General features: G+C 36.9%; 1 protein-coding gene across 1 annotated transcript; it reads left to right on the top strand.

Annotated features, from left to right (window-relative positions):
* Positions 1 to 43383: 43383 nt before the first annotated feature.
* Positions 43384 to 142306, top strand: SEMA3D (semaphorin 3D; the record flags this gene model as incomplete). Its single annotated transcript, XM_084288471.1, has 17 exons — positions 43384 to 43498; positions 61480 to 61640; positions 74140 to 74202; positions 76408 to 76527; positions 80730 to 80823; positions 84052 to 84180; positions 90611 to 90753; positions 105621 to 105735; positions 106116 to 106185; positions 107049 to 107193; positions 118955 to 119177; positions 122483 to 122571; positions 124436 to 124477; positions 125725 to 125882; positions 128196 to 128260; positions 130476 to 130615; positions 140873 to 142306. The coding sequence occupies 17 exons, from the start codon at positions 43384 to 43386 to the stop codon at positions 141284 to 141286; spliced, it is 2286 nt and encodes a 761-aa protein (XP_084144597.1). The 3' UTR covers positions 141287 to 142306.
* Between the last annotated feature and the right edge of the window lie 1873 nt (positions 142307 to 144179).

The following is a 144179-nucleotide window of genomic DNA, read 5'->3' as shown; positions in this document are numbered from 1 at the left end:
CACATACCAACATTTCTTTGGCTAAAACCCCTAGTGCTGGAATTGGCCACTCAGCCACCTCTGTAGTCTTTGAGGTTTCCTACATGAGGGAATCCTTTGGTGCCGGTTACGCAGGATTTCCCACCGCTCTCTCCTGGCAAGGCAGGCTGCGGGACAGCCAGAGCTATATTTGGCCCATTGTCTTTTTAACATGGGGAAAATGCTTAAGGGGCATGCTGAGTGTCATTAAATCAAATAGATGTGGTAAACGCGTGATATGTTTGTTTTCCTTGTTTTCTGGACTTTTTCCAACTGCAAACAAGCAACAGAGAAGTTCAGAGCAAAGCCATGTCTGAGAGACATGCAGTGTGGTGACTGTATTTAAACTATGAGTGAAACAAGTTTTTGCTCCATGGATGTGCTATTTTCATCTTTTTTATACTACTGTGTTTCTGTCGTGCTTAACACAATTTCCCCCCCACCCTAATATTCTGTCTGGATTTCATGTATTTTATAAACTAAACAATGGCAATGAGTCAGTGCTTAAATCATCTCTATGTAAATTTTTAGCCTTTTTATTTTCCCCTCTCTATCCCTCTGTACTCAGAAAGACACCTCTCTGGTATTGTTATTTGTTATATGTTTATATAGCATATCTGTTTATATGTTATTTTTCACATCTTAGAGGCATGCTGAGTGAATATCCATGTGTTATCTGACAGTGGGTGATAAAAAAAAAAAAAAAGGAGAAAGAAAAAAAAAAAAAAAGCCCTTCTCTTCTACTCTCCCCAGTTTAGATGGATTCAACGTCACATGGAGGGGATCCAGGATGAGTCAGAGAGCAGTACTGTTGTCCAAAATTCCAGTTTGTGTTACAGCTGGGAGGCAGCATTTAGCATCATGTGGATTTATTTTCTTTTAACGGGAACTCCAAAATAATTTATGGAAGTCATATAGCCTAATGAGCAGAACAGATAACGGTAAGCCAAGAAGAACCTGGATTCCCATCTGGGTTGAATCATAGACTCAATTTGACTATCAGTGTGATGGGTGTGGTATTAAAGCCTAGAACATTATATTGACCTTAACCAAATCATTGCACTTCCCTACAGCATAACTGGAAAATGTGATTAAGGTTCAGAGCTCTTCTGGTACCTAACAGTTTACTGAATAGTCAGCTTCACTGCACAAACCAAGCACACTGCATTACAGACATTTATCTGCAACCTTAATTTGCAGGGAGATTCCTAAACGGTTTGGGGTATATATGGCTAAGGATAAATTTGTGCTGTGGATCTACTGCATATGTGGGGACCTGTAACTTGTGAGGACATTCTGCACTGCTTGAATGCCACACTGTATATTACTCAGCATTCAGTAACACATATCCCTTTTGAACATTTTTTTTTTTTTTCTTCCCATGTTACTGTAAACACAAAGAAGAGTCGTGTGAGCTTTGTCTTTTGATGTGGTCAGTTTAAAAGCTAAACAAATATCCAGAATTAAACTGTTTCCAATCTAGTTGGTCAGTGAATCAGGAGCCTTGCAGGAAGCAGATGTTATGCAAGAGAAAAGAGACTAAAAATTCCTGTTATAACTGAGCACACTCCGATGATATGCTCTTTTCCTTGTTGTTGTTTTGTTATTTATTTTCTTTCTGAGAGGAGGATTAGGAGGAGGGAAGATACCCATTTTCCTGGAACGTCTCCTTCCAAAACTCCTGAAGACACTGCAGCCCTGAGTCTGATCTCATCTTGCGTCACCATAACTAAAGACTACATGCACTGGAAACAGAAAGCCTAGGATTAACTGAAAATTATACAAAACTAAGGCTGTCATGAAATGAAAGACTTGCGCCTGTTCACAGTTAATCTGTATTTAGTGACTTCAAGGGATTTAAGCATGTGTTTAAAGACAGACTGCTGTGTAAATGCTCTCTTGAAAGAAGTACTTTCCTAAAGTCTAAATCTAGAGTGAGATCAAGTCTTTTAAAAGTTAAGTGCAGTCCTGAGGGCTGATGTGGCCAAATATTCCAGCATAATCTTGGCTAGAATTTTAACATTTTGAACAGCTAGATCTAATGGTATGTGCCTACCTAGCTTGTTATATTCCCCTGGAATTTATCAATGACACACTCCATATAATTGTGGTTACTTTTTGTCCGTTTAAAATCCTTTTTTGGTTTTGCAAGGGAAAGACTGCAAAGAGGGAGAATGTAAAAAATTCTTTCTCAACCCAAACCAAAAAAACTTTTTTTTTTTTTCCTTCTACAATGAAGAATTAAAACAATGTCTGTTGCTCTCATGCTTTATGTCAGAATCTCTGCTAAATAACAGTAAGAAGGAATATGATGAATTTTTCATATGGAACTTATTCCCTGTAATTTTATAATGCACATATGTGAGGTTTTATGAAGACTTATACTAAAAGGCTTTAGAAGAGTATAATAAAGGAAAATTGTGTTTGTAACATCCTTTGGAATCAAAAGAGCTGAACAGCTACAGTTAAGAGAGTAAATAAAATGAAGAGGCAATGACAAATAAGATTTACAGAAAAAAAAAAAAAACAACAAACAAACAAACAAACAAAAAACTCCAGCTATAAGGTTGTGTCCCTATTTGTCTGACTTTCTTTACAGTCTGTGCCATTGCAAGGTGTAACATTCTTATGTCCGATCTCTGACTTCTGAAAGACACGTTCCACCTGCATATAAAATACCACTTTTTTTTTTTTTTTTTTTTTTTTAAGGCAGGTGTCTGAGAACCTTTATTAAGGACATAAATAAATCTTCAAAGATTATATTCGACTTACAGTGTGATTGTGCACCTCTGAAGATCTGTTGTTGTTTAAGGAGAGAAGACACAGTTAGGGACAAATTATTTGCATCTGTTTTCCAAATTTCTTAAAACTTTGTTTTTTCACACTAAAAAGGACTGTGGTAGTTTTACTTAGGTGGGCAGTTGAGTTTCACCATGGTAGGAAGTGCAGATAAAGTAGGCATATAAAGTATTGATTTATTACTTCTGTTTCATCATAGAATCATAGAATATCCCAAGCTGGAAGCGACCCATAAGGATCATCATGTCCATCTCCTGGCACCACACAGGTGCCAAAAGTTTACACAAAAGTTTAGACCATGTGACTAAGTGCACAGTCCAATCGCTTTTTAAATTCAGACAGGCTTGGTGAAGTCACTACTTCACTGTTCCAGTGTGTTCTGCTGTTCCAGTTGCCTGTTCCAGTGTGCAACCACCCTCTCAGGTGCATAGTCATTAGTTGTAAAGCAGTGTACCTTTTCTCATTCAGAGAAGGTCATAATAATTTATTAGTAGTGCAGTAACATTGGTCCCAGTCCATAGTGAAGATCCCTGTCAGTAATGTAATGGAGGTCCTCTTGTGTTGAGCACTGGTGATGTATCTAATTAAACAAACAAACAAAACCACTTACAACCAAAATGTAGGGGAAGAGTCAGCAAGCACAAAAGACTGAGACGGGGGTTCCTCAAGAAAACAAGTAACAAAAACTGTTTTATTTGGTAGAATAAACAGAGGTCTCAGCCTGTTTTTCTGTTGTTGAATAGAATAAGCATCAGGGCAAAGTTGAATTTATAATGGCATTATGAGATCCCCTATTGTGAAAGATAAATAGCAAATTTGGCCTAATGCCTCAGTAAATTAATTACATTGAATTAACCTGACTTTTGATTCCAGTGACCTCCTTGGTTTAACAGATTAATTTCTGAACAACGCAGCTTCAAAGAATCCACTTTATTTTGGGGAGGTATATTATGGCAAAGTTAGAGGATTTTCTAGAAGCACAAAGTCTCCACATGAACAAATCTGGAATTCTTGGATCCATTGAACCATGTAATATTTTGAGTTGGAGACTCTAAGCCTTTGTGTTTCAACTGGAGCAGAACTTGTCTTCAAAAGAAAAAAAAAATCTACTAGAAATACTATGCAGAAACACAAATCTAAGAGGAAATAGAAAATATATATTTTTTTTCTTTTTTTTTTTTTTTCTTTTATTTATCTGTGGAGCAGACACACTGCTTTTTATCTGGTTTTCACATATCTGAGCACATTAATAGTACAGACGGTGTCATGTCATTTGCTAAAAGCAAAAATACTGTAAGTCATTTACCTGTAGGAAAAAGACTATTCAAAGAACATAAATCCAAGGATAAAGCTGAGCTAATAAAAGCAGATATATCTATTACCTATTTCCCTCCCCTAAAACTGAAAAGTAACACTATTTTTAGGTAACAAGTTGTTGGTTTTTTGTTTTGTTTTTGGTCAATGGTTCTTTAAATCTGCATGTGTTCATTTCAGAGTTATAATTAAATAAAAGACGATTCCTGAATGGGATCCTGCAAAAATAGTCTTGAGTGAGGGGTTTTGTAATGGTCATATTAATTATAGGAAAACTATCCAAAAAGAGGTGGGCTTTAATTTAACAACAACAACAACAAAAAGTACTTTACAAGTCCCATTGTTGGGATATAGTCTGGAGCTGAGAGTCAAACTTCTGCTGCAGCCTGGAGAAGTGGAGAGTGTCCTTGGGAATGATGGTAGCAGAGGACAATCATTGTGTTGGAAAAAAAAAAAAAAAAAAAAAGTTATAGCAAGCTGCATCCTCAGTTGGTGTAAATTAGAGATGCATAATTGAAATTAATGGAGTGGTTAGTGGTTTGTAATAGGTAAAGGCTCTTATCTCTTCAGAAGGACTGAGTAGCTCTAGCTCTAAAAGCTGAAAAGGAACATCAGAGATTTAAATAAACTGTATATACTGAAAGCATTTTGGGGAGTAAAATTATAAAGAGAAACCAGAGACTCAAGTACTGAGGAAGAGTTATCACTTCTTGTGCACTGACCGGCTGATTATGGCAGGATCCCCAAAAGTCAGAAGTCTTGAGGGATGACTGCAGAAGCCGTCTTTCAGGAAGTTAGGAAGAGCATTTAAGTCCTGAGCCACAGATTTAAATGCCTAGGTTCATTAGGGATCCTTAGTTATGAGCTCTACCAGCAGATAGCTGTCTATGTAGGGTCAGATGTTTTCTTGTGTCAAAAATAAAATAAATGAATAATAAAAATAAATAAATAAAGGGCTCTAGTATATATTTCAGTGCTTGAGGAGCTTTCTTTTGTCTGAGGTGGCACAGAAGTGCAGATTTTCCAGCGCGTGCCTGAGCAATGCTGTTTCTTGTGCTTGGGAGTGTGGCTTTCTCAGCTGTTGTGGGTATCAATGGCTTAACAGAAAGGGTCAATGGCTTGACGTGGTGGTTAGCGCACCATCTTTCAGGGACTTATATTTCTGGACCTGCTCCAATTAATATTTTGGAAATAGGTGGTGATATTTCCTGATTGATACTGAACTAAACTGTTGAGTCCCACTAGCACAATACCACCTGTCCCTGAAGGAGGGTGCTTACCTCAGGGCAGGTGGATAAAGTGTAATGGGAGAGATAGGTATTGTTCTGGTGTCAGTCTGTGGGAGAACTTGGTACCATTGGGGCCCAGCCTGGGCTTGCAAGTAAGGTGGGCAGAACAATGCCTCTTTTCAAACACCACAAACACTGAACAGCTAGAGATAATCATGACCTTGTTGTATGTGCACCCAATAATCCGGTGCCATGGGGGATATGCTGCTAAGAAAGTTTGGATGCATACAAAGCCTTGGTAGGTAGTTTATATATTGGCTTCTAATATTGAACCTGGCTGGCAGAAGAGTCAGTTAAGGTCACAAATCCCTGTTATGAATTCAATCATTCAGCTAAAATAATTTTAATAAGCAAGGGTGCTTTACATAACTACTGCCTGAATCGTGGTCTCTTGAACTGATGTCATATATGACATCAAACCTTTGTTAGAACAGAGGTTTTCTAAGACCTGATGAAATCCAAGGTGTTCTTTTAAAGACTCAATATGTTCTTTTATGTTGAACTCCAAATTTGAAAGCTTGGAGAAAAAGCTAACCAGAAGTAATATTTTAAATGTCAGTCTCACATAACTGAGGAATAAATGACAGAATTGATGCTTCTAAGAGAATTACTAACATTGTCCATGTTTAAGGATCTTTTAGGTCCTCTTTCTAGAGGAAAATGCATTTACTTCTGCTGTATTGTGCTGTCCATCTTTTAAAGATGAGTTTCCTGGGTAATACTGTTTGCAGTATAAAGATTTGTTCTGGAATTACTACTCTGTGGTTATAGTCCTCTAGTGACATCTACAAAAAGCAGACATATATTATATCTCACTAAGCTGCCTCAGCTTGAAAAAAAAAAAAAGTAAAAATTTGTCTATGGTAAATAATTATCTTTCCCAATATGACATGCAGATAATGCATACACTGTTCAGTGAAGTTAAGGGAGTTTTTACATGGGAAGAATTTATATCATCAGATCAAATCATTATAGACTGCTGAGGGTGAAGGCTAATTAAACTAAAAAACTAAAATATATGTGAGTGGGGAAACAATAGACTAGTATTTTTATGGTATCCCTCTGAATATTTCTATGTCTGCTTACCCCCTCCATAAAATAATAATATATATATATGTACTTCTAACTACAGATTGGATATTATTATCTTGTGATCAAGCTCCTGTGCCTTTGTTACAATTCATTCCTTTCCTGAAAGGCAGCACAAACACCGATATGAAACTATTACCACAGTGATTTATTTCTTCAACCATGTTTAAAATCAATGCTGGGTATTTACTGTATGGATGAATTATTGCACTTTGGTTCTTGGTAATGACAACTTTTCTTTTTTCGTTACTTTTGGTAATGACAACTTTTCTTTATTTGTTGCTGTTGTACATTGACATGTAAGGATGAAAAATAAATACTTAGGCACAAAACACTGCTGAAAGCTCAAATGCCAGTTTCTGCACTTTTTCACAGCCTAAGAGAAAAGCAGGAGTTAAGTGCAGTGAACAGGGTAGGGAGCTTGTCTCTCTTAATCCCAAACATCTGCTTTGAAAGCTAAAAAAATACAAATAAAAAATAACAGAATGAAATTGTCATATTCAGTTTACCATCCTAGGTGAGATTTTGCTTGTTTTATCCCTGGATTTTCTATTGCTCTGGGCCTGTGCTGGATGCCAGCCTGTCTTGTGGTACAGCTTCATTCCTCCCAGCTGGAATTGCCCATCCTCACCTCTTTGCTGCAACAGGTCTCCAGGTGGTTTTGAGGCACAGGACATCCTGCTCCAACCTCCAAACTCTTCTCCCCTCTGAAATTTCATTTCCTTCCTGCTCCAGCTTAACATGCGCTAGTGCTTTAATATAAAACTCCCAGCAGGATACACAGTTAATTCCCAGAAATGGCTCTGACATGATGAAAAAACTTCACACCCTGAGAATACTCTGCTCAGTAGCAATATTGCCTGTGTGGTGTTAACAGATTTCGGATTTCAGGTCTTGTGTCAGGTTTTTTGTGACAATAGTAAAAATGCCTTTGTTTGTGATAGCATTTATGCCACTGATATCACAGGCACAGCTGTTCTGTTGTTGGTCAGTGCTGAAATATGGATAGCAATTTTCTTAGTACAGACAGGCTGTATTTTTATTTTTGTCCTAGGTTATCAACGTGTTTTAATGGGACTAAAATCTGCCTTAATGAGTGATGTTAAAAAACAAAACAAAACACCTTTCCATCCATTCTGTCTTTTCCTTCCTCCCTTCCTTCCGTTTGCTGCACGCAATGTAAATGCCACTTAAGTGATGTGAGAAGAACATTTTGGAAAGTGTTTGAATTCATTATGTTTTGTTTTCCATCCAGGAATTCACATGACACAAAGGAAAGTGGTATATGACACCTTCAAGGTAAACTGTTAGAATGTCTATAAAGTGTTGCAGTCATCTTTATAAGTGAAATGGCATGTGCGGCCAGAATAACTGGGACCAAGTGACTTCATCTACAAGTAGCATTGTTATCTGTGGTACAAGCGTCAGCAGAGAATACCGTGGTCAATTGTGATGTCCTTGGGGGAAATCTCACAAGGCCTTGCAGTAGGCAGTGTAATATTCCTACTGTCTGTTTTCATTCTTTTCTCAACAAAATAGTATTTTGATGCTTGGAAGGAATGACCCATTTTAAATTGTACTGTCTCTCTTCATTCATCTTTGAGCCACATGGGAGAAGAGGTGTGAGCACAAGTGGTTAAAAGTTGAAAAGATGCTGCCAGAGGATGGAGAAATCCATGACTGACATCTGTGGAAACAAAGACTGTTCCATAGATCTACTGGGGCCCTGAGGGTGTTATGTTCATATGGGTCATTGCCTCAGTCATTGCCTCCCATGTTTTCTTCTAGAAGATCTGTAGCTTTTTTCGAAGTAGTTTTCTTAGATCCCACTGAACACTTGTATTCTGAGCTTCAGATATATTACATTATGGAAAGCATTCCAGGCTTAACATGCATATATGCCACCACTCAGAAAGGAAACCCAGAGATACTGTGGAGGCAGCAGCAATCACTCAGAGCTCTTTGCACGTGCTCAAGTTGAAGATGTGGCCTCAGTCCTGTGCTGTTTTTTTTTTTTTTTTTTTTTTTTCCTTGTGTATCTGCTGTCATTTCTACCTCCTGCATTTCTCTTAGGCTGGCACAGAAAGTCCCAAAATAGGCATTTGAGTTTTTGGCAGTGTTTGTTGCCTAAGTATTATTTATTCCCTACAGAGATATGGTAGTGATTTGTACACATTTTTGAAGCAGTGTGTTCCTCTTGTGTTTCACATAATGTAGTCTGGGAACACTGATGCAGAACAAACATGTTTCTTTGTTCTGAAGCTGGCTGATTGGACAAAATTTTCTCTTTTTGGTGTAGGAGGCTTATCGTTTTCAATTTCAGAAGACAAGTGCGGCAATACAGTAGAAAGGATGTTGCTTTATCTCACGTGCTTGATGTCCACAGATACTGAATCCTACCTGGAAATTAAGTGCTAATTCATAAACAAGCTACTGGATCTAACATAAAGGCAAATGTGTAAAGTTCTGCAGTCTGTTTAATGTAGGAGTTGGTTATATTTCCCTCTAATAATATTGTCTAGAAAACCATTCACAATTATTTGAACATCTTGCTTGAAAGAGGCATGATATTTTTACCTGTATGTTTCCCACAAGCTATGCTTATAATTTCTGAAACAAACTAACAAACAAAACAAACAAACAAACAAAAAGACAAGAACATGGCTTTGATGATAATTCAAAGTTGATATAGTATTGTTTTGACTAACTACAGTTCAAGGTTGTTGTCCTGGAAGGGGAGAACTACACTTGTGCTATACCAGAAATTGTTCTACCATGTTCTTTGGATAGTGTGAGACCATCAACTCTGCTTTTCTGTTTCACTGTACTGAAATAATAAAAAAAAAATAATAAAAAAAAAAAAATCAGCTAAGATAAAATGAATAGAGCCTATTTTAAAAATCGACATTTTACCAAGGTTGAAGTCTCAGAGGGGCCAGGGGACGTGCTTAGCATTCAGCATTTTTCCCCAGGATTATTCTAAGAAACACGTATCACCCAGTACTGAAGCCTGCTCTGGTCTGATAAAGTTTGTCTACATGCGGAAGTCAACATGCTGTTAAACTAAAATGACAGTGTACAGCATGTATCTGCTTCACACTAATTCTCTGCATGATCTGTCACAGGGTACATGTTCTAAGTCTGCTCTCAATGTGAAGTAAGCTGTTTTCTAATTAAAAGCCTTCAAATATGTGATTGCAGAGTAGTCAGTATGCTGCTAATTGGTGTCATCTTATGTTTGGACTCTCTCATTGACAAGACCTAAATATTTCAGTTTTAAGGTCTTGGTCAGTTATTTGTAAATGTATAACAAACAATATTTGTGTACTGTACAAATACAGAGTGCCCAGATGTTACATTTCAGAACAGGACTCTGTGCTTATTGAAGTGAATATACTATTTTCACTTATTTTAATAAAAGCTCCAAAGTTATGTTCATGTTTTTACTTGTTTCACGATAACACTTAAAAGTCCAACCTGGAAATTTTTCCCCATTCTACTATTCTTGGTATTAACATTTAAAGATCATTTAGAGAATAGTAATAAAAACGAAAAAGGAGGCACTGAGTCAGGTTTGATTTATGAGGAAAAGTTAAAGGATTTCAGTGTACGTAGTTTGATTGAGTTTGACAATGAAGAAGACATGACTTTAAATGCTTCAGAAATTTAATTCCAAAAACAGCAGAGGATTTGATTAATGTTAAGGACATTCCAAAGGTTAAGATAGCAGCTCAGGGGACTTGGGGTTCCATGATATACGTCCATGATATACGTTCTTAGGCAAGTCATTTCTGCTTAGATCTTAGCAAATTCCTATAGGCACCCAACTGCAACTTCTTTGTCATCATATCTGGGTGTTAATCAGATGATACTGAACAGCACCTAATTTAGACAATTAACTTGTTAAAAACCTTTGTGTGTCTGGATCTTGACCTCTACCTGCCTATATGTCATATATATGTCTGTAAATGGGTAAAAATTGCCCTATGTCATAAAAAAACAGAGCAAGAATAATGGGTTCAGAAAATATGGATGATCAGAAAATGTAAAAATGGGAGTCATGCAGATATAATAAGCAAAGAGAAGTTCCTTCTCTTATATCTCATAAAACAATTCAGGAAGTCTTTTATTAAAAACTAACTACAAGATGGAACTCCCACTTCTCCAATTTCTGGTATACAGTCCTTGTACAAACTGGAAATAGACCAAAAGTGTTATGGTGAACATGCTACCAATGAATACTGTATCAAGTTAGATCTGTATTTCCCAGGTTACCTAACCCTACATTTGAAAATCAAGGCCTTTATAAGTAAAAGGGAGCTGAGCAATTTAGGAAATCTATCCCTATTGTCTCATACTTTAATACAGAATCCATATGCTAGTTGGAAATATCTCTAGGAGGTATTTAGTAGGAAACAGCTACCTCTTAGAAAACGGTACTCAGAGAATATACAGTTATGGGCAGCATGAGTTTAAAGAAAAAGAAATATATAGAAAAATGAGAATTATTTGTAGGAGAGCTACAAAAATTCTGGACGCTTCTATCAGAGCTGCTGAAGGTCCATGTGCAAAGAATCTGTAAGATGTTGGGGCTCTGTGGAAAAGTTGATCAATAAATACTCATGATGGAGATCAATATGACCCATCTGAAGTCCCTGCTAACCGATGCAAGTGCACAAGTTTGCATTTCAAAGAAAAAGGAGCTATTTGTTTATTCTGCTGTAGGCGGTGCTCGGCAATGAGTCCTCCTTAGCACTGTTACTTTTGTTACCCTGCAGGACAGCAACATCTCTTCGTGAGGTTCACTCTTTTTGGTTTGCACTCTTCAAAGAAAAGTCCTGCTTTCATGCTTTGTCCCTTTTGTTTTGGTAGCTCCCACCTCCTCCTTACACAGCTGGACTCTTATTTCTCTCACAGTTACTTGTTGCTTGCCTACTTCATTGTTTCTGCAGGGAAGGAAAAGAGAGCATCCCCTTGCTATTCAACCCCTTATCTTCTGGCTCATCTATTGACAAAGAGACATTGGTAAAGTGAGCAATTGGACCCTCCTAACAACAAAGATCTGGTGTCAGAGAGCCTGTGGTTACATCTGGGCTAGACTTATGGTTGAGAATGTCTCAAACATTCTGAATTCAGAAGAACAAAATGTGTTTGCAGATGTTTGTTTGTATTTTTTTTCCTTGACCTTGCAAACCCAGTACCTATTGCTAATCAGAGATCAGCTGTTGTAAGGACTTAGAGGCGGGTATGAGGTTTGCACAAGGGATCTAATCACTGTGGGGATCTTGTCTGGGTATGGAACAATCCTGGCTCAGATTAGGATGTGAATTTTATGATTCTATGATTCTATGAAATAAGAACTCTCTCACTGATGATGAGTAGTTGGAATACAAGACTCTGAGCTTAAAGCCCACTGCAAATGTCTGGCCATATTCAACCTCAGCAAGACTGGCAGTAAGGTGTATGGGACATGTACCTACATCTGGCTCCCCATAGAGCCTGGGCATGGACTAAACATTGTTACTGTATGCTTTTACTTGTTCCCACTGCAGAAACTCAGATGTTTGAGACACTTACTTTCTGAACTGTTAAGGCATAAGGGAGTAAAGGTGGAGATTATATGAATTGCACCAAAAACAGTTTATTGCTGGGTTCCCTCAATACCCAGAAGTCCTAATCCTTCATGTAAGAGACTCTAGACCTGTGAATTCACATCACCTGCTTTATGCTGTAATTCAGGAGTTTTGAGTCACCCTCTCTAGGTACCTACAACATAGAGAAACAGAGAGAAAGCAGACTACAGTGACAGGAATGTCACATTTCTTATATATAGCTAATTAGCTGCTGTGTTCTGCTTGTTACTTTTATTTTTAATAACTTTATCATCTTTTGCTCCCTCTGACTGTTTTTAATCCATCTGTTGTCATTCATCTGGCATTTAGAACACAAAACTACAAGGGCAAAGGACTCTTGTATCCCCATCACAGTATCTGCAGCACTATGGGGTCCTGCCCCTGACTGGGGCCTCTAGGCACTATCCCAGTATAAACAACACATAAAAATAGATCAGCAAAGTAACATCCATCAAGAAAACCATACAAAGACCTAAATAGTGTTTTACTATTGAATTGCTCTATTGTCTCATGTGTGGTTCATGCAATAGCTTGCTGTAGTTTTCAGAGTTAGAAACAGAAGACCAATCATACAAAGCCTTATATCAATGGGCTATGTGTGGGGAGCTTGGGGGAGATCTATAATTACTAAAATAGGGAAGTGCGCCAAAGACGATTTACAAGTATGGGGAAGAATGCATCTTTTGTGATGTTCAGGACTTTATCAGGTTTATTTTGGAGGTTTTCCAAGATTAATAGCAGAAAACAGCCAAAATTTAAAGTGTAGCAATCAAACCAAATATCAGCTGCAAGAATAGCTGCAATAGCCCAAGGGTTTGCAGTTGCTTCCGCTCTTGACACAGTGCTGATTGTTCATGCCGCAACAGGTAGGATCACATTAAGCAAATCAGTTTATCTCAGTGATGTAGACAGCTTTTGAGGTGTATGAGGGCAATACTTAATAGAAATGGGTATTAATAATATTCCTACTTGTATTTGAAACCCTTGTTTCTAAACTCATCCACTCTCAGAGCCTCGCTAGACTACAATATGTCCAAATAGCATGAGTTAGAACTCCCCTGGACAAAAATGATCAAGTATGTTAGGGAACAAAGATATATCACAGGAATGACGTATTAAAATCCTCACTCAGCTTTGAGTCAAGAACGTAGAGTGATTTGCTGTTGCATAGTTGTAGATTATTATTCCTTGCAGTGGATTTGATGGGATTTTGGTGGATTTGGGGAGGTATAAATGCCTTTGATAAGTCCATGTCGCTAAAGATATTGTGACAGTAGAGCTTATAGCACCAGTTCTCAGATGCTTTGTGAGAGAAATTGATTCCAGTGTTGCTCTCCATGTTGCTCTCCACTTTCAGTGTAAACGTGCTTCAGTGCAAGTACATTTCTACTGGGCTCCAGTACATTTCAAACTGACTCCAGTTTGGCTCAGAGCTCCATGTCTGTTTGGCAACCCCAGCTGAGGGCTCCAAGAAGCAAGCTGGGAGTATCTAAACTAAGATGGTCATATAGATTCTTCATTTAATCAGCAGAGAGGCAGATATTTCAGATTCCTGTCCAAGAATTCTGAAGTGGCTGAGAAGAATCAGCTCCTGAAGTGCCCCTAATGATTAGTCTTTAAATGTCGACTGGATGAACTTACACTTACTTTATTAAAAGACTAAATTTAGGATGGACAAATCACAGTATTTCTTTAAATCATTTTAACTGTTTTTTTTCAGGCGTTCAAAGATATTTAGATATTAATGGCAGCAAGAACTTGGAAAGCGGTATCTCTGAAAGCAAACAGTAGTCAAAAGGATTGAAGCTCATTTAGGTTCCAGTGTTTAGAAGCAGTGAACTGGGGTGAATCTCTTAATTGTCAACGCAGGAGCCTGTCTCAGTAACAGAGGGTTTAGACACATAACCTCTGCACTATGTTTTTGTTGCCATTTTTTTTTTATCCCTTCACCATTGGAGAAACATGCTGTTGCAAACTTGGATCACAGGTTGCATTTCTGGTTTCTGCCACTGAACTTAGAATGTGCTTCTATGGTGTTGGATGCTGGAACTGTTGTTCACCAACCGTGCTGCAAGAGTGTATGGTATTTAACGAGGAAAAACACATAGGATTTGATTTTGGAATCATCATTGACATGACTGTTGAGCATCTGCATAGCTCTTTGTTGTGAAAGGAGCATAACAGCTTTCTGGGTGCTTTCGTGTCACATCACAAATGACATTAATAAGTAAATCAAAGAGATTGTAATTGAAGAGACTGAATCATTTACCTTAACTTCAAAGAGTCAGATAGAGCCTATTAAATCCAGAACTGTGTCTACAATGTACAATGCACAATGTACAGATATAGAAAACAAAGAGAAACTTTCTTATTTACCTACTTTCTGTCAAACCTGTGCTAGTCTTTTATGGTTAAGCTGGATCTGTGGTAGCAATTTTTCTGCTGTCTTGTTGGAATAGGAAGAGAGAGACTTCTTTGTGGCATCCCGTCATTTATTTCTGTTAGGTTTCTGGAGGTCCAGCCGCCTCAGAGGTGAAAGCACTGAGAACTGTGCAAATCAAGCTCCGAGCTTTTTCTGTAAAATCAAACAAACATGTGGCTCCTGATTTCAGAGTGTCTTACTAAACAAATTCCTTTGGTTCTGCAGAAGAATTTATAAATGGATGTAGGAGGACATAGCGTCCTTGGTTTCCACAGATACAAACAAACTCATAGAAAGAAAAGAAAAAAAGTCTCTTTCATTGGTGTCAGGAAGAGTTAGGCAAATAACTTGAGCAGCAAGAGAAGAGGTAAGTAGTTGCACAATCTTCATTCATATCATTTACACTCACGTCTTGGGAAAAGAATTCCCAGAATGAGACTGGGCTCAAAATTAAAAGAGAAACATCCCCAAGGCTTTTGGAATAGGACAAAGAAAAGAAGCTGCAGAAGCTCCATTCTCATGAATTGTTAAAACATAACAAGCAGTTGGATGGCAGAATGGATGCTTTTTGCCATAAAACATTCCCTGAAACTCTTTCTTCCAAGATCTATGTTGATTACTTATTTGCTTCATTTTTTCTTTCTCATGAATTTATTTGACTAAAAATAAAAATAAAAATTAGGCATCTCATCTTCTGAATATGTCAAGAAGATACTAGCAATAATTTTGCTAGTTTCTTAAGTGTGATCAGTTATTAATCTCTTCTTGTGAGCGTGTGGTGGAAGAGAACAAGGGATTTATCACTCATTCTTGTTTGTATCCCTAACAGCTGAAAAATTTAATAACTACTTCATCTGTCACAGAACCACAGAATGCTTGAGGTTGGAAGGCACCTCTGAAGGCTGTCTAGTCCAACCCCCTACTCAAGCAGAGCCACTGACAGCAGGTTGCCCAAAATCATGTCCTGTTGGTTTTTGAATCTCTTCAGGAAGGGATATGCCACAGCTTCTTGGTCTGGTCATTGTAAGCTTTCCATCCTCAGTTCTGCAGATCCATTTCCAGCAAGTACAGCAGCACTGCTCTTAAGGTGCCTAAAATAAACCATCCAATGTCGATTGTACCACAGAGTGTCTCCATGAACAGGTTCTTTGGCAGAAGGGAAGACATGGTGGCATGGTATGAGGACCATGATAAGTACTGTAGGCCAGAAGTGCCCCCGTAACAGTGCTGTCCTCATGGGTTTTATCTCATTTTTCTAATTTTTGAGGTCCATATAACATGGAAGGTGAACTAAGGACATCTGTGTAGAAGTCAGTGGACATTCGCTCTAAAAGCAGGCCACTGGACAGGAACTAGTAGGAGGATACTTGTATGCATTGTAGTGGGTATCAGCTATTTACTTTTCCAAGCTTCTCAAAGCTTTTCTGAAAACAGAGGTTTTTAGTGGCTATAAAAAGCAGCTGATGTTTTAGGCTAACGCTGCCTTTTTTAAAAACAGGGTTAAATTTCAAAGACTTCACCTGTAATTTAGCTGTCTACTCCCTCACAAAACCTAGAACTCATTTCCCTTTTTTAATTTCTATGTGATGGTCATGTTCACCTGATTCTGGCACATGTTCACACTGAGGAATATTTTGTGCTGTTTTTACCACATCTCATTTTCTTCCACAGAAATTACAGAATGAAAGACAGTATTTTTTAAGTGCCAAAACTCAATGGGAGCCTTTGCTGGCGCTGTCACTCACTGGCTATCTTTTCTGATGGCTTTAGTGGCATGTTTCCCTTGTGGGTGCAGGGACTCTCAGGAAGACTGCAAGAGACACAGATGTGTTACATCTGTATTTGCAAGTTAAACACAGCCAAAAGATGATGTTTGCCAGCAATAGCCTGTGATGTTTGTTAGCGTGCTCAGTTTCACTCTCGCCAATTAGCAGTTTTTCAAACTGCTTTAGCATAATCTGGGGGGATATGGAGGGCTCCCAGGAGGCAACGTGGATGAGACCACTCTGTCCTGAAGGGAAAAAGAGTTTAGTTGTATGGACAGAACCTGTGCCAGGCTGCACTGTCTCAGGACCTGCAAATGGTGTCTGTCACATTTTATTTATTGATACAGACAGCCCTGGGGTCTGGAAGCTTGTCAGAGCTGCACTGGGTTGACTGTACAGCTGTTGTAGTTGCATGTGCTTTTCCTCCACTCACCTTTTGCTTGTTTTGTCTTTGTAGATGTAAGCCCACCAGGGAAGGCATTAATACTTGCTCTGTATTTGTGGAGTTTGTAGTACCATGTGGCCCTGACTGCCATAGATTTCAGTGCAAATAAAAGCAGTTGAATCTGGTCTTGCCTGTTTTCTTTCAGCTTTCTGTGTTTTCCTTGACTCTAACTGTACTGTTAAGGAAGGAACAAAGGTAGCTACTTAAGAACTGTAAAACCTGCCTCATTTCAGTTCTGGCTATTTAATTTTGTAGGCTTATGTCAGATCTTTAAGGTTAAAAATGTTTCTTTTCTTGTCTTGTCTTGGCACGAACAGTAAATGGAATGTTTCAAAGGAAAAAAAAAAAAGTAAAAAAATAAAAAAGAGTCCATACAACACAAGCCAGAATGATGCAGCCTTGCCTGTTTTTCTTGATCTGAAACACTTTGCTAGCTGGAGCTCAGTATGGCCTGGCTGTCTCAGTTTCAATCCCATTTTTGGATGGAATTTTGCACACCAAATAGGTTCAGAAGCAACCATTTTCTTCATGAACGGGCAAATGTTTGTCCATGTTCTTTGCAGCGTAACATTTTCTTGGTAAACATTATTCCTCCATCAATGCTCCCAAAACTGCAGAATAAATCATTTTTTGTGAATAGAGGAGAAAACTGTTAGACATTACTGAGAAGCAGAGAATAAACTCTCCATGATGCAGACTTGAACTCTGCATAAGAGGCCTTACTCAGCAAGGTCAGGACTGTGATGAAGTATAAGTTTGGAAGGGAAATCTGCTCGGGAGATAGCATAACCCACTGAGTGATAAGTGCTGACAGACTGGCACCCTGATGTTTGAAGTGCTTTCCCTTGTGGCAGAAATATGTCTCTGATCCTGTTGTGTTATGGCCAGACTCAGTCTGTTTTGAAAACCTATCCTTTCTTCACATCGAGACTCAGAAAGATTCAGGCTGAATGTACTTAACAGAACCCTGAATTTTGGGCTGCAGTTAAAGAAGATGAGTTTTAATGATTCGATATGGCCTTCTCAAAAGGCATTTGTAAAAATAATCATAAACATATGTTAGCCCATTTCCATTATTATTATTATATTTTCACAGTAATGTTTTTCTAATACTCCATTAAGTTATTGTGCTTAGTGCACTAGTTCATAGTGGATGAAAGCATTAAGTTATAGTTTCAAAGGAATGATAAAACAATAACACCTGGGAAGTTCAGCTGTCTTCTATTCCTTAACAAATTGGGGGCATTATTCAATCTGTCCAGGGAGGCTCTCACACTGTTCCTGTTCTCTGTCTCTTTCCTGTGGGTTTAGGTTGTGCATACTCCTAGTATGGCCACACAGGGAGAGCAACTGAAATATATGAGTGAGACCCAGAATGGGAGAGTGAAAATTAAATGAAATGTCCTGGGACCTTCTAGGAGAAAACTGCTCTACTCTTTGACCAAAACTCAGTGACAGAATTATAATCAGAAGCTAGCCATGGGTGGTTGGAGTAATCTGGGGTCTTAAGTATCAGTAATGATATGATTTCAGTTGCTTGAATCACTTTGCTTCAATTACAGCTGCAAATTTATATATATTTACACAAATATAAAAAAAAAAAATACAGATTTTGTAAATAGAAATAACAAAGCTTGGGAGAGAGAGAAAAAAAATAGATTTTTTTTTTTCTTTTTATCCTTTAGCTTTTGGGGTAAGTTTCCCAACCCCTTTCCTTTATCTCCAGGAGAGCAATACTTTATCACATTTTTCAGAATATTTCCAGTACCCAATATGGCAATTCTGTCATTTTGTCTGGTTGTTCAACCACTGATCAGAACATCTGTTCTGGAAGATAAGAGGGTGCAGGGTTATAACGCTTTAATTATACAGGGCTAATCAGACCTCTTTTTAACTACTTGAATACAAAAGGTATACCTGCATAGATAATAGAAGAAAACAATATTTTTCTTTCAATTAATAATAACAAAATATTAACAGACATTTAGATATGTCATTTTTCAGTGATTTGCAGCCACTCTCCCCTCCATTGGCAACAATGAGAAATGACTCGAAAGTCCTTTCATTGTCAGCATCCCAAAGGATAACTGTTTTCACTTTCATTTCCTTCCCACTCCCTAATGTATATGCACTAGGCTGCATTTTTTAAATATGCAATCAGATATCATATGTACCTAAAGACCTCTGGGTCATTCATGCAGAGGGTGGACATTGAATGACAGATACACCAAGGAAGTAGAAATGTTGTCTTTTTATTTTTAAGAGTTCGGTAAAACATTGTCTTTACATTCCCTCTGCTTCATGGGCTTGCCATGAGAGGCAGGATCATGTTGTTTGCCATGACATTCCAGCTGTTTCTCTGACATTTACAACTTTTCTGTTCTTGGCCATGCTCTTCTTGTTTAATTTATCATGGAATCTGTTTTGTTGAATATAACATTTTCTTTCATTTCCTCTCATTTGAGAATATTATAAGGACATGTACACCCAGCATAGCTAATATAATTTTCCTTTTTTATTAACGGAAGGATAAGAGCCTGTTAAGCCACCACTGGAGGGATTCGTTCCTTTACCTCCTACAGCAGAGGACTGTGCTTAGACATGCCAGAAGTTTATGAGGTTTCAGCAAATGATACACTGAAGGGCATCATGTATGGAGTGCCTATATGTAAATTTGGAACTGGAGAAACAAAAATAATTGTTCTAGTTATGTTTCTGTTGGTTTTGTAAGTATTTATTTTGGGCTGCATATAATCACACAGATAAACAAGTAACAGCATAGGCCCCATTTTTTTTTTTTTTTTTCCTCAAATATAGTATGTGGTATTTACCTAGAATCAGCAGAAGGACCTAAGGAATTCAGGCTGATGGTTCACATGATTAACTTCATGGTGGTTGCCATTTCTCTCTGTTGGTTTATGCATTTAGCTTTGAGTGACCAGGCAGCCAGCTTCTAATTCTTGGGTAGCCGCACTTAATGGAGGTGAGTCTGTTCATCTGAGATGTCATAAAATATTTTTTTTACACTAAATTTAGTAAAGATGAGCTCTACTTTCATTCAAATCATCTGAATGAAAGTGCTTGATATTTATTCTGTCAAAAAATAGTTCAAAACTGGAACTAAGATTATAAAGTTAATATTTGTGTACTAATGAATGAAAGTATCACTGATATAGAATCATGATGGTCATGATCCTTTTCTATCAAATTAGTGCAACTTAAAATCAGTGTGAACATACCAAATTATTCTTTACTGATTACTTTATGCGTTACTCTGATACAGGTCTACAGTGGAGATTTTTTATAAATCTTTATTATAAATCTCAGCTACTTTCATTAAAAATGTGAAGGCATTCACTAAAGTACAATGAAGGTAGTTTCTGGGAAAAGAATGAAGAAGAGAAATAAGTATGAATCAGATAATCTCTGTGCACAACTGGAAGTTTTACTGAAGAATTGATCATCATGATTTAGGCAAAAGAAATCAATTTTCACATTAGCATGTTCAGACATTGTGTGCTCTCAAGAGGCTTGTGTACTTTAAAAGGTATTTTATGGACAATATTATTACCTCTATATTTTTATGGGCAATAGCACTACCTCTGTTAATAACAAATAATCGTATATAATAATTTTATATATTGGATCTAAGTGGAAATTATGTTTGTAGAAAAGTAGATTAACATTCATCTTCAATACCATGCTTGAATTTAGAAAGGTGAAAGATTTCTCTAAATGTCTACTTCTCTCAATATTTCTCTAGAGTCACTACAAAACTTTCATCTTTACTTCTGTAATGCATTTCTTCAAGAGAATCAATTTACCAGATGGACTCCTCTCATGTTATGAGACAGCTTTGCCTTTGTAGAGATGCAGTTCATCTTTGTGAAAACAGAATCAGACTGTCACTATGCGGTAGTTTAAAATAAGCTCCATGCTTTACCAATGTGGTGGGTAAGATCAAGACTTAGTTTAGAGACCTACATGGGATTTTAGAAGGAATTCATAGGGATTCCTTTGGGACTTGACCTTGTTGACAGTGTTATTGGCATTACTCATTTTCTTCTTTGTTACTCAATGGAAATCCAAAATGAAGCCTTATTAAATAGACTCAGGATTGTAGGAGGTCAAACTTCTTTCAACTGTATTTATTTATTAAATAAATACATTTTTCTGTTGAGGGAATTTGCTGTGGAATTTTCAGTTTTGATATTTACAGAATTGATGAAAAAAGTATTTGATGTATCGTGTGTGATTAAGAAATATTTTAAACTGAGGATTCTGGAATAAACTTTCTCCTTTTTTTTTGGTGAGGAAGGTGAAAAAAGGGGGGAGGGGTGCATTTATTCTGTTTATTCACTAAGATGCTTCTGCTGTAACATTTGATACAACAATTATAGAAAGCCCTATAGGAACTGAATTAAAGTGAAAACTGCAGTGCAGACAAGGTGATATAGTTGTGCACTGTGACATTATTAACACTTGACATTTTCTCGTTGTTATACAGCACAAATTTAGTCCACAACATAATAAAAAATGGGCTGTTGCTTAATAGGATGGCTTGTGTTTCTCTACACTTGTGAGTGCTTCTGGAGAACCATTGATCATATTAAGAAGAGTATTTTGCACCAATATTTGTGCCTCTGTAGCTGATCACTTTTTACACTGTGAAAGAACCTTTGCTCTGCAGTGAGGAAAAAAAAAACAAAACCAGATTATATTGGCTTAGTGTACTGAATGTCTGCCCAGTGATATGTCCAGGATCTATCTTGTTTTGCAGTGATAGTTTATAATTAAACTTCTTGTTCCCTTGGGGGCCCTTGTTTTGGCTTTATAAGAGTGAAAATGCAATGTGATAGATGTGGTGGTTTTTTTTGTTTTGTTTTGTTTTGTTTTTTCACCTCAGACAAATGAAACAAATGTCCAGATTTGCCTAAATTACTGCCAGAATGTAATCTTAAAAAAAAAAATAAATTAAATTAAAAAAGAGTTGTTTGTTTATTTGAAGGAATTCTGCCAATATTTTGAAGCAACATAAATGTAAGAACAAATGGTTATTTAATTATTTTAAAGCACTAGTATTGTATTTATTGGTCTATTGTTTGTGCTAAATTGAGCTGTTGTCATGACGTTAGCCTTCTTAAAACAACACAGAAATATGCAGTTAATATCCTGAGGATTTTGAAAACGTGGTTGTCTTTTCATATGTTGCCTTTCAAAAGTGGCTGGGTTGTAACAGTTGCATTAGACTGCCTTTTGTCTGGGCAGCTATTGTTCCTATAGTCAGTTCACAAAGGATAATCGGCTCAGCCTTCTCCCACTTCCAACTCTTGTAGACCCTATCTGACCTCTTTCCTTCCTCCCCCTCTCTGCTCCCTACAGGTTCTCTCCCAGAGATTCTCTGCAGCTTCCCAGCAGCAGCACTGGGCAAAGTCCAGCCCAGCAGGGCTGAACGGGGTTGTCAGATGGGTAAATCAAGGTCCACAGTTTGGTTGATTGAGCTGAACATTTTTGTGAAGAAATGACAGCTCAGTACCCCAGTAATGAATGTGTTCCCAACCTTGTCCGTGGCTGATAGCATGTTAGCACTGGGGAGGCTGCATTGCCTTTTGGTTCCCCTCAAAACATTCTGTTTTTATTTGAAATGCTTAATTTATTGAAATTAATGCATAAGGATTTTACAGACGACATCCTTCCTGAAACCACATGTTGGAGAAGGCTGAAATAGAAGACACTTAGGGTTGGGGTTAGTCTGACACACAGGAAAGAAGGAAAAGAGTTGTTGCCAACTTTCAAAATTTTGTGTCTTCCAGCTTGGATATCAGACTGGGCCAGGTACCACTGAATGTATCCTTCAGTTCACTACTCGTACTCACCTAATTCTAAAAATTGTTAAAGAACAAGTTTTTGAGAATGACCAAGCTCCTTCATTTGTTATCTTGTTTCTCTGTCTGCCATTGGATGTACTGGGGTGTCATAACCAACTATCTTGCCACAGAAGCATTCTAAATTAAACATCAGCTTAGAATTAGGTGCTTAGAATGAGCCGAGATGTCCTGGTTGTCCTGTGACTGATAGTCTTGAGTTCGACAATCTGCCAGCTGTAGACATGCAAATTCTGGTTCAACTTTTGCTCTAAGGATCATGAAACATTTCTGTTTCGTGTAGGTGTGCCTCCATTTCTGAAGACAAATGGGAGGCAGGAATCTCTCCTTGGATGGTCACTGCAGGGTTTGGGACTTATCCCACCCCCCACATTCCTGCTTGACACAGCAATAATGTAAATACAGTGGTGAGTTGGGGCAGCACTTGGAAGAACAGGCACAGGCCTCAGCTTGCTCAGGAAGCCTCATCCTTTCTTGCTGTCATTTGCACTCCAGTGCTCTACCACTGTTAAACCACACCAGCTGTCCCCAGGGTGAGACTCACCCTTTGTGGTGTTGTGTTGCCACCTTACAGCCAGCTTCACTGTATTTCTTCCTGCCTTTGTTACCCCACCAAGGTTGTCTGTGAGAAGGGACAACATTTCTTCCCCAGCAGTTTGGGGGGATTTCTCTCTGTGCCTCCTGCCTCAGGAGTTAAGCAATTGCAGTTGCACTGGGTGTAGAACTGCATGACCAGTGTGAGGGATTTTTCAACCTCAGCATCCTGCTGCACTGAGGATGCCACCAATTAACTCGGGAGAACAGTTCCAGACACATGCATTTGGTTCGGCAAATGCTGCTCGTTTGTTGGGTGATGATGTTTTTCTAAGTTTACACTTTATTTGTGGCATGAGTGACAGTTCTGCAAGAGGTAGTGATGTGCCTCTAAGTCTTGTGCTTTTACTTTTTTAAAAAACTTTTTTTTTTTTTTTCTCCTCTATTCTGATTTTGCAAATATGCTTCAAACAGCAGGGTATGTTAGTTTAGCTTTGTATGAGCAAAAGTGCAGCAATAGCCAGGGACTTATAAATTAAATTGAACACATATAGTCACTAGGTTTTTTGAAATAATATGTCTTTACCATAATTAAATAAATAATTTTGATTTTCTTAGTCCTTAGTGGGCAAGGATGGGATAAATCTCATTTTTAAATTTAATATTAGGTCATTAATAATCTAACACTAATCCGACACTGATAATCACTACTTTGCAATCATCATCATTAAATTACTCATGGAACTTAAATACAGCTTTTAAAATATAGAAATATGAATATTTAAATAATTCCAGGATCTCTATGTACAATATCACTTTGTCTACAAGACAATTTCATAATTGCTTTGATTCCCTTTGATCACAGAAAGATTGCAAACAGCTTTCAGGAGTTCATAACATTTCTTTGTCAATATTCCCATGACTAGGACTAAATTGCTTCCACTGAAGATGTTCAGTGTCCCAAATGACTGCACTTGAATTCTGAAATTTTTGGATCTCTCATCCAAACATCTCTTTTTTTTTTTTTTTTTTCTTTTTCTTTTGTCCTGTTTTCATATTAACAATGGGAGAATAGGTAAGCTTCAGAAAAAAATAAAAATAAAAGGACCATATATTTCATCATGTTACCCCAAAATAAACTGTAATGCATAATCAAAAGAATAAAACTATGTCTTTTTTCATTGTCCCAAAAATAATACATTTTTTTTTAAACCCTTGCATCACAGTTTTGTACTCCTGTGGGAATGTAAGTGATATCAAGAGCAGCATTTTTTTGAGTGCAGCTGCAGTTATCATTAAAAGAGATAAACATTTGAAGGAATTTTGATATTTCAGCCATGTTTTGATTTAAAAGGTCTCTTGTGAGAAATACACACCTATGCCAAGAAAATTATAGATGATTATTGATTGGTATTTCCGTATTATTATTATTATTATTATTATTATTATTATTATTATTATTATTATTATTATTATTATTATTATTATTAAAAACCCTGTAAAACATATTCAGTTTTTAATGTTTAAGGGATAATATCATAATAAGCTGAAAATTCATATTCAGTTGCTGTGAATCACAATAATTCCCTATGGAACAAGATATCTACCATGCACACCTACATCTGAGTATGGACAAGTTACTTTTCTTTGATTGTTGTATCATTTATATCCTTAGTCTATTTTGACTATAAGAGTATTCATTAAAGCTCACTGCAAAACTGCTTTTACATTGGCAGCCAGAAATTTGGATCAAATACATTGAAAGACATACATAAAATCTGAGATACTACACATTCACATATTGCAAAAGAATACAGTGTATACTCTCTGTCTGTTTAACTTTCCTTACCTAGTAATATGAAAGTATGGAAAAATAGGATTCTAAGAGGCTAGAAAGTTATTAAATACTTAGAAGAACTGCTTTAAGCTTTCATTGATTTCAATGAGAAGTGAAAAGAGTTACCACACTGGAAAAGGTGCTCATTAGCCTCAAAACAATGAAATCTGTGTCTTGCATACAAGATGAAAGATTAAAATGTAGCAGAAAGGGTGCTAATGTGATATTGAGAGGTTCCATATTCATTGTGAGTCCTGGTTTATCTGTTAGATTTGCTTTTTTATAACTTCAGCTGTGTTTTAGCCAAATACAAGTCTCAAAACTTCACTGACCTACACTTCAACAACAGGCAGAAATGTAAAAATTGAAGGAATTGAAGCTTTACCAAAATCCCTTATTTTGCCATTCTCCCAAAGAAAAATCTGGAGGCTCTCAGAAGGCATTTGCCAGCATTTGCTTTTAATCTATCTCTAGCTTTCTTTAGACTTTCTTTTAGACCATCCTTTCTTTCCTTCCTTCCTTCCTTCCTTCCTTCATTTCTTCCTTCCTTCCTTCCTTCCTTCCTTCCTTCCTTCCTTCCTTCCTTCCTTCCTTCCTTCCTTCCTCTCTCTCTCTCTCTCTCTCTCTCTCTCTCTCTCTCTCTTTCTCCCTCTCTGAATCATATTCAAGTAATTTATCATATTAATAAATCTGCCATCCATTCATCTAAGAAACAATACAGTTTAACTGTATTGTGTTGTTGTTATTGCTTTTTTTTTTTTTTTTTTTTTTTTTTTTTTTTTTTTTTTACCTGAAGACAGAGTGGATTCAGACACTATACCTGCCAAACTTGGAGGGATTTTGGACATGGGTTCCAGTTTTCACCAGTTGTAGTGATTTGTGGATCTAGATTCAGACATTCTAACTTTGAACATGCTTGTATTTTTTTAAGCATTTAATATTTGGGAGTCAAAATGTCATATTGGCATGGAGAAAATATAGACATGCAGTGCAAAAGTTTGTGGAAGAATGTGGTTTCATTACAGTTGCTTAACAAGTTATTGCACATCAGATAAAGTAATAGTCTGTCCATGCACTTTAGCTTTCCCAGAGTGAGGTAAACATCCATGTGCTCCAGAGATTACTCATTAAATGAAGCATTATGCACTCAGTACTCAACAGTACTGAGAAGTCTCTGCTCTCCTTCCTTTATTTTCTACTTTAAAGAGAAATTCACTCTGCATAAGAGTAATTTTAATTATGTGGTTTGTTCTGTATATATATTGGATATTTTTCAATTGCTCACGCAGACTATAGACAAACACATACATATGTGTGCACACAATATTTTCCTTGCTATAATTAGGTATTTTTGGCACTTTGCAATAGCAGGTCCAAAGCCAAATTGTAGGTACCTTTGGAAAATCTTAAAAGTAGCTGTAATTGAAAAAGGAGGTGTGACATTTCTGTTTTAAAACTTAATGAGATTTTTTTTTTTTTCCAGAAACTGTTATGTTTTCCATCACTGTTTCAATATTAAGTTTTGATGAAAAAGTCACAGAACTTTTGAATGTGTGCATTTTTTGAAACGTCTCTGAAAACCACTAGACAATGACAGGAATGTCATCGTATTATTACGATCCTCTGCAGTTAGCAACTTACTTGAAACTTGAAGTTTTTATAGAGATGATCAAAATAACTATAGGAATTTTAATTCTAGATAAGTAAAGATAACTCACTTCATTCTTTAGCATAATTACAGTTTATGTTATTAAGTTTTAAATCTTTTTATTTTTTTTATCTTTTTTTTTTTTTGGTCAAAGGAAGTTTTTTTTTCTTTTTTTTTTTTTCCTTTTCATTGTTGTATTTCTATGAGAGATAACCCATTTGGATATTTACTACCTTTCATGCTTCACTAAGTAGGATATCACTAATGAAGCTGTATTCTGACAGGCCCTTAAATTAACGTCGGTATATGTATGAAATATAAGCATGAAGTATATAAAGCACAATTGTTCTTTAGTGTTTATATTTGTCCACAGGTCTACTAGAATATAACACACTTAACTGAGGAATTCCTTTCATGAGCTGTAAATTTCAAGTTTTGACCTACTGACTTCATGATAAAGATAATTCTCCAGTGGGAGTAAGATGGTCATCGCATCTTAAAATAATGTCCAAGAGTCAAGGAAATGTCCTGGTTGGAGTAAACAAGTAGCTCATCCAGTCTGCCTTTCTGGCACCAAGAGTGGGTAAGACCAGATTTTTCAATGGAAAACATAAATCTTCACAATTTTAGTGTTCTCAACTGGATATTACTGTTTCCTACATTACCCACACTTTGAGACGTAAAGATTAATAGATTTCTTAACTGTATTTCCATGTACTCTGTTTACAGCATAAATCTTAAAATCTTAAAAAAATATCTATTGTATCAGTTTTGAGAACATAAGATTTTTGAGGTTTATTCTCAACTTGTGCAAAAACAACACCTCTCGCCCCTTATATTTCCTTTACAATGAGATTAAAATTTCTGGATGTGGGAAAAATTATGTCAGTACGTTAAAATTTAATTTTACTCAACATGAGAGCGCCTTGTCAGGGAGAGAGGTGACCAAGCAATTGAGATGGTGGGTGCTGAGGGTACTGGGGCACTTTTTTCATCCTACTGCCTGAAGGTGTTCACCAAGAGCAATGCATGGAAGCCTTTCTGCTACTGTTGTTGAGCCACCGTGAAACACTGTGATTTTCCCCACCCATATATTTGCCAAGCTTGGCAAAAACTTTTATAGTCAAATGCACAAACCTTGTCCTGGGTTCCAAGCACACATTCAGTTGTGAACCCTTACATCTTCACTTGTGCAGTGACCATAGCAAGGTATTTTCGTCTGGCAACAAACACTCATTAGAGCTGACCACCACTATCACCTTCTTAATTTTTATTGATCAACTTTCTCTTTAATTTCCCAGACAATTACATCTATAATGAAGGATAGAATGCATAATGCCTCTAATGGCAACTTATCTGAAAGATCGTGACTTTTAAATCAGAATCTTCCCATTTTTATTGTCCCAAATAGGAAGATATCTTTTTATATTATTATTATTATTAATAACAATAATTTTATTGATCTAATTTCTGGATAATATTATGAAAGTGGTGGAAAATAAGATGAAAACAATATGTTGTCATGTTGTTGTTGATACTAGAGGTGGCTCCACACACATTAGGTAGTAGACATGCAAAATTGTTTGCCAGGTTGTGTTGTAGATGCAAGAATTCTACAATGGCTCAAAAGGAGGCTGGTTAAGTACTTGACAGTAATATCTAGTGGGGGTTACAAAAAACTCAGAAAATCTTCTAAACTGAAAATAGATGAAAAAAAAAAAAAAAAAAAGGTGGGGGATTGATAAAGGTAGAGAAACATCATATATGAATGCTCCATTCTTATTCTTCCTTAGTATTAATGTTGAAAGCAGACTACTAGATTGGATGAATCTTTGGCCATTGCAAACATATATTTTCATTTAAGTAAGGAGATGTTGTCTAAGAGGGTTTTTCTGGAGTAGGATATGAATGTTAAGGGTGGAGAAAACCCAACATTGTTTAAATGTAGAAAATCGGTAATGTGTTTTGTCCTACATATTGCTAAAGAAAACAAACTGAGAAGCAACATTAATGTTGAAAGAAGCTCAAATGTGATTACTTTTTCAGCTACTGAGTGTATGTGTTTGCAGTCTTGCCTTTATAGCTTTTCCATTTCATCTTATATTTCTGAGGAAGACATTTACAGTGTTTTCCTGGTGATTTCTCCTGGTAAATTTCCAAATACATACAGATGGAATTTTCTGATCTAGCTGCAAATCTTCTATGTGCTGCTTTCCAAACCTGTAGCTAAACTTCAATACCGTAACTCACATTACAGTAATTACAGTACACATATGCTATTGACCAACAAAACCCAATCAGCTGCAGTAACTATGTCTGCTAAAAAATGTCAGTCTTCTTCAGAAAGGAGATTGTTTTGTGGAGCAGTTAAAAGGGACGTGGTCAACTCATAGTTCATGAGTCAATTCAATGACTCATAATATTGAAATTCTTTTATTAAGCACACAAGGCATTTATTTTAATCTTGTTTTCATCTTTGGTCTCATCCTTTGTTGAGATTGGCCTTGCATGCTGAATTCTTATCTTTTTTTTTTTTTTTTTATTATTATCATTTTATTTTTTTGTGTGTTTTTTAAAATGTTTATACAAACACTTCTGAAAAACAAGAATATAGCTGAGGTGCCTCTAAATGAATAGAGATGCCAAGGTATGAGTGGGATTTTGAATTGACTCACTCTGCATGTCCTGACTGACATACCTGTGTTATAATTCCAAATGTCACTGCCAACAGACAACTTTCTTATAATATAAATTTGCCTTTGGCAGAATTCTTTTTTTGGGGGAAAAAAAAAAAAAGGAAAGTATAAAATATGTTATTGTAATGGGTGTTGTTATTATTGTTCTTATTATGATAAATGTTAATGATGATGGTAAAAAATATAACTGTCCTTACTCCAAAAATTTCTCTACTTGATGTTAAGAATAAATAAAATATCTGCTGCAATGTTTTTCTCTGTGTATGTTAATGTTTTGGCAGACAATATCTGCCATTTGTATCAGCCATCTGAAATTACTGCTTGATGATTGCTAGAGTGAGAACAACCCACAAGCTTATAGATGCTCTGGAAACTGTCAAGAAAGTTCTATGATAAGGTATTTTTCCATGAAGTCCGTCTGAAAAAAAATAATAAAAAAATCTTGCCTCCACCCAGTTTATTAATGGTGCGATACAATAGTAGTTTAGCAGTAATTTTCTTGGTAGAAATTTTAAGTTGTCTTTGTTATTTCAAGATGATACTTTCAGTGTTTGTTTGTTTGTTTTAATGGCACTCCTGTCACCCTATGTCTCAATCACAGATCTTCAGATAAACAAAGCTCAAGTCTGTGTGCATGAGGCTATGATTTTTCTGGGTTCAGGAGAAATGTGACTATTCTGTGTGTCCTAGAAAAAGTCGTGAGACCTCATCCTGCACTGTATATTACGCAGAAAGAATTAGCAATGAGCTCTTTCTATGCCTCTGGAGGAACACAAAGCAGCTGCAGTGGAGCTAAGGGTCTAGACAGCTGATCTCATTGAGGATGGAGGACGGTCAGCACAACAGAAGAAATGTTCGATAGCTTGTCAATTCATGACCCTAAGGTCTAAGAGGCTTCCATTCCCTCAGACAAATGCTGATCCTATTAATATGAATGGTTGAACTTCATTTGACATCAGCCAGTCCTGGGGTTGAGTGCAAGTACATTATTGCCTGTGACATTAATGCAAGTCGCATACCCGTACTGAGCAGACAAGGGAAACAGTTTCCAGTAGTCATTGATTCTTTGGCTTTTGCAGCGCTGTGTGAAGATGGTGAATTGGTTTATTCCTCTGTAACTCTTCCATGCTTTAGCATCTTCAGGATATTTGCTGCATTTTGTAAACTACACCTTTACACTTATAAATAAACATATGCATTTATTTAAAACTTATATGTCATGTCTGATAACTTATTAAACTCTGTAGAAAAGAGCATATCACATTTAAGGTAGTAACATGAATAACTATTAATTAATATAATTTGATTCCTAATCTTATCCACTTCAAGTCCACCTATGGTGGCTAATGAATACATTCCTAGCCATGAAACTAGAATGATAATAATGCATTTCCTTTGCAAAGACTCAATAAAGTATGTGCTAGTTATTGAATATTTTGAATTAAAAATGAGAGATGTATCATATATACATTTTAAAAAATACATCTTTTTATTGTTTTATTTGTCTCTGGGCACAGGGATTTTGGTTTTGCGGTGCAGATCCAAAAAAAAAAATAAAATAAAATAATCAAGTATTAGTTTGCCTAACAGGTTATTATTTTTTTCCTTATTGTATAGGTGATTACTATTTAGTTTGGTGGAGTGGACCAAAGCATGGACCAAGTTTCCTTTTGAATAGCCAATATCAGCCAATATCTAGTTATTATGATGCTTCATTCTTACTGGTTCTAGTTTTCAGATTTTTTTTACAAAGAAATTGCACATCATACAGACAGTCCATGTACAACTTTTGTATAATGCATGTTCATTTAGTTAGTAGTTATATTTGTAACTCCAGCTGCAGCCATCACTCTCTAAATCTGTCACTGAAGGATTTTGTTTTAAATTCTGCCTGGCTTTGTTTTCAGATGCTTCTGAATTCCTCCCTGTGTTGAGTCACAGCTGTGAAAAGAGAAATCTACCTCTAATTCAAAGGGTCAGTGGTTTAAAAGCACTAAAGCCCAGTGGGGAATAGCTTAAGGAAGATAGTTAATCATCATGATCCCAACGGATTTAATAAACTTGCATCAGGCTCATTTGACATGAAGAGTCCTGGATGTCTTCAAGCCCTGGTTTCTTTGGGGAGTGCCTGTTTTACCAAGGAATGGGATCCTCTATAGAACAAGCACCTGTGGTGGATGTTTGACACCTGTTCAGTTGTGGTTATGGAAACACAACTTAATCTTCTCCACCACATCCCTTTTCTAGCTAAAGCTGGCATGGAGGCCAAATCCTTTCTAGTCATTTTTCTTCCCACACCCCTAAGAAGCATTTAGTGTAGTAAGTATAGTGGCCTTCATTTCTTGATCTGTCTGGCAGATAATAGACTGAGAGAAAGGAGTTTCTAATTTAGACCAAAAAAAAAAAAAATGGAGTCAGGCTGGAATACACAGCTGATATTTTCTCTTCTGGGTGAGCAAAGCTTGTTGGTTTTGTTTGAATGTCACCAGTCCATACAGTGGTATTTCTCACAGCTTCCTCTTCTAGCTCCAAAGGAGGAACCCTGGAAGAAATCCCCTTCTCATCTGTTCAGTGCAGACAAAAGCATTATCTCAAATACAGAGTCAATATTTTAAGATTTTATTCTGGTGCTAAATTCTCATGGGATGGGCAAGCCAGGACTGTTTGTGTGAACAATATCTAGTGTTCTTGAGGTATTGGATTAAGTTGTGTAGCTAATGTGGTTTCTATACCCATTCTGTGTGTACTTAATACATCTTGTGTGCATTGCTGTTCTTGATACAGGGATCGTGATCTGCTTGTGAATCAGCTCTTGAATGATTGCTGCTTTCAGACAGTTTCATAGAAGGAAAGACTTTATGAATTCATATTTCAGTAGTAGAAGGGATTGATCTGTGAGCAGATCAGATAAGTGATGCCTGCATCGCAGGAGTCCTTGATGAGAATGCTCACTGTGGAATAGGAATAAATATTTGATGGCTGTCAGAGCCTTAAGCTGAGGAGTACAATATTGTTGGATGCTGCTGAAGACCTTCCGTGTATGATCTTTTTCAGTTATTTCTCTGCCCACTAGCTGTTAAAAGAACTAGTAGAAAAATGTAGGTAGGAATAGACATCAGAAGATCATATGGAGTTCAATCTGCAGTTCAAAGAAAAGAGAACTTCAGCTTTGGATCAGGTTGCTCAGAGCTATGTCCAGTCCAGATTCAAATGTCTGCATGGAAGTAGATCCCACAGCTTCTCTGGGCTCCTGTTCCACTGTTGACCACCCTCAAAGGGAATGACACTTTAGAAATCCCTCAAGATCAAGGCTGCCTGGTCTTCTTAGAGGACAAGTGTTTATCAGGGCAAAAGAAACTAGAGGTGACACTTTACACTCTACCTTTGTTCTTATTAATATACTGGTTATGGGACTTCCTTAGTTACCAACTAGTTAACTGTCTAAAAAGCGTTGCTATTTTTCAGTTAAGTATTGATTCATCTGTGCAGTCTGTGTCCTCACTTTGACCTCACGAGACAAAGGAAAGTTATTGTGGTTTGAAACCAAAGTGGAAATAGTTCTGTGTTGAATGGAGGTGGTGATGCCTGAATTCTTTTTTTTTTTTCCCAGTATGGCTGTTTCAGATTCCAGGAACTGTTGTGTTAGCATCCTTCACAAAACAGCTTAAAAATAGACCTCCAGAATGACTCTCTTGCACCAAATATAAAATGATTTCTGTTGCAAAAATCAAGCAGAAAGTTCTCTCAGGGTCAGGTAGCAGCATGTTCTAACCCTTGAAAATCTTCAAGTTGGTTAGCAGTGAACATAGGCTTTGATAACCTGTCTGAGCTCACACAGTGTGTGTGTTAGGCCTTACACAGCTCTGTGAAATTCTTGCTTATGGAAAATGAAAGGAATTAAGGAACTGCCTGGATGTCGAGGGGATGTGGGTACTGGTCCTAACTGCTGGTGTGACCTTATGCAAGTGATGTCATCTCCTATGGCAACATTTTAAAAAAATCAATTGTCTCCTAATGGTGAGGATAGTGGATAGTGAATAGAAGCATTAAAGCTTTTAAACTGCTCAAGTGCTGTAGTGATCGGTACTCAGGGGAAACTTACCAAGAGAAATAGGTGCACATTAAGTTAGGATAAAATGAATTGTGTAAGTTTACAAATAGGATGTGTTATAGTGGTTCTGCTACTTCCCTATCACTTAGTCTCCAAATGGAAATGAAATAAAAAATGAAATTAAAAAAAAAAAAGGAAAAAGAAAAAGAAAAAGAAAAAGAAAAAGAAAAAGAAAAAGAAAAAGAAAAAGAAAAAGAAAAAGAAAAAGAAAAAGAAAAAGAAAAAGAAAAAGAAAAAGAAAAAGAAAAAGAAAAAGAAAAGGAAAAGGAAAAAGAAAAAGAAAGGAAAAAAAGAAAGCAAACACATTCATCCTAACAATAAAATAACTAGGCTAATAAAAAAACATAGATCAGTGTACTGCAATGTGCACGTTGAGTTGAATATCATTTTACACATTGGCTGTACAAAGCATTGACACAAAATTAGTTGGATAACCAATAAAAAAATATTCATCCAAAAGAGTTCAAGTGTACGATCATGAATTATTAAATCAAAATCTGTTAGAAATGTAAATTAAAATCCTTCCGGCACATCTCTCCCTGTACTGCAGTTTATATATTAAAGCTTTTCAAACTATGCTGTACGGAGTTCACTGACAGTGCATCTAATAATGAGGCCATATACTGATGAAAGGAATTATATGAAAATATGCCGCTGGATATACAGCAAACATATTTGATCAAAAGCCAACTGTCACATGAAATAAACATTTTTTTAACCATCAATAAACTGTAATAGCCTGAATTCTTTTTAAAAACTATCGCATTAGACAGACGACAATGAACAGTAATACTGGTAGGTAATGAAACATCCTATCAGAAATAGTACAGTAAAAATAATTCTGAAAATGGTTGTGTTGAGGCCAACTGTAATACAAAGAGGCCTGTCCTTAATATTTGCAACATTCTAGTTTTCTTTAAGAGTCCTATAGGCAGCTTTTAGATACAGCTGTGATGTCTGTGAGTACCTACAAGCATATAAGAAAAATTCCAAGAACAATAAACTAGCTGGCGAAAAATTTCTGCTTATATCAGACAAATCTAGCTACAATTTTAGCACAGTGTTTGCTGTGACATGAAATAAACATAATTATATTTGTAAATGTAAGTATTTATTCTTCCCTTTCTGCCAACTTTTTTGCTTGTTTTTGTTTGGTTGGTTTTAGTAGGATCTGTTAGATTATGATTCTATGGATAAACTGGGTGGCTGTGGGCAGAATGACTTTTATATTGTTGTATAGAATGGAGTTAATAAAGCTATTTATAAGCTGGAGAGAGCTTAGGTCTGGGTTGCTTGGATCAAGGTCAGATGAGCCCTACATGTTTGCATCTGTAGATGTAGATGTAGATGTAGATGTGGAAAGCCCACTGGCTATACTCTTCCACAGTATGAACAGTTATATACCTTGCTTTTGTATGGTGACTAGAAATGAGTCTGGACTTGATTCATGACAGATTTCAACAGTGTGAAATTCACTGTCTTCCTGTCACAGACACGCAAAATAAGTAAGACAAGTCTCCATGCATGTAAATAATCTGTAAAATACTCCTTTGCCTCTAGTTACTGGTGACCCCAGAAATACCAGCAAGTCCAGACCTCTGATAATTGAACTGTCAGTGGTGGAGGACTCATGCTCTACCCCTGCAGATGTTGGCAGGTCTCCTCTGAAAGGATGTACAGAGAACAGTTTTTCCATAGTAAAACACTGGCAAGAACTCCTGGAGGTGAAAAAGAGACTGTAATCCTTCCTTTGAGTTGGCTTTTGTAGATGTATATTTCTTCCAACAAAATAATGGTGGTTGCAGGGTCAGTGGTTTAGCTGGCTTGACATTGCTGCCTGGGGTTAATTCAGGTTTTAGCAGCACCAGTGCAATCTGTAAGTGTTTAAATGTTCAAGTAGGTCTCTCCAAAGTGAGCATTTATTTTCTCTGATGGCCATCGTGACACTTTTCTGGCTTTTCAAGTATTTTCTCAGTAACAGGCCAAAGCTGTTCCACAGGCTGAGCTTTCTGCATGCCTTCTTTCCCTGCCTACTTTACTCAGCCGAGCCACCCCAAGTGCTCCAGGTGGTGACAGATGTTTTAGAGGAAAATTCTCTGGCTCTCTTCAAAAAATTTCAAACATTACAGTACTCGGCAGGAAGTGGCTTTTATCTAGTCTACCTTTTCGTTAAATGTCTCGAGGAATTTTCAGCCTACTGCCTTTTCCTTTTCTTGGATACCTAAGTTACAAAACCCAAAACAGAATTGCTTTTCATAGTTTGAGAGGCTTTTTTGGTCTGCTGGGAAGGCATGCTGTACCTACGACATTGTAATGCTGAGGTTTGGCTTAATGTTCCTTTTGATTCTTATATGTGTTGCTAAATCATACAATACATTGCTTTTTTTTTTCTTCGTCTTTTTTTTTTTTCCCTTCTTCTTCTTTTTTCTTGCTTTTCTTCTTATATATATATTTTAATGATCAGGTGTGTAGGGTGTTCTCATATTGTTCTTAAAAAGAGCTTATGGGAAGCTGTTACTACAGACATAGTATCTGAAGTCACAGTTCCTTCCACCCAAAAGAAAAAAATAAAGAAAAAAGAAACAAACAAACAAACAAAAAGAAATTTGAGATGCATATGCATCTAATATTAGAGTGAATGGCATGTGTGGAAGGTGTCATTTGCGCATGTGACTGGACACTGTATTCTAATCTTCCTATCTCCTCATTGCAATATCATTATCAGATCACAAGTTTGCTTTGCATCCCATCCCTTTTCTTGGACAATAGACAACAGAATAGAATGTAAAACTCTAGGTCTTTTTTTTTTTTTTTTTTTTTTTTTTTTATGGAGACACAATATACAAAGAATTAGTGTTCAGGAATAACATTTCAAGAATAACATCATCAGTCTTGGATTTATGCATTACACATCCAGAATACATAGTGCCACAGATAAAACTTCTCAAAATCACTGTTTTTAGTAATATATAACAAGTTTGTGTACATTGTTATCTATCAATCATATTCTGAAAGGATTACTTCTCTGTCTACGTGAAATCTTTGGGCGTAATCCTGACCCCTCTGACACTGACCTGAAAAATATCCCAGTATCTTCTGAGGATAAAGTGCTCATTTCCTATACGTATAATTTTAAGTGCATTATAGTAAAGTTCATGGTCAGATGAACTCTTCATGGCAGTGTGACACAAACCACTCTATAAAGGTTACTCATTTTTAAGAGTTTTTATCTCCTAACAGACTACATGCCTTTTATAAATGCTTCCATCAGCAGACTAGTTTCATTTAACTCTGTATTCAGAAAAATGAAGCCATAAAATTAAAAAAATAAAAAAATAAATAATATTATCTTCAGTCTTCTTCTCTTTCATTTCAGTTTCTTAGTCTCCATTTTTACTCTAGTTTCACTTTACCTTTGTCTTAATGAACTAAAAATCCAGTGTAAGCCTTAAGCATATTTACACCCATTGGAGAGCTTTTTTTTTTTTTTTATTATCAAATGATTCTCTGCAGTGAAACTAATTTTGACTTCTTGCTTCCTCAATTGCATCCTCCTCATTTCTCAGTCCCTTAATTTTATTTACCTCTACTTGGCTGTTGTCATGTGGGAATGAAAACAGCAGTTTTTCTTGCTTTCTGAATTACTGCTGTTGAATGGATAGGGTATAAATCCTGTGAGGAGCTCAGTAAAGATAAAGCCTGTAAAGCTTTGTAAAACTCCTTATAAGCTGGGTTATGTATCATATGAATTGTTACTATTCATCTGGGTGTTTAACAATAGCAAGGTCTATTTTATGATAAAACCTTATCTAAACCAGATATACCTAAAACAATGATGTAAAAAAATAAAAAAAGAAATTAGTCACCCACTGTAGGCTGTCGTGTTAAGAAGTGATGTGATATTGATCTCTCTCTCTCTTTTTTTTTTTCTTTTTTTTTTTTTTTTTTTCTGTAAAAAGAATTATTTTTCTGAATCCTGGAAGAGAACATTTGCTGCATTATAAACAACACAAAAGCTACTTAATAAATGGGAGAATAGTGATGAATAATACTGTTTACCAGTTCTTGGATGGAGTTAGCTTTAAGCTGAGATTTCACAATGAAGAGAAAAGCATCCTCTGCCAAATAATATATCAATAGAGCCTATCTAAGAACTACATTAGCATAGTTACATTATGCTCTGGATCAATGTCATCTTTGTTACTTAAAAAGCAAATTAAAGATTTTAAGTAAGTCTGGAGATACAATTTTACTTTTAGTCCATTTTATTTTATGAATTATTTTATGACTCATGTGTTTACAGTTTCCCTTCCTATTGATGCAGAATGCTCAATATCCAATCCATGATTATAGTATAGTATTGAAATACACAGTAATATTATTCCTGAAAAGGTATGTGATAGATGAGATGTTTACAAGAAAATGCATTGGAAGAATATCTATGTATTTGTGGTTAAAATAATGTGCTTTAAATGTGAATACATATATATAAAGCTTCTGTTTGATGTAACTAAACAGATAATATATCTTTTAATACATTTGAATTGTGGGTGGGAATTTTGTTTCTCTTTGTAGTTGAAAATTTTATTTATTATTAATTATTATTGCTAATAAGCAATATGTTTGTCTAGTAGTACGCTCATGCTATGTCGTTGATGAAGATATCATCACAAGGGACATCTTTTATTCTCTTCTTATTCCATGGAAAAATAAAATAAAATCCCCAAATCCCAGTCAGTGACAGAGGAAAAGAAAGAAAACCTTGGGTATCAAAGATAATAATTTACATATTGAGATTAGATGACCTTGGTGACTTATTGAATCTACTTATGAATCCATAGTGATTATCAGATATTTTTCTATTCTATTCTTGCCTTTTTAAAATAACATGAGCCAAATAAAAGATTTTCAGTGGTTATTTGCAATTTATACTGTTGCTATTAGATTCAGATCACAATCTGGTTAATCACTTTAGCTTGCATTTGTTGCAGGCTGTTTTCATCATCCTCTTCATCGGAGTACAAAATTCTGAATTTTACATGGAAAACTAGCACTGAAGACAGGTTTTAAATTATCCTCCAATTCAGAAGAGTTTTTTTTTTGTTTTTTTTTTTTTTTTTTATGGAATTCAGCTGAGTTACACGAGCTACTGTTTAAAAAGTGTATGTTTGTGGATGGGTCACAGTCCTTTCAATTCTGGACTTCATGACACCAAGGGAGGTCGGACACCTACTCAGTATTTGTGAATGTGAGATTTTGCATTCAGATAGGATTTAGCTGAACAATCTGAAAAAAAAAAAAAAAAAAAAAAAAAACAACAACAACAAAAAAAACACTCCCATAAGCACAGAGCTCCCTACTGGCTGTGTATTTGAGAAGCCTGAAGAGCTCTGTTTATTGCAACAAAGGGCCTGGAATAAATTATGTTTAGTAAATTGGCTCCAGGTTTTCCTCTTTCAGACAGTAGCTTCAGAGTGATCTGTTTTATAGACTCCACTAAATCTGACCAATTGCAGGGAGGTGACACCTCATTTAGGGGACGTGACATCACACATGTGCCAGTTACATCCAGCTGCCTCTCTCTGGCAAGATGGCAGGACACCGGCGGATCCACGTTTTGTCTTTTGGCAGTTTTCACCCACACTCACTGTGAATTTACAGGCCCCACAGGGAGGTCCAGGCACGATGGAGCCAGGCACCTTGTCCCCTCTTCAACCAGGCACCTCCCACCCCCATGTGGGGCAAATAATAGCTCCTTTCTTCTAGTGGAAATACCCCGTTACTGGTGAGATGTGTACATAACCTCCTTCCTCAGCCAGTCTCACAGGTGATAATTAACACAGTGCAGGTATTTCCTAACTGAAGGCAAGGTGGGAAAGTGGGAAAGCAACTTTGGCCTCAGCGTTTTTTTTTTTTTTTTTTTTTTCCAAGTTAATTTTCCTCATTTATTTTGTGTCTGACTATGATGAGGAAGTTTTAGAGCATGTTGGTGCTTAGCAGAAATATTGAAGAACTAAAGGAAACAATAATTTTGCTCCCCTGACAAAGCTCTTGTTTTTTGAGCAGAGGAAAAAAACGGAGTTAGATTAGCTTTTAGGTTTCGTATTTTATTTCTGTTCATGGGTTCTGTTCATTTATTTTAGAACAGCGTGACCACAGCTCTCTTGGGTGTGGGACACTGATTGACATTACATATGGTACAGAGAAGAAGGGTACTTCCTGAAGATTAATGGCCAGTTATTTGGTCTGAAGTTCATTAACCTGGGCTGGTCATTAGACTGCTGGAAGGACTCTGTGTGGAAGCTGGAACTGTATTAGAAGATTATCATAAACTAAAAATATTAGTGACAATCTGGCTGAGTTGCAGTGAGTCTAGGACAAGACAGTTGGCTCAAGCTCACACAGCAGCTGTCTTCAGTGAAAACTAAAAGCCTTATGTCAAAAATTAAAGCAAATATTTTTTCACAGACATTGTTCAAATGAAAGGAAAAAAAATAAAAATTTCCATTAGCAAAAGAGCCTTACATGAAAAAAAAAGGTTTCTTATGACCAAAAAGCTGAATTCGGTGCTGATCTTCAGTCTGCAATTAAGCAATTATGAATTTGGGCAACTGCTTTCTTTTTTCTGCCAGTGGTAATTTTTTTCCTGACTTGTCACTGTACTTTGTCTTGAGCAGATGCACCCCAAATCCTTTAGTGAGATCCCTGTTGGCTGAGACCCAGAGCCCCAAGCCACTAAATCTCATCGTACTTGCAGTGAGACTGATTTTCTGTTGTTTCTTTTTCAAGTAAGGTTTATCTCTGTCATCCCACTGAAGATGAACTGGGCTGTTATGTCTTGTCTTAATACCCTCCTGCCTCTCTTCCCTCATTCTTTTCCCCTTTTTCACCCCAAAATGATGTGATAGGACCCTGAAACAGACAAATCAACATAAGCTTTTTTGTTTGTTTGTTTTTTGTTGTTGTCCAACTACAAATACATGTACCAGCATGTAAGAAATAAGGGCTATCATCTCTCAGGATCCTACACTCCAGTTAAGAGAGTGGAAAGAGGAATGAAAGACATTTCAAATTCCTTCCCTTCCCTTCCCTTCCCTTCCCTTCCCTTCCCTTCCCTTCCCTTCCCTTCCTTTCCCTTCCCTTCCCTTCCCTTCCCTTCCCTTCCCTTCCCTTCCCTTCCTTCCTTTCCCTTCCCTTCCCTTCCCTTCTCTTTTTTCTTCTCTTTTCTTCTCTTTTCTTCTCTTCCCTTCCCTTCCCTTCCCTTCTCTTCTCTTTTTTCTTTTCTTTTCTTTTCTTTTCTTTTCTTTTCTTTTCTTTTCTTTTCTTTTCTTTTCTTTTCTTTTCTTTTCTTTTCTTTTCTTTTCTTTTCTTTTCTTTTCTTTTCTTTTCTTTTCTTTTCTTTCTCTTTCCTTTCCTTTCCTTTTCTTTCCTTTTCTTTCCTTTTCTTTCCTTTTCTTTCCTTTTCTTTCCTTTTCTTTCCTTTTCTTTCCTTTTCTTTTCTTTTCTTTTCCTTTCTTTTCTTTTCTTTTCTTTTCTTTTCTTTTCTTTTCTTTTCTTTTCTTTTCTTTTCTTTTCTTTTCTTTTCTTTTCTTTTCTTTTCTTTTCTTTTCTTTTCTTTTCTTTTCTTTTCTTTTCTTTTCTTTTCTTTTCTTTTCTTTTCTTTCCTTTCCTTTTCTTTCCTTTTCTTTCCTTTTCTTTCCTTTTCTTTCCTTTTCTTTCCTTTTCTTTCCTTTTCTTTTCTTTTCTTTCTTTCCTTTCTTTTCTTTTCTTTTCTTTTCTTTTCTTTTCTTTTCTTTTCTTTTCTTTTCTTTTCTTTTCTTTCCTTTTCTTTCCTTTTCTTTCCTTTTCTTTTCTTTTCTTTTCCTTTCTTTTCTTTTCTTTTCTTTTCTTTTCTTTTCTTTTCTTTTCTTTTCTTTTCTTTTCTTTTCTTTTCTTTTCTTTTCTTTTCTTTTCTTTTCTTTTCTTTTCTTTTCTTTTCTTTTCTTTTCTTTTCTTTTCTTTTCTTTTCTTTTCTTTCATCTTATTAATATGTAACAGCTCTTGGCCAAAAGTAGTGCATTCAGACACAGAATGGGGGTGTTGAGGAAGGGATTGAGAAGAAAGAAGTTTAATGTTCTGCGTAGGAAGGATGCTTCGGGCATTTTACAAATCTGTTCCCCTCTCTCTTTCCTCATCACGCCCTTCCTGTACACTCCCTTGTCCTTTAGTATTGGCAGAAGTGCTGGAGGCTCAGAAAGCCCCAACTTCATCTGAGAAAGGTTTCCTCTATCAGAGAGAACTAAAGGAGTCCTCTTTCCAGTCTCTTTGTGCCGGGAAGGAGGTACTACCTGCCTCATGAGCTGGTGAATTGATTTTGGATGCCTCAACAACATGCAGAGAGGTTCTGGCACCAGTGCTGCAGCTAGGTAAAGTTCAAGACTTTGCAGCTAGGTAAAGTTCAAGGTGGCTCATGAGGGGGGTGAGCTGGACTGTATTTCTTGTGGGCTCACAAGAAGCCTTCCCTCTGGTGCCTGTGCAAGTGATAGATATTGTGGCCTTTGAGATCACTCTTTTTATCAGGCTGTTTTGGTACCTTTCAGAAAAGAATTTTCATGACAAGTCATGAGCCATTAATCTCATTATTAACCATAGCATTTCCTTACATCTTGATTTACAGAATCACTCAAATACTGACATTTGTCATTTTGCTGTCTATCTTCCTAGCCTTTTGTTATGGTGCACCTCCAGGGGAAATGATCTGGTCTCATGTATATTTTCATGCTCTGACCTCTGTGATTTATTAAACATAAGTTTCAACCTTTAGAACCTCAGGATGTCATTTCAAATAACTTCAAATCAATTAAAAAAAAAAAAAAAAAAAAGCAGGCAAAATGGATCTTTTATAACTGGGTACAAAATAAAACAACAGGCGAACTGTTGCTGCTTTCTGTGCAGCTACTGGGGTGGCTGTGTGACCTGTGTGACCTGTAGGAATTAGGTTCACTACAGTTTTATGATTGCGATTTTGCGTAGGGAAAATAAGGACAGTGATAATTACTTTCTTTTGTTAAACACTTTAAGATTTATGGAATATGAATGATTGTTATTAAGTGAAAAGTGTTGCAAAGCTGGCTTAGTTGCATACTATGTTAACATAGTCCCATATCAGCCTATTGACCTCAGCATGAACCACTCATTAAAGTTTATAGGACATTTTGGTGGATGAATTGAGGCAGTTATTCCACTGAAAATATCTTACTGCAAAGCACATTGAAGTCCATCATCTGTGTTGACTTTTTTCTCTATTAAAACTAAACACAACAGCTTGCTGTATCCAATTTTCTTAGTTTATTTATGAAAGTTTATGATGGGTATGTACTCACTGTTAACTCAACTTGTTCACTCATGGTATCTCAGATATTACAGCTTATTCTAGTCATACCATAAACATACAATAGCTGTTGTACTGAGATAAAGAGTGAGTTATAAAACTTTTAAGAAATCTAATGGAACTGTATGAGATAATGAGATACATTAATATTTTTGAGTGACAAATGATGTTTTTATGGATATTACATTAATTTAATTTGTGCTCAGACTTTAGTTATGCTAGACATTGGTATTTGAAAAGTTTAAATATTTTTTCATCCCTAAAGTAAGTGTAGTATTAAAGAAACAGATATACAACATTTAGATTTATACTAAACAAAACAAAACAAAAAGCAAACTTTTGTAACAAATGTGTTAAATTAGCTACTCTTTAAAGATAGGTCTGGCTTGCTTTCAGAAATATTATTTATATGATAATGCAAAAGATCTACAGATGTTTCCTTTTTGATTTCAGATTAAATTTGGATTGTTTGAAATAGCAGGGAGGTATTTCACCATACTGCAAAAGATACAGAAGAAGAGAGCAGAATGAGAACTTCTCAGGTACCGAATGCCTGCTGCCTGTTATCTTTAGCGATGCTGCTTCTTCCAGTCACTGGAACATCAAAGCAAACTATACCAAGACTCAAGCTTTCCTATAAAGGTAACTTAACTTATGTGTAATCTTACTTATGTGTATTTCTTGTTGAGGAGGTTGAGAAGGTTGAAGGGTTTAAATATATAGTTAAAAAATTATTTAATGCCCATGTTCCGTAGAAAATGGATTTCTTGTTGCTTTGATTGTACAGTAAACTTGAACAGTTTTCACAAGATACAGAGATATATCACTTTGATATTGTCTCCTTTAGCTAAAGCAAATGCTCACCAGATTGTTATTTTTCAGTTATGTCATCACCCTGTGCTTATGGGAGCTCAATTTGCTCTCAGTTTTTCAAACACTGGTTTTTGTATGCATTTCAGAATCACACTCGGGATCGTCTGACAGGACAGGAGGCTGTAAAGCCTTCATCAGTGGTTATGATATGTTTATCATGAGCTCTAACACTCACAGGAATTTATTGAGTAAATAGAATGAAATATTATTTATTTACAGGCTTCTCTTTTGCTAGATGTGTATACCAGTGTGTATGGAATTCCACTGTGTATATCTGTGTTTGAATGTGTTTGCAAGAGAGACAGAGGAAGAGAGATCAAGAGATCTTGACAACATTTTTATAAATTCAGGAAACAGTTTCACTCACTTAAGCCAATGAATACAGAGACTGAAAGACCTGACATGAGTTATGAACATTAGCAGTAAAAAATCCCTAACACATAGCCAGACTTTTCACAGCTAGGCCTTTTGGAGATAATTCCCAATAGCAGCATATACCATATGGCGATGGCATTTATTGTGGATTTGACACTCATGATTAGTGAATTCCTCTTGACTTCAAAAGCAGATAGCCTTTAGCAAAATCCTGATGGATGCATTTGGCAGGTAAGGAGAAAGGGAGAGAAAAATTATTGAGGTCAACACAGGGAAAAAAAAAAATCACTGCAATCTTAGTTTGAAATAGTGGCAGAGACCTGCTGGGAGTGGTTGGGAAAATGCCTGAGCTCGTTCAAAAAGATAATGAACGGATGATTGATATTTAGGCCCTGACCCAAACTTTTATTAGCAACTTTATAAACCTTTCAGTTTGGCTTGAGGGTTACAGTTTCCTATCCAAACTTATCCACCTTTATCCCTCTAGGGGGAAAAAAACAACAACATATACAAACCAGCATATAAATCTTAATTTGGAGAGCTGCAATGTAACTGAAAAATCAAAGGAGAGAGAATTATCAGATTTTTTTTTTTTTTTTTTTTTTTTTTTTTTGGGGGGGGGAGGGGGGTGGAGGTGGTAATTTTTGTTCTTCCATAATGTACAAGAAAATAAGTTACTGCTTTTTGTTTGTTTCTTTTCACACTTCTTTTGGAAGTATTAAAATAAGAAAGAGGGAAAAGAGTCTTAAAAAACAAAACAACAACAACAAAAATCTCATCCGTTTTATTCATTTGATATTATACTTCTGAATAATATATGGAGAACAAGTAAAGGAAAACATGGAGCTTTTATTCTTTCTGAAGCAAAATGCCACTTCTCTTACCCAGAAGGAAAACAAATGAATTGTTCATGTACATATACATATATATATATATTAAGATACTGCATTTGATTCCCAGAAACATTGGATGTCTTTCTAAGCCATGATAAGAAAAGTTCTAGTGTGGCCATCCACTTCAAAAACAACCAAGATCAGGCATGTTTAATCCACAGATGATTTTTTTTTTTTTTTTTTTGTCAAATAACCACCCTGCAGCCACGTGTCTGGGTTTTAAAGAACAATTCTGATTTTTTTCTTGGAGCTTGCTTGTCAATGGGTGATGGACTTTGCGTTGTAAATGATCCAGCTAGTATGTCATAACAAAATCAAGATTTTGTTGTTGACAACAGTGTGTCAGATGTTATGACTATTTAATATAGTTGTCAGAACTAAACTTACTTTTCTTTTTCTGAACTTCTGTTTTTTTTTTTTTGTTTTGTTTTTTTTTCCCCCCAAGCATTCCAGCCAAAATAACTTCAAGGTTTCTGTGCATAAGTTGTAAGAGAAATGAACTGTCTTGCCAATTCTCATAAAATTGGTAGAGTCATGTCATTGACAAGTCCTGGCACCTCCATTCTTTGGAGTTTGAATATCATGAGGATAATATGAAGCCTTTTTCCGTCTTTATGGAAAACTGACCAAACTTGGCCACTCAGGCAGCTCTGAAGACCTGATCACACTTGTGTGTTCATTTCACTGCTAAAAATGTTGTCTTTCAAGGGAAGGTTTCATCCTCTTCCAAATGCAAACTGTTTAGGGGATGGCACAGCTCCATCTTCTCGGAATGGCTGAGCATATGCTAAGGCAGTACAGCTGGAAGTGAGCAGAACTTTCCCCTGCAGTTACTTTGTCTCACAGCTGTAGCTGCTGCAGTGTAGTAGCACACACCTCAGCCGAGGGCTAGGAAACTGCTTCTTCCCATTCCCTAAGAGCAAGGATAAGAAAGAGCGTGCAAAGTATTACATACATGCTGAGGATGAAGAAAGGTAGGAGACAGGAAGAGAGGAAGAAGAAGTAGCTGTATTGAAGAAATATGGAAAAGGAGAAAAATGAGAGAGAAAGAAAGAAGCCGGTGGTGGATAGAGGAAGAAGAAGCAGGGTGGGGTAGCTAAGGAAGTGTCTACAACCACAAGAGCACTCCAATAAAACTCTGTTTGTCACATGTCTTCTGTGTTCAGACGGCAATTAAAAATGAGGTACTTTAAGGGGCAGAAGTCTGGGCTGTAAAAGTTAAGATGCAGATATTGCAGTGAATCACAGGGGTACCAACATGATGCCATACGGTAGATTTCCTTTATTCTTTGCCCCAGTTCTAAAAATAAAAATTCAAAAAATCATACACCCGTAAAACCACATATATAAAACCACTCATGTCAATTAAAATATCTTTTTTTCTAGAGGTGTAAAATTAAGAATATATTCTACACCTATGTTGATATAATATGCTACGATCTTTAATTACATACCTCATCTTATATTTCCATTTTTTTTCCTGATTAATTAATTGAATAATTCTTCAGTATTTCTTTTTTATGACTTACATTTAGCTATTAGATATTGGTGCATGCTGTTCATAACCCAGAAATTATTACTATTCTCCACAATACCTCTCAGTACATAGTCCTTAATTAATTTATTTCCTAGATGTTTTTTACAAGATTATCTGTCATTCTTATTATTATGTTATGCTTGTAAAATTAGGACAAGGTAAACAAACTGTCTACCAAAAGATTACTACTGGGGCCTGATTTTTGAGCAATACTCCATATTTTAAATCTTTAAATATACTACATTAATTCTCAGAGCAAAGGTGTGTATTCAGATTCATTCATTCTGATGTAGCTGGAGATAACCTATGACCATCATACAAACTGCAGAAATAGTCAAGCACAGAAGTGACATTCAGCTTCCCCAAGCAACACATCTTTGCTGTTGACTACCCCATTTAACATCCTTATTTCAACTTCTACAGCAAATGAAGAAAATTATCATATATTAATCTCATTCCATACTACCGTTCACAGGACACCAGTTCTGTTACCGAGGAAGGAAAGTTCCTGTGTTATAATTCGTACATAAAAAACATGTTCAAGACTTTATGAGTAGTCTGGACACTCAAAGAATACATTTGTATTACAAAAATGTGCACCCTGTTTTGCTGTTTGGGGAACATACCCCACTCTGGACATCATCACCAGTGATATACCCATATTTACATGTATCACACAGAGAAAATGTGGCCATGTACCAAGACAAAGACATACTTGCTGTGACCAGTGCTGATATGAATGGTCAGGGGATCAGACTCCTACATTTCTACATAGCACACAAGGAAAGGCAAGACTGAAGACAACCTTGGGTTTTTAAAACAGAATTTATAATATAAATTATAATAGCTATGCACTTATAATAGCTATGGTAGTAATTTAAATCTAATAAATAGGAACATTATTCTCAGATGACTTTTTCTTATTATTATTGAATGCATCTCATTCCCACTAAAATTATGACACAAGGTTTGCCATTGACATAATTTGAAGCAGGATCTAATATCCACACCTTGCTTTTTCCATCTTACCTGAGCAAGTTAACAATATGCAATTCTGTCTTCTCTGTTTAAGGATGACAATGCTAAATCAACAGCTCAACATAGAAATTAGCCATGTTTCAGAAATGTCTAGCTTCATGAATTTTTTCATATACATTTTTTTTAGGAGTGATCCATTCATATGATATAGGAAAAAGAAAAGCAGAGGATTACTTCCTGGTGCCAGGAATTCTTTTGAAAAATTGACTGTATTAGCACTGTATTTCAATTTTGAAAAATTGACTGTATAAGGAATATTTCCTTAATATTCAAAAAATGAGCCTTTGAATATATTAATTTACAAAGTCATGTGTCCTATTTTCTAAATTATTTTTGCTTTAAATGTGTTTCATTGTATAACTAAAGAGATAGTTCACTGTTGCATCAAGAACAGGTTTTTTTTTTTTTTTTTCTGTTTTAGTAAGCCAGCTTATTTCCATGGCATGCATCATTTAATTACGCATACAGTTTCAATCGTATAGCTCTGTGAGCCTCATTTAAACTGTCTGTGACATTGCAGTAATCACAGTACTAAGAAGTGGGTGTTGCACAACTATGAATGGCTGGAACGTGGTAAATTTGTTATGCCTAGAAATTAGCTTCCATTTCTGCAGCTGTGCTTGCTCCACCGGAAGAGGAAGGAAGATCAGTAAAATCATGCTTTTCTGGTAATATTAGCAGCTGTAATTCTGAATGCCTGTGAAGATCAAGAAAAATCTGCCCAGTGAGGAAGTGCTGGTTTTCTCAAATCACTTATTTTACTTGATATTTACTTCATTTTTAATGATTTTTTTATTTGTTGGGAAAAATGTCTAAGATTATAGCGTAATGTGAGATCTGTATATGAGAGTTAAGATCTCAGTGTCAGATGATTGTTTAGTCATGAAATAGATTTTGCCTGATTTGTCCCAAAAATCCTTTATGGAGGCAGTGAATATTGAGACTTAAATGTACCCTATGTTGGAGGCAGATGGGCATTGCTGTCCATGTGATTTAAGAGTCTCGCACATACTGTACACTAAGTATAAACTTAAAGGGGTTGATGATGTTTTAGTAACAGGAAAACGAACAACCTTCTTGCATTTTTTCCCATTTTAAACTAGTGAACTTGGATGTCAGATCCAACTATATGTTGCATTTTCTGTCATATAATTATCACATATATAATGTCCTGGAGAACAGCCTCCAGTCAGTGACATCAACAGTTTACATAGCAGTTGAACTAAGAATAACCTTAGAGAACTGACCCGTATCAACCTCTTAACAGTGTAAACAGCCTGTAACTCACAACAGTTTTCTTTTTTCATGATCACAAAAGGGCCTCAATTGGATGAAAAAAGAATTGTGTTCACAAATACCAAACTATTCTGTTGAATGTTCACTTGATTGAATCTCAGTAGATGAGAGAAAAACAAAAGAATAAGACTTTGGGAAGAATGACTAGTGCCTTGTAAAAAGGAGGATGAGACAACACTGAAAATTGGTTCCTTAGAACAAAAATGTAGTGATTATAAATGATCGATTGTGTCAACTTTGAAGAGGGTCCTGTAAACAATATTTCTCTAGTTGCACTTTTACTAAAGACAGTTGTAAAACATAACCAATTTTTAGCTTTGAAGATCCCAGCCCTGCTCTCTTTCTATGCACTAATTTGAGGGCATGATCCTCTTGACGTCAGTGTGTGTCTAGCAGTGGACATCTGTGGTTGCAGCACAGGTCCTCAAGGCACATCCTATTTCCTTTTCCTCCCTCCCCATTTCTGCTGTTCCATATATAGATGAGTTCTTCAAACAAGGGCTGAGGGTTTAAGAGGATATCTGTTCTGAAGTCAAAGTCATTTGAAGATAAATACACAAAGAAACAGCAGAAAGAGACAGACACAAATTTTTGTGTATCACACTGGAGCACTATCATAGAATCGTAGTCATAAAATCATAGAATCACAGAATGGTTTTGGTTGGAAAGGACCTTGAGAAAGGACTATCTAATTCCAACACCCCTGCTGTGGACAGGGACACCTCCCACCAGACCAAGTTGCCCAAAGCCCCATCCAACCTGGCCTTGACCGTTTCCAGAGATAGGCCAACCACAGCTTCTCTGGGCAACTTGTAACAGTGCCTCACCACCCTCTGAGTAAAAAATGTCTTTCTAATACCTGATCTAAATCTACCCTCTTTCAGTTTATTACCCCTTGTGCTATCACTACATGCAAAGAGTCCCTCCTCAGCTTTCCTGTAGCTCTCTTTAGGTACTGGAACCTATGAGGTGTCTCTTGAAGTGTCTTCTCCAGGCTGAATAACCCCAACTCCCTCAGCCTGACTTCAGCCTGACTTACTAACTAAGTGCTCCAGCCCTTTGATAATCCTTGTGGCCCTCCTCTGGACTCTCTCCAGCAGGTCCATACCATTCTTGTGCTGGGGACACAGAGCTGAACACAGGGCTCCAGATATGGCATTCTACTTTGTGATCCATATCCTGGCCGTCCTGGAGAAGTATGTCATGTTGTACCATAGGGTTTCATGGTTAAAATATTACTGAAGACACCAAAGTTTTATGTTCAACTTAACTTGCAGCTTTGAAAAGACTTTAAAGATCCCCCTGCGTCATACATGCAATCTGGATTGTTTTGAAAAAAGATTTCTAAATAATATGTAATGCAACTGCTGTCTATGTGACATCCATTGCTGCCAGAAAAAGAAATAACTGTAAATAATAATAATAATAATAATAATAATAAAAAACAAAACTAAAACCTCTGACATTCTAATATTTAATGATACCTCATGCCTATATACTAACAACTTACAAGAAACAATTGGAAAGCGCACATGGTTAGCCTGTGCAGACACACATATCTGATACCTGTCTCAACATTGCCTAAGAAGCCTATAAGACAGATATTGGGTCCACCTGTATTTCTGCATGTGGGACTCTGAATCTGACAGAGGCTGTTAAGCACAAGTCCAGCACAAATAACTGACATGTAAAGGAATTAATGTAGATATTCAGTGACCTCTCATTTTAATGGTTTAATAAGAGGTTAATTCCTGTCAGTATCAGAAAAAAAAAAAAAAACAAAAAAAACCCTGATAATTATGCTACATTTAGCCAAGTGTGAGTATTATGCAAGGCCAAGCTATTTTAATGTGATTTGTTTTTATTTTCATTTCTGGAAGTGGTTCTTTCCTAAGGCTAGTACAAAACTATTTTAAAAGTTTACCTCTGCATTAGCTAATTGAATTACTGTGTTACACTTGCTTTTTAATCAAATAAAATGTATCTGGAAAAATGGAAAAAAAAATGTTTTCCTAAATATCTTAAATTTCCTGAAAACAATAATTTTCTACATTTAAACCACATTTGTTTTAAAGAATATCCATCCTGTGCAGTTACCACGGATGATGACTACGTGACTTATACAGTGCTTCCCTGCAGCAATTGCATTTCTTTGCATGTCTAGCAATTTAGAACAAGGACATTAATTTTGCCTTGAGACATCAACCAGTCATAATGGAAAAGCTAAAATATTAATGCCCCAACCGTCATTTATAAATATTCTCTTTTCTCATTCAGAACATGAGAAAATAAAAATAAAAATAAAATAAAAATAAAAACAAATAAATAAATAAAAATAAAAATAAAAAATAAGAATAAGAATAAGAATAAGAATAAGAATAAGAATAAGAATAAAAATAAAAATAAAAATAAAAATAAAAATCTGGCTTATGTCAGAATGGGAACCCCCTGTGGTACAGGAACAAGCAGTCACATGTGGGAAGAGCAAGCAGAAACCTCTAAAAACAGGTTTTGTGCCAACAGAGGAAGTGTCTATCCCACTGGCAGGTAAATCTGCTCACAGAGGTCCCTGCCCTTCTCCTCCCTTCCTGAGAACACACCTCTTCCACTGAGCCCTGCCAAAGTTTATGCTCTGCTCATGGATTCACACTGGTCAGCTGGTTGCTGTTTCACAGACCTGGTTCCACCTCCTCACTGTATCTCTTCAGCCTCCACATCCAACTGAATATGTTTTGGTGGAGTGGAGAAAACAGAAAAGCTTTTCAAAGTGAGTGATGTGGAATTTTGTTTACCTTCGGAGGGACTGTGGGAAGCATGTTGAAGGACCATCATTACTTAAGAGATCTTATAGGCTCTCTTAAGGCTTCATGGCAGCTGAGACAACATAACACCATGCTACTTCTGGAAGGAGGACGTCTCCCTCCCTACACTTCTCTCCCTTTTTGCCTGCTCCCAGATGCATGGACCTGCCCTTTCTCTTGCACTAGTTCCAGCTCTCATGAGCTCCTTTGGCAAGAATCTGTTAGTATTTAGGATTTTACATCTTATTTAGCTTTACAGCCTGACCATACAGCTTCTCAGGGCTCTGGTCCAATGTTTGGAGTCAGAGAGAAGAATAGCCCACATGACTTCTTGCTATACACTCAGAGCTAGATCCTCAGCTGATAAAATTATTGCAGGTTACAGTGGTTAAACTGAAGGTCTGACTCCAAGTCATGATCAAAGTGAAAGCAGGGTGTGTGTCTGTGTGGAGCGTGTAGAGGATAGGGGAGGTTGGGACATAGAGTTATTCAATGTTTCCATAAAAATCTGTGTTGCACACAGACACTGGTTACAACTGGTATATGATAATGCTAGTAGGGAAATTGCAAATAGGTTTCAATAATAGAAATTACAGGCAAAAACCAAATAAACAAAATAAAACAAAACACTGTTTTTTTTTAATTTTTTTTTTTCTTCCCTGTCTATGAACTGTTCTTTTAAGTTTTGAAAAGAGGCACTAATGAAGTAACTGAGCAAATAACTCTGGTTGGCAGGAACTCTCCTTTGCGCTGTCAAGTCACCTACTTCAGGAATAGCTCATGCTACTCCATATCTCTCCTAAGCCTGTTAGTATCAATATTAACATGTTTTCCAGTCCCATGCCATCTGACACTTTTATTACAACTGAGTTGTTCATGCCTCTGCAGTTCAAGGTCTCTCGTCTTTAGCATGAAGGCCTTGAATGCTTTGTTATGAACATTACTCTCATTAAGGAAGCTGGCAAATAGACTTGAACTCAGTGAAAAAAAAGTATTCTTAATACATGTGACCTTTTGAAAAACAGTATATTTCATATTCAACAGATATAGGCTCAACAAGGCAAATTCTGGCATCAGATTAGCAGCCTGAGAACTCAGGTCTTAGCAAAAAAAGGCAGGCTCCCCCAAACACTTGTCAGCACCTATCTGTGGTGTCAGACCAGCTGCTGAGGCAAATCCAGACTTCTGTGGCCAATTAGACCTTAGGTTTACATGAGAAAAATCCTTGCAATTTCAATTCCTGGAGAGTGAAATCCACAACACAATTCTCATTTGCTTCAAGTATGAAACAAAATCCAATTCTTTTACCTCTTAAGGATGACATTTCTCCTACAGAGCAAAAATTGAGTAAAGATTTAAACCTGTGTCCAGTTCTGTACAACTGATACTAGATAATATAGGTATAAGAAACAGCACAACCTGCTGTTTTATCTGCCCATGGATATATAGGCTATAGAAGTCTTTCTGTAAGGTGCTGTGTGCATCTTCAGATAATGCTATGTTCTCAGAAGTTTCTCCAAAGAAACAGTTATGTGAAAATTGCAGCCCCAGGTGCTTCAAAATACTTCAGCCCTCATATCAGTCAAAAAAAAAAAAATAAAAAAAAATAAAATTGAAAGGTTGGTATTTTATAAACAGTCATTTAAAAAACAAACAAACAAACAAACAAAAAGCAACAAACAGGTAACACTGAATATCACAGAATCACAGAATTGTAGGGGTTGAAAGGGACCTCGAAAGATGATCGGGTCCAAACCCTCTGCCAAAGCAGGTTCCTCAGAGCAGGCTGCCCAGGTAGGCGTCCAGACAGGCCTTGAATATCTCCAGAGAAGGAGACTCCACAACCTCCCTAGGCAGCCTGTTTCAATGCTCCATCACCCTCGCTGTGAAGAAGTTCTTTCGCATGTCAGTGCAGTCCTGTGCTCTAACTTGCAGCCGTTGCCCCTTGTCCTATCCCCACAAACCACTGAGAAGGGGTTGGCTACATCCTTCTATTCCCCACCCCTCAGATATTTATATACACTGAGGAGATAAATAAATAAAATATAATAAATATAATTTTGTGTACCATGCTTTGACAAAAGAGCAATGTGTCTTAAAGTGTTAAATATGCATAATATTTTTAACATCTGGACATACTTGCAAAGTGCAATACACATCTCCAGCCAAGCAAGAAAGAATGAGTCCACTGCTGCAGACTGAGATGTGTTCATTCATGCAAGTTAATACAAGTTCCAGACCCCAGTATGATTTTGATGATAGACATCTACAAGGTGCTGTCAGTGCACTTTGTATGTGTTGCACATTTCTCACAGTGTGGACTAATCTCCACACTTTCTAATTACACATCATATGATTATGCACTTAAAGGTAGGTGGAAAGTTTGTGATATGAGATGATAGGCCAATTGAAGCAGTAAAACTATTTCACAAACAATGAGTCAAGTCTCTTTAAATAAGCCAGTCAAGGATTTTAATTACCATTATTTCCAGCTGAAGCTTATCACTGATCTTTTGCTTTCTGTATATTTGCTTTTATATTGTCTCATAGATTGGAGTATACATGAGGCTGAGAAAGGGTTAACCAGGGCAAAACCTGAAATTCTAATGAGTAGACCAACAGTATTCAGCTGAAGGTGTGTGTTTGTTTTTTTTTTTTTAATTAATTTTTTTCTCCAGGTTCAATGAATTTGGAGTTGAACCTGGAGTTGTTTGCTATTGTGGCTTTATTAATGGGGAATTTTGCAATGGCTTTAAGAATAGGTGAGCTGATGGGTTGCTCCCTCAGACTAGATGAAAGGTTTTGTTTCAGCTGCTTGATGCTCAGGACTAAAAGATAATTAAAAAAAAAAAAAAAAAAAAAAGATTGAGTTTGGTCTCCAGTCAAGTTAACAATTCCTTTTCTGTAAGGTCAAGAAAAATCCTAATCTCCAGCTTCAGCAATGGTCTAAAGCTTTACTGTGCTAGATATAAGCAGAAATTGTATGTTCTTAGAGAACTACATCCCCTTACCATTGGGATACTTTGAATAAAATAAAAACAAGATTAAACAAGATTGCAGCAGAAGAAAGCACATTTAATTCACATAACTCAGATGATTTACCCATTATGTGTGAGACTGACAGTCAGGCTGAGAATCTGTAAGAGATAAATGAAAAATAGGTAAGTGAAGCCCTGACAACTGAAACAATTGAAAAAGAGGAAATTGAGGTGATTTTTTTTTTTTTTTTTTTTTTTTTTTTTTTTGCATAGTCTACCTTTCACTTAGAGAGGAGCTTTGTTGTCCTTTAAGTCCATCTGTGTGCTAGGCATTCCTAGTGGAAAGGTATGTGTGATGAGAAGCCAACAATTACCTACACAGTACCAATTCTCATATGCTTGCCAGTCATTTATATTGAATTACGTCTGTAATGCTTATTCTTTTAACATCCATGGTATTTAAAAGGAGAGAAAAAATAAAAATAAAAATAAAAAAGGAGGATTTAATTTTATCTTGGCAATAACAGTGAGTTTGCTTTCCTTGGCAACTTTTCAAGAAAGATAAACTACTTAGAAAAAAGGAACCTTACTAATCCATGGCCTCAGATTTTTTACACAAAAACAAAACAAAACAAAACAAATGTTTCACTCAGATGCATTTTCAGTTGTGCTGTCTAAAAAGTTAATTATTTTGTTTGGCTCTTTGAAGGTTGTGAATTGAGCCTTTGAATTTTGTGCACCAACTACATGAAGTCACAAGACAGCTTTTAATCACCTCTGCAATAATAACACTTTACAAGTTATTTGTGCAGCTGTTTCTCTAGTCAAATTTATTTGCAGTTACTAAAATACACTTCCATAAACATAACTGACAATTGTTTAGCTTGTGCTTTAACTGAGTGTATTTTTGGTGGTTAGCACTTACCTATTTTGTTTTACTGGATTACCATTTTTGCAGACTTAAAATACACAGAGCCAGACAAAGACAGCACTGTATGTTGATTATACCACAGGCTATGAAGTAAATGGACTGAATGTTCTTTAGTAGTCTTGACTCTGATCTTGCAGAAGCACCTCCTTGCAAGTGAGCTCTACTAATATGAAAGAGAATCAGGTCCCACATCACACCAGAATTTAATATAGTTTACATATATATACAGACATACACATAAATAAATGTATTTTTTTTTTTTATGGGAGCAGTAGCCCTTATAAAGCATACTGGAAAATAAGATGATCTTCCTTTCCTGATGAAAGATACAAAAGTATCTTGACAGGACTGCACGGAGTGATCTATTGCTTAGATACTATTGACTGTAATGATGATTTGAGAAACATTGTGCATGAAGGAGCTACTTATGTTTTCTCTGTGTTGTAAAATGTTGACATTTGACATATGTCAATAACTGTTTCCAAATAGGCATTTGGGACATTTTACTCTTACTTATTGCTAGAAGTGCCTGCAATTTGACATGGAAAGTGCCCTGAAATGCTTTAATGACTGCAGCAAAACATTCTTGAATTTTTGAGCAATCTTTGAAAAAGTTCTCTTTCCAGTGTCACCTCCTGAGGCTCTAATACATTCCTGTAGATCAACGCAGTCTTGAAAGAGGAACGTAAGTGCCTAATCCCAAACTATGTAGTAGAATATGAGGTAGTTTGGGGCCTACCTAGAAACAGAATCAAGATTTTTACATTATGTTGTGCCAACAAAAAATTGTGTTTTCTCTGCTCCCAGTGATCCATATCCATTTGAAAAAGCCCTGCTGTACCATGAATATGACATTTTCCTCAAGGCCAAATAAAATCCATTGTATAGCAATAAGCCACATGGCATGCACAACAAATCTGTGTCCATGTTGAGCTGCAATTAAACAAAATATAGCTTACTTCTTGCAATAATTAGTAGAGATTCATAGATGGGAACTATTCATACAAATACATCTGGGGTTAATTGTATGTTTGAACTCAGAATACTTCAGGAATTAAGTAATTTGCTGTATTTATGCTATTTTGACACTTCTTTACCCCAATAATTTAGTTGAGGATTCACGCAATAAAAATGTGAATTGTCATGGATATTTCCCAGCATGTGAAGGAACTTGCTCACATCTAGAGTAAAATGACATGATGCTTGCCTTTCGACTGTGAAAATTACCAAATTATACATATGTAGTGTTCAAATTCAGGATCTTTTAAGGATGTCATTAGATGCAGCTGTTTTGAAACAGGTTGAGGAGATCCCTTTCTGCCAGTTTAGGCATTGTCCATCATTACACACAAAAGCCTGGCCACAAAGGCAATTCTGAATCTTCATGAACTATTTCCAGATCGCTCTGTTCTTACACCATGCTGGGGTGAGGAACAACAGTACCGTCACCAAATACATGAGCTAAGGTTAAGAAGTCTAAATATGTTGTGTAAATGTAAATACATATTACCAGAATGCAATGACATTTTTTTCATCAGAAATTTTACACAGTGGCTCTGATGCCATATATTGTTTAAGTAAGCAATGATCAAGCTGTTGTGAGCTGAGACCTCTGAAACAGTTTCCTAAATGACTAAAAAATAGTTACTAATCTATCTTCTGCCACTCAGCAGTGAAATATTAACCCAGTTAGGGAGTTTGCTGTACATTAATTTAATGGCCAGACTGGAGTCTGTGAAGAAAAAAGTGTTTAATTTTCAGTAAAACAGTATATACACACTATAAACTGAATGGTGAATGTGCACTTATAAAAGACCATACCTGTAACTAACTTTGTTTCTGTGCACTGCAAGAAAACTATTTCTATACTAGACAGGCTTCAATGATTTAAATCAACAGCTTTCTTTAAGCAGAATATATGCTCTGGAACATGAATGGGCAAATATGCTTTTCATGGTAAATTCTTCCAGTGTGATATCGTAGGTCATATTTAAGATATTTGGCTGTGATGGGCAATTTCAACAGATAAAGCTGGGTTGTTTTGTTTTTATCGGGTGAGAACAATGATTAATTTAGCTGTAATTTAATCAATTCTCTGTTAATGTTTACTTGACAACTTGTATTAGGTCATGTTTTAGTTTTAATCTTATCAGTGGCCGTGTTCGGAGTCTTATTTCCAAGCTTTTTTCAATAGTTAGTAAATAACTGTCCAAACCTGATTCTTCACCACTTTGCAGTTTATGTTGTCATTTACGTTGGTAAGAAATCAGTGTGAAGTGCTGTCATTTTAATCTGGAACATTTTACAAATGTTTTCCTTATGACGCAGTGAAATAAATCACTGTACAAGGCACCAGGCAGGGCTCATTCCCATTTGGGCGTTTCACCTATGAGACAACATTTTCCCTCCCTGTTGTAGCTGTCCTAGGTGGTTCTTTACTAAGAAATACTAGAAGTGTTAAGGAATAGACAACAACTCTTTTGGGATGGACACTGCAAAGATTCTTTCTACCAAATAAGAAAGAAATAGGAAATAACAGTCTCGGTGCTCTTCTTTTAGATATGTAGAGAATCAGGTTGAGATATTTTGGCAAGTGACATGCTTGCAAAGGGCAACGGATTTCATCACCAATGGATTTCATTGAGGCAATTAAACCAAGTGCTATCGAGCATTTGCACAAATATATTGTATATCCTTACTCAGATCAAATTTCTACTTGGCGATGTGAAGGAACTTTGCCTTGTATTCTACATTTTAGTTACCCATCCCACACAGACCAGCACTATGACAGGACTAGAAGCTTGTCCTCAAAAGAGATTGAGGAGTCATGTAACAGAGGATGATTTAGGTTGCTGAAATACAGTAGCCTCTGAAATCCATCTATATCTCCTGTTTATTTGTGTTAATGCCTGTAAATTACTAATTAGTAGATATTGTTATCCCTCATTTCTTTCTCTCCCTCAGTCCTATGTACTGTGTTAGAGACAGTTGTTGAATAGGGGTTAAATTTAGACTGCAGAATAAGAATAAGGAATGCTATATGCAGTGGATTGGGTAATCTAGTAATGCAGCCAGCTCTTACATCATGGGTGGAGCAGAGAAAGACATTTGCTCAGAAATGCAGAGGTGGTAAACAATATTTTAGAGATCAACTGAGAAGAATCTAAACAGCCTGAGAGAGCTAAAATCTTCTTTTTCACTGTGATTAGTGTCAGAGAATCCTTTCCCAATAAACAGCTCCATCACATCCAGTGCCAATAATTTCCAGTCCGGAAAAACAAGGGAGGAGTTTTATAGAGTCTGTGACGTCTGATGAAGATGTATTTACATCACACAAAAGTTAAGAGTAACTGGAGGTTGCTGTCCTATAACAGAGAGCCCAACAACACTGAAAGTATCAGGAGTAATGAATCTTTACCTCTTTCTGGGTGAAAACACACTATTGGAGTAAGCTAAGTTTCAGAAATTTGGAATTTAGAGGGCATTTATTTTCCCTTTTTAAAATTTGTGTTTATTTTTGACACTGGTTATTAGCCAGGTAGCTAACAGTTTCTTCAGACAGTTCTACTGTAAGTAGTATTTTGGTTGGGATTTAGGTATTTCTAGTACTGTGCTATCCACAATTTTTTCCTCATTGATCTTGCTGTCAACTGATAAGCAGGTCTTTTAAACTGTTACCGATTTGCACAACAGTGACATTTTTGTCTTCACAAAAAGTAGGCAAGAAAAAATGGTGCTGGTGTAAAGCAGCATAAAGTTTAATTTTTGATTTATTTTTTTAATGTGAAGTAAGTTTTTTTTCAAAGTACTGCAAAATAAATCCCACTTAAGGGAATAGGAGCTGTAATAAAGACAATTTGTTTTAAGACTGTACCTAACAGTATTCAGCAGTGAGCCAGACAAAACCACATAAGCTTAAGCAGAAGTGACAGAGCCAAAAAAATAATTGTAATAATTCTGTTCCAGGTAGTCATATGAATAAAGTTATTATTATTATTATTATTATTTCTCCCATGGTGCTGTTAGCCATCAACAAGACTTCATCTTTTGCTTTGCCTATCACACATTTTTTAAGAGACCTTGGGGAATTTTTTTTTTTTTTTCCCTCTTAATTTTGATCCAGAGTTTCTCTGCAAAATTCTGGCTGTGGTTTTAATCATGACCAGGAAATGTAAGTAACTTGTGCTTTAAGTCTAACCTCTTTAGCAGGAAGGATACATTGTCCATCCGGTGCCAAGAAGATGGAAATATCCTTAAGTTTGTATTCAATTAAATACAGGATTTACTTTTCTGTCCCAAAATTTGTGAATGGTTTAGCTTGGAGAGGTTGCTTGTGGAAGAACTGATTCACATGTTTACTTTTGTTCTCCCCAAATTAGAGACTGACCAACATGACTATACTGTCGTTGTGCTCTTTTCTATATGTTATTTGTGTCCTCATCCAAAATTACGTCTGCAAAGTTTTCAGTGAGCAAAAGATTTCAGGCGCTTTACTTTATGGCTTTTTTTTTTTTTTTTAATGGGGAAAAACATAGATTCTTTCATTAGTTTCATAGAGAAGCATATTTTTTCTTAATCACCTTTTGAAGGGGATTGAAAGCCACTACTACATCACAGTAAAAGTTATGTTGAAAATGTATGCCTTTAAAAGGGTTCTAACAAGCTATAGCCAGAGCTGTGCCCTAATTTTCCCCGCAGAGAGTACAAGGGTGCAGGAACGGCAACTGGTGCCAACTCTGTAAGGAAAGTACAGACCCCAGGAGCTTAGAGGTATTAGTACTCAATGCTCCCCTTAATATGCCTCTATATTGCCTTTTTTTCAATACTATTACCTTTTTTTTCAATACTATGCATTGGTATACCTACGCGTGATGGGTGTTGATTCAAGTTTCAGTTCTCAATTAAACTTGTAGTAACTGCAAATATAATTGTAGAGATTTTCTGTATTACCACCAAAAATTGAATGGTAGGCAATGGAAAAAATGAACCTTATGCCAAACTTTCTATACTTAAAGTGTCCCTACAGTACTTAAAGGGGCATACAGAAAAGATAGTGAGATACTCATTATCAGGGAGTGATATGACAAGGGGTAATAGATTTAAACCAAAAGACAGTAAATCAAAGCTAGATAACAGGAAAAAATTATTCTTCCTGTGTGGAACAGGTGGTAATGGAACAGGTTGCCCAGAGAAGCTGTGGCTGCCCCATACCTGGAAGAGTTCAAGGTTCAAGAGTTCGAGTTCAAAGCCCCTGGATGGGACTTTGGGCAATGTGATCTGGTGGGAGGTGTCCCTGCTCATGACAGGGGGTTGAAATTAGATGATCATTATGATCCCTTCATCCCTATGATTCAACACCTTACAGTTGTTACCTCCTTCTCCCAGTTCTTCTCATCCTTACATGCTTGCCACACCTACCAGCTGTTTCCAGTTCCTTGCTGTTCTCTGTGCCATTGGCCTTTATATGTTGTTGCTTTATATATTGAGCACCAAATATGGTGAAATATTGATCCTTGGTCCTGTGTATCCATGAGTATGACAATATAAACACACATTAGTTTTCTTACAATGCAGTAAAGATATAGCTCTTTTTGTTTCTAATTTCTGCCAAGGAACGTGATTCTTTTATGTCAGAGAGGCAGTTTATTAAGAAAGTTTCATACAGGAAAATCTTTGCGAAAGTAAATATTACCCAATTTGGAAGTAGCAACACCCCTCTCTCCCTCTCCCACAAAGAAAACCAAGGTTGAAAGGAGCTGTATTATGACCCTGGAAAGACATGCTTGAAGACTGAAGTTATGTCATTGGCATACTCCATGCTGGTTGAATATATTTATAAAAGACACCAATGAGTCATATGTAAACATTTTGATTATAAAGATTTTCTTCATTTTCCCACAGACTTGCTGCTTTCAAACAGCTGCATCCCATTCCTAGGATCTACGGAGGGGCTTGATTTTCGAACCCTGCTGCTAGATGAGGAGAGGGGCCGGCTGCTAATTGGGGCTAAAGACCACATCTTCCTGCTCAACTTGGTTGATTTAAACAAAAATGTAAAAAAGGTCAGTTTATTTTCCACAGAGTTCATCTCATAAATTCAATTTTGTTCCTTTTTATCTATTTTTTTTTCTTCACTGGGTAACTCTGATCTGTTGTGTGATGGACTTAATATTTATAACGTAAATAGTTAATATTAATCTCATTTTCCATAGTTATACAGGTTATCTTTAATAAAATGAATTTCTCATGGAATCTGACCTTCTGTGAGATTGAAGTCCTACAAGAGACTTGTAGAGCTTAGGGATATGGTTTAGTGGAGGGCTGTTAGCGTTAGGTTGGAGGTTGGACTCGATGACCTTGAGGTCTCTTCCAACCTAGAAAATTCTGTGATTCTGTGAAGAGGTCACCCACCTGTAGGAGCCCTGCAGTGCATTAAAACAAAATATCAGCAAATTGGCAAACATGCACCTGTAAGTGCTTGTTTTTTTTTTTTTTTTTTTTTGTCATGGTCACCCTTCTGAAATAAAAACATTTGGAAGATGGTAACTGCAGGCAGATCATTCATTGTTTTCTGGCATCACTGGGATTACATTACTCTGATATTAAACACAGCAGAGGCAATTTGGGTGGTTTAAATTATGGCAATGTTACTGGCAATTTAATATTAATATTTACACTAATATCTGGAATTGCTAGTGATATGAGAATCTTCCACTGGGATCCACTGTACTCACTGGCCCTTGCCCTGTGACAATGTGTTAATTCCAGATAATAAAAAGGCAATATAGCCTTCAATATTTGTAGTGCACATGGTGAAACAGAGTTTTTGTAAGCACAATTGACGACTACATATAAAAAACAGATGCTTGTACAGAAACACACACAGAAACAGCTTTCCTGCTTTTTCCAGACATGCTACTTACTGAAGAAAATTTAAATTCTCAGCTGTTTGATATATTCTTTAAGCTTCAGCAGGAGGTATTAAGTGACTATATTTTGCTGTCAGCTCTGAAGTGGTAACCGATCCTAAATTAATACGATGGCAGCACAGGGCTTAACAGGTGTAACAGGAGATGATTTTGCCCCACACTTAAATGCAACACTTGCTGTTGTTGTATACAAGTGTTTCTAGTATCAAGTTGTGTATCTTATTTTAACTTCTACAATGTTCCATAGACCACTTTAAAAATCTTTTTATTTTTATTTTTTTAATCCTTTCAAATTCATATTGTTCCAGGAGATTTCTTCCCTAGGATGCTTTATGAAACACCTCATGTTCATCTTCCATCTCAGTAGTTTGCTGAAAAACCAAAACCTTTTCAGGACATTGCAGTTATAACAGCATTATTAATATTGCAGATTCAGATTATGGATTGATTTTTGGCATAGGCTTTCTGTAGCAAACAAATTGTGTTTGTGTGAAAAGCAGACGCCTGTTTCTGTGGGTTGCTGATTGCCTCCTGAGAGATTCTGAGTGCTGTCACTTTGTATTATGTTCGGTGGGGATTGATTAGTTCAGAGCTTTCTGGAGGCATTCACACCCTGGATAGTCCACCCCTCCACCCAAGTTGGTAACATTTCACTTTAGCCATATCGCCATTGATTGTTATGTATGTTGCACTTTCCAAGAATTGCAGAAAGCAGATTGAGCCAGGAGAATTAATTTGTGATGAGGCAGTGCCATCAATCATAGATGTTTTAGAACAAAGATTCTAGATTTGAAGTAAAGTTTGCACTTCGTAAGCTATTTAATATGCCTAAATGTCTGTAGTACCCTGGGGAGAAAAAAAAAAAAAAAAAAAAAAGTAAAATTCATAGCCACTAAGATATCTGGAGTAAAGAAAGAATTATGTGCAGTTTCAAATACATTTAACTATTCAGCTTGTCTTTAACTTTTCAGAGAAAACATTGAGGCAAAGTGTATTTAAACAGCTAAAAGTGACACTAAAACCTTGCAGAGCATTCTGGTTTGTTGATTTCCAAGGGCTCCATGGGCATTCAACAACTTTATAAACTTACCTGGTTGAGTACATGCCCACAAGGCAATATCATACAGACGTCACAAGGCAATATCATACAGACGTCCTCCTTGGTTCCTCCGTTCTGGGCTGGTTGAAACGTGTGAGTGAGAGGAGAGAGGAGATGGAGGAAGTTGATTTTGTATAAATCTCAGTCACTGATGAGGTTTCAGTGCTCAAGGATACTCTCCAGTAGCAGGGAGGTGTCAGAAAGTAGCATTAGCTTGTGCTGTGTTTAGACTGACGGTGGTTTGCATTGGCTCGGGGCCAGGCGGCTGGCTTCCAGGCTCTCCCGGTGTGAGGAAACCACACAAGTTGGGACTACGAGGGGCTGAAGTGTGTCCTTTGTCCTCTCCTGTCCTGGAGCAAGAGTAGTCTGAATTAATTAGAATATTAAGCATCTTCTGATTCAGATTACTTAATAAAAGTTCTCAGTTTCAGATATATATGTTTTTTGTATTAGTAACTACTGATACACCAAAAGACCAAGTTAGCATCCCTAACAGTTTACTCCCAGAAAATCCCTGTCTGTGGACATAAATACTTGGCAAAATTATATTGTAGTGTTCATATGTCTCGATATGAAGACATATGTCATCATATGTTCTTCATATGTCTCTGTGTTCATATGTCTTGAATAGTACTCAAAGAAACATTTAAAGCATGTATTGTGTTCCCTTCTCTAATGTATACACACACATCATTTCATAACTTCATTTTTGCAACCTAATTATTTACCTAAATTAATTAAATTAATTTAAATATATTAAGTTATGGCTTTATTTCCTGGTATAGTTCTTCCTGATGAAATAAATCAATAGTTCTTCCGGAGTTCTGATTTCTTGAATCGTTGTATTTTTTATTCAATTTATTGTGTAATTGGTTGAAAACTTCTTAACTGTCAGCTCAAAAAAATCTACCCAGTTTCCAGTGCTTTCAAACCTTATTATAAAGCAACTGTAGCTAGAATATTATAACAGAAAAAGACTCCAGAATGAGTGGTGAGAATAAGAAAAATACAGATGACTAAAAATGTAGCTAAGGGATATAATTGTCTTTCTGTAGTATGAAAAAAAATTATCTGTGAACTTAAACTTGTCTTAAATAGCAGCCTATAGCTCTTATTGCACAAATAGCATTATCTGTGCCATAGTCTTTTCTTGAAAGATTCTGAGGAGCCTGACAGATGTTGCAAGCTATTTATACACTGTAAAATAAAGAAAAGGCAGAGAAGAGCAGCAACCTATATTTATCAGGTCATTGCAAATGTAGACAAAAACTATGTCACAACCAAGTAGAAGTGTGGTGTAAAACAAAATTTTTTACTAGCTTGAGAGAATGAAAAGCTGTAGAGGAATTCCTTAGGAATCCTAATCTCTGGGATCTGTCTGAAAAGATGACTTCAGTCAATAGAATTTTCATGTGAGTTTGCCTTAAAACTTTGTTATTTTAATATTCAAAAACAAACAAACAAACAAAAACTAGAAACTAAATAATAAATACAAAACGTGATCAGCTGAACAAACACATATGCAATAGCTGTAAAGAAATTCTGCACCTTCCTGTAACTTGCGCTCACTACCAGTGTGAGCAGGGTTATATGACAGCACTATTATCGCTGTGCAATCTGTGGTGTGACCCGCCCATCTCTGCAGGAATAGGAATGCTATCAAGGCCTGACAAGCTTTTGAAAGTCTGCCAACCTGCAGGAGCTGTCAGTGCTAGAAGACACAGCCACATGTGGGCCAAATAGATAAACATGTCAGATCCCCAACAGCAGCTTTGGAAGAAGTTGTTTTCATCTGCCCCAGTGTGTATTGGCACTAGGTCACAAATTATTGTTGCCTGGAGTATCCTTAGTTTGTGGTTGCTACTATTTTTTTGGCATTGCCAGGTGCAGCTGTCATGTATCCCATCCTTTAATCTCCTTTTGTACTGATTTTATCTGTGGGCATTTCACAGTAGAAAATACATATGCATATATTTATGTATATATCATTTCAGTAAATGCTTATGAAATAGTTGTGAAGAAATTCTGCACCTTTTTGTAACTCCAGTGCTTACTAACAGTGTTAATAGGGTTATAAGTCTAAGTATTACCACTGTGTGATACCTGCAGTGTGGTGCACCCATCTCTGCAGGAATGGGGATATACTTGAAAAACATATGCATGTGTGTACATATGTATATGTGTGGTTCTTATATAAATATATATATAAACAATACCCTTCAGATATAGGTGCCTAATTTCATCTTAATTGCTCTGGTAAACCTGTCAGTCTATATAAATGTCTCAATTAGGAATGAAACCAGTGGGAATTAAGCCAGCATTGAAGGGAGGCTTTGGTTGTGCCATCATGCCGGAGCCTCAGGAGTACATCCACAGCCTGAGATGTTTATTGCAGCCTTGAAGCACAGTAACACCAAGATTAATCCTTCCTAAAAAAAATATGTGCTGTATATATTATATTTCAAAGGAATTTAGCTTTCTGCCTGTTAGCAAAAGCTGTAGACTGCTTGAGGATGACACTTCACCTGTCAGGTGAAAAAGGATTGCCAGGTGACATCAGTAGAGACCTGAGAGTTATCTGGAAGTCACTGGAGATTTCTAAGTTTTGAAAGAGGGGACACAAAGACCAAAAAAATAAAAAAAAATAAAATAAGCCCAGTGGCAGGGGAGGAGGATGGTCATGAGTCCGTTTGGCAACGTGTTGGTTTCTTTTCAGTCTGTTAGTAGAGAAGGTTCTGAGAAAAGAATGAGGGTGGTGTTGAGGTCTGGCAGGGCCATGTTTTCACCTTCCTTTCATGAGGAATTAGTTCCCAGGCATTAAAGGCATGCTCATGGCCCTGCTTTTGAAACAAAAACAACTTTTCTGGATATTGCAGTTCATTAAGTACTAATTTCCACATGTTCTAGGGTATTTCCCATCCTTGTAAAATTCGTGGTAATAAAATTCTTCTATCATTTACAGTAAAACAAGACTGTTTCTATTGAGTATCTATGTAATTTAATGTGCTACTACCAAATGCTATTAACATTGTATAATGAAGCAGGAGTGTAAGAAGGAGCTATGATGGTGTTTCAAGTTAGGGATGTCCAGAGATAACTGTGATAACTATCCTTGCTAGCCCTTGGAGTGCCCTTGCCATTGATCTATGTAAAGGTTGTTTTGAAGCTCTGGAAACCTTTAAGAGTCCATAACATTGTTTGATAGAGTGAAATTTAGGCAGCTGTGTAGACAAGGTGGAAGCTTTTAATTGATGTTTACAGACACGGAACAACAGACTGAGGCAAAACGTGGAGAAAACATTATGTAACCAGGACAGAGATCCTAGGTGGAAGAGGGTGTCTCTGTTATTTCCTTTTGCATTGTTGCCATAAATTATTTTTCCATAAACATCCCCTGTTGTTTCTATATTTTACCCATATGTTTAGGTATAAAGAACAGCCAGTATCCTGCTCTCTGAAAACTCATATTGGGCTTTGACTTTTTCAAAAGTAAGATTTATTTTCAGTCTGAAGTGATAAACAAATGAGAAGCAAATTGCGTTTACCCTGAAAATGCTGGTTTATGGTTTCCTTTCAGGAGAAACAGACAGAAGGCTGAAGTCTGTTGTGGTTATACTGTGGAAAATGAAATGTAAAGGCATTGAAGCCTTTCAGGATGTAAATGAAATCAACATCTGGTTTGTTTTCTCTGAGGTTTCACACTTGCTCATAATGTACACCTGAAAATGCACTTTTCAGAAAACCCTTGAGTAGTGAAAGCATTGGCTACTTTTTCGGTTGTGCTTGGTATGGGTCAGGGTTTTAAGAGCCCTGTGGCAAGCTGATATCTGGCTTCATCTTAGACATGCAATACAAATAGCCCATTTAGTTCAGACATCTCTCTTTAATAGCCACTTGCCAAATTTGAGCTACCAAAAGTCTGCAAATGTATCATCTAAATACACAACTGTTGCTTCCCTATGACTTTCAAGTGCATTTAACTCAGATTGCTATTACCATGAAAATGAAGAACAGGATACACTGGCACTTCCCATAATCCAAATCGATCCTTATATCCCCTCTTCCCTTCCTCATGCCATATCAAATTAACTCTTTCAGAGATCCGATTTTCTGCTGTTATAAAATAATCAGAAATTCCAGTCAAATGTCTCCCTGGAGTTGTATTTCAACTATGGGAATTAGTGTGATGAATGTAGAAATAACTGTTGAAAGACGAGAGGTCTGTGGTAGATATTAAAGTAACAGAAATTTAAGAGAACTTCTCTGTTTTTCAGGGGTCTCTAAGTAGTCCTGAGAATTAGCTAACCTTTGATAAAACTTAAAAAAAGAGAAAAGTGAATAATCCAATTCTAAAAACAGTCTAAGTTTCAAATACAGGGAGAAATTCAGATAAGGCACTTAAATATATTAAAGTCCATTGTTTACTGATGCTTTAAAATATTAAATTCCAGAAAACAGCAAGTACAGCCAGAGCCAGTTATGAGAAATGCTTAGGGTAACCTTCCTCTTCACATTTGTATATGAGAACAATCTCTGCAGTTCCCCAACTTGTGAACTTCCCATACCAGATACACGAATGCAACAGATGTGAGGTATTTAGAGACCAACTGGTATACTTGCATAGTACACTAAAAACAGCTCACTTTCCCATTAATTAAAACACTCTTTTTTTACAGCAAAATAATATCAAAAAAAAAAAAAAAAGCATGAAATTATTTCCAGCATTTCTTAGGAAATTGTCTTAGGAAATTCAACAGATATTTCAGTAGGGTTTTTTTTTGTGACATGACCCTAGGTCAGTATACAAAAATGACAAATGTCATGGTTCTCAGCAAGCAATCCATGAACACCCACTCTTACAGTATTGAGCTGTGATATTTACGGTATTGTCGTAGAAACAGTGTGATAGTCTTATCATTGGATCACTCATATCTTTTCTTCGTGCTCCTTGATCTTGCTATTTTTCCTCGTTTTTCCTTTTTCTTCAATGAATTACTAAGTTCTTAGTGAAAGAAAGGAGAAAGTCATTTTACTGGTGGGAAAACTGAGAACTGAGTGTTACAAATAGTAGGGTAATGACATAGCTGGGATTAGAGTGTCTCCTAGTTTACTTCAACGTTTTTGGATCATGTTGCCCTCTTTATTGCACATGTCTTATGATCACATTAGGCTAAGTCAGGATTTTTTTTTTTTTTTTTCTTTCTTTAATCATGCAGAGGAGTAGAGGCATAGCCTCTCATGGAGGAGAGTTTCTCAGGGGGAGCACTTTGCATATGCCAGCGTGACAATGGGTTTACAGCTTGATCTGGCTTTGTTCTTTGGGTATTTCAGTTGGAATTTTCTTATGGGGAATACATTAATACCAGTGAGTCTAAGCTTCTGAATTATGGTCTGTTTGCTTCACAAAGTCTTAATGGGACATTTTGACATCAAATATGTAATTTTATTGCATGCCTTCTTCTATGAAGCATCAGTACAACAAAAATGTACGACAACATAGAATAAAGTAAGGGAAGAAAGCAGACTTGCTGTATCAAGTAGCTGATTTAAATCAATGTATTTTTCTCTAAGTGCTTCCATTCACCTCTTATTCCTTCAATGTAAGAAGGAAACAATGTCTTTCTTCACAGGACTTAAAATCAGTGACTGAGTGATACAAGACATGCTGATCAGCTGATGTCCGTAACTCCAGATACGGACACATCCTGCTGGTGCTGCATGTACCACTAATGAAACACTTTGGGATTTCTCGTACCAGAGACTGTACTGATAGAGAAGTGCTGAAGCACGTGTGCAGCGTCAAGCACATGAGAGGTTCCAGTGAAATCCCCAGGGCTGCTGAAAGCCATCGACCTCAATGGGACACTCAAGTGCTTGCTGCTGGCACGAGCGTGACTATCTTGGGGATGTGGAGCTGGGAGGAATCAGACTGGTCAATTGGTCTCACTCCCTGCTATCACAAACCTCATACAACAGTTATTCCTTTAATAACCCAGTACAACTCTTTTGGAAGGGGTATTGTGGGATACTTTATACAACTTCTGTAGGATGGTCTTTAATACCAGAATCTTACTACTCTGATATTTCATTTTTATTTTTATTTTTATTTTTATTTTTATTTTTATTTTTATTTTTATTTTTATTTTTATTTTTTATTTTTATTTTTATTTTTATTTTTATTTTTATTTTTATTTTTATTTTTATTTATGATCTATACTTATTTATGTCCAGTTTATATCATTTTCCTCTTACTATTTATAACTGTTTTTCAAAGTGCTTTGATTCTTCCTGTGGATTTGAAAGTCTTCAGTTTTATTACTGAAGTTTCTTAATTTTATGTAATTTCTAAATTTTGCTGCAGAGTGCTGTGTTTTTGCCAAGACTACTGAGGAGTACATGATATGATATGAGATATAACATTATTTCTTGAAGAACTACATCAGTAACTTCCTACCACAAGTTCTTTATTTATCAGACCATTTTTTTCTTATTAATAATTATCTAATTTCTCTGGCTGAGCTAATCAATTTCCATGTGGCAAATTATAAAATGCTTTATTGGAGCCTTTATGAAGAGGATTTTTACCACATTAATGTTCAATTCAGATATGTTATTAAGGAAAGGTACAATATTAACCAGGAGCAATGGCTCTTTACCAATTTATATTGTGTAATACCATATTTGATATTCTCTAGAAACTTAAGTTATCCATTCCATAGAAATTCTTCTGAAGTCTTGCAAACAGATGAAGTAAGACCAATAGGATTGTATCTTACTTAGGTATCTCATGTTCTCATTTCTGTGTGTGTTGTGATGGTGTGTAGTAATTTCCATTCTTTTGGAAAAGCTTTGTATCATCCCAGGTTTAGTAGCTTCATTAGAAATGATTCTTGGAAAATCTCTAACCTAATAAAGAAGTTTATTTGGAATCAGAACTCAGTGGTTTGTCTTTGAGCTATCACTTCACCAAGGGGTTTATATTCTAAGTGTTAGCCTAGGAACAAAAGTGGATAGAGAAAGTTACGTACAGAAGAACAAGGGAAATACTGGCCCATAACCAGTATTGTTAATTCATGATGGCAGCTGAAATGAAACTCACAGAACTGTGTCTAGGTAATATTTATAGTGGTATATATAGTATATATATATCGCTATATATACCATAATTGTGTATATATACATATATACATATATATACACATATATATACATATATATATACACCATTATACTTAATTGATTGGTATATATAGCATCCATCAATCAATTTATGTATCAAAATCATCTATATTTTTTGAAAATTCTTTTTTTTTTTTTTTTTCTTTCCACTCTTCTTACAGTAAAAATGTATTATTGGAGGAAGGAAAAAGTTACTTTTAGAACTTACTTTGCTTCTGATCTGAAAAATATCTTTGTGGTTTCTAATGTTTTGTTTTAATCAGAAATGAATTTCCAGCTACCCTTTAATGTGATACCTTATCTGTCCTACACTTCTGTGTTATTTAATTTTGTACTCCTGGGAGGTTTTATTTCACTCTGCTAGCAGAGAACTTATAAGCTTACAGTAATTTGGAGATTTTAATTTCTTTTCTGTTGCTAAATTTAAGAAAATATTTGTGCAATTATTTAAAAGTAATGCTAAGGTATTTTGTTTTTAATTGGTCCATAAAAGATAAAATCAGGAAACCATGACAGTAGCCCTAACCTTTGGAATTTTGATATGGATATCTTAAAAGGAAAATAAGCTGAAGCTTAAGAGAAGAAAATAATCCTGTTTAATTATATTGTTCATGTATTTCAACTAGGTAGAGTCTTCCCTTAAATTGAGTAATTGTACTTAGCTATTCTAAGATTTCTCCAGACACTACAGATATAGACCATGAAATATATCATATATATAATTTGTGCTGTTTGAAACATGAAATGATTCTGGTTTTCCATATGAATATCATTGTCATTGTTTTTATTGTTATTGTTGATACTGATACTATTATTTTCCTTTGAGGTTCAAGTTGATTTAAAAGTTAGTTGGATTACTTAACTACACTTTTCATTGACTATTTTGGCCTTGTATAATGCTAAGTACTGAGGTTGTTGAGTAGCCAGAATGTGAGACCATTGATTTTTCTTTCATAACTGACTGCGGTCTTTTCTTTTACAAAGGCAGGGAATGTGATGTCTCAACCTGACTAGTCCAGTTTGTATGACAAACATTATTTCTCATGAAGGAATCTTAACAAGAATTGAGGCTAGAGTTATATTAATGTATATTAATGAAGACATTAATATACCTGATGTCTTCAAGTGGATGTTTTCCAATATAACTGGAACTCCCAAAGCAAGGGTCCAGTACTTCTTCTGTGCAGTCGGCAGGAAGAGGCAGGCATTTTTGAAAGCTTACAGAAGGAGATCTTGTCTGCATAACCAGACACCTAAACAATTTTGGGAGGAAAAAAAAAAAAAAGTCTTCAGGAAGATCAAAGACCTCTAATACCCTTCTCTGTTGTTGATGGGGTGTGCTTGGGCAAAATTGGGCATGAAATTTATGTGACAGAGACTTGAAGAATAGATCTCAGCTTAAGTTAACCAAGCTATTTGGAGATCCATAATTCATATTCCTCTGCCTGTTCCTTTTCATCATATTTTTTTTTTTTCAGCAGCACTGATTGTGCCTCAGCCTCTCCTTCTCCTTAACCCAATGGCACTTGTGACAAAACAGTGCTGCAAGGGGAAGCTGTCCCACTCCACCCAGACAGAGGGCAGATGAGTTCACTGGTACTAGCTTCAACTCTTCCCAATGTTTTTGCAATGTTCCCAGTGCTTCTTGCTGTACATTCTGGAGTTGTACACTGTGTAATACAGACATGCTGGTGTGGCTGATTTCCAATTGCATTTTTGTACCTGGATGCTATCATGACATAATTCTTAGAAAATGCTCTGGGAAAATAAATTTTTACTCCAGTGCAGAGATGTTTTTATACTGCCTTATCTCTGGCTTTAGGTAAATGTTGCTGTAAAGGGTTAAGGTTTATATAACTTAAAATACACTATTAGCCTCTAATCACAAAGGTAACTGCAAATTCACTGAGAGGAAATTAATTTCCTTGCAGAAAGCCAACACATCCATTAGCACTGAGAAGAGAAAGAAATTAAATAAAAAGATGGTTTCCATATTGAGAGGAATATTGGCTGTGTGTTTGGGACTGTGATAAAGCCGTTTGACACAGGGCACTCCAGCTTTCCATCCCAGAGCCTATGTATGGGGCAAGCCACATCTTAAAAGTTGCCAATATCTGGGTGAACAAAAAGGAATATTACAGAAGCTAACTCTTCTTGCATGTTTTTGAGTTACTTGTCCTTACTGGAAGATCCTTTTTAATGATTATTATAACATTTTTTTATTCATATATTCACTATTCACTGCTTAGGATTTTACCAACTGTGATTTGAGACTCGAGTAAAAAAGCATGTATGACTACTAGCAATCTTCATATTGGTCTCTGGGATGAGGCAATTTCCTAACTAATATTTGCTCTAAAATTATTGTGATTTGTTGTTATAAATCATGAGAAATGGTTGTAGCTTTCTTTTGTCAAAATAAGGAAAAAAAGATACACACTTAGCATAATGTTTCTGAAAATTTTGGTATTTAGCTTCTTTTTTTGAATATAGTAGAATCAAAAATATACTGGAATACTGGATAATATCAAATTCTAACTGTTTAATTGAAATCAATGAATCAGAAATGGAGCAGTTGCTCTTTGACTTTTCACCACTAATATCATTGGGGTTACAGTAACAGATAATGATTTGTCATCTGGCTCCATCTGCACTTAAATACAAAGAATTCTATAATACAAATGAAACAAAGAGAAACAGTAATAATATATGCTGCAAATTGTCTAAGGTATATGATTTTTCTCTAAACTTCTATGTCATTTTCTAAATCTTTATGTTTCACTCAGTAAACTTAGTTATTGTTGATTGATGATGTTTTAAAACAATGTGCTATTAATTTCTGTCAAATGTACTTCTTGTTCTACAAATTTCTCTTCAGTTACTTTTAGTTTTTCGAACAAAACTTCTTTTCATTTGGAAATTGGCAGTAACAGCTCACTATTTTTCTATAACTGCTTTGCCAAGTTCACTGGATCAAATTCATCATAAATGTAAATTGCCTTGTTCTGCAGTCAGTTTAGTTTCAAGATGATTTAGCTCATCTAATCTTTGAGAAAAACATGTGGTTCATAATGCTTACAAGGTGTGTTAGGTGGATCAACTAAGTACTTTAAAAAGGTAGGTATACACAAAGAAGAAATTAACAAAGAACAAAGGATTTGATTTTAAAGCCTTGATACTAGTGACAAAAAACTGTACTCAAAGCCACATTTACTTCTACTCACGTAAATTCCTTTGACATGCATAAGTCAGTTTTAACTGTTCATTCAAGGAAATAGCTAAGCAGCAATCAGAGGACTATTTATAATACATATCTTAATAATATATTTTTGTATTTTTAAAATTTTCTTCCAGATTTACTGGCCTGCAGCAAAAGAAAAGGTGGAGCTATGCAAATTAGCTGGGAAAGATGCCCACGTAAGTATAGTATCTATATTTTTATTACCGCTGACAATAAAATGTGCATCCATATACTCGTTTCTAAATGCATTATATAGGTTAGTAAGCTGCTTTTACACTTTTTCTTTTCAGGATTAATTGAAAAAAAGTCCTTTCTTTTCTTTTCTTTTCTTTTCTTTTCTTTTCTTTTCTTTTCTTTTCTTTTCTTTTCTTTTCTTTTCTTTTCTTTTCTTTTCTTTTCTTTTCTTTTCTTTTCTTTTCTTTTTCCTTTCCTTTTTCCTTTCCTTTCCTTCCTTTCCTTTCCTTCCTTTCCTTTCCTTTCCTTTCCTTTCTTTCCTTTCCTTTCCTTTCCTTTCCTTTCCTTTCCTTTCCTTTCTTTCCTTTCTTTCCTTTCCTTTCCTTTCCTTTCTTTCCTTTCCTTTCCTTTCCTTTCCTTTCCTTTCCTTTCCTTTCCTTTCCTTTCCTTTCCTTTCCTTTCCTTTCCTTTCCTTTCCTTTCCTTTCCTTTCCTTTCCCTTCCTTTCCTTTCCCCTTTCCTTTCCCCTTTCCTTTCCCCTTTCCTTTCCTTTCCTTTCCTTTCCTTTCCTTTCCTTTCCTTTCCTTTCCTTTCCTTTCCTTTCCTTTCCTTTCCTTTCCTTTCCTTTCCTTTCCTTTCCTTTCCTTTCCTTTCCTTTCCTTTCCTTTCCTTTCCTTTCCTGTCATTGAATTTCTTTAAATGTTGATGCTTCAAGAAAAATATTCAATATTAAGAGCAGCAATCATACTTAGCCATTCTTGTATGTAATGAATTTAGTTGAAAGATGAATGGACTTTCCTCTGAAATTTATTGTGAGAAAGGTTCCCCTGAAATCCTTTCTTTCCCATTGCAGTGCTCCTCTTTCCTTGGAAATATCCTGAATGTAACTTCATTATACTTCATTGATGAATCAGAGTAGAAGTGGACACTACAAATTAACTTAACTTGTAGACAGCTGCAGTTAAGGTTAAAACAAGATCTCAGCCTCATTAGTGTTTCCCTGGAACCACAAATCTTCTTTAAGAAGTCTCCGTGTATATAAGGTGCATTCATATATACAATAAAACTTTCATATCTCTTTTGCATAGCACAGATTACATCGTGTCTAGAGTCCACTAGAAATGTAAACATTTCCCAGCTGTATAATAAAATTTCTTCCTTTTCTCTCCACAAATCCCATGCTTTCTGTCCAGCTTGTCTGTTATCAAGGTGGACTCCAACTCAGAACAGTCTTTGTGCTCTTGTCTGAGGAATTCCAACTTTTTATCCTAACTTATTGCTACCCTTATCTTTACAGCAGACAAAAGCCAAACAACACCTCTGCTGAACACTGGGAAAGTTCTGATACTGGTCTATATGGAGGATTTGTGCTGATCTATTCCTATGCTAAGACAAAAGGAAAGGCATGAGAGAAAATTAGTTTCTAACATACATCAAAACTATCTCCTTTTTGCTTCCTGCATTGTCTCTGCACTTACGTGTAGGATGGTCTCTTGGACCTATACAAAACTTTTGTGCACTACCTTATTATATGTGCACATATTTCTTTAATTTTGGGGAAAACTACAACTTGCCTTTATATCCAGCTCATCCTTACAGCAAGTGGCATCTGTGCCACTTGCCATCTGTACCAGACATGACCAAGCCCAGCTAGAGCCAAGACTTGACCTGAGCATCCCAAAGGACTCACAGGAATTTCCAAATAAAGGTGACCAACTGTGGTTGGTGCAAAGAGAGGTCACTTGCACAAAACATCCCCTTGGAAGTATGGTGAAGGCCTTCAGATTGCCACAAGGATTTCTATCATGTAATCTTCAGTGCTAAAGCTTGTGCAGAACCCTTAATCAGGAGCAAAGGTGGGAGGATTTGTGGGCACATTAATCCAGTGGCTATTTGACCTTTGTTGACAGGGGATGTGTCCACAGCATATGCTGAAGAGATGTCCTCTAAACTATACTGTTACCACATAGCTTCTCATGTCTGTAAGTGTTACAACAGAAAGGCTTACAAATCTGATTGATGAGCTGCTTGGTACATTGCCACTGTAAAATTTTAGCCATCACAACTTTGATCTATCTAGTAAACAGTCACTGCTACAGTAATTTTGAGGTTAAACACAAGGATATTATGGCTAAAACCTAGTACAATAATGTCAAAGAGAAAAATAAACATAACAATTAACATTTCTCTCCTTTCCTTTCACAACAGACAGAATGTGCCAATTTTATCAGGGTTCTTCAGCCCTACAACCGAACCCATGTTTACGTCTGTGGCACAGGAGCATTTCACCCTCTCTGTGGATACATTGAACTTGGCACTCACAAAGAGGTAATTTAATTTCCTTGCTACTCTGACATGTCAAGGAGTAACCCTTGTCTTGTTTAGCATTCATCACAGATTGAAAAATACCCTGTGAGTGTATAAAAAATGAACTGACAGCAGCTTGCCTAAATAACAGAGTAAATGGCAGATTTTTTAGGTCAGACGGGAACTTGTGTTCTCACATTTGATATGTGTGTATCGCTTTTGAACAAAGCACTTTCCTTGGTAAGACTTACTACACAATGCTTTTTGGAATGACATTTCTACACGATTAACTAAGTGAAGAGCACATTTAACCCAGATATCTTTCTTTCTAGTAAGTCATTTCCGCACATATTTTCTACTTACATACACACACACACATGCAGAGTTCAAGATGACATTCAATGCTCTACTTTTTAAGGTACACATATACCCTGTTCCTCAGGGCTTGTTTCCCTGTAAGGGTAGTACAGAGTTTGTAAATGGTCTCTGAGCTGAAGGATGGTATCTCAGGCTTTGCAGCTGGTTTGCAGCCCTATCACTGAGGAAATGCTGGGTATCCTCCATCACAAGTGGCATAGTCCTGGACTGAATTTAGCGGCTGATTGGTCTTCATTTGCTGGTGACAAAGAAATCTCTATCCTAAGTGGCAAATGTTTGAGACCTAACCCCCACAACAGTGTTGTGTCAAGCAACCACTTAATACACAAGTCTCTTTTTAACTCCTATATGTATCACACCTTGGCTATATTTATAACACTGGCTCTGTTCTCAGACAGTGTCTGGATGTGACCTGTCTGGCTGCTTGCCTGCATTGCAGGCTTACAGTGCTGCTGTAGAAATAGCTTTATTTTTTTCTCAGGGTCTAAGTGAAATACTAGAATATAAGAAAAGAGGTTTGATGATATGTTATTAAATGCAATACCCTGAAATATGTACACACTGGATTTATTCTGACATACAAAATCAAGGGCAGATGCTCCCAGGGAGAAAAAAAAAAAAAAAAAAAAAGGATGTGAGGGGATGGGTATGATGGGTATTAATGCTAGCCCTGACTGAGACTCATTTTATTCCATAAAATTGTGGGTTGATTGACCAGGGGTCTGCCAAAGTTGCAGAGAACTGAACTATCTGAATTCTGCATTGTGGTGTTCTTTTCCTAATAAGCCATTAATAAAACGTATACTGAATAATAGATAGGGCTTGCAAATAAATATTTTAGGCTTTTTTTTTTCTTTCTTTTTTTTTTTTTCTTAATTTCCTTGAATATTCCAATTGAAACAACTGGATCCCTTGTACTGTGTTGATTCCTTAGCATGAATGATTAAATATAAAGCTGAACTGAGCAGAACAACTCTCAGCAAAAGTTTAAGTAAGTCTCTGGTTTACCTCTGGATCATTAACGAGATTCCTTATCCACTCCGCCACTGCAACTTTATTTGTGAAGGCTGTTTTCATCAGACTTTATAAAGTTATGGAGTTGGCCTGATTGTTCAGTCTGGCAGTCAGTCGAGACATGGGGTCTGTCTCAATTAGACGTGACCAATTACCTTATGAGAGGAAATGGAAGAAGAATTCCCATATTGTATTTCCTAATCCCCTCACTGTCTCCCAGTCTTGCCTCTCCTGCACTCACTGGTTGCTCAGCTGTAGTGGTGAGCTGTGCAGCATTCATCACTACTCCCACCTCCTCAGATGGTGCAGATCTTTTACAACCTCCTACTGAAATAACAGTTTGAATGAGACATGGTTTAGTGGGTAATATTGGTGATAGGGGGATGGTTGGATCAGATGACCTTGGAGGTCTTTTTCAACCTTAATGATTCTATGATTCAACGTTTTCCCTTTCTTCCAAACACCATATATCCACTGTCCTGGCACTGTCTGTCCAGATAAATCTGACAATAGCACAAGGGTGCTGGGTCTGGTCTCCTTGCAAACCCATTGTTCTGAATTTGACAGACAGTTGAAAATGTCTTATGGTCCTCCTGGTTGCAGGAACTGAAGCCAGGAGTACTGTATGGAAATTCAGGGTGCTTCTGTTGCAGATCTGTTTTTTTCTCTGGCCTGTAAGGATGAAGAGTGGATATTTGGTAATTAGCAACCTCTACAGGAAGCTGTGGGATGCTTGGGAGAGTCAAGGACTGAGACAGCCTCATGGAGACTGTGCAATCAGGCAGTGCCCTGCTGACCTTTGGAAGCAGCAGAAGATCTGCCCAGTGGTCTGCTGGCTGGTGCCAGTGCTGCAAAAACAGGCAGGAAAAGAGTGTGGATCAGGTGACTCAAAACCACAGCACACACTGCTTTTGAAGCAATACAAATCCCCTACAGGATCACACAATTAAAGGGGATTAAAGTCCTAGTCTTGCTATTACTGAAGTCACTGCCAAAACTTCTCTTGGCTGGTGAAGACGAGGTTTGGCCCGGTCGGTGCCGTTAGCCACAGCTCTCCAAGGGATGCTCTTTTCTTTGAAAGCTTTGTCCAAAGTGAAAGCAGGAGTTTAATTCTGTGTGAATACCTGGTAGTGTCCATTAGTTTGTCTGGGTGCAGTCTGAAATACTTGATGGTGATCTACAAAGACCTCGGTCTCTGGATTACTGCTGGATATTGGGACAGTCTCTTGGCATGTGATACTGCAACGGTCCTCTGAGCAGCTCAGGATTGAATTTCTTGGAAGAAATGAGAATGGGACATTAGCAATGTATTGCCAGCAAAATAATGCTCAGTTCTTAATTCAGTTTTGTCCTCACTGTGCTCTGGCTCAGTTCAGTAGCCTGAGAGTTTGGTTTGCCTGATATCCACAGGTTTGAGAGGATAACAAGGGTTCTTGTTGGATTATTAAATTCTGATTTATAGCAGACAGTATTGCTGGAGAAAATGGAATTTATCTTCGTAGATTGGAATTGATTCTTTTTCCCTCTTAAGTAAGGAGATTAATTATTAAACATCCTGGGCTTTTGTCCTCTGAGCCTAGAGAATTTAAGAGACTTCTCAACGAAATAGAACAGCTTGGTTATTTATAATCTGATGCACTATTAGCATGAATTGAATTAATGTGTTATGAAGTCTGATCTTATGTGTCTATCTTTGGACATAGTAAGCTCAGTTGCACTCTTCAGTCCTCTTGTAAGGCAGAGGTATAGAAATAAATAATTAAAGTCACTTCACCATTTTTTAAATGATGGTTTAAATCACAGTTTTTTCTTTGAAACTAACTTCAAATGTTGTATCTCTGCAATTAACATTAAACTGACAATAATTTGATTCCTGACCACTAGTCAGGTCATGTGATTTTTAAATGTCATTGTAAATAAGAGAATATATTAAAAACACCTCTGTAGGCAATCTCCCTTCTCTAAAAACAATAAAATTGTGAAAATCAAATTTCTGAAGCTACAAAGACTTCATTTATCTGAGTAATCATTTTGCCTTCTGAGGACATTTGGGTTTCAGTTAAGTGTGCTTTTAGGAAGCTAGTGAAAGGAACAAGTGAAACTGACCACTGTAGCAATTCAAAACTATAGCAAAACTTCAAATTAATGCTTACAAAAATTGAATCAGAAATATAAGATTCCCCACTGAAATCATCAGAAATTGTTTTAAAATAATTTATTTTCTTAACCTCCCTCTATGCCCTTGTTCTGAGACCTAAGCGTTAATCACACTGTATTTGGGAACTTTAAGGAAGGATCTATTCTAATATCTCTTGTATCATTAGCCTTGTTAAAAATAACAAGAGAGAACATATGCTGCTCTTATTTAAAGGGGTCTGAACTGTGTCTGCCACAAACATTATTCAGCAGTCCCTAGAGAAATTTAGGAGTCAGCCAGAATCCCATCTGGGTCTCCTGTTGCAACACAGTCTATCAGCACTTTCTCAAATAGAAGCCAGTGCCTTTTAAGTACAATTCAGCCTTTAATTTGAATAGAAAAGAGCATTGGATCTTTTTTTTTTTTTTTTTTTTTTTTTCTGAAAATAATTTTATTTTTCCAAGATTTATTTATTTATTTATTTTTGCTATGGAGTGAATGAGATACATTAAAACAATGAGTGAAAAAATAAATAAATAAAAATCCAGATATAAAACAGAGACATGGACTGTAAACATCAATCCTGACATGACAGCTACATGATCTAATACACCTTCACTTCATATGTTAGCAGAACAGTCTGAGTTTTTTCTCTGCAGCCACACCAGGCTAATGAATATGTGTTTATTCTCAGGAAACAGCATTCAGACTGGATACCCAGAACCTGGAGTCGGGCAGATTGAAATGCCCTTTTGATCCTCAGCAGCCGTTTGCATCTGTGATGGCAGGTAAAAAACCATCAGAGCCAGACGCTCAGTGGCTTCATGGGCAGACACCAGGGTCAGAGGCTCAGCAGATGTCACTGGTGGAGAAACTCTGGCCGTGGTTGTGCTTCCGATGCTGCTTTATGCTCTGGGACCTGGGGGAGCCTTCAGACTGCAGACACCAAACAGTTGGAAGTGCAGCAACACAAACAGAGAAATTTGAGTGGCTGTGAAACCTCTGAGCAGGATTTCATTCTCACCCAGTCATTTATCCTTTAAGAAGACAACAACAACAACAACAAAAAACCACATGGACAGACAATGTTTCAAGCACTTCTGGGCCTCTTTCCACAATTATCAATATGTTCTGCCCTTTGAAGTCTGCTGACATCCACTATTTCCATAAATACATTTTCGAGGTTTCTATTTACTCGAGTAGCCACTTCTGAAGCTGGAAGCCTAAGAACAAGATAGCACAATTGTTGCGTGCATCACAGCGCTGTGTGGTCTGACATTTGGTGCCGAGGAATGTCAGCTTGACCTCTGGATTTCAAACCACTATAAGAGCTACTTTTGTCATGGTTTGGTTCATAGCTTTGGACAATTTTCATTTAACTTGTCCATCAAGCCTATGAATACAAGATAAGAGTGAAGCACCATGACGTTTTCATTTACAGCCAAAGAGTAGTGGTGACAATGCTTTGAAGTATCAGTCACTCTGTGTTATAAAAAGAATATGACTAATGTTCAGTCTTTATTCTCAGATAGTAAGATAGATGATTTGTGATTCTGACCCAACAGATGGGGCAGGACTTCCTTTATTAAAAACAATAGATTAAAGCCAGTGCTTATTCTTCTCAGAGATCCCTAGAACTGTTTAATGACCGTGAAGTCTATTTTTAAAATGGAATTCTAGAAACTTTAACTATTTCTTTTTCTTAATGCAATATAGCTCCGTGATTTATTATAGAGTTGGCTAATTTCAGTAGCACTCTAGTACATCAACTTCTTTATTAAATCTTGTAAAATGAAGAAGCTGCTGTACTTTAGCTAACTAAACCATGAACTTTGGTACATAAGAATTTTATGGCTAGATAATATTAATGATTGGGCTGTTCCAGCATCCCTTCCCGGGTGTCTGTGCCTGGTGTCAAGTGCTTTGCAATAATGTACAAGGAGCACTGTAAAGAGTTACAGGCCTGACCAGAGAATGCATTCTTGACCTATCTTTGGATGATTACTTTATTCCCAAAAGTGCTAGGAGAGCAGTATAGCTCATGGATAAGATACACTGGAACTAGGGGAGCTCAATTCCCGTCTCTGCTACTGGAGAGAGGAATAGCCTTTGGAACATTGTTTCTCTCTGCATGGTTTAATTTATCTGCAAAATGGCAATAAATATTACTTACTTCCTTCAAAAAGCACTTTGAAATCAGATATAAATATGAGCTAAATATTATTTCCTTTTATTTCCATATGTAGGTTAACATGAGTGAGTAATTTTCATTCTAACAGCTAATCACTGAATTGTGCACAGCATTTCCCCCCAAGTAAATTCCATGGATTAATTACATGCTATTGGAAAAACTAGTCTTTCCAGCTAAAAATCACCTGCTCATCATCCATCTTCTATTACAAATTACTGCTCACCAAAACAATTCTGGAAATAACTGGAACTTGGACTGAAAGCCACAAGAAGTGCTGAAAGCGCCTTGTCAGCAGAACCTAGACAAGGATGAGCAGTTTCTGTTAGACCTTCAGGTTTATTGATCACTGAGTGCCTGTCAGTTAGCAAACACCAATTACCCTGCCCATTCCTCATTATGACAAATACCGTACTGAATGCACTATTGTTTCTTTACAAAGGCGACATGCTGTCTGAAAGATGTGCTTTCCAGTACGGTCAAGGAAATAATACATGAGTAACAGCAATATTGAAAAAAAAGAAAGCTAACAGATCTTTTTTTGGCCAAATAAGGTGTTTGCGGGTCACTGGGTTGTGGGGTTTTTGGTTTGTTTTGATTTTTTTTTTTTTAATGTGTTTATAAATTTTGCAAATGAAATGATACAACATTTGTGTTGATTGATATTTATTGTAAGTTTGCTCTTAACAAAGGACTTCTCACTAAAATATATTGTGAAATGTTTCTACTCAGAGCATCAGAAAACCTGGAAAGGTAATTTTATGTATCACACAGATCATTCAGCTTTTTATATGATTAAGGTCCACTTTTTAAAAACTGAATTACAGTTGCAAGCCATTAAACAAAAACAAAGTTTCTCTGACCAATAAAGATATCTTGTTATTTTTGTAGAAATGAAAGAGAATTGTAAAATGCACAATGTGGTTGAAAAAATAATAAAAAAAAAAAAAAACAAAATCACAGTAACTCTTTGCTTCCCTTTAGAAAAATACTGAGATCTGAAGGAAAGCAGAAAATATTGTGCAATTCTTAAAGTTGTGAAGTTTTACATTGCTCAGAAAGCTGACAGAAAATTAAATAGTAACTGCAAATGTAGCAAAAAAAATACAGTATTTTTTTTAAATTCTGGCTTCCTTATTCAAGCAAGATGTCATTTATTTTAGTGGAACTACTCACTATGTTAAAATGATCACAGTTTGGGTCTGTAGCCATATTCCTACCATTAACATGTTACATAGTTGAGAAGGTGCCTAAAGGTGCATAGTTGAGACTAGTGCCTAAATTCCTCTTCATGAATGGAGTGTCAGGCAGAGATCCCTACTTCAGGAAAGGGCCAAGATGAGAAGCTCCTGGGTTGGAGCATCCATAGTGTTTCAGCTCCAACCCAGGATCAGCAAAGCCATGTGTGCTGACAAGGCACATGACAAGGGTCATGAGAGCAAGCTTGGATTACTAGATGTCCTCTCCACATCATGCCCCCCCAGGCTCATGGGGCAGGATTTTCAGTTTGGATATTCTTACACCCCCTTAGCCCAAAGCTTATCAAAGCCTGGAAGGGAGGATTTTTTGGATGCCTAAAAGGCATCCAAAATTAGGCATGGACTTCTTCGCTTCTCAGACATGTTATTATAAATACTACTTCCATTTAAATATATAAGTAATTTCACAGAACCACAAATCCTATTAAAATATAAGACTATAACACTTTAAAGCATTAAATTAGTTCATAGGCAAATTAGATGCAGGTGATATTCACCCAACGGAACACAAATAGTTGTAATTTGTTTACTCCACAGCCGTAGAAACCCCATTTCTTTTTCATTTGTAGATGAGTATCTTTATGCTGGAACAGCTTCTGATTTCCTTGGCAAAGACACGGCTCTAACACGTTCCCTGGGACCTTCTCACGACCACCATTACATCAGAACTGACATTTCTGAACATTACTGGCTTACTGGTAAGATCCCAAACATATGCTGTTGTCATTTGCATTGTCCCCGTCTCTCTGAAGTTAATAGCCCCTTTCTTAAATAAATATATGTCCAGTAAGTGTAAATATAGATACTGTATCATGGTATCTTTGGATTATGTAGACTCTTTTGGAAAAAAGCTCAGTGGAACAAAAATGCACTTGAGAAAAGTCAAAAAGGTGAAAATACTAATTAAGGAAAGAGGAGGAGAGTAAGACCTAATAGTTCCTTCCATCTTTGATCCGTACATATGTATATAGTGCTATAATTGGAATACTATCATGACTAACATGCTTTTATTTCCAGTCTTGTTGGAATATTTTTTTTTCCTGATCACTTGTTAAAAGCTGTTCCCTCCAGTATGTTGAAATGACAGACTAGAAATTCCATGTTTTTAGGTAGGAGGTCTTTTCTCTCTCTCTCTCATTTTGTATTTTTCCCCCCTTTTTAGAAGGGGAAAAATACCTTTTGTTGCTGTCAGGATCATTTTAAAACCACTAAGGGCACCCTAAAATAGCTTCCCAAGCAAAACACTGCTTTTTCTTGTCCATTAAAAACATTCTGAGCTAGTAAACCCTCTAGAAAACTGGCCACATTTACACCCAGCCGGTCTCAAACCACACACAGAGTAACGTGGAAAACTTCGCTCACAAGCTAACCATGCTCAGTTAAAGCATCCCCCTTTTAGCTGTCATCTGTCTCTAAAGATGTGGCAACACTGGCCCTGATTCAGGCTGTCTGTGTAACTATTACGGGTGTATTGTAAAGCCAGGGCCTGCTGACCACAGGGTTAAGTTGTCTTCCCAGCAATCAACTTCTGAAAGGCATAATTTTGCCTGTTAACTCTTTGAGACCTCAACAAGAGGAAATATTCATACTTTTATTATTACTTCCCTACTCCTTCTCTCCCTCCTCCTAAGCTGTTGCTCTATAATTATGTCTAGATGTGGCTCCATAACCTCAAGATTTCTCCTGGGGAATGGGGAGGAAAGGAAAAAACACTTCAAGTCAACTTATGTTTCCAGATAGGAGTAGCCTATCTGATAGCCTAGAGAGATAGAAAATCTCACAGTGCAGTGCTAACATATCCCAGTTTCATCACCTGTACTCTTCAAATATATGGCTCAACATCTCTCTTGCTCCACCTCTTCTATCTCCTCCCTCTCATTGCTGCATGTCCCTTGTGCAGTTTAGGCCAGAAATGGGCTGCATGCAGTATTGGACTGGGATGGGTCCATCCCAGAGGCAGCTCTCTAACCATGTTCCTTAGCATCCGATTTTATTACTGGCTGCTTAGCATGGAAAGACAGTTGGGGTAGCATCCTAAGGGATGCTATAATATCCTAAAAAGACAGATTTACTGCAGTTTGATCCTAAGGAGCATCTGGTGTTATCATTAGTACATATCCACATCGATGAGCATTACAGGGGGATGAAAGAGGGCTCAGTTCCCAGCCCACAAGAACTTATAGCTTAAATATCCAGTTCCAAACATTTCTTCATGATATTAATGATTCTTCATGAGCAGTTTGAGACCAGGGAACAGTACAAGAACATAGGATAAACTAAAGGATTGAGAACTGTTTGTGTTTTAGTTTAGAGGTTGTGAGGGGAAGTCTGCCTTTCTTCTTTCCTATAGATTGGTTCATTTTTTAATTCTGTTTTTCACATAAAGCATCTGCATCTGTGAAAGATTTCTAAGGAGAATAATATATTAACATGTCTGGGGTTGAAAAACAGCTTCAGTGTGGCTGCAGTGTGAAAATATACCCTTGTTATGTAATCACCAAAGACCCCATATATTCTTCAAGTTTACTCTCTTTCCAGCCATATAAAAAACCACAGTCATGCTATAAGACTTCACAAACACAATCCATGCAGTGTTATACTAAGAGGCACAGGCATAAACTAGGTACTTTTAATATTTTGAAATGGTCCTTTTAAGGCTGGAGAAAATTTTGAGTGCAATTCTAAATAATGGGATCAGTTTTGCAGTAAGCCATAACGTAGTCAGTATATTGCTAGGTGATTGTGTAACATTACCAATTTCATACATTTTGTGCTTTCAGATGATATTGGTATATAAAAAAAAATATTTACTTAATTTCAGTTTTAAAACCTCCACCTCATCTAAATCCCGTCTTCCTTAAACCTACTACCCATTGACCAAATATGTGCTAGACCTCCAGGAAAGGTCATACATACTTGAGTAATTGTACAATTAGAAATAAATTATTTCCAGGCGTGATTCATGTTTTACTTAGGATAAGCATGAAATGTGTAACTTGATTTTTTTTTTTTTTTCCAGTGGGCTGCGGAAGTTTTTCTGTAATGCACCTTAATATTCTAAGGTGTTTTTTTTTTTCTTTCCTTTTTTTTTTTTTTTTTGTTAATTATTATTCCATTCCTGGAAACAAGATTATTCTTTCCTGGGGGAAGGCAGAGAAAGACAAAGCACAAGGGAAAAATGCGTAGGATACCTTCCAGTTCCTTGCAGGGCATCTCTATCTTGACTAATTAAGACATGTTTTAATCTCAGTGACTGAATAGCCGCTCTACAAAGGAGAAAGGGAGGAAGGCAGCTAATCTTTCCCATGACTCACACTCACACAGGCTCATACTCCTGCACGCAGTGGCACTGAAGGATGCTGCCTCCACTCAGCACTGCAGGGCTGGAGAATTGAGTGCTGTCACAGCAGCTGGCCAGAGCTGTTTGTTCCAGAGCTGGGGCCCTGGATGATGTGCATGGGGCTGGGCCCCTGCTCCGGAAGGCAAAACCGCCCACTGGAACTGTGTGCCTTCCTCCAGCTGAGATGGCAGAGGAGGGCATCCTGCAGTGGGGTACCAGACATACAGGCATCCACTAAATAGCTGCACATTCCTCCCTCCTTTACAGGAAGTTAAAGTCAGAGTTAGGATGAGAGCTTCCCTGCATACATGAATCTTTTTTTTGGTTTGGGGGGTTTGTTTGTTTGTTTTCATTTCAATTTAGTTGTCTTTGCCAGGGACAGATACTTACAGGCAATAACTTCTTTATGTCCTGCATGTTTTGGATGGAATTCAGCCCACTGAGCTTTAAAAGGCAAAAGTTAGCATCCTGTCTGAGCTCAGCCATTTCAGTTGTCTCTGCCTGTAATTTACAGAGAGAGGTGACACTTCCACAGGGTGACTCACTCCACCTATTGTAGGAATCTGTCTTAAAATAGGATTATTTATCATCACTTTCTTCCTTTCCCCAATCAGTCCCACCCTGAGAGAGGACCTGGGTGAGTGTAGGTTAGGAGCCTTACTACTTTGATGGTTGATGGTTAAAGGTAAATGAGGTGAGCACTGTCCTTTGTATCTTATCATGCCCCATATTTCTGGCAGCCCAGATACAAAGAGCTACTGCAGAAAGTGTCCAGCTGTTTTTGTTCGCTTTTTCTTTGTTCTAGGATTTGCTATGCATTTGCTGTCCTCTTTTTCTGGATTTAATAATTTTCTCTGGAAGCATTATTAATGCATGAGAGGTTGTCCTGGCTAAAATTAGTGCTTGCTTTAGAAGGGTGAAAATAGAAGGCAGGTAACCTACAGCAAACATGACCACCCCTGGGAACCAGCAGTAAAGGATTGGGTGTAGTAACTATTCCTACCAGACCACAGGAGCATGTTTAAAAAAAGCATGAGCAATACCTGAACCTCTGGTAGCTTCTTTCTCAAAGCTCCTGATGCCTTTAATTCCCTGTTCTGTTGCATACAGTCTGGCTATGAAATTAATATGTGGGAAAACTTTCTATTGAAATAATTAAGTGAGGACAGTGGTGTGTATGGGAAAACAAACACTGGTTTAAAATGATCACCGTATAATTTATTTCCCATGCAAAGAATCCAAAAACCTAATTCACAATTGATTTGAACTTGCTTTTCTATGGTTTTATGGAATGATTACAAGAGATGAGACAAATATTTCATTTGCAGAACACAATGTGCTTTTCAGTTCATGATCTCTTTTATTAAATTGTTTTCAATCTCTTGTTCTTCATATCTTTTATGGTGTATTCTTGTTTGGATTTTACTTTCAAGATCAGTGTTCTCCATTGTGATTTAAAATCATTAAATATTTGTGTTCCTTTAATTCGTTAGAGATTCTTTAAAATCTATTCCAGGAATTGGTATTGAGACATTTGTTTTTTCATTTGGCTTGCCAAGTAAAGCAATGAAATTTATTTTTAAAAGAGCATATATTCAGGGTTTTGTTATGTGAAAGTGGATTAAAAAAAATAAAAATCTATATGAAATTCAAAAGAATGCTACAGAAGTATTTCACAGGTTACTTTATTTATGAATTGTTTAATAAACTCCATACTACAGAAGCCGTATTGGAAGTCATTATGTATTTATTCATGGTTGGAGATCTAATCTTCAAAGAGGCCTTAAAGGCCCTGAGGAGTATCTGAATATTTGCTTTAGACTCAATTTGAAATCTTCACTTAAGTTTGTTGGGCCTGACGTCTTCATCTTTTCATTTTTCTGTTGGTGCCATTCTGTAGTGTCAGAAAGGTTTAAAATTATCACAGAGGCAATTATCACAGAATCACAGAATTTCTAGGTTGGAAGAGACCTCAAGATCATCGAGTCCAACCTCTGACCTAACGCTAGCAGTCCCCACTAAACCATATCCTTAAGCTCTACATCTAAACGTCTATGGCAATTTTGACCAATAAATTTACTCTTCTGTTATGAAGGTGCATATTCAGCAGCCCTTGAACATTTTGTCTCAAGTCTTTGACTGTGAACCTTTGAATCAAGGACCCTATTTTTGTTCTCTGTGTACCATAAAGTATATTGTGTAAACTCCTTGAGGTGAATATGAAGTAATAATCATTTAAAAAAAAAAAAAAAAAAAAAAAAAAGACATGAAGATACAATAAAAGGTATTAATAGTATTTCCCACAAATCACCAATGTTTGCTCTGCCATCTTACACCGTACTCCTTACTATCTTTCACTGCAGCCTTACCTGGGACAAAGACCATGTATTTTATTACTGAAAGAATGTATCTCAGAGTCAAGGGTCTCTTTGCATTGTATTTGCATAAGCAGTTCTGTTTAAAGAAATATAGCATTGCTCCACGGGCCCTCAAAAGAGCTCATTTATTGTAGCACACTGGGCAATGTCTTAAAAAAAATCACATCCCAAAGTATCTGGCTGACTTGTGCAACACAGTGTGGTTGCCTGCCCTGTTGCAGTCTGGAGCCTGCATTTGTTTAATGTCTGATTGTAGTCTGTAAGGAAAAAAGAAAATAAAAATGGTGAAAAAGTAGAACAGAAGAAGACAACATGAACATGAGATCTGAATAAGACAGTCAAGAACATGGATGAAGTTCTTGGCCCAATGAGATGCAGGCAGAGATAGGCTTTCTTTGTCAGAGACCAGAAGTAACACAACTGCCATGCCACTCTGTGCAAAAAGCAAAATAGCCCAAACAGAATGTTATAGAATCAGCCTGGCTGAGGTTGGAAGATGGCCTCTGGAGGCCATCTGGTCCTCAATCCAGGACACTCAGAGCAGGTTGCTCAATACGATATCCTTTGGCTTTTGGAAATCTCCAAGGAGATTTCTACTCTACTCTACTCTACTCTACTCTACTCTACTCTACTCTACTCTACTCTACTCTACTCTACTCTACTCTACTCTACTCTACTCTACTCTACTCTAGAGGAGACTCTACAGACTCTCTGAGCAACTTGTTCCCAGATTGATATAACTAACGTTTTGATGCAAAACAAGGAACCATCTCCTTAAAACTAGTTAGAGTTGTGGAGTTTGGTGTGCTAACCTTTGCTAATGTAATCTCAGCAAGGCACTGTGTTGGATTTGTAAATAGAGATGGTAGGATTGTTAAAGCACAGGTTTGTAGAAAACTTTTAACTTGGAAAAGATGTCATTTATGTTTGAATTTTTAATCCCATGGATCAATCAAAGTTCTTTCATTCATTTGCAAGCTATCTCTAGTAAACAGTAGTGTATTTCTATACTCATAACTACTGAAATGTGTAATTAAATTAATTAAATTCTACCATGGAATTTGGGAAAAAAACACTTAGCTTGATGTTGGTGGTTAGAGAATGAGTGATATGGCAGACTTTTGCAGTCATTGTATTGAAGGTCTTCTTCCTTTCAAACAAGAAATGATACCCAATGCTGCATATTTATGTAAGTTGTAGTAAACTGCATACATAAAAACATCACACCAAGAGCAAGTATCTCAGAATCCCTGCTGGTTTTCTCTCAGAGCTTATAACAAACTTGCCACTGTGTGTCTATATAGTGATATATTTATTTCACTGAAAGATGCAACATAAATGTAGATATTTAAGAAGAATTTTAATAACAAGACTTTTCTTCATAACATCTTTTTTTGGGGGAACTTCTAGGAGCAAAGTTCATTGGAACTTTTCCCATCCCGGATACCTATAACCCAGATGATGACAAAATCTACTTCTTTTTCCGAGAAATATCACAAGATAGTGGCACATCTGACAAGACAATTCTTTCTCGAGTTGGAAGAGTTTGTAAGGTGAGGGCTCTGTCTTTTACACTATTTAAAACAACGTACAATGTTTGAAAAAGGAAAAGATAAAAAGATAAAAGATAAAAAAAAAGATAAAAATAATTTAAAAAAAAGGTTTGATCTGTCCTGAAATTTTTCAGAGCATACAATGCTACTGCTGTTTGACATGTACTAATCCAAAAAATACTTAATATTGACTGCATATATTTTATAAAAGCTAATATGCTTATAAATGAAAATCCTTTGTCTAAATGATGATGTATTGACCTTCAGATATGCAACAGTGACCTCTGTTTCACAAACTTTTATTAAGGATTCACTTGATGTTGTCTACACAATGGCAAAGTATTTGGATTTTTGTGAAAAGTGCTCAGTGAATGGAGGGATATACAAATCCATCACTTCAACATAGATCAGCACATCGCTTGTGGGCATTACTGAGAGCTGAGGTCATTCGTTTGTTTTTAAGCATTCCTGATAATCAGTTTGGGTGGGACTGGTTTTAAAAAAAAAAAAAAAAGTAGTTTCTGAGCTACGTCCACACCCACCTGGAGGTTTTCTTTCCTGTGAAGTGCTGTCTTTGACCTGTTTACAAGCGTGAGCCAGGAGCTGACTCTGCTGCAGTATAAGAAGTCCCATTTAGTTGGTGCCTGAATTGCTTTAAGAGATTATTTTCTTTACTTTCTCAATCATTATGTTTGTTTTTGCCCCTTATGAAAGATTTCTCCCCTTATGGTATGCATAATGTAGATTTTTATGAGCTGCACTCTTTCTGAATAAGCATCTTTGTCAAGGGAAGAAGCCTCTTCAAACTGTAATGAGAAGATAAACCAATTCCTGTCATATGAAGGCAGTAAATAGTTTGTGGTTGAACAGCCTGCTGGTTTTGCTAATTTGTTCTTCCCGTTATAGTGGAATGGTCTCTTGACTTCTGTGACAGACATACTGTCTATCCTCTCCTTTATCTCATAATATTTTAGGAAGAGATGCAGTCAGAGTAGATGCTCCCATCCTGTTCTTAAGTCTTTAGTGAATCCGGGTGCACAGGAATTGCTGGCAAAAGACAGAAAATGGGACTTTAAAGTTGTTTTAATATTAATAAACATAAACTTTGAGCAAATGTTTTTCATGTGCCTAACTAGGCATCAGCAACACTATTATAGCAAGCACATTAAGTATGTACATTTCTGTGATATTTTGTTCAGTTGTTTTCATTTACATGCATTTTCTGAGTAAAGCAGCTCCTCTGGCAGTGAAAATAGTCTTCTTAAGGAGAAAATTGATAACTAGCGAAGAAGCAAAAGAGTTTGTGATTTGCATTAAGATACATCTAGCAGAAAGGCACACAGAAAGCTAATGAACACACACTGAAAACAAAGAGCAGATACATGTGCATGAATGCATAAATGCATATGACTGTTCTGCAGACCAGCAAACTCCTAACAACTGAGATTTCAGTGACCACAGCCATTTCACACTTCTGTCCTTGACCTAAAATGTTAAGAAAACAGAAAAAAAAACCACCTCATTCATAAATCAGTTCTCTAGTAGGTTTTTAGCCAGACGAAAGAATGGATAATCTGTAGTTGGGTATTTCACAGTGGTGTGATTAATGGCAGAATGGAAATGCAAACACACATGATTTGCAGCTAGACATGGCATTTGCTGATTATGAGAAAGCACTTAATGCATTAGGAAAAATTGGTAGACAACAATTTTCAAGTCAAGGCACTGGGGAGATTATATTAAACTAAGATATATTAGCTAGAGATGTCCAACATCCTCTACCTAGAGAATAAGCTGATAAGGTATCATAATAAAAGCAAAAGTATTGCAAGAAGATCCTAACAACTGTGTGTAATTGTACCTTGCATTCAAGGTATCGAATGGGCAAAAACAAGACTGAATTTGTAGGGTAACCACGTTAAGTGGAAATAAATTGTTTTGAATTTTATTTTTAATAGTCAAACCAACACAACAGAAACTGGTAAGTAAGGTGATTATTATTAATGCTATTATTAATGTTTTATACCATCTTCTTTACTGAGTGCTTCCTGATGGATTCAGAATTCTCTTGATAGTTTATACTCCTGTATTTTTGTATGACTGTCTTCATTATCTTGCAAATTGTGAAAATTATTAAAATATAAGTAGAATTATTACGTTTAATATAAGTTAAAATGCACAAATAAACTCCTCTATTTACAGACTAAGATCCTCTGTATCTGTGGTCTGCTGTAACACCTCTGTTATGATTAATTCTCTCCAGTATAGGATCCATGTCTTTGGTTAAAATGATGGATAAAACTACAATTTCTGCTTGCACTGTCTCCTAAATGTACTGCATAATGTTAAACCTTTGCTTTCTTTCCTCAGCAAGCATGGAGTAACGGTGGATGGGAGAGCAGAGATTTTTGAAATCATTTGCTTGGTGTAATCCCAATTTTTCTCTACTAGAGCTCAATTGCTGTCTACCTCACTGTGCCTTAGGGCTCCTGTACATTAACGCCAGAAACACATGCTGAAATTAGAATAGGCTTTGTTTTTAATAAGGAGGTTAGTCAATGCAGCTTATTCTTTGGCTAATTTTCAGTGACTCAACAATATGGTCTCTCACTGATCTTACCCCTTAGGGAAAATCTTCTCTGGAAAGCATTCCCTTTTCCCAGCTACTTACACACCCAGAAGATTACAATGCTCTCACTGGCAGCTCTTTGCCCAGAGTCAAACAGCTGTCACTTGTCCTGTTCATAAGACCATACTTATACTTACCGTCTCGAAGCTTGTGTTGTAATAACGCAGCCACTATAGCAGTAAATAGCACTAATTTAGATTTGCGTCATCTGCATTCTGTAGATCACCAGGGGATATCAGTATGAATTGGAAGGAAGTGTTTTCAACAGTCACTTTCAGAGTCAGTTGTGTAATTTATCATGGCAAATGGCATTTTCTATTTTTGGTTTGAGGGAGGTGGAAAAGTAGCATTGGCCTATCCATATTATCTGCTACTACTTATGGTATGTTTCTCCTTTTATAAAGAATAATGTGTTAGGTTATTCGCTTTCTTTTCAAGAACAGTCATAAGTGAAGAGAGAGAAATACTATTAAATATTTGCCAGTGATATGTATCTATTTTTTTAAAACATACAGATACACTTGTGCATATTACATTCATCATACAAACCTTAACATCTTAAAAGCGTGGGTCCATATACTTCTATTTCTAGAAACACAAGATTAAGCTGTTACAGCTCCACTCTCTTCAAGCCCACACTGCAGAACAATCTTGCATTAGCCAAAGACATGACACAGTCATTACACACTGAGTCTCATTTTGAAAACAAAATGCATCATCTCTGCAGTGTGCCCTTTGCAGTCAAATAACAAGTCAGATACTTTTTTTTTGGTATACATGTCCACCACAAAATAATTACAGAATTGGGATTGCATTTAAGGACAACCTCGCATATGCACAAATCTAACCCTAGAAAAGGTTTCCCTCCTATTTTTCCCCCACAAAGTGAGAAATAAAAATCCTAATTGCAGAAGCCCACATAAGTGTTTTGGATAAGGAAGAAGGTTGTTGGAGTTTTTGTTTGTTTTCTCTATAACATCACATTTTTTTCATAGTTAAAACCTCATTCTATTGGAATGGAGTGGAAATTAGCCAAAAGTGGTAGTTTCTCTGCTACAGTATGAAAATCCTGTTTATTATTACAGCACTATGTATTTGCTGTATTATAAGCTTCTCTTTAATGCTTTTGGTGATGTATTGCAAAAATTAGTGCATGCAGTCTCAGAGTCTGATTTCCAGGAGACCTCAACTGCCAAGAAATCAGACTTAAGCCCCCGATGTTGTTTTCATATTTCCCATAGTGTTCAACACCCAGAAGTGTCCTTTGTTCTAGTGGGAACAAGTGAGCTCTTTGTCTCTTTTTTTTTTTTTTTTTTTTTTTTTTTTTGAGGGGGTGGGGTTTAGTGGCTGTTATGCCATTCCACCCTAATATATACCCAGCTGTACCTGGGGATGAGAATATACCAATTAGGCACAGCTCTCTAGGTTAAAATGTACTTTCTAAAGGCACTGGAATGTAATCATTTTAAGCACTCCTGAGTTGAGAGTGCGGGACACACCCTGCATTCCACCTTAGGGTAATGTGATTTATTTCCAAAGCCATGAACACGAGCAGAGTTCAAGGCCGTGACCTTGCCTCCTGTCTGGTGTTTAAGGCAATTTGTATTCCTGGAGTGGCAGCAGGGAGCTATTCCACCCCTAGCCTGAGTACAGGGTCTCCAGTGGGCTCTGATGTGGGACTGCTGGCATGCAAAAGTTGGGGGGTGTTTTTTTTTTTTTTTGTACTGGAAATAGTCTAGCCATGCCTTTACTGTGACTGGAAGTAACTGGGTCATTAACATTCTTTGTATTTCTATATCATGTAATGCATCATTGTGTAGATAATTGATCTCTCTCCACAAAACATTTGAGTTGTCCACATAGTGTAATGCTTTACCATTCAGCAGTATTAGCTAGGATCCCGGAAGTGAAATAGCCATGTTAACATGTTCTCAGCAGGGTTAATTAGTCTGGGCTCACCGCCATACTCGTGTAACTATCCTGCTTCCAGTTCTGCAGGCAACTCATTCCAGACTAGATTTAACTTACTGCGTATTACATGCTTACATACTTTCTTCGTCACCATAATATTGCTTAGCCGCAATGCTAACCAAAGCTAGCGGTTTGTATATTTATTTATTTATTGAAATCTCTGTGATCATGATTAAAACCATTTAGAAAAAGTAATCCCTAGGAAAACTTTGGCCCTTGTTTGACAGCTGGGCATTTTTGCAGCTGTGTATCCTTCAGCAGCCAGCTCCTCCTGGACATCCAAGTTTGACATTTTAATGTTATATGCTGTCTGAAAGTTTTCAAATATTGTAGAAAAGCAGATGCTCATCAAGATGATTTCATTTTAAGGACTGGTGTGCTGGAGACAGCCCAGCTCCATACAATATTTGTTTTCTAACTGTGATGAATTATGAGATATAACACCAGGCTTTGACAGGTCTTTTGGTCCAGCTTTCCTTATTGGCAAGGGTACAGGCGCAGTATAGGAAGTTTGGTATGTTTTTGTCTCTCATGGGTGCATTTCAACAATGTAACTGGAGTTTGTTTTGTTTTGTTTTGTTTTGTTTGGAGGTGTGTCATGATTTGCAGATGAAGCAAAAATATGTAAGATATGCTTATATATAAAGAGGTGTGACTGCATTTTACTGAGCCTCCGGGAAAATGAAAAAGAAATTATAGTGTCAATATAGTGCTTTAAAAGCTGGGTTACGGAAATGCAGCTGCACAACCTCTGAAGCAAACTCTAGAAATCATCTCAGTTGCCTGAGACACTCATTGCCAGAACATGTTTTTGACAACCCAGCAGCTCAGAAGTGAGGAACTTGCAGAGTTAATTGGAGAGATGTACCAATGCATAATCCAAAATTCTGGAGTTCAGAGTGCTTTGGTTCAGACTTTTGTACATCTTTAAGACAGTAAATGACTTTGTGATTTTGGAAGTTTTCTAATGTGACAAAATTAGCTCTCTGAATTTTTTCTTTCAGTACCATTAACCTGAAGATGTACTCTTCATGGTTTACTGTTCAGGCTTTACTGATGTTTCTTGACTAGTGCTGAAATCTAAAGAGATCTGTAAGACCTACCTTTGTTTTGTTCATCTGCTTTTCCAGCTCTATATCTTTGGTTGTGTATACTGAGATCACACTGGCCCACACTAGTGGCTTTAGGTGCTTGACAGTGTCAAAGCAAAGTATCCAGGCATCCACCTCAGTCGGTAAATGCAGATGACTATTTTTTTAAAGGAAGATGCAGCACCTTCCATCTTCAATCCAAATTGTTCTTTGAAGGCCATATTTTCCACTAATTATAATGGGAGCTTTGTCGTACTGGGTCCTGAGGATGTGAAATTCAAAACATTCCTATTCAAGAATGTGAAATTTTATGGCAAATTCAGGCCTATTCGTTCAGACAGAAACCGGTTTAACCTAGTGCTGCCTCACGCTGTTTTACAATACTTCTGTATAAGATTTGACAGTGCCCTTAATGCACTCAAACATACAAACTCACCCCTTCTATATGACACTAATTGTGTGATCCTTCTAACCACTTGTCTTGCTTGTGGCTTCACGATCAAAATGGTAGATATTGTAAGTTGAAGGTTTTTTTTTTATTTATTTATTTTTTTAACCTGTCATTTTATATCCTTTTATGTATTTATATCATGTAATTTATATTAAGTATATATGAAACTACGGATAAAAAACAGGTAAAGGCAATTCAAACATACTGGATTAAACCACAAACAGATTATACCCAAAATTTAAGGTAGATTTTCCTGAGAGTTAATTAACATTTTTGTTTGGTCGAGCCATCATTTTTTTGCTCAATTCAAATTTCCACTGGGGTTAAAGCGAACAGCCTAATGAAATACATCTATTTTGTGTCAGCCTTTAAATAGTTCTGGGGAGTGTTCTTAGTATTGTCAAACCTGTTGGAAGTAATTTCAGCAGGGTTACTAAATGACTCTGAATGACTCTGCAGTATAATGATACTTTATCACTTCAAAGTCTAAAAAGCTTAATTTTATTATTTCATTTGTCCCAAATCACATTCAGACATGCTCTCTCTCTCCCTTTCTTTTTATCTTAACCTGTTAGTTTCTGTAATGTCCCTGTTCCCTCCTCCCCCCCCCATATGCTTTGCAACCATCCAGAAGATCTCTTTGCCGGTTAGATTTTCCAATTTGGATCTCATCCAAAGTTAATTCAGTAGAAATGTCTGAGTCTGATGTTTAAACACTTTCCAAAATAAAAATCACCATTTTCCATAGTGAACCAAACAATTATGTATGCTTAATGTGAGTACATTACCATTCTGAATTAAATAACAGCAAATCCACTTGACGAGCAGGAACTCAAAGCTACAATATAGTTTCTTACACCCATAGTTCAGACAGAAGGCATTTTCACATAGATGTGGCCTATAGCCTTGTAGTTTGAGCTATGGTTTTCAGTTGCAGTAACAACCCTCTTTCCACTATTCTTAATGCCTAGAAAGATGTGATTGCCCAGAGAGGCATCCTTACCCAAAGGTTTCATGTCAGTTTTCCAGTGATGGGTTGTGTGATCAATGGGTTTGGTAATTTTGCCATAGGTCCAGCTACTTGAGTTTCATTCTAGTTTCAAGCCAAACGCTTCCCTCATTCAGTCCTTCTGGGCATTTACTCATTTCAGCCTGTAAGTCAAAAACAAGCATTCCACTAACCACAGCACTCCTGCATGCTTCTGGTAATAGAGATGTGTGCCCCTCCTGTCTTAAGTCTGCTGTTTATATAGGGCAGAGGTTGAGGCAAATGTTTATCTTTTCTATTTGTTTTGGTTTCAGTATCTATATTTGACCCTGGTTGTGCAATCAACTTTGTAAATGTAGAGCCATCAATAAATGATTTGATCCACAAGCTATAATCTTAGTCTATACTAGTCTATACTAGATACTTAAGTCTATACTAGATACTAAACTCTCCAACTCCTTTTGCACCAATCAGTGTGGATTATACTAAGGGAATGACGCCAGCCAGTACAAAGGTATGAGGGCAATGAATCCACTGCACTAATGCTGAGGACCATTTAGTCAAAGTGCCTGACCAATGGCACTGTCTCAAGATGGGGACAGTAAGCAGGCAGCAGGACAAGGTATGCATTAGGCTCTGGACTGTGATGGGCTATGATTTCAGAAAGGTATTGAAGAGTGTCAGCTCCCAGGGACCAAAAAGCAGTCTGGGGTTTTCCACATCTGTAATCTTGAATTATGGATTGTCTGTTTCAAGAGGTGATGGTATTCAACTCTCCAGAAAAATATGGAAAATTATTATAAAAATATTCTCTGTAAACAGGTTTGCCTAGGGGAAAATTTAATGGCAAATTAAGCAAATCTAGAGGAACTTCTGAATATGCTGTTGGAGGTGATAAGGGACAGTCAGTCTGCTCTCTGAGACAGTTTGAGAAGCACCGTAGAGCTATCCAGTTGATGCTTAGTTGCATCAATACATCAATATATTAAGAAGAACTTCTTTACTGAAAGGGTTGTTAGGCATTGGAATAGGCTGTCCTGGGGAAGTGGTTCAAGCGCCATCCCTGGAGGTCTTTAAAAGACATTTAGATGTAAAGCTTAGTGATGTGTTTTAGTGGAGGACTTGTTATTGTTAAGTCAGAGGTTGGACTAGGTGATCTTGGAGGTCTCTTCCAACCTAGACCCTGGTAAGGAGGAAGGCTAAATTTATTCCAGGCTTTCTTGTTGAGGTAATGTGTGACTCAGGCTCTTCCTATCAGTGGTCCATGCACATTCACATCTTTAGTTTTCCTGTCTGATTGTGTGCAGATGCTACTGCAGTGTTAGAGAACTTACAATGTACAGTCTGTAGGCTGAAGCATTTATCCCATTCTGCCAGGCTAGACTCTGCAAGGGATATCTCTGTGGCAAAACATATTATGCACAAGGCCAAGTCCTGACCACATCATGATCTTTGGATCAACTAGCTTAAGCAGCAGAAACAGCAAAACTAGCAATATCTACTGTGTCCAGATGGGTTGGTGTCTTATATGAAGCAATTTGCAATCCTGTAATAAGAAGCTTTCCCTGTGAAAGATTCGGTCATCTCATATAAACAGCAGAATTACTAAATAGTCACCACTCTCACTTGAAGATGGAAACTGTGCACATAGAGATGAACTGACTTTCCAAGTTTACTCTAGGTATCCATAGCAAAGAGCAAGCAGTCACAGATCTAAATTGCATGCACCTCCTTTCTCTTGTTTATATTGCAAGTGTATTTTTATTCTCTCTCTCAGTCACACTTCATGGATTGCTTGATGTTTTTGGACCTGAACCATAGCTTGCTGAAATCATGGGAGGAATCTTTTCTCTGACATCAGTATGGTTTAGAACAGAACTTTTCAACCTAAATTTATGAAGAAGGAAGTCTTATTTTCCTGTGTTATGCCAGTACCTAACAGAGTCAGATAGGGCCAGAATACAGAAAATAAAACCTAATAATTAAAAATAAAAATAAAAATAAAAATAAACATTTGAAGACAGAAGTCCACTGATAAGGCTGTTGGCTGTTTCACTGTTTATAAACATAATTTAAGTCTGCTAGAAGTGTATTTTTTTTGTTTGTTTTGTTTTGTTTCTGATTTTTTTTTTTTTTTTTTTTTTTTTTTTTTTTTTTGTTTTCTTGTTTATGTCCCCTCTGCCTCCCTTCCTCCTCGTAATGTATGATTTTGCTGCTGGGCAATGCATTTTTTTTTCTGATGGCTTTGTAATTAGATAGACTGCCCAAAAGGGAAAGGCTCCAGGGTCTTTTGCAGTTTCAGCACTTTTTCCCTCTGTTCTCCAATATTTCCTTTTACTGAGGCCAGGAATTTGCTTTGGATGGTCCTTTTGCACATCTTGCCACTGGCTCTAATTAATAACCTGTTTCTAGAATTTTCACTAATTGTCTTTTATTTATTTTTTTTTTTAAAGTGACTGTTCAGGATAATCACTGTCTTTAAAGTTTTATGAATCACAGTGTTTGACATCTTTGATGTTGATTGATTTTCAGAAAACAGCACTTTTTGTTCTAATGTTCATTTTGTCACTATTACTCACAAACAAATAAGAGATTTAAAACCCCAGTGATGCAGATGTTCTTTAGCCTTGCTGCCATCTGTTTTCCTGTCTACTGGATTCCAACACATATATTTGTAAATTTCAATGAAGCTATATTATGTATAAGATAAAATAGAATAGAAAATATGACCAACCTATTTTTTTAAGTGAATTTTTAAATCATTTGTTCATTGACTGTAGTCTGACAATTTTTTTATTTTTGCAATAATCTGGTAATTTATCACAAATCAGAGTTTTTGAAAAGCAAGTTGTTTTGTTCTTTTGTACATAAATTATAGGCCACGAAGTTGAGATTTGCATAGAAGTCTCCAAAGGAAGACATTTGATACGGCCTTATTTTACTTCACAATTTTGCATTATGACATTTAAACAACATTCTTTATTGCTTTCAGAAAACCTTACTTACACATGAACCTGGGTTCACTGAAGTTGTGTATTAAATATTTAAATTCTTACAATAGCTTGGTGTAATTGTTTTTTTTTTTTATTATCATTATTATTTTTTTTAGAACAAATTCATGACAAAAAGATAAAAATTGAAGATTTCTGTAGAATAAAAGTATCTTTAATTAAAAATACATATTTAATTTATTTTAAATTTATTTCAATTGAAATCATATTGGATTTCTTCCCAACTTTTGTAGATATTTTCTGTGTCTTTGTGTTCTTTTTGGTATTCTTTCCTCAACACATGACAGATTGAACTGCCCACCTTCTAGTTGGCAATAATCTAAATCTCTAACTCATGCAAACACTAGCAACTGAGATTTTACAGGCACTTCTTCCTGTTAAAAAAAGGTATTTCAGGCGGAAGTGTTGGTATCTGTTACAGTTTGTGAGATTACGAAGCAGTAAGTGCTAATTAAACCTTTATTTATATTCAAAAAGAAATATGCAGTCCTAAGTGCCTTCATCTGTAATGTAACAAAGTTTATAGTAAACACTGCTAATCCAGTGTGCTTAGAAGTGATATTTATGAAGATAAAATTTCAGATGCTTGTGGCTGCTCATCTGTTACAAGTAGATTAGTAATGTTTTGGGAATGAAGGTTTTCTTCATTCTGCCTTCCCCTTCTCTCCTCACTTAAATTTTTCTTGTCTCATCTGCCTAAAATGTTTACTGTTCTTTGTCTTCAGTATCAGTGTCTCTTGGCTGAAATAATTTCAATAAATCAAATCTAACACACATTTCTCTCATTGCTGAGGCCAGTTCTTGCTTGGTGTAAATTGGTCCTTCAGTCATTTAGGATGTGGAAACTTTGTGGTGAAACCCTGTTCCTGGTCACTTATGCACTGACTGGTCTCTGCTTTGGTGATTTGCTCTCCAGTTTTTCTTATCTACCGACTATCCAGCCTGTACATCTTATTATATAAATACCATACTTTACAACCAGCTTGCAGTATTTGAACACATCAGTAATTCATTGCAGACTGATATTAACTATTGTCTTCTTTTTGTACCAACGCAGTCTCAAACAGATTTTCAGGCTGTACATGTATGTCTTCTGACGAACCTTTCAGAGGCCAATAATAATGAACTATGGTGGTCCAAAGAATCTGTAGCAGAGTAGGCAGATATGATTCAAAGCTAATGAGTTTATACTAATGTGGTCTGAAGGTGAATCATCACATGTTCTCCAGCAGCTGAAGCTTTGAGACATATCTTATAGTCTGACCTAATACGAACCATAAAATGTTGTTAGGAAAGGAGGGGGGAAACCTCCTTTAAAGCACAGAGATGTTCAGAGATTTCTCAGACAACTACTGCTTGAGAGCCCAGGAGCACAAATATGCCTAAATTGTTAATAGGTTTTGAACCCTGTGCTTTGAGCTGAGCTAACACCACCTGTAGATAAAACTGCCACAGCCTTTGGCAATTCCTGCACTTTATCCACCAGTGAATCTTGAGCACATTTTAGGAAAACAAAGACACTGCATTATTCAGAGATGACACAAAGAGTTGAAGAGTATTATATGACTGTAAATCAAACTAAAAAATCACATTTTTTTTTAAAGGAAACAAGTAGAAAATGTTCATTTTGCTATATTCAGCAAAAGCAGTAGGAAGAAGCATGTTGGTGAATATGTCAGTACAAGTACACATTTTTAAACCATTGAGGTCCTTTGTGTCTGATTTCTACAACAAGATTTTTTTTTTTTTTTTTTTTTTTTTTTTTTTTAACACTCTGGCCTCAGAAGAACTTAGTAAATCATGAAGTGCTGGCTGGTCATTGAATTCCCTTGCTGCTTTGTATATAGTACAGTATTATTGGCACCATTTGGATCTATCCTTCAAACTTAAGACACACTTAGTAAATGTCTGTATTAATGTCTTTTACATTCAAGTAACATAGTTAACATCAGGTCCTGGCTTGAGAGTGAGGAAATACGGATACATCTTATACTCAGTGGAATCTTATACTTTAAAGAACATAGCACTTGCTAAAACTGCTTCCTTCAAGAACAGGATTTGGTTCACACTACTCTCTAGGAACTCAGTGGAACTACCGATATGTTTCAAACAAGCATTTACAAAAATTTTCTGTTGGATTAAGGGTGGTAAAACACAAGTATGTATTTTCCAATCTGTTGCAGGAGGAGCTCAATGCCTGCAACGGCAGAAGCCTGAGAAAGATATTTTTCTTTTTTATTATTATTTTTTGCCCCCACTGCAGCTCCATCATATCTTGCTTCCTCCCCTGTTCCTGATCCTAGCCTGGTTTTTAGAGACATCTCAGGAGCCAGTGATGCTGTTCCCCATCCACCAGAAACCTAAGTGGATGCCCTGCAATGTGAGAATTCCTTAGCTAATCCGAATTGCCAGAGGAATAAAAAGCTTAAAGCTTTTTGGTTTTTAAGATTCTTTCTTGCATCTTTGTTTGGGTTTAATTAGTCAAAAAAGTTTATCTGTCATGCCTTTGAACAGAACACACACATGCAAAGCTTATTTTTCCTATTGGCTTAAGGCTGCTAATTTTGACACCTTTGTAATAAATCTGTTGGCTAAATGCAAAGCTCCAGGCTTGGCAGGACTTCAGGAAATCAAGAGGGGAGGTAGCAATTCTTGTAAGAACATGAGTTCCAAAGGCGATAGATTAACAAGAATCATTTCCAACTGAGCTAACCTATTTAAAAGTAGCAAATGCATGAAAAGGAGAGCTGGTTAGAGTACATTACCAGACAAGTGTTACTCCTTGTGAGGTGAATTTCAGCACATTAAACCATCTTTCTGAATGCCTCTAATATTTATGATACAGCCCTGAAGGGCCAAATACAGTCCATGGAAATACTGCATAATACCCTTACAGTTACAAAGCCAAAGAAAGAAAGAAAGATTTCTCCTAATAAATGAATAGTTATGACCAAATTTGTTGTGCTTAATTTTACAGCACAGGCTCAATGAGCTTCAAATTTTGTAAATGAAAATAAAAAGGCATCTCCTACAGTTGAGAGACTACTCTTGGCGATAAGAACATTTCTCTTACAGGATTGAATTCATGGTTCCTGCTGGAGTAGCACTGTCCTTAAAGATGTCAGCTTGAAAAACCTGGGGCATTTATGATAGCATTGCAGAACCTAAATGCATCTGTTATTTGGAGCCAAAGAGGACAGATAAATGTCATTCAGTACATTCTTCATACACTCAGTGGAAGAAGAAAAGCTCCTAAACAGACACTTAAATTGAGCTTCCTATAATTTAAAACTTTCTTCTAAGTGCCACTCCTCCCACACAACTCCTTCTCTCTCTTTTTTTTTTTTTTTCTTTCCTAACAGTCTATTACTACATGTTTTTTTTTTTTTTTTTTTCATATTCCTTCTCATAATGCTCATTTTTTGGGGGAAAATTTCTGATGTCATATTCCATTTCCCTCACAGAAAAAAAAAAAAAAAAAAAAAAGGAAAATGTCTAAATATTCTAGAAATATCTTAATTTCTTAAATGTAGCTAAATGGAATTAGTGTACCTTTAGTGTATCCTTTATCCTTTCACCTATGTAACTGAAGCATGTGGGATCATAGGATCAAAGTCAATAGAAGGACACCTACTCTTCAGAAGGATAATTCAGTTTTCAAGTGACCCTCTATGATGTTTTTCTTTCTCTGTTAACTAAAGGGAACTTGGGCAAGTGTGCTCATATCCTGGAAACCTATAGTAAAAGATATTTAAAGAAAAAAAAAATCCTTTCTGTGGAGGAAGAAATGATGTTTCCATAAAAAAGACTATTGAAATAATATGACTGTTTTTCCGAATGCTGTGTACTTGTTTTTCCGAAATCTGTGTACTATATAAACAAAACGACACAGTACTTACATCTCTGGAACAGAGGAACAGATGATAAACATATTTTCATATTTTCTTCCTTCCTTCCTTCCTTCCTTCCTTCCTTCCTTCCTTCCTTCCTTCCTTCCTTCCTTCCTTCCTTCCTTCCTTCCTTCCTTCCTTCCTTCCTTCCTTTCTTCCTTCCTTTCTCCCTTTCTCCCTTTCTCCCTTTCTCTCTTTCTTCCTTTCTTCCTTTCTTCCTTTCTTCCTTTCTTCCTTTCTTCCTTTCTTCCTTTCTTCCTTTCTTCCTTTCTTCCTTTCTTCCTTTCTTCCTTTCTTCCTTTCTTCCTTTCTTCCTTTCTTCCTTTCTTCCTTTCTTCCTTTCTTCCTTTCTTCCTTTCTTCCTTTCTTCCTTTCTTTCTTTCTTTCTTTCTTTCTTTCTTTCTTTCTTTCTTTCTTTCTTTCTTTCTTTCTTTCTTTCTTTCTTTCTTTCTTTCTTTCTTTCTTTCTTTTCCTCCCTGCCTCACTTCCTTCCTTCTCCTTTTTTTTTTTTTTTTTAAATCTATCCAGAATGTTGTGTATTATTTTTGAGTTTGTAAACAATTCTTGAAGAACCATTGATTGCAAAAATTAGCATTACAGAGAACAAGAAATCACATGATACAACATATGCTTCACAGCATTCCAGCTGTGGAGCAGTTCTGAGAACATTGCAAACAGATTTGGGTATAATTAGGAGTTTTTAATTGCTCATTGCTGAGCTGAGAAGTGACTACTCTAGCTACTTATAAAAAGGTTGTCCTGCACTTTTATATCATGTGTTAGAACTGTTCTTATTTTTTTTTAGTAATTTAGTCTTTTCATTTTGTTTTTACTAGAATGATATGGGAGGTCAACGGAGCCTAATAAACAAGTGGACTACTTTTCTGAAAGCCAGGCTTGTGTGCTCGATACCTGGTCCTGAAGGAGCAGACACACATTTTGATGAGCTGCGTAAGTTGAGTTATCTTTGATGGCTTATTTTGTCATCAGCTTTGCTTTTTTTTTTTTTTTTTATTTATTTCTTTGTTGGTTGATCGTTTTTGTTTTTCTTTTTAGAAAAGTACCACATCTAATTCTGATTTTACTAAATTTCCAAGTAGTTCCCAAGTTGGAAAGTATATTATTTATTATAATAATATTATAATTCTATATAAAAAAAAGACTACCTGCAAATGGGAAAACGTCAGAATATTAGTACAAATTTACATGGCAGAAGTTAGACAAAAATAAATATTTGTTATATTTTTACAAATCTTCAAATTATAATTGATAAATGCAGAAATGTTCAATGAATATTTTTTAAAAAATAAATAAATATGTTCCCATTACAGAAGATATATTCCTGCTTTCTACAAGAGATGAGAGAAACCCTCTTGTATATGGAGTCTTCACTACAACAAGGTGTGTATTAGGAACAAGTTTACCTCTCGAAACAAATGCAGAAGACCTTAATTGGGGATAGATTAATTATTTAATGAATCTCTCAGCTGTTTATTTTATTGAGGTGCTTTATGTAATGTTGTCAGGAAGGAAATTATTATTTTGTTTCTGTAATCTTTGAGTTAAGTGTAAATAATAAGGATAGGTAATGTACTGCACAGTGCAATTACAAAGAAAAATTACCAAGACACTCCTTAACTAAGAAGCAGCCACTACTGTGGCTCCATAGAATATATAATCACACAAAAATATTTAGAATTGAATTGAGTGTAACACAATTAATGACATAGCCCATGAAGTAGCTGAAATACATGCCACTCAACAACCTGGGATGGTGTTCTTTGGGAAAGTGAATTCTTATTTATTTATTTATAGAAAAATACATAGGAAAATAAACAAATAAACAAATGTTTATTTCTAACTCTTTGATTATCTCGTAAATGCAGTTTTAATTCTCGGGCACGTCATCTGTGTTATCATTAAAATACAGACTTTCAGAAGTGAACATAGGATGTCCTTTATTTGTAGAAAACTCTAAATTTAATAGTTAATAAATGGTATGTGGAATCTGCTGAACACTAGAAAAAAATGACAGTCTATGAAGTGATCCCAAAGGCTAACAAGTTCAGGTTTCATCTGAGCAAAGCTTTACACTGTAATGATAGTAACATTGAACTTATCAGACCTGTCCACATTGTCTGTTGTTTAGCACCACTCTCAGGTGCAGGATTGATCAAAAACCCATCTCACTCAGTGGAATTAATTAATTCACTGGAGGAGGTGTGCACTGAAGATGTGCTTATCAGTCTGTCTTCTTTTTGCAGCTCCGTCTTCAAAGGCTCTGCAGTTTGTGTGTACAGCATGGCAGATATCAGAGCTGTTTTCAATGGCCCCTATGCTCACAAAGAGAGTGTGGATCATCGATGGGTGCAATATGAAGGTCGTATCCCATATCCTAGACCTGGTACAGTAAGTGTCTCCACAATTACATACTTCTATTTTCACTCAAAGGACTGTCAATTTATATTTTCCACTCAGGATGTTTCAAATTATCCTCACAACCCTATCTCTTCTGTTGAGAGCTCAGACTTCTACCTACCCTTTTTCTGTTTATATATATAAATATACATTTTCCATTTCTCTGAGATAACGTTGTGTCCAGACTTTTTATTTTCTGATTGTCTCCTATTGTGGTCTCTTACTGTCCAGCTGTATTTCCATTTGTCAGGATCACCTATGAGGCACCAATACTTTATAAAAAGCCAAAAACATTTATTTATGGAGGATTAAATTATGATAAGGTATTTTATTTGGAGTCTTGTATTTCTGTTAACTTTGCATTTGTTAAAATCCCATTCCTTGAGATATGGTCATTGATTCTACCATGTGTGTTTGGGCATGTGTTGTGTTTTGAAATGAAATAAAGAGTTAGTTGTTACAGATTTTGTGTGATGGAAGACAAGTAATAGGAGGAAAAGTGAAGTTTAATACCTGAAAAATTCTAAATTCAAATCTGTTAGACTTGAGATGTAACCATCAGGTCAAAAATGTTGAAAGAATTTAGTAAAGAATTTCTGTACTTCTGTCTTGATATTAAATTTGGAAAAGCATGAACCCACGTTACAGCTGGGGGGAAAAGGGTATGTCTAAAAAATGCATTTACTTTTAAAACATCAGCAAAATTTTGAGTAACTCTTGCTACAATCACTGTAAAAGAGCAGTGATTTAAGAATAAGACAGATACTATCCAGGACATGTGTGTGACATCTTTACATTATCTTGGTCTGGTATTCATTGAATTAGTACCAGGGAGCTGCATAAATCTAGCCAAATACTGAGCTACTGAGGTTGGACTGCTGCTCCTACCCTGCCTAGAAGTCACCTGGTTGTCTCTACACTATTTCTCTGACATCTGCATTGGTGTAACCGTTGCTTCAAGCCATATTATCTTGCTTATTTACCTCTTTTTTTTTTTTTTTTTTTTTTTTTTTTTTTTTTTTTTCCACACCCTTTCTTGTATCTTTGTGTTTTCTTCATCATCCAATGGATCCAGTGGATCCAACTGTTTGGTCCATTCCCTTGCTCCCTGTCATCTTTAGCTTCAGCAGGTCATGCCATGTGCTCTGATTATCTCCTCTCAGAACTGCAGGCGGGTGGGGAAGGAAGGCTTTCCATAAACAGTAAGGCAGCTCCAGCATAAGATCTGCACTGCTGGAGCAAATAAGCTCCTAATTTAGACACTGAAGGGATTACACATCTCTCTCTCATGCAGAATATATGGTGCCCCCAGAAAAGAAGATTACATTTAATTCTTTTATTATTATTATTATTTTAGCATGCGCAGCTCTGGTTAAGAAGTACAGATACGTTTAGTTTTAAGTACAAAAATGGTGCCTGTGAGAACAATAGCTGGTCCCATGGTATCTAAAGAGATTAAAATAACTCTCTTGAAAACCTCACAGTGCCCCATAAGGATGAACACTCTGCACAGATAGATGGGTCATAAGCTCATTGCATTTTTGAGTGTATTAGCCATCACATGGTTGAGCTGGGATTCACAAGGAAGGAAACATGTCAAGCTGAAGCATGTCAATGCTGATCTTTATCACTGATTTGAATATCCATGCTCAAAAGTATTTTAAAAGTTGGAAAGTTTAAAGTAAATGGATATTTTCCATGAGCAACCCCTTCACTCTCTAACTGCTTCCTTTAAACACCTGATAACAGCCGTGAGAAAATGGTCTGGTAAAAATCCTTAGGAACTCTGTACCCAGTGGATTTCTGTAGGAGTTTGTCTGACCAGGAGCTGAGAAGGGAAGTGGAAGTGGATTTTACTGAAGAAAGTTCTCTAAAGGGAGATATCTGTAATATTTACTATGTAGGTAAGGTAAACATATTGCTGCATACTTATTTATCATTAGTCTTACTGAGCTGGAATAGGCTTGGATTACAACATACTTCAGGCTTGGTAGTTTAAAATAGAGTACCCAAATAAGAGGTGGATTCACACCTTGCTCTCATCCTGAAGTGGACTAGGCCAAACTTCTGGATCTGAGCAGATTTAGGGTGGGATCTGGAAGGGCAGTGCAGGGCTCAAAGACAAGGAAAAGAAGTAGCATGTTACATGCCCACAGAATGCTGCAGTGTGTCTGTATGCCGAAATGTTCTTCTATAAAGATTAATTTCACCATTTCTTGCCAACTATGGGGTGATTCAGGAATGCACAGAACAAAGCCAAAGAGAGATAATCTGTCCAGTTTTTAGTTACTAGAGCATTTTTGAAATTTAATCTGTACTTAAGTGTTGCATAAAGCTTAGCACAGCCCAAACTGCCCTAATCTTATATTTCTTATATTTTAAGTTATTGGCAAAGTCTAAAAATGGCAGTACTAGGAAATCCATTTCCTTTGATGTTTGGCTTTGCGAGAGGCATTGACTTCCTTTTCAACATTTACACAGAAGCAAGAGACTGCTTACCCTAACTTAACTTTTTGCTCAGCTGCCTTTATCTCCTAAGTAAATAAAGCTGTTCACTACAGAGGCTGTGACCACTTTGATATCGAAATTTTGACAAAATGCTTCCTGTGGCAATTTGTGTTGGAGATAAACTCCCAGCATGACCATGATATCATGCCTTGGCAATGCTGAGCATCATAAGGGTGATGCAGTGGGGTCTGCCTGCCCTCTGGCGTCCTGCAAGACCCTGGCCAGGCTGACTTGTGATCGGATGCTGCAAAGCATGCAGCATTTCTACTCCAATTTTTCCCAGCAGTGTTAAAGAGCAAGTGGAAATGGTGGAAATTAAATGGAAGCAAGGCTTGAAATCTATTTCAGTTTGCAAGATGAAGGAAAAGAAAAAAAAAAAAAAAAGAGAGAGAGAAGAATCAAGCAGCAGGCAGCCTGGTACAAAGGGCTATTTGAAAACCAAGAAAGCTTTTGCTTTTTCTTCTTTAGATGCCTAAAAAATTGGACTTGCATATCTGCAGCTGCCCCCAGATAACAAGTCCACTTTTCTTCCAGTCTTTTAGGGTTTCACCCAGAAAATTATCCTTTGATAAAGAAATCATCAAGGACTTCCTTTAAAATGTGTTCTGTGTTCTGAACCAGAATTTTCATAATGCCCTCCTAGTAATCACAGAAGACTTTTGAACAAGATTTATCTGTGAATTAGAAGAAAACAGTAGTTCTGGTTTATTTATATGACTGTAACTATTGCACCGAGACCAGCTTTTGAGAAGAACATCAGTGTTTAAAGATGCAGATTAATACATAGTCTGGTATGTCATAGGGCCCAGGTATTTAATTGCTATTCAAAGCAACACTGAGTACAATGTATCTAGATTTCTAGATCAGCAAAGCATATTGCAGTTTAATTGACTTCTTAGCTACAAGAAGCAGCCCAGCACAGACTTTTTTCACTGCTTTTCTCCATTTGTGGTGTTATATCTCACCTCTTTCCACTCCAGATCTGAATACCAATATATGGTTCTGAGCTTCTGTATTCTTTATGGTTCTCTCTCTCTCTTTCTCTTTCTCTCTCTCTCTCTCTCTTTTTTTTTTTTTTTTTTTTTTTTTTCTAATAAGTTCCTTTACCCTCAGATCTTTCTGTGATCTTCCTCAATTTTTCTTTTCTTTCTCAGTTGGTTTTTCTTCCTTTCTTTAGTGAAATCCCTTTATTTCTTCTGCTAATACAGTGCAAAGCCTCATTGAGATGTGGTGTCCATCCCATTGGGACTTGGCTGAGCCACAGAGAAATACTGTCTGGCAAAAGCCTCCTCCTGTCCTCACGTCTGGTTAATTTTCCTGCTTTAATAAGCGTGTTCATAAAACACTGAGGGTTGCACAGGTTTCCTTTGTTATTTTTAGACTTATCTTTCTCTTTACCTGATCTTTTATGGGATAGGCTGCATTCTTTGCTTCTCCAATTCCTCTCTCCTTTGATCTTCCCACTGTAAATGGGGCTGCTTAATTAAGTGAAATGTTTCACTTTATAGGTTTATTTTCCTGAGAAAGCCTCCCCCACCTTCTCCTACGTACCAACATGTTCTCCCCAACATGAATCAGCTCTCAATTCATAGCAGCCTTTCAAAAGGCTGCGAACCCAGTCACCTTTCCAGTGTGCTGAGGTCGGCAGAAAATTGCAAAGTGCCACATACAAAGTCAAGTTCACTCACCTAGCTGGTCTCAGATTGTTAACCTCACATTAATGTTCACTTATGTCAGCCTTTGCTAACAGCAACACAGGTGTGTTAAATGGAAAAGCAATACAAGGGGTTCAAGACAGACATTAGAACAAACCTTATACATCGAGTGGAATACAGTCTATAGCTAAAAAAATTAATAATAAAAAAATAAAAAAAATGTTAGGGATCCTATTTTTGTGTGTGTGCATGTGTTTGTGTGTGTTTGTGCATATTTAGGGGGGGTGTAGTGAGATTAGACGTTGATTTAATTTAAAATTTTGGCTGTATCTGTGTCCAGCAGAACCTAACTCAATATGCTGTCCCCCATCTTCTTTCAGGCTTAAGCTGCAAGGCTGTTGTGAACATCTTTACAAGATGGACAGGCACAGTACGTTCATGCTCTAGAGAAACATTAAAGTTTCAGAGGGGCATGTCCAAATGTAAAATGTATTGTGAAGCTCTGATCAGAGTACAGAAAAGAAGCCACACTATATTTAGGATACTCAAGAATTGAAGTTCCTTCTCCAGAACAGATTATTACTGAGTCCCTACCAGCACATTAAGTGCTTAAGCCCCAAGAGTCATCTCTTGGCTGTCATGTAAATCACAGAATATCCTAAAATATAAGTACCCAATTTTCTAAGGTTCTTCTGGGCATCATACCAGTCCCTCAGTGCTACATCTCAGTGGCTCAGTCCTCAGAACCTGCATTTCTCATTAAACTTATATGCACATAAAATTCAGTTTGTTGGGTGGGTAGAGGATCCCTTTTTAACACAGAAGCGACTAGCCATAGGTATTTTTTGTGTTTCTCTGCTTTTTGCTTGATGGTTCACTGATAATGTAACTCATTTGGAGTTTGGAAAGCTCTACATTGCACAGCAGGAGAATGCTGATTATATGGCCATATTAACTCCTACGTAGTTAAACATTAATTTACTGAGAGCTTGAGCGAAAAGGACAACGTCAGTACTAGCGCCTGACTGCAGTTAGTACATTCCCTCCGAGGGAGGGTCTGGTTCTCTAGTTCTTGCTGCATGTAATATAAAATAGAGAGCTTTTCAGTGGAAAACAGATCTTCTCCATTCCTGCTTAACATCTGAGCAATATTCTTTCTACTCTTGGCTAAGCTGAGACCTAATTATCCCATGAAAAGTGAAAACACTTTCAAACAGGAAGGAGGGGGGAGCTCCCAGAATGGCTCTGGTCCATGTGTCTAGAACAAATGGACACCTCCACCAGAAGGGAAGCCCAGGCTAAGGCATCTAATTCCCCAAAATGAGAGAGATTTAAGTAGTATTCCATTCTTTCATGTTTCACACTGGCTACTTGAGATGATCCCATGAGACTGCCTTGCTGGTCTGGTGCTTAGTACTGCTTGTGAAATGCATGAAAGTTTCCAGCCTGGATATTGCAAGATCTCCCCAGCAGATGCCTGCTTCAGTCACTGCTATCAAGTCCTCAAATTTGCACCTAGCCTATGTGTTTTAATCTCATTGTTAAGTGGGTCTAAGGGTAAATGTGACAAGTCTCTTTTAAAACGAGGTTTTTGACACATTTGAAATTGAAACTCTTGTAGTTCATAGGGAGCATCATTCTATTTTAAAACGGTCAGCAGACAACAGCACTGCTGAATTAAAGATACATAATAAAATGAAAAGGATTTTTTTTTTTTTTTACATACCTTAAATCAAAATTCCCAAATAATTGTCGCAGTTTTAATAGGTGTTAGATCCAGCAGCTCTTACTGACTTCACTGGCTGGTGTAAAGCACTATGATTTTGGCAAATTGGATGTTTGTTTAGGAGTCTTACTTCTGGCACCAGCTTTTAAAAATCTTGGCCAGGGTTCCCATATAATGTTAACACAGTCACACCATACATCTTACTATTGTGTGAGATCTACACGTCCAGCACTCTACTAAGTTGTAAATTTAATAAAATGAGAGGAAAAAAGGAAAAAAAAAAAAAAGAAAAAAAAAGAGAGAGAGAGAGAGAGAGAGATGTGCAGTATTGCTAGCTTAAAGCCTACTTGCTTTTATTTGAGAGATTAGCCTTAATTTACCAATTCATGATTGCATTTGGATACAAATAAAAGACGAGGGAATAAGTAAGTATTTTTGCAGATCACCTGGGCTTAGGACTTGGTCCAGGCTGATTAGGGTCAAAGTGAGCTCATACTGAAGACACTGGAAAGGCTTTAAGTTACTACTGAATTGATTCTTTAAAAGTTCATATAGGAGTATATAGAATGATTGAATAGAGATACTCTTAACAATTCTAACTCTGTTTCTGTTTTGGAGGCTTGTTTTTGTCTTTTACTTTTCACTTCTGAACATTTAGATAAACATACCATTTATGACAGTGAACACCTAAACAACTTTGAAGAATAAATTACATGGTGAATATGTTTCCTGCAAGATTCCTATCTAGCAGTACTAATTTTACTAATTGAATTTTTCTTGACTTCATCTATCTAAAAGAAAAGTATCTAATCTGAGCTAGTTGTTTAGACTTCTCTATCAGAAGGAAAGAGACAGTCACCTCCTTTCTGCAGCTCAAACACAGCCAAGATAATTTAGGTCAGGTGAGATGAATCCCATGTATGTTGCAAAAGCAGAAGCCAATGAGATAGCATAATGATTATACTCTAAGAACTTTTATGGAGTCAGACTCTCATGTAGACCACATGAAACATCCCTGGCAGTGTATTCCTGTGACATTTGATATAAATGCAAATCTTTTATTGTCTCCAGTGGAAGATGTCACATATCTGAAACAGCATCTGGTGTTGCTGATGTGAATAAATGTGAACCGGACAGAAAACACTGATATCATTATCACATATGACATACACCAGGATAAGAACTCACATTTTCAGAGGTGACATGCTGCTTCACTTACTTACTTGGCCATAAAGCCTTTATCTCTGTGCAGCCTATTGATTGCTATGAAAGGAAGCACAAACCTACAGGAATTGTTCTGTAATGATGGGTGGACACAGCTTCAAACAGCTGCCTGAGGACTTTGCCAAAGGGTGGCCCAAATGAATTTTTCATTCCCCTGTTCCATCCGTCATGACACAGTTAGTGATGCCTTTGGAAATATCTCCCTTGGCCAAGCATAACAGGGTCACACCTGCCCAGCTGCTCCTGGTGGTCATGTTGTCTTAGGATGAGATCCAAAGTCTACTGAAATAATTGGAAAAGTTCCTATTGACTCAAGTGGATCTTTGGATCAGACCCTTAGTTCTTGTTTCTACTAAATTAGCTCTGCAAACTGGCAAAGATTTCCTTATATTATGCATAGTAGGGTTTAAGTCTTTGGTAATACTTCAACAGCTTTATAGTTCCATATTGGTAGACATTTTATCCTAGTAATTTTTAGTAAATGATGCCATTGCTCTCTCATCTTCCTCTGTTGATAATTTTTTGGCAAAAATTTAGGACTTTTTTAAGATCTGTGGGTCTACTCCTTTTTTTTTTTTTTTTTTTTTTTTTTTTTTTTTTTCCCGAATAGAAATGGACTTCTGAGATTGAGCTATGAATAGGTAAGCAATCAGCAAAGTTCCATAAGATGTGACCTGTAACTCAGAGTTAGTGGGTGGTAGTATGGACCACAGAAAATGTACATGTAAGGGAAATCAACCTCTAGTACTCAGTGAGGGGGAAAGTGAATTACTGCATGGTTGGGGATGCAAAGAATAATTTTTTATTTTTATTTTATTTTTATTTTTTTCTGGTTCTGTATAGAATAAATTGATGTACAGGTAGATAAAGAACATGGGTTTCTTTCTGTTGATTCCAAAAAACTTTGAATCAGCCCACCTTAAACATATAACCTTGCAAAGCCTTTAATTTCTGAAAGCATAGCAGAAAGCAGAACAAGGGAGATTCTACTCAAAAAGTGAATTTCTTACGGAAAAGCTAGCATAAAACCCCTAGGGATAACTTTTTTTTTTTTTTTTTTGGTAGGATTTTCCTCTTTTTCTTCTTTTCTACCTGTATTAAATTGGGTTTGCAGGGAATGTCCTTTGAGCAATTATCAGACAACAACAATAATACAGACCAATTTTTGTTATCTTGTTAGTTCATTCAGACATACTTTAAATTGTATATTGAGAAAAATGTCTGAGTATGTGACGGATCATATCTTAATTCATAGACTTATTGGCGGTGGAGAAATTTGCAAAAGTTATTAGATGATTCATGAGCCTAAGCACTGTTCCCGTCTGGACTCCCATTTCAGTAAGACCAACACTTCTGCTGGGCTCTCTCCTGCTGCTCCAGGGTGTGTTGTGTGCATCCCACAGTCCAGGCAGAGAGCAGGCAGTGGAAACCCAAGGAAGGGAATGTTCCAGGCTGGTCCTGAGCCTCTGGGGACAGCTTTGCTGCTGGTGGCTGAAGTTGCATGGCTGTGAGAAGGCAGTTCGCCAGCAATGGAGAAAGGACAGGCTCAGTTCTTGGCACTGTATGTATTGTTCTTAATGTGAATGTTTTGGATAATATCAAACACTACATATTGGAACGAATCTTAACATCAAGACCTTAACTGGCACCATAGACAGAATACAAGTCAAGCTGGAGATGTGGGAATGCAATCTAAAGTTTTTGTAGAAATTAGTTCTGAAGGATTGTACTGCAACTTTATTACGTATCTTAACATTTTTTTCTAGCACACTACAAAAAACATTTCATCACATTGCTTTCTTCACAGCCTGTGTTATGGCTCCATCTGGCAGGAAATAAAGGGATTACTTAGTGTTAAGAAATTGGCAGTTCATATGTAAAAATGTGTATTTATATATAAAAATGTGTCATTCCAATGTAACACTGGAATAGTGTTTCCAGCTCATCTTATTAGTATTCAGGATCAGTATCACCACAGTAACAAATCTAGGTGTCTTCAGCTTCAAAAGAGAAGCTTTCTCAGATTCAAATTAGAGACTAAGTTTAAAGCAAAGGATGACAAAGAGATAAGGACAGCCATGGGAAGGAAATCAGATGAGCATGAGAGATGATGGGTCACCAAAATGACCTGAAAACAAATATTCCTGGGCTCACCTGGAAAAGTGTGGAAGGGAGAGACTTGAAGGTGGTTGAGGAGGTAGGGTTATGGGTCTAACAGAGGTGGGAGTTAAACCCATCAGTAAATAGAATATCCTGGGAAGGTGTCAAAGGGGGGGGGGGCGGGGGGACACACACAGGGTAGGGTGTTCACATTAGCAGTAGTCTGGACCTGAAGAGGAAGAGGCTACAGTGTTCAAAATCGGAGAAAAGGATGCTGTAGCAGACAAGCTGTCAGCCTGAACAGAGTTTCAGCTATGTAGAAGAGTAAGAAGAGTAAGAAAAGTGACTTCTGAGAAATAATGAGCTGCAGGGATCATCTGGCATCTGGAGAATCTGCTTTGATTACAAGAAAACTAAATGCGAAGTGTAGGATGTTCAGTTCACCAAAAAGTTGTGGCCTCTGTTTACAGGCAATATGTTTACAGACAGGTATTTCAGTCTAGAAAAATTAGCATGATTAAAGCACTTGTTAGCGGCCTTCTCCCACAGTAGCTCTGGGAGTAATTCCCAAGAGAAATCAAACTTTAGTCAAATGTGGGGCATGCTGGTGTGGCTCTTACCAACTTCTGGCTCACTGCACCCACAAGGCAAAAGCTCAGCCTCATAAAAGGAGCAGCTACCCATCTCTGATCACACCAGAGCAGGGAGCTGGCAACAGTATTTCTGCTTACATCCCTCTCTTTTCTTTTTGTACTTTATTCTTCTCTCCTTTGTTATGCACAGATGAAGTATTCTGTGATTTTGCTGAAAGAAATACTAAAAGAAGTCTTCAATCACTGAATAAATAGAACCTGCATTTTAAATATTTGAGATTATCATATATTAGACAGCAGAGGGCACTCTAGATTTACTGTTGAAAGTCACACAGTAAAACTATTAAGCATGTAACAACTTTAACTGCTTATAGCTATCTGTGCCTTGAAATGGAGAGCTAGACTGCATAATAGCTCATTCAGTTCTTCCTTCACCCCAGACTTGATTTCCTTGTCTTGTAAAATAGCCAAATGATAATACTCCCATGAGTGGGGCAGGGAATGAGGAAGTGAAATTCTTTGCTGATGTACTGATCCCACCATGAGAACTTTTCTGGTTTAAAGCAGTGCTTTTGAAAAATGAAGTAATGCTGTCCAAATGCTTCTTTTGGATGAGAAGAATAACTGAACAACCTGATTTCTGACTGGCTTCAAAAGTGTTTTAATAGAAAATACAATTTCTAATAGAATATAGGATTTATCTGTGACTTCTTTATAAGACCAAATTTCTAAAGTGACCTCTACTGATGGCATCTATTATAGTATAATATACAAGTAGTTCCTAAATATTTTAATAGGTGTTTTCCTACATTTGTGTGTTGTTTATAACTAAATTTTGCTGTCTCTACTATATGATGTGAAAAAAATGTTAAAAATGCACCACAGTCTTGGGTGAACTGCTTGAATGTTAGTAACAATGATGTATTCTAATTACTGGTGATAGTGGTGTGGATGTTAAGGTATATCTCCTACTCTCTTTAGGAGCACTGCTAGATGAAGAAACAGAAAGGATTTGGGACACGGTTTTAAGAGACATTTGGTGATAAAATTAAAAAATTATACATAGTTTCAAAGTAGTTTGTGTTTGCAGATTTGTTAGTGCAATAAATATTAATCATTAGCATTTGATTCAACATCAAACATCTCTTTTCTAACATTGTCTTTTTCTTTTCTTGCTGTCTTATAAAAGCAATTAATCTCCCCTCTATCTTCTAATTTAAGTTATCAAAACTCTGACTAAGAAAGAATAAAAACCTACAGGAGTTTTTTCTTCAAAGCTTGCATATATCTATAGGTAGGTGCAGGTGTGGGCACATAACTAACAAGAATTCAAGATTATTAATTCTGAGTAGCAGTAAAAAATAGTGAGATGAAACAAATTAGCAAGTGTTAGGTGATTTTAAAAGATAAAGGAGAATATGCAGGATAAATAAAAATGAAGGGAAATCACTTTTGAAGACAGATAAAAATTAAAAGAGAAGAGGTGAGAGTAGAGAAATAAGGAAGAAAGCTGCCCTTTGAAGAACTGGAGGAGCACATGCTGGAAGTGAATACAGAGCTTCCCAGTGTGCTTCCACACTTTCAGAACTTCACAAAGCTTTCTAAATTGTAAGTCAAATTACCATCCAACTGGTAAATGTGACTTACAAATGGATATAGCTGATGTGCTAGCAGCTATTCTTTGAATTGGTGTGTGTTTATATAAATACAAAACAAGAGCACAGAGACCAAAATTTCACTGTAAAGAAATAATTGACTAAATTTACACACCTATTTAGCCATCTAGGGAAGTGTTCTGGTTTTCAAGGTAGCTGAGGAACTGGATAGAGTCCTTGAGATTTCAAAATGGACAGGATGTTTTTCCCAATAAGCAGGAAAACCTGCAGATTTCAGGTATTTCTTTCACAATATTCATTGCAACTTCTTGGTCTCTCTTTTTCTTTCAGTGTCCAAGCAAAACCTACGATCCACTGATAAAATCTACAAGAGACTTTCCTGATGAAGTCATTAGCTTTATAAAACGCCATCCTCTGATGTACAAATCCGTTTACCCGGTGACTGGAGGACCGGTATTCACTCGGATCAACGTGGACTATCGGCTGACGCAGATTGTGGTGGATCATGTCATGGCAGAGGATGGGCAATATGATGTTATTTTCCTAGGAACAGGTATAACTGGACTTCCACTATCATTTTGTACATGCTCCACCCTTTAAAAACACAATTTTAAAAAGTCCAGCAGGTCTAGAATAAACTCATTGACTAACATATTTTCCCTAATCACACAGCTTCAGGAAGAATTACATGTTCTGTGCCAGGGCTTCATAAAAATGCTAAGATTATAAGAATTTGTCATCTCAAGAGATTTCTCCTGAGATTTAGATTTTAATGTTGCTTGGTCCCCAGGTGATCACCCAGTTAAGGGTCAGAGTACCTGGACTTTCTCACCCTCCAAGTGTTGTTCACGACTTGTCTTTATGTTATGTGGCTCCTGTTCCTGTTGGCAGCACATCAATAAGCAATTAAAAGGAAAAAAATGAAAAAAAAATAACTTCAAGGATAATTCCTGTTATCAAAAGTGTCATGTGCTTCAATAATATACCTCATGACACTGAAAAGCTAAGAAAGATTTCAGATCAAGCCTAAGGCAATAATTCCACTTAAATACGTTTAAAGATACTACTTTGCAACATGAATAGTTCCAAACAAGAGGGCCAGGATTGAACAGAGAGAGGCCAAACTAACTTGTTAAGGAAGAAATCTGCTTTGCAGTCTTTTTTCAATAATTACGTACGTATTTACATTTTTATGATAGCTTAAGGAAAAAATTCTGTTTTTACCATAGTAATTAAATTCAGAATCACTGAATAGATCACCCAACAGCACGGCATGCTAAAAATTATCATGCCTATTCATAACATTTCTAAAGTATAATTCCTCATCTTATTCCACAGAAATGTCTTGTTCTTAATCCACAGTTTGAAGTTTCCTCAGTTGTAATAGCTCTTATAAAGCACTTTGCACCAGAAGATCTGAATGCTTTACTAAGGAGGCCATTGCCATTATCCCCATCTCACTGAGGGTGAAATTGAGGTACACAGAGGGGAAAAGATTTATCTGAGGATTCACATGAGCTTTGGAGAAACTAAATCTTGGTTTGAATCCTACCCCATTGTTGTTGGGTTGTGCAGCATTTTGTCTGGACTATACAGTTCGATAACTATGCATACCCTGAAGTGATCTGGGGACCGGTGTGAATTGTCACAGAACATCGTCTTTTAAAATGTGTGGGTTTTCTCAGCCTTCAGGAGGATCTCAGATGCACTGTCACATACACAAGTTCAGAGAGAGCCTCTCTCTTTTCATTTACATCTTTCAACTCAATCCACTTCACAACTCTGTCTTCCAAAAAAGAAGGTGTGAGACTCCCCTACAGTCCCCACAACTCAGTACAACCACAGTGCAGTGGTGTCAAATGGAAAAGTGCATTTTCATAGAAAAGAACATTAATGTGGCATTTGCTCCCTGGCTGTCTGGGGTGGCTAGGAATAAAATTTACCCATGATGACAGAAAATCTTTGTTTCTTTCTGAAAGTAATCTTTAATATAGTCATTGGCAAATGAAAGTGAACAAATTCAGGCTGTGAGCTGCATAAGATTTGAGAGTACCCATTAGAGATTGCTTTTCTAGTCATACTAGTGAAGAAAATTAATGTATAAGAAAAGATGAGTTAGAGCTAAAATATACAAGATATTCTTTCAGTGATTGCAGAGGTTGCATTTAGATGTTTTCTATCCTCTGCTACAAAATCTGTCATAGGAATAAAATTATACTGAGAGACCAGCAACCAGAATATTGCCATGTTACCTGTCACTATCCAGCACTGGTGCTAACTCTTCAGAGTAATTCATTTGGTTTGGAGGTGTCCAGGCTCACAGGTACCATGCAGTCACTAGGTGGCACTCCATAACATGCAGATACTTTTTTATCATGCTTTCATTAAAAATGAGTTTTCTTTTCCAGAGGCATGTGGTTTTGTTCCATTTTATCTTCTAAACTTGTCCTATGGAAAAAAAATAAATCTAAACACAAATATAAAATTTCAAATAGCACATAGAGAAACTGAATACAAGTATACCAAATAACCTATGAGATTTTTTTAGCAGCAGATCAGAAACCTACTCTGTGTTTGAATGTATGTAACGATGTTATTGTAGAATTTAGAAAGACAGGCACATGCAACCATGCTGCAGGTCTTTTAACATACACAGGCTTTGGAAATTATGTCCAAACAAAACAAATGTCTAATATATAAGACAAACTGAAATACTTTGATTGGTAATATGATCTTTTTGTTTGGAAATACAAATAAATTCTCATTCTTTCCATTACAGTGTATTATTTTCCATTATTTCAAAAAGATGGATAATGCTTAGCACTAAGCTGTGCTGTGTCATTTCCACACTGAATTTCCACACAGCACCCAACCCATTTCCCTGCGCATTTTTTTCTCCCAAGGCCAGTAAAGATTCACAATGTGTAATGGTCTGAAACAATCTTTTTATTATTATTTTTTTTTTTTACAGATGATGAATTCAAGTTGAAATTAATGATCAGATAAAATAAAAAAATATATATTAATAAATAATCTCAAGGTAGCATAAAGAAATAAATTTTGCAATGTTTAATCATTTTTTTTTTATGTTGAATGGAGATTTTGTGTAAAAATCTCCCTAAAATAAAAAGAGAAATGAAAAAAATGTATTACATAATTTGCCAGACTAAAATGAAACCTACTTCTGATTAAGAAGCTGTGCTGATGAAAAGTAATCCTAAAAAATAAAAATAATAATAAAAAAAAAAATAAAAAATGGGTCTGTTTGGGGTCAGATGGGTCCCAATTCCTGCTCAAGGAAACATGCAGAAAGTTCCAGCTGGGATCATGAATGTGTTTGTGCTTATGAGTATTTGTATGTATGTGTTTTTGTGTAGAAGCAGTGCTAGACCACCCCTGTTGAGCACAGTCTACAATTGCATTGGCTCTGCCATATGGTAAAACCAAATATCTTTTATAGTTATGTAGGTAGTGATAGATACCTACATGGCACCAAGGACAGGTCCAATTTGAAGGCTACATCCTTGATGCATTAGGTTTATTTTCAGTGCACAGTTTTACTTTTCTTTTCTTTCTTTTTTCTTTTCTTTTCTTTTCTTTTCTTTTCTTTTCTTTTCTTTTCTTTTCTTTTCTTTTCTTTTCTTTTCTTTTCTTTTCTTTTCTTTTCTTTTCTTTTCTTTTCTTTTCTTTTCTTTTCTTTTCTTTTCTTTGTATTGTTTATTTTTTATTTATATTATTTTCTAGTTTAAGTTTACAGCATCACTTTTTAAAATATATATATATAAAAGTTGATATAAAGTAAGAAATGGAGTAGCTGAGATGTAACAGTGGGGTTTACTTGCTAAACGTTTGTTTCAGATGTAGGCACTGTCCTGAAGGTTGTGAGCATCACCAAGGAGAAGTGGACTAAAGAGGAGGTGGTCCTGGAAGAGCTGCAGATATTCAAGGTAAGAATTAAAAGACAGTATTTCTATTATTCAGGGAACTTTAAGGCCCAAACTGGCCTTGTCTGTATGGTTGTTTGCTTGTTGGAACTAGTTCGAGTTTTCAGAGGGACACTATGTAAATTTTTAAATGTCTTGGTATTCTCTGGTGACTTAATTGAAAAACAAACAAAAAAACAAACAAACAAAAAAAAAAACAGGCCATGATTTTTCAGGCTCATAGGAAGTCCTATTTTTCCTGCCTTGTTCTAGTCTGCAATCTTATTATGAGAACAAATCATTTATTATTATTGTATTTTTAATGCTACTTTTCCAGTTGTCTCAGCTTTATGATTATTCTTTGTATAATTGTAATTTACGAATCAAACAAACCAAAAAAATTCACAGATATAGAGAAGTTCTTTAAAATAAAACACCTTAGGAACTGAAAACTGAAAGAAAATAAAGCAGGTTTTGTTTATCATTGTGTTTTAATCTTTTGGAGTGGGTTTTAATCTTTTGGAGTGTTTTTGACCATTTTGATTTGGTTATTCTGGCTGAGAAGAAAAGTCACCAGAGCCCTGCAAACACCATTAAATTATTCATAAATAGAACTTGTAAAAAACAAACAAACAAAAAACCTTCTTTCTGTTGCACAGGCATAATTTCTTATTAACCTCATTGCTGGTGAGGAAGCTTACACACACACATTCCATTACAGTAGAAAAATAGAGATGTGCTTTTCCGGCTGAATTTCTTTTCCATTTTGCAGTTTCTTCTTCATTCTTTGCATTATCACTTTTCTTTTTCACCTTCACCTACATAGCTCTTTTGCTTCATCTTCACCTATATAGCTCTTCTTCAGTTTTCACTTTGCTTTTTCATTAAAGTTTATCTGTGTCCCTGGCATTTTGATCATGTCCCTGTATATTCTTTCTCTTATATGAGGTCTCAGCCAGAATTTCTGTCCATGCTAAAGAAATGATTTTGAGTCTTAGAGGCTGTGTTTTCCAAGCATGAGGACAGAATCTTTAAAAATTATTTTTGTAATGCTTTTTGATATGTCAGATGTATGATAAAACTTTGATTTAAAAGTTCTCCATGCCTTCTTCTAACCTTCTTGGACACAGATTATAAATATTGCTCTGATAATACCAAGATTACTCACTGGCCTGCCAACTAATCAGGAGTTTCAGCATGTGCACCAATTTGCTGCATTCTTAAAATATAACGTCAAGGGCAAATGTACCATATCATATTTAAAACAAAACAAAATAAAAGGTTATTTATTTTTTTTTCTACTCAGCAGACATTCCTTCACATTTTTACTGGTAACATTTATTTTACCTCTATGGTTTTGAATCCAGAAAATTAAAGGTGGTGAGGGGCTGAAAAAAACATCTCTTATTTTCTAGAACCATATTAACATTAAACAGTAGGCATAGATTAATTATCTTCTATTAAGAGACAGATAATACTCAGAGCTTTGTCCTGTTCTTACATCAGTCACTGGCAAAAAATTCACTGTCTTTCACAGAAGTGAAATGCATCCTAGTGAAGAAGATCTGCCTTTGTATCCCTTAAATGCCATGCAAATAGCGTTTAATAAGAACTTAACTTGATGCAAAGGCTCATTGCCAGTCCCCAGGTCAGGATACTCTAAGAATTAAAGCCAGTCACCTTGTAAGTAGCAGGGAAAAATTATGGGATGTATTTTTGGAAGCAAGAATGTAATGTTTTGTTTGTTTTTGTTTTGTTTTAATATTAGTTTAAACCACATAAATTAATCTGTAATTTAATTTACCTTTTGGGTAAGTTAGTGTCTGTTCTCATTTTATTAACAAAAGGGAATGTGTAAACTAATGCACTTTCCTAACTTATTTTTTAGCACCCTTCATTTATCTCGACTATGGAGATTTCTCAGAAGCAGGTAATCACAAGCTCATTTAATTACTGCAGGATATATGGTACACTGAACAGTTTGTAATTTTCAGGTGGTGCCTGTTACTTATTGGCCAAACTTTCCATGGATAACTCTTAAAATGGATGTGGAAAGAAGGGGACATGTTTGAACTTGTTTCCCTGCCTAATTCACATTTGCTTACAAACAGTAATTTGTGTACCCAAGCTAGTAATTATTCATGGAAACAAATCTTCAGTTATATGGCTATGGGATTTGTGAATGAAGTCAATGCACATTCATTTTCTGGACATTAGAAATACTTGGCTCTTTGCAATCTAACAATAAATTATTATTATTATTGTTATTTTTTATGCATTAGTAGTCAGGAGAGCTCAGGGCCTCATTGTGCTGAATGTTGTGCACACACAGCCTGCACACCAGCCCCCCTCCTCTTAACTCACAGTCTAAATCCGGGTGGTCCCTTCCTGTCAGGGACTGGTCCCAGTTGGCATTCCCCCTATGGGAAAGGGTTTCAGGATAGCTCTGAGCCCTGTGCAGCTCCGTGCAGACTCGGGAGGCAGCATGACACCAGAGCCACCCCTTCCGTCCCCATGGAGGTGGCCAGAGCATCTCCGGCAGAACACACCAAATACAGGAGGTATTTTGTTGTTCAGGCACGCACAGCACAGCTGGGTCCCATCTCCCCCCAAAAAAGGTGGCAAGCCAGCTGGAAGTGCTGCATGAGCCAGTTCTGGCTCAACAGCAAGCACTTGGACCACCCTTGTCTCAACAAGCAATCCACTCACCCACTGGGGGGGAGGGGGGGGGGGGTAACATTATCCTCATATTACTTGAAGATCAGAAGCAGAAGATGATGCTTTATTCACACAAAGTCATCACTAGTTCCCAGACTCATAACGTCATGAACGTCATGGCTATCCAGCCCCTTATTTTTAAATGTGTTAATAAAGCCTCCTTGCCATAGATTGCTTCTGTTTTGTTTTTGGTTTGGTTTGGTTTTTGACACAGTGTAAGGGTGTTGAGTGCTGGTGTCTTTCCAGGACGGCAGTCCCCTTTCCATCAGGGATTAGTGGGGAATGGCCAGTTCACACTGAGCCCTGAGAAACAGCTTACAGTAAAGGAGGAATTCTCCTTCTTTTTTCAAAAATCTGGGACAAGGTTGAAAGTCTGCAAGTGTGGCACGGAGGAAGGGAACTTTTTAACTGGGCTACTTGGAGAAAGATCCTAATTCATTCGCTTTGCCTGATTTGCAGCAGCAATTGTACATTGGTTCCAGGGATGGATTGGTTCAGCTCTCTCTGCACAGATGTCACACGTATGGGAAGGCTTGTGCAGACTGTTGCCTTGCCAGAGACCCATACTGTGCCTGGGATGGAAACTCCTGTTCCAGATATGCCCCCACTTCTAAAAGGTAAGGAAAAAATATATCATGTGCTGTAAAAGATCTTGCTGCTTGCAAGAATTTAAGAGGTTCCCAATAAGAATGTGTCACCTTTTTCACTTTTTTTTTTTTTTTTTTTATTACTTTAACATAGCATGTCATTTACCTTAAAATTTGATCAAACTCTGGCCATGTTTCACATTTTCTGCTTGAAGAGCTGGGAAGACATCACAGCATTGTTTAAGTGTGTGTGACAGTAACTCAGCTACTGCAGCTAACATAATAAATCCATCACTTTCCTTTTTTATGCTGAATTCTTTAAGGCATGAGATGCTCAGATCAAGGGCCAGGCTGTGACAATGGAAGAGAGATGTGAGAGCCTCATAAGCTTTTGCTTTTTGTTCAGGGCACCACCATAGTTATGAAGCAAATGTTATCAATCCTGGGGTTGGGACTACATGATCCTTAATGTCCCTTCCAACTGGAGCCATTCTATGATATTACCACTACTGGGATACTACCACTCTATTATCCCAGATTGGTCAGCAATGAAATGCATTTAACTCAATAAATGAAATGCATTTAACTCCCTGATCTAAAAGAAAAAGCTTTTCCTATCCAATTTAACTAACTCAGATAACGTAGCCCACTCTCCTAAATTTTATTTGTGGTCTAGCCATGAGAGGGAGACAGAGATTTAAGTAGTGCGATTGGTCTGCAGCAGGAGCAGTTTTTCTACTGTGACAGAGGCTTTATTTGAGCTCTCTACCTACCAGCTAGGGCTGCAGCATGGATCTGCATGGAGGAAGAGTGTGCTGCAGGCTCCAGCAGTGCATTAGCTAAGCTGTTGATTCAACGTGGGATGTGCCTGTTGGAATTTTTGGCTGATTTAGCCATTGCTCTCAGCTGGCTGATTGAGCTGGAGTCCACAGCCCCTTCACTGCTCTTTGCATGAAGCCTTCCTGACAGTAATTCTTGTAGCCAGGGTCAGAGGTTGCAGTCTGAGCTCAGGATCTGGAATGAAATTTTCTACCTCAGGGGCTGCAGGGCTGGGACCTGAGCAATTAGACAAAGCATTGAAGTTAATGAGTCATAGGTTATTGTGTCATGGTGTCAAGGAACTTTATGTGTTTTCCCTCAAAGCCAAAGCAAACTAAATTCAGAGAAGCGTAAATGAAAGGAGAAAAGCAAGTGTTCAGGCTCACTGCAAAGTTAGTCACACATGAGGCCTGCTGAAGTCTGAAGTGGGCTGGAGCATGGAGATTGATGGTCCATGCATTTCAACAGATGTGCAGTTTGGTGGGTAGGCCAAAAGTCTGTGGCTCTGAAACAAAGGATGGGGTGGCCAGCCTTGGGAATCCTCCAGTAGATCAGTTGGATGTTTTTCTTCCATCTAGCAGCCTGTGCTTCCAGCATGTCTACAGCTTTCACCGCAGCAGACAGTTCAGCCTTGGGAACCCACTCTCCTGCTGAGGCATTGCTCTGTAGATGTGAGGTCTTGCTCTAGTGTGACTGTGAGAAAGGGAGCTCCTCCCCAGGTCTTCAATTATTCCACCAAAAAATTAAAACATAAACATGTTTGTAACTCTTGGGAGATAAATGCAATCATTCACAGAGGAAGAAGTGGTTTTTTTTTTTTTTTTTTTTTTTTTTTTTTTTAATACTATGACACTAAAATTACACTAAATCACAGTGAGTTTAAGTAACACACCCAGAAGTTACAAAGAAAGTTAATTGTGGAACCAGATCATTGGCTTAAGCTCTTTTTCTATACATGCAGATGAAATATAATCAGATTTGGCATTTTTTTGCTGACAAACTACAATATAAGTTTTCTCCTCTTCATTTTAATGGCAGATTTATCAGTCAGTATTACCTTGGGCTGATGCTGAGCTCAAGTTTTATTATGACTTGTTGAACCCCAGATTTTTTTCATGGCACAGCATTAAGGATGTTTCCAGATAATTCCAAGACTGTCCATCCCACCAAGAGACCTACACCCAGAATGGACAGTTTGAAAGCAGTTTTAGCTATTCTTTATGTCACTATATGGCACATTCTTTATTCCAGGCAGATTTATTCTTCTCTCTCTCTTTTTTTCCCCCTCTCTTTCCTCTCACAGTGGTTTTCCCAAATCACAGGCCTTTCTCTTGATGTCAATTGTACAAATCTCTCTAGGCCACATGCAGCTTTGAGGGTGAGGCTGGTTTTAGTTAAGACTGTAATTGTCAGCAGTAGGGTGGGAGCAACGTGCATCCACATCTGCTGAGCCCCTCTGTATTTTGCTGTTGAATTCCAGCAATTATGCCTGAAGTGTTACAAGTTTTCATGCTCTTCCCATAGGCGAGCCAGAAGGCAAGATGTCAAATATGGAGACCCGGTCGCACAATGCTGGGATGTGGAAGACAGTGAGTATTTTGCACTTTTCCTTGCTCTGTAGTCCTTTTGACAACAGAGTTTGCTTTTAGGGTTCCTGTTTGTCTGTGAAAACATGCTAAACTGGGGAAAATAACACCATTAAAGTAGCTGCCCTGTGATTCAGATATATTAACCCACAGTTAAATTCATGGAGCCAAGTCTAGGGCAGTATCATTGGATGCTGTATGGGCATCCCTCCCCAGCACCCACCCAGGGGAGGGAAAACATCACACATATCACCACAAGCAGTTATTGGGACTTTGGTTAACTCAGAAACAGGGAAGACAATCCCACAGAGAAACCGTCAAGGGCTAAGTCAGAACACACCAACTTTTCCCCTTCCATCACATATACTGGATGTAAGTCCTAAGACCCAGCTCCAGCTGGTAAAGCATCCCCTTCCCCTCCCCACAGCTACTTAAATACTCCTGTTATTAACAAGAGCCTACGCCCCCTCCTGTCAGTTCCCCCCTCCCTTTCCCACACCCTGTTTTCGGGTGCCAAAGAATCTGGCTTGCTCCTTTGGCAGCTGCAGCAGTTCCCTTGCAGCGTGCACTGTCAGTATGAAATCCTGTGGTTACACGGCAATCTCTGTGGCAGCATAAAATAAATGAAAAGCATTCAAAACCAAGTTTGGGTTTGTCTGGGGCTCTTATATTTGCTTATTAAAGTGAGCAACACAGTCAAAACAGTATTGATTGTATTGCTGCACTCAAGCTTTGATTCAGGAAAAGCCACCACTTTCCATTGATCTGGTGATTTTCATGCCGCAGCAATGCTGGATGCCTGCCGCAGATCTCGGCGTGAATCCCTGCAGAAATCAGAGCTGCTTGCCACAGGATCAAAGCTTAAGTCTGTTGCACAGTGTAGAGGACTCTGGCTGTACATGTGTACATATAGACATAGTAACAAAGTCAGGGTAATGTCTCATTACCATTAAAGCCAGTGGCAAAACTCTTGTTCATTACCGAAAGGCCAGAATTCACCCACTTGCTGCTTGCCATCACTTCCAAGCAGTGGCATCTGAGACCATGCAAAGCTCAAGGGTGTAGAAATGCTAGCAGAAAGACTGACAATGTTATTTTTCTGGACGGATAAAGAGCTACTGGAAGAGTCAGTTTTCCTAGACAAATATAAAATGACTTAGCACGCAAATTGGTATTAATCCTTCTCCATGACATAGCACTACCAAGAGAAATTTCATCCAGCTGGGGATAACCTCTGTGTGCCATAAAACCATGAAGCTGACCTGTGCCACTCCAGGCTCTTGGTTAATTTATGCTATTTGTGATAATTAGCAACATTATGGCCCCAAAACCTACTTAAATTCAGTGCTCCAGTGTGTGAGATTCCATCCCAGAAACCGCATTGGTTGCATGAAGTTGTTTGGCTCTACTAAAATCTCTGTGGCACAGTGAAATAAAAGAAAAGTATTTAATGCAAAGAGCTTGAATTTCTGCAGATCTCATATATGTATATATTATATTGAAAAAAAAATATATATATCTAAAACTGTATCCATTTTATTGTTGAGCAAACATTTATTTTAGGAGACAACACTGCTTTCACCTTCCTCTCTGTTATTGCAAGGATGTAAGGAACTGCCTTAGTCTGATGATAAGGCAGATAAGACACAAATAAGACAGCCTGAAAAGGGAGATTGTGTTGCAGATTTTAGCAATGACTTGTTCAGGTCTACCAATCCCCAAGAAAGAGCTTAGATCTGCTCATGTACTTTAGTGTTTGGTCTGAAACATACTACAGGGAATTTCAAATTATACTGTAGGAAGTCAAACTTCAGTTGACTTTAGCCCTGCAACTCCTTTAAAGTGTTTGAGAGGAACAAACCAGACCCTATGATGTACCTTCAGCAGCTGCTCCACCTCTCTCAGGTTTACTAGTTGCATTACATAAATGAAAAATATAGGCCAGATTTTAAATTCCTCAAAGGCAAAAGCTTCAGCTTTAAAATGGAGCAAGCTCATGATATAGATTTTATTGACCTCCTTAAAAAACAGTTGCACTGGAGAAAGGTTAGCAGCCGCCTCTAAATCCTCATAGTTATAGTTTAAGCTAAAAGTTAAGTTTCCTTTTGCTTTTTTATAATTCACTCACTCTTATAGCATCTGTTCTGAATCAGGCTGTTTTCCCATTGCTTTAAAAAAAAGGTCAGGGTTAATCTCCTGTACCATGTTTGCTTTCCAGGCATTAGTCATGAAACTGCTGATGAAAAGGTGATTTTTGGCATTGAATTTAATTCAACTTTTCTGGAATGTATTCCTAAGTCCCAGCAAGCCTCTATTAGGTGGTACATTCAACGCTCTGGAGAAGAACATCGAGAAGAGGTAAGTTATAGTCATCAAGACAAGTTTCCTCTGCAGAGAATTCAGCTGAGTATTGAAAGGCAGGAGTTACTGGGATTAGCCAATGTTTTACTTTTCCTTGCCTCACCTTAGGTATTGCACAGCATTCTGGTAACACCATTTAGGGAAGAGAGAAGCCATTTGCACTGAATCATAAGCAGATTTAGGTACTTAATTTGAATTACATGCTCATTCTATAAAAAAATTAAAAAAATATATAAAAAATAGAGAAATTAGGCTTTAAATACTGGTAAAAAATAAATAAATACTGCAAGTAAAACAAACAAACAAACAAACAAAACTTTTTGTTCAGTAACTAGCACAACTACTTCTTCAGGCAAAAGTATGTTCAAACCTCTGCTCCATTTAGTGTCTGACCTTCCCTCATATTGTTAAACATTGTGGCTTTGTATGTCTTGCTGCTTCTCTCTTTGTCTCCCCAGAGAAAGAACAGTTTGTGCAGCAAGGACCTTTTTTGTTTTGTTTTGTTATGTTTTGTTTTTGTTTGTTTGTTTGTTTTTTTTTTTTTTTTTTTTTCTTTTTTGGAGTCTGAGGATTTTTCTGAAATGGCACTCTGTGCTGATGTAGAGATGTCACTTTAAAGAATTGCACCTTTCACCTGAAGTAGAAAGCAGTGAGATTTGTGATGGCCCTTAACTCCTGCAGGAGGCAGTTCTGGGGTCTGTACCAGTGGAGAAGTGCTGGAAAAACCTCCAGGTGCCCCTGTACCATGTCCTGTGGACTCCTTTCTGGCCTAGTGACAAAGGGGCCCTCTTACATGCCCAAAAGGTCAACAATTGGGACTGATCTGGACTGGGTTTGAGAGAGTTTCAAACCTCAGGAGCCTTCATAGCCTTTCTATTACATGAATGATTTTGTGTCTGAGGCCAAGTCCTGCTGTGGCTGCAGCCATGGCAACGTGGAAGGAGAAGAAGGGAAAAGAAGAGCTGTTCCCAGGCGTTAGATATGCTTTTTTGTTAAATGTTCATCCCAGATAAAAATTAGGAACTAACAAACACACAACCAGTCTTCCACTCTCAATGATAACCTGTCCTGTGAGGTTTTCTGAGTGCATAAAGTAGTCTAGTTCTTTGTAAAAGCTGGGGAGATGCAAGCCATGGCAGGTGCCCATGAGAGCATCACCTCTGGTTGAGACCTTCCTCACTGCTGTCGTCCCCTAAGCACTGCTTGTAACATGAAGGGAAATCTGTAGGGATGAAGCCACCTCAAAGTTGAGACCTCAGTTATGGTTTCACCCAGGAAGCAAGAGTAAAGGGATATGAGTCACCTCTGAGTTTTCTCCATAAGAAATGGAGAAATTTTAATTTACTCCCTTTTACTTACTTATGCTTTGGATTGGCAAAGATTCTTCCCTCTGCTGGGAATAAACATCTCACTAATTTATAGACATACTGCTTCCCCCAACATGAACTAAATGCCAAAGGAAGGAGCTTACTGGTTTGAAATACCACCTCTAACCTCCATTACAGTCTATAATTGGGAAAAAAAAAAAGTGGTCTTCTGATCAGCAGGCCAAACATGATCATAGCCACAGGTGGTTAAAGTGAAAACCCAGCTAGAAGTATATCAGGCTTTAAAAACCTATGGGCATTCATGGTTTTTGCTTTAATTGATTTACCTTTAAGTGTCCTGTACAGAAGACTGTGCTCTACTTCCCTAAGGCAGCAGTTTGCAAATGCAATTACATATGTGATCAGAGAAAAAAGAAAAGTATTTGCTTAATTCAAACCATGTGTTAAAGAGTAATTTTAAAAATAAATTTAAGCAGGTACTTTTTTTTTTTTTTTTTTTTTTTTTTTTTGTAATTCTGAACAGTAGTTCATATCAAGTTATGAGGAGACCCAGTCATGTTTTTTAAACAATGCATCACAACTACAGCATGTGTCCAAGTTCCTCAGAGCTACAAACTTCACCTGAAGCAGTCAGGTCTCTGTGAATAACATAATATTTCTGTATCATAAGAAGCAGCACTTTAGAGATTTGAAAGCCTCTTATGGAGTGCTGTTTCTAAGTTTTACCTGTTTCAATTTAGGAAAAAATAAATAAATTGATTTTCTCCTATGTCATAGGTGCAGGTACCTGAAAGTCAGGAAGCCCAGTTTATTTATTTATTTATTTCTCTTTTATTTGATTACAAAACAAACAGCAGATCAAACTGACTTTTGAACAAAATCAGAGCAGGCTAAAAGCCTATATAACATAGCTTAAAGTAAGGCTATGCCATTTTTTACCAACATCTGTGTTTCTAAATGGTTAATTGTGGGAATGTCTGGGCCCCCATTCCCATTTTGCACCAAATACCAGTAATCCAGACACCATGATTCCTAATACTACAGGAGTACCCAGCATGCCAAGGTTGTGATCTAGGGAGAGAGGATGGAAATGTGCACTTATGTGTGATGGCATTTGAATCTCCAGCAAGCGCACAGTATACATCTTTGCACATTAGCAGCCTTCCACAGAAATGTTTACTGGGCTTGCTCTGTGTAAACAATCTGACATCTGTTTGTATGAGAAAAGTAAAGCTTTGCTAAAAGGCTAGATTAACCTCTGAGGCAAATTTAGAAGAAAATTTGAAGAAGAAATCTGCAGACAGATTTTCTACATTATGAATGCTAACAGTAGGCAAATAGCTTCTTACCACATATTGTCCCTAAAGCCATAGCAGTGTTTCTGTGATCTAGCTTTGATAAAATAGAAGTTGGAGCACATGTTCCGGAACTGCTTGGGGTGGTTTTGTTAGTTTATTTTATTTATTTATTTATTTATTTTTCCAGTCTTTGAAGGTTGCAGCTTGTATAAATGCATATGCACACATTGACAATTACAGGATCAGATCACTTAAAGACAGTATATAGCTATTAGTTTTGCTTGATTCCTGCCAGAGAATTCTTTTTCTTATTTTCTAGTGTTTTGACCCAGTTTAGTTCCAGTCTCCTAAGAACTGGAACTCATCCTGAGTAAACTCAGCTTTCACATCTCAAATTACCATGTTGGGACATTTCATTTTTTAGAAGGAAAAGAGAGAAAAAAAATAATAAATATATATATATTTAAAATAGAGTTAATCATATATGAATGTCATGTTTAAAAATGCATGTACCAGAAGTTAAATTCCTAATTTCAGATATGACTGCCTAAATAAATCCACTCAATCTGTAGAAAAGCTGAGCATCACCCTTCCTGTTAAAGGGAATAAGAGTATTTGCAGGTTAAAATGTTAATCCCTTTTTTAATTTGGGCATTTTTAAATTAAGATTTTCAGTTTTCCTAATTTGGAATCTATTTTATCAGTGGAAATGAGTTCATTGGTATTAGAGCCTAATTGGAGGCCTTCCTGGAAAATTCAAGGACAGGCATAGTAATTGACTTTCTTTGCAAAGTACTTCTACTTGACTGAAATACCATATGTGACAGCGACAAGGTAGTCATATTTAATGTGTAGCTTGATCTTTGCTTAGCCAATGCCTCACCATAACTTTTCCCATTACAATTATATTTTCTGCTCCCTCTCCCTTCCTGCAGCAGATTTCTCAAATAACACTGTGCATTATTTCAGTGCGTGTCTTAGCGGTGTAACTTATTGTGATGACGATACCATGCTTTGCAAATGACTCTGTGCACCTGGAACTTAGGTTACGGACTTTTAGTTCCAGGGCTGTAGCTGCAATGTCTCAGCAAGTCTTTAAGCCTCGCTTTGCAAATAGACAGCTACACACTCTCTCTGACATGTATTACAGCTTCCTGAGGGAAGGAAAAGGGCAAAATTCAGAATAGGTGGGAAGCGTTGTGCCCAGCAGGATGTCTCCAACATTTCACCCTTCGGGTCATGGTTCAGAGTGTGACTTCCAGCCAGAGCAACCTGTGGGGAGGGACAGGATCTCCTGTGGTCCAGGAGCTGTCACCAGGTCATTTTGCTGCCAGTGGGAGTACATTTTCCTGTAGTTTGGGGCTGTTTTAAGGTCAGGAGTCAAATATCTAGTGCTTTTGTGGTTAGTGTTGCTCATGCAATTGATCACATTTGTTCCTGTGCTTGCAGTTTCAGTCACTGAGATGAGGGAGAGTGTTTTGGTGAATGGAGTTCATAAAACAAACAAGCAAATAAATAAATAAATAAAGTGGGGATGTCATTTCTACATAATGACTTAAAGTGCTGAAGTTTCCTGAAGCTTAAACTCAGATATTTATTTATTTTTTCTGAAATTCCTATGTGTTATATTCCTAGGTATATAATAGGCATCAGGACTGGAAAAAAAAAAAAAAAAACACAAACAAACAAACAAAAAAAAACCACAAGTGCAAGGCTCCCTATTAAGCCCTCAGTTTCGGTGCCTTGTGGCTCTGGAAAGTGTTAGGCCTTCTGCTTTAGGCTGGCCTTCACTGTGGGCCTCCTGGGGCTTGGGGCCTGCCAAACTGCCACGCATCCATGAAGGGGACAGAACAAACCATATGGTCTGAAGTGACAGAACAGGTGCGGGTCGCTTTTAACTCTCTCTTTCCTGGTATATTCATACCTGGAGGTGAAAATAAATCCCCTGAAAGGCAGAAGAACATTCCAGTTTCTTCTGCAGCCATTCTCACCCTGTCCCATTTTCCTACTCCACAGGGGTAGGAAAACAGGCTGTGTTTTTTCTGACAGACCCAGCCCAATGACCGCCTGATGTTTTGGTAGGTACACTAACGTGACTCACTCTTGTATAGGACTTGATGGGCGCAGGAGCATGACCTCATCAGGGAAGAGCTGTTTCCTTTCAACATTTTAGCCAGACTAAGACATTTTTCAGTTTGCCCAGGATCTGTGTCCTGTTCAGTTGACCTTAGTGGGTGTATGCTGGTGAATGAGACATAAGTTTCCATATCTTTTTGTGGCTGGAGATTCTTGCATCATGATGGCTGTGATTTTCATTGTTATAAACATCTGTTCAGAAGAATCTTGTGAAAAAAAAATATAAAAAAGGTGCTAAAGGATGCATAGGCCAGCCCTAAAACCTAAAAGTCAGATGAGAGAGCTGAGTAAGGAAGAGGACATATACCAAGGTCTAAATTTCTAGTAGTAATTTCTGTAACAGGAGTGAATTTCAGTATTTTTGTAGCAGACACAGACTTAATCCTTCGGTCGATAAGAAACAGATCAAGAGTGGGAGAAAATAAGATTTATTCTGCAGCCTAGGGACTAATTATAGCTCTTATGCTTTCACTCTTTTATTTTATTATGACTCATTGGCTTGGCATTTTTTTTCTAATACCTTGAGATTTTCAAGTAAGACTAATATTTTTGACAGTTTCCTAAGGGGAAAAAAAGATGTAACTCTGAGCTGCTATATAAGGTGATATTACTGCTTTCATTTGAATATATCGGGGGGTAAAAGTTTAAAAATTAGTCATAGAATGAGAAGTTAGCTTCATCTTGAGAATAATAGAATGCACATTTCTCCATAATGTCACTACCAACAACACGTTCTTCATTTTAGTTGTGAATTCTTAGTAAATAAATTTAAAAAAATGCTAAAAAAGGGAAAAAAAAAAAAAAAAAGCAGCAGAAGAAGAAGTAGAGAAATTAACTCTACAGCTGTGTTGGAGTTACATGATTAGTTTACCAGGACAACAGAAAAAAAAAGTTGCATATAATAATAATTCCAACAAAAGCAGAGTAATCTTTATTTCCACTCAAATGGTGAGAATGAATAAGAAGGCAATAGAAAAAAACAAAGTTGAATGTGATTTCTAAGCAAATGTTCCTCATTTCTCTCTCCTCCCTGCAACAGTTTGTTCAGGGGTTGCTGCTAACCCATGATTAGTCCAGCTTTACCTCTAACATTTTTTCACATGGTGATTAATGAGGGAAGGCAGGCTTTGAAGCCACTTTCTTCTCCCAGACAGGTGCAGTGTTTTAACTGTGAAAGAGTTGACATGTGAATTATTTGTAAAGAGGGAGCTATCTAAACACATCATTAGCAAAGGACAAAAGGCATTGACCTAACCTGGTGCCACAGCACTTTCAAATCCTTGGTTGTTTTCCAACTTACTGATTGTTTGAAGATTTGCCATCATTATTGGCAAAGCCTATTGTTAAATTTAGGTTGCAAAAATCAATTTGATTTACATGGAGATATTTTTCCTTTATCAAATATTGCCAATTCCTATAGCATGTGCCATACTTTATTTAGTGTAATTTTCAAACCTCAAGTGCCTACCGTAAAGAATAAAATGTACAAAATTCAGATTATTATTATTATTATTATTTTTTATAAATTAAAAAAAAAAATCACCTGCTCCCACTCCAGTAAAAAAGAAAGTTAATGGTAATCAATTGCTTCATTTTTTGTGGTTTACAATTGGTTCCCAATTGAACAAAACTATTTCTCTCCTGTTTAATTTTTATTGTATGCTGAAATTTAAGCATGTCAGCAAGCTTTTTGTGAATTAAAGCCGTTGTACTTCTGAATTTTTAAAACCCTATTTATAAATATTTAAGGAGAGGTATTGATTATAACTGGGGGGGAGAAGAATCCACAGTTGACCAAAACAGAATGATGTATTTAATCTAAGTAGCCTTTTCACTCTCCTCAAAATTTAATAAAATGTGTTTTACATCTATAGGTCAGGAACCAAAGAGCACATTAAACATTCAAGTGAAAGGTTAAAGATCTACTACCAAGTAATGAAATGCCAGGTGTTTATGAAACTCCAGAGCCCTATGGGGGAAAAAGTAGAGAGGAAAGACAGGAAGAGTTCTGAACCTATGGGTAAAACAACATAAACAGGATACCAAAAAGAGAAGTGAGGGGGAAAAACAATAATGAAGTGTTGCTCAATACGTGTGAAATTGGAGCCATAATTTCATCCTACCAGATAAGAAAAGAATGAACAATGAAGGCCCAGAGAAGAAGGAGGTGACAGTCACTGTAAATCAATATCCAAGGTTAACACAGGACATTCTGTAAGAATGCTGCTTCATTAAAAATAGAAGCTGTGATGGGCTGGGATTAAGGGACACAACCAATTTAGCCTCTGTTAGCTTTCTCTGCAGTATCCTGAGGCAGAGTGGGGCAACTCTCTGAGTTAACACATTTACAACTAGAAAGGGACGGCTGCTACACAAACGGTAAATACTTATGAGTAGCAGGGTGCTGGACTTGGGGGTCCAGTCATCTTTTCAAGTCTAGATATGCCATTATTCTCCCTTCCTTTCACTGAAAATCAGCGAAGCACTAGTGAGGGCTTTTTGGCCTGGTGCCGAGCCAGCCGAAAGAGCCAGCTGGAGCACTTCCAAGTGTAGGAGGTACACAGCTGTCAAGGCACTCTAGACTACAATACTGGCAGAGCCACGATAGGCAGATGCTACCACTGCAATTGCATCCAGCCCTGAGCTCAAAGAGGTCTGTCCCGTTTTCACTGAAACAATGTGGGAACTGGATCTTTGCATAGAGCTTTATGAAACCCAAGTGCCTGCAAATTAGCTTCACCTTCCCATCCCTCTTCCTAAATTCCTCAAACTGGGGGTCTGTAGGATTTTCCATTCTTAGCATGAAGCCTGGGCAGAAAAAAGAGGGGCTTCCTTGTCATGTTGCAACAGCCAAACCCCTGAGCACTTCCACCTGGCCTCTGCTCCTGCTTCGCTTTGTGGAGTACAACAGCACAAGGAAACACCTGCCCTAGACATACTTCTGCCTACAGCTACTTATCTTTGGGTTCATTTATACCTTTTATGATTCTGTTTTTACTGTAACCATGAGGAAGGTACATTTACTTGGGACAAAGTGCCAATATCTGATAAAATTGAAGACTATTATGCTGTAGCTTCTGGAAGAGAAAATTTCATAGAATCATAGAATATCCTGAGTTGGAAGGGACCCTTAAGGATCATCAAGTCCAACTCTTGACACCGCACAGGTCTACCCAAAAGTTCAGACCATGTGACTAAGTGCACAGTCCAATCTCTTCTTAAATTCAGCCAGGCTCGGTGCAGTGACCACTTCCCTGGGGAGCCTGTTCCAGTGTGCAACCAATTTGGTCTTTTCTAATCTGTCTCCCTGCTATCTTCTGTGTCTGTTCTTCTGTTTTGACCATAATTTCTCCAGTTGGAACTCAGTATAGTAAATCAAATATGGCTGGTGCTCATGTAGCACCTGTTGTCAGAAAATAATCAATTTTCCAGGAATTTTCAGAAATTAGCATGATTTCACCCTGCTGGTGCCAATAGGCATGATTATATCCAATTTACAAACAAAGAAACTAAAACTCAGGGTTGACACAAGACTATCGACATGTGTCAGGATCCAAACAATGCCTGGCCACAGAAGCAGGCAGCCAGAGCCATGTTCTAGCATAGGTTTTTGTAGCATTTGATTTCTCCTCTCTGATGCAGTCAAAACAATTGCAGTACACAGGCCAATATCTACCTATATCTAATCTATAGGTAGATATACAGGTAGATTAATCTACTAATCTATAGGTTGCTGAAGATTGTAGTAGCTGATACAGGCTAGCAAGGAAAACTCTCTTTCTGTTCATGTATTACTTAGATACACGTGTGTTATATTTTCTGCTGATCTTGAAAAGGTCTCTTAAATCATTTAACCCTTCCAAAGTCTTTATCAAAGAATATCAGAAAATGGGAAAGCAAAAAGCCCTGGGAAGGGCACCTCATCCATCTTTTTGCTCCAAGATACCCTCTTATGATAAAGTACCAGTGAGTTAGAATCATAACAGATGGAGAATCATATGTATAAATACATTTTTTTTTTTCCCATGGAGTAGAAGAGGGAATTGTGTGCAGATTTTTTACATAAAGAAACAGTGTGTAGCTTACCCACTGTGAATAAATCTAATTTAGTCATCTTTATGCCTCCATGATCTTCATTCTCTGAAGTCTGTTGGAGGGTCAGATGTGCACTCCGGGAAATTTTCCAGATTCTGTGTTGGTTCTCTCTGCCCCCACCCCTCTTTTTAAAGCCGGTGCTCAGCCCTGTGCAGAAGATTTTCTTCATTACAACAGTACCACCAGCAGCGCTCAGGCTGTGATCAAGACACTGGTTTTGCTGCAGGCTGAGTAAGAGGCACCCCGGGCCCTTCGGTGCTGTTGTGGCCTGCAGCCTCTGTGTGGCAGCAGAACATCGCATGCCAGGGAGATGACAGCTCTGTGCTGGAAAAAGATTGTTTTCAAAGGAAATGCTGGTGTTGGAGTCTGGGAGTTAGGGCTCTGCTTTCTGCTTACACCTCTGCTACTAATCTTTATATGGTCTTTGGCAAATCATTTACTTTCTGTGTTCCCCAGCTGCAAAAATACTTAGGTGCCCAATGCCCCAACTTTTTTTTTTTTTTTTATTGTATTGTATTTCTATTTTATTTTTATTTTATGTTATTTATTTTGTTATTTATTTTATATATATATATATATAATTTTAGTTTAGTTTAGTTTAGTTCAGAGTTAGGTTATTTTGGAAATAATTTTCAGATCACCAAATATGTAACTTATCTTACAGTGTTATTACTTTAAGGTGCACCTTATTTTTTAGCATTTCATATCACTCTATGTTTTTGGAAATATTTCCATTTATAAATGAAACTGCAGTTCCATGATGACAGACTTCAGCTCTCACTTGCAATCTTTTTTTTTTTTTTTTCCCCTATAAGTTCTTCTAACCTCACTGGGTGCTTTTAAGCATGTCTCAGTGAGTCAAAGGCAGGATCAGTTTCCTTTTATAAATCCCAGTTGAAGAAGATAAAAATCAGAGCATTTCACTTTAAAAATCAGCAGTGGTAGTTATTTTCAATGCAATAATGTCTCAGATCATTCCAGATATACAAGTACCCCCATATATTGGATATATTATGGATACCTCAAGAAAAGCAGTTAAAAAACAAATGAGATTTATGGCACTAACCGCCTAACCTTCCTTGGAGAATGCAGCCTATCTACTGCATTCTGGTGTGATAAGTGCTGCTGTCTGGCCTTTCAGCTGTACACTATGTATCCTTTACTAATGCATGCTGAAATATCACTGATGCAGATGCTATAGTTAGGAGCAAAACTCAGGAATTGAAAGGATCTCATGGTATCTGAGCCATGCATGCCCCATCTTGTGGTGCGACAGGGTGTGCAGTGTGCCCGCCCTGCCTTGTCTCCACTTTGGTATTGCACTGACACATGTTCTATTTTTTTTTCTGAGGAAATTCACATTCACAATTCACATTCTTCTCTGTCTAACCATGCAGCTGAAGGCAGATGAAAGGATCATCAAAACCGAGCACGGGCTGCTGATCCGCAGCTTGCAAAGACGGGATGCAGGAGCCTATTTCTGCAAAGCCCAGGAACACACCTTTGTCCACACCATCGTAAAGCTGAATTTAAATGTCATTGAGAATGGCCAAATGGAAGGCACTCAGAAAACTGAGGACGAGGAGGGCCGGGTGAGGGATTTGCTGACAGAGTCCCGGCTGCGGTACAAGGACTACATCCAGCTCGTCAGCAGCCCCAGCTTTAGCCTGGATGAGTACTGTGAACAGATGTGGCACCGGGAGAAACGGCGACAGCGAAACAAGGGTGGTGCCAAATGGAAACATGTGCAGGAGATGAAAAAAAAGCGAAACCGAAGGCACCATGAGCCGGCCAGGCCACCATCTACATAGTTTGCAAACACTATTTAAAGAAAGGACATTTTCCACAAAAAACAAAAACAAAAACAAAACAAACCAAACAAAAACAAGAACAAAAACAAAATACTGTTATGTTTTTGTGCATCTTGCCTATGAATTAGTACTGCTTCTTACTGAAATCAGATAGCTCACCATCACTATTAATCTGTACAAGACTGTACAATGGGATTCGATACAAAATGAGATGTTTCTTATTGGAGTACCACATGCCAGGCAATAATTTTGAATGCATTCATTAAAAAGAAAAGATGTACACTTTTAGCTAATTTCTGGGTAGCCTGAGGCTACGCGAGCTGTGTTCTGTACTTTCTGCATAATTTTCACATAGGATTTAGCGTCTGTGTTCCCATGTTAATATTTGCTGCCATGTTCCACCCCAGAGGTGGCTCCATTTCAGGGGAGGGTAGATGTATTCATAGTTCTTTGGCATCTTTCTGAATAAGAAGCACGGTAGAAATGTGTGACAGATCTGCAAAAATACCCGCTAATTTACCCATTGGGCTTGTATACAGGCACATGGGTGGGGTTTGCTAGCATAGAGAGGCTCAGTGAAAAATCAAATTAAGTATTGGTTTAGGGATTACATTGATTTTCCCCATTAAAAAAAAAAAAAATAGAGAGAGAGAGAGAAAGCATAATCATAGTTTAAGAGAGGGAAATTATCAAGCCTTATTCATTAGAGTTTGATAGCCACCAGTCTGCAGTCCATCTGCTGAAATTAAATGTTCACCCTAATTGAAATTGCCACTGAGATGCTTGGGAGTAAATTTCCTAAGTGGTGTGTGGGAGGTATGTGCACAAATCCTATTAACAAATAATGGGATCCCTGCCTGCACCTCTCCTGTTCCTCTCAGTGTTGTACTCTGGCTGTTTCTCTGGCCCTTTGCTAGCCTTATTTTATGCAGAGGAAAAGAAAAATAAAAGACAACAAGAAAGCTAAAACAAATGACGATGAGGGAAGATATTTAGTGGCCGAGACCAGTGCTCTTGACACAGAGCTGACGTTCCTCAGATGTGTGTATTCTTTGGGATTTTCTCCCAAAGGTCTTATGTATTTTTAAGTTGAAAATTTGCATTGTCTGAATTAATACTTTTATTATAAATAAAGAAATCAAAAGATGTCCAAGTGTAAATAAAACTTGTAAGTTAGAAGTTTGCTGTATACCATGATTCCATTTGTAAAATGTTCCTTGTTCCTCAATTCATATTTTTGTTGTAGGAGTGTAAATCTTTTCATATAAGCAGGAAACCCTGGCCTCATTCTTGTCTGTTTGACATCAGTATGATTTTATTGAACTTATTCCTGATATGCAGCAAGAAACACAAGCTCAAAATCAGGCCTACTGTCTCTTCTTATGAGTCACAGCCCTTCTTTCTTCCCTTCCAGCTAACGTCCTCCATTTTGCCTTTCACACCTTTTTGAGTGTGAAATGAAAAATTAGCCACTTCCTCACATGGAAGAGAGCTTTGATGGATACCAAAATGACAGACTTTACTCGTTTCTCATGCATTCTACAGATGAGGAGAACAAAGTCTGTGGGAAATCCGTGTAATTGGTGTGCGCCTCATTAAGGAACTGAGAGCATTGCTTCAGAAAGTTGCCCTTACCCATGTTGGTGTTTGTGTGCACATTCAGTCCCGGGTTGATAACTGTGTAGCTACCATTTTCATCACTGTTCATTTCCTTTCTGTTGTAAGTCAGATACAGCAATGTGTATGTCAGACTTCAGAAAGGGAGCTCAACTTACCCATGCTTCCTGTAAAAACCAAAAGCTGAGTCTGCGTGTATTGTATAAAAGCCAGCAATACCATATGTCATTATTATTATTTTTTTTTTTTTGTAGGAGATGTATGAGTTAATTAGGAGATATGAAATGGCATGCATACAATGCTTTGATAGTGTAAAGCACTGAGTGCTAGATATTATAATGTCTGTGGGGAGGAGGGAGTTTCTCAGCACAGGACCTTTAATCAGCAGAAAGACTGATGCTGAAGACACTAACCAGCAGTACAGTACTTTGAGCACCTGCTGAGAACTTTTTTTTTTTTTTTTTTTTTTTTTTGCCATTTTTGCTGCAAAATAACTTAGGCCAGGCATTTCACAGGAGACTCATCGTTTTGAGTACCTTGATTTTAAGGCCAATTACAACTACTTAAAGGAGGTTTTGGGGGGTAATAAACTACTAAATATAAAGCACCCTATGACTGGCATTCTCAATATTCTTGGCTGGAAGGTTGTACTGTCATCATACAGAACCTTCTCAGTTATTCCTTATTAGATTTTTATCACTCCATAAAGTCCCATTTCTCTTACTTAGGTATCAAGTAAATGAGTGGAATCACAGCAAGGCTGTGGTCTACATTTACATGCACTGACAAAGGGCCTACTCTTCTCGCCAGTGGTGACAGCATTTTAATTTCAGAAAACCGTCATCTCATGTTTGCTAGAAGCAAATCAGTTCTTCTATTTTTTTTTTTTTTTTCTCAATCCTTCATGAAAACTAAATTACTTGAATTATGTTTAGATATAACTGAGGGTATGTATTCTAAAAATGAACCCTCGCCTCACTGACTTTAGTAGAAGTCTTGAATGACTAGAGTCTCAGTGCTGGGAGCATTAGATTTGAATGGTTGTATTAAAATGTTTTTACTCTAAAAAACAACTTTAATTTCTTTTACTTCCAATGTTGTTTCAATGAGATTCTTCTTAAAGAAATTATCTCATCAGTGTGGGTAGCATAAAACCCCAAGTGAGATATATGGCCACTTCCATCATGGGGAAATAAATTCAATATCCTCCAAACCAGTGGTCTGTACTAGGTTCATACCACCCCATGGAGAATATTTAATAATATTGCACTGATAA

The sequence above is a fragment of the Netta rufina genome (assembly GCF_964035555.1).
Source record: "Netta rufina genome assembly, chromosome: 1".
Taxonomy (NCBI): domain Eukaryota; kingdom Metazoa; phylum Chordata; class Aves; order Anseriformes; family Anatidae; genus Netta; species Netta rufina.
The sequence above is the reverse complement of the archived record's forward strand: the minus strand, read 5'-3'. Positions and strand labels throughout refer to the sequence as shown.